The sequence below is a fragment of the Podarcis pityusensis genome, assembly GCF_964106645.2.
Source record: "Podarcis pityusensis genome assembly, chromosome: 9".
In the NCBI taxonomy this organism is placed as follows: Eukaryota; Metazoa; Chordata; class Lepidosauria; order Squamata; family Lacertidae; genus Podarcis; species Podarcis pityusensis.
Genome location: NC_138034.1, coordinates 15,965,651 through 16,108,061, shown reverse-complemented (window position 1 = coordinate 16,108,061; position 142,411 = coordinate 15,965,651). Strand labels below are relative to the sequence as shown.

Genomic DNA, 142,411 nt, shown 5'->3' with positions numbered 1-142,411 from the left:
ATTCAGGATCATGTACATAAGGCTTCACAACAGTTTCGAACTTTCCACAGGCCAGTACATGTATCAGAAGCTGGATACAGTTTTTCATACTCAGTTTTCCAGTTTTCATTGCAACTCTGAATTTAGCAACATGGACCTTGAACGCTAATCTTCTACATTATCCATCTATATTTAAGCCTATGAATTCATTTTATTTCAGCTAAAATATTGACATTACCACGATAATTTTACAGATGGCCAATTGCTTGACATACAATGCTTTGTAAAAGTACATCAGTTTATTCAGTAGTGGCTAACTCCAATTACATATGTGGTTGTCACAGCGGGAGGGGGAAGCTCCCTGAATTCTTCAGCAACCTGTTTCAACTCTGCCTCTTGGCCAACCTACGCTCCAGCCACCGCTTCAGCCTTGGAGTCTGAACTGCTCTCTGCCACAGCATCTTCCTACCCACTAAACACTGTAACCGAAACCTCCTCCTTTCGGTCTGCGCCTTCTTCTCCTTCTGACCACTCATTGCCGTCCCACCACCACTCCCCTGGCTCTTAGCTTATTTCCCCTGAGAGTTCCCCAACTGGTGCCTCCTACAACTCCTTCTGCATCCAGCCAGTCCATGACAAAAGGATTGCCACCTGATGGTACAACCACAGCTGTTGTGTGGAGCTATTGAAGTAGCGTCTCCACCCCCATCATTCAGCCCGGACACTGAGGTCCAGCGCCGAGGGCCTTCTGGTGGTTCTCTCACTGTGAGAAGTAGAGCTACAGGGTTCCAGGCAGAGGGCCTTCTTGGTAGTGGCACCTGCCCTGCGGAACACCCTCCCACCAGATGTCAAGGAAATAAACAACTATCTGACTTTTAGAAGACATCTGAAGGCAGCCCTGTTTCGGGAAGTTTTTAATGTTTGATGTTTTATCGTGTTTTTAATATTCTGTTGGGAGCCGCCAAAAGCAATTGTCTCTAAACAAGCCCCAGGTTTTTCAGACACAACAGAACTGGATTAACCGAGTGTAGATTTGTCGCCTTCTATTTCTCCATAAAGATTATTTTAAATCAGAGAAACCGTGCATCCCTTGATGCTGGAGAGTTGTAAAATATGTAAACCATATCGACGTATTAGAGCATAACGTAAAATTGATATTTTTATGCTCCCTTTAAGAGTCACTATGTCCTTGTAATCACAAAGGGTGTCATGTGTCACAGGTATCATGACTAATACAGTATTGTGCTCCACATGCTTGCTGACTTACCCACAATAACTTGCTTCTTCCTCTCTCAGCCAACATCTCATCAGCGATCCATGGCTCAGACATTCCGACTTGCATGAGAGCAACTCCTCCTACTCATTAGGAGTGCAACTCACTGACCAGAGTAACTGGCATAATTACCAGCTGTCTGATGAACCCCAGTATTTATTTAGTATCTTAATTTTTAAAACATTTAGGACATGATTCACCTGCTTTTAAGATGAGAGCCGCAACCCCATAGTCGCCTTTGACTGGACTTAACCAGCCAGGGGTCCTTTACCTTTTTTTACCTTAAAAAAGCACTGGCATAGGAAGGCACTCTTATATACACCTTGGGCCTAATGGACTGGCTTTTGCTATTGAACTACCACACCCTCCAATATTTCTTCAAAGAAAATAAAGACATCCCCGCCAACACTTCTCTGATGAAAATAGGCATGTCCCATCCCGTATCCCCCAACATTTCTCCAATGAAAATAGGGACGTCCTAAGTGATGTATGGAAGTGAGAGCTGGACCATAAAGAAGGCTGATTGCCAAAGAATTGATGCTTTTGAATTATGGTGCTGGAGGAGACTCTTGAGAGTCCCATGGACTGCAAGAAGATCAAACCTATCCATTCTGAAGGAATTCAGCCCTGAGTGGTCACTGGAAGGACAGATCGTGAAGCTGAGGCTCCAATACTTTGGCCACCTCATGAGAAGAGAAGACTCCCTGGAAAAGACCCTGATGTTGGGAAAGATGGAGGGCACAAGAAGAAGGGGACGACAGAGGATGAGATGGTTGGACAGTGTTCTCGAAGCTACCAGCATGAGTTTGGCCAAACTGCGGGAGGCAGTGGAAGACAAGGGTGCCTGGTGTGCTCTGGTCCATGGGTGTGCTCTGGTCCACGAAGAGTCAGATGCGACTAAACGACTAAACAACAACAACAAGGAAAAGTGGGACATTCTGGGATCAAATCAGAAACCGAGACAGCTTCTGTAAATCCAGGACTGTCCCTAGAAAACAGAGACTCTTGGAGGGTCTGAAGTATAGCAGAGACTGATTTCGAAGTGGAATGCCTCAGATTACTCTGGGCCTTTTTTTTGAAGGGGTAAGCAAAAATCTTCCTTGTTGCTCTGCCACTGTAGCCATGGTTTTTGATACAGGTGTAAACCGCAAAGGCAGTGCTCTGGGGGTGGGTGGGTGGGGTGGGGGTCGGGTCACGAGAAATAAATTTAAAGGTTTGACAAAGAAAGCGTGCCAAAGCAAGAGCTTCCCAGGCCTGTTTTGTTCTTTTGCGTCGTCTGCTGACTTTTACGAGCAGCTTATTAAAACGTGCCAGTTGAAACTGACATCGGGTTGCTGTCGCAGCCTGTTCCAAAGTGTGGTGCATGCCTTTTTATTCTCTTTCTTTTAAGGTGGGACCCTGGGTGGAGTTGGACACACCATTTCTTTTGACCTGATGAACCAGGTGGGTTGGATCTGTTTCAACAGGGCGTAGGATCTCTGGCTGCCGAAGAATCCCAAGGTAAGCACTCCAAGTCATACGCTTCACCCTGCAGTTCCTGACCTGAGGTCAGCTCACCTCGCATTCTGCTAACTAACCTATTTCAAACACACCCTTGCGAACTGGTTTCAGCACCAAACCCCACATCTATTAAGGGATAAAGGATCCTGCTCAAACAGCATTTGATTGATACTCTTCTCCATAAAATAACTAGCTTCATAGAATCGTGGAATTGGAAAGAACCTTGAGGATCATCTGCCAGACCTTCCAACATTTTTCTGATGAAAATGGGGACATGCTATTCTATTATTATTATTATTATTATTACCCTGCCCATCTAACTGGGTTGTCCCAGCCACTCTGGGTAACTTCTAGCATACAGTGGTACCTCGGGTTAAAAACTTAATTTGTTCTGTAGGTCCGTTCTTAACCTGAAATTGTTCTTAACCTGAAGCACCACTTTAGCTAACGGGGTCTCCTGCTGCTGCCGTGCCGCCACAGCACGATTTCTGTTCTCATCCTGAAGCAAAGTACTAAACCCAAAGTAATATTTCTGGGTTAGCAGAGTCTGTAACCTGAAGCGTATGTAACCTGAAGCGTATGTAACCCGAGGTACCACTGTATATTAAAACATAAGAAAACATTAAACATTAAAAAACTTCACTATACAACTTCAGATGTCTAAAGGTTGTATAGTTACTTTTCTCCTTAGCTTGAGGGCTGTATAACTCCATACTTGCCAACATTTTTCTGATGAAAATAGGGACATTCTATTATTATTATTATTATTATTATTATTTCTACACTTGCCAACATTTCTCTGATGGGGACTTCCTAAGGAAAATAGGAAAACAAGACATTCTGGGATCAAATCAGAAACTAGAATGGCTTCTGTAAATCCAGGACTGTCCCTGGAAAATAGGGACACTAGGAGGGTCTGATATGCAGATGTCCCATATGGGGATCAAACTTGCAACCTTAGTATTATCAGCATCACACTCTAACGAACTGAGCTATCCAGGCTGTTATATGTTCCTAGAGAGGCCAGCATGACTTATGACCCACCAAACACTGCCTACCATTGCAGCCAAGTACCACTGTCTACCAGGTGCTTGGCAGGGTTCCTGTTTCTGCATTTCCTCAGCAGGCAGCAAAAGCAGTAAGTTGCCTCATAGGCTTTCAGACCTTATTTGGGGGCGGTTTTCCAGAAAGATATCTACTTCTGCTTCATTGACTATGCAAAAGCCTTTGACTGTGTCGACCACAGCAAACTATGGCACGTTCTCAAAGAAATGGGAGTTCCTTATCACCTCATTTGTCTCCTGAGAAATCTCTATGCGGGACAAGAAGCTACAGTTAGAACTGGACAAGGAACAACTGATTGGTTCAAAATTGGGAAAGGAGTACGACAAGGCTGTCTCCCTGCTTATTTGTCTCCCTGCTTATTTAACTTATATGCAGAATTCATCATGCAAAAGGCTGGGCTGGATGAATCCGAAGCCGGAATTAAGATTGCCGGAAGAAATATCAACAACCTCAGATATGCAGATGACACAACCTTGATGGCAGAAAGTGAGGAGGAACTGAAGAACCTTTTAATGAGGGTGAAAGAGGAGAGCACAAAATATGGTCTGAAGCTGAACATGAAAAAAAACGAAGATCATGGCCACTGGGCCCATCACCTCCTGGCAAATAGAAGGAGAAGAAATGGAGGCAGTGAGAGATTTTACTTTCTTGGGCTCCATGATCACTGCAGATGGTGACAGCAGTCACGAAATTAAAAGGCACTTGCTCCTTGGGAGAAAGGCGATGGCAAACCTAGACAGCATCTTAAAAAGCAGAGACATCACCTTGCCAACAAAGGTCCGTATAGTTAAAGCCATGGTTTTCCCAGTAGTGATGTATGGAAGTGAGAGCTGGACCATAAAGAAGGCTGATCGCCGAAGAATTGATGCTTTTGAATTATGGTGCTGGAGGAGAATCTTGAAAGTCCCATGGACTGCAAGAAGATCAAACCTCTCCATTCTCAAGGAAATCAGCCCTGAGTGCTCACCGGAAGGACAGATCCTGAAGCTGAGGCTCCAATACTTTGGCCACCTCATGAGAAGAGAAAACTCCCTGGGAAAGACCCTGATGTTGGGAAAGATGGAGGGCACAAGAAGAAGGGGACGACAGAGGACGAGATGGTTGGACAGTGTTCTCGAAGCTACAAACATGTGTCTGACCAAACTGCGGGAGGCAGTGGAAGACAGGAGTGCCTGGCGTGCTCTGGTCCATGGGGTCACGAAGAGTCGGACACGACTAAACGACTAAACAACAACAACGTTCAGCTAGTAAGTCACACACACCACTCAGACCTAAGCCATCATGGTATTCATTACCTATTTAAATAGCTGTTAAGTTTTATTTTTGCAAAAGGCAGGACAATCTCATTCTTCCTTTTTTTAGCAGGTAGTTTAGCAAAACAAACACTCTAACATGAAACTACAAAAATGCACACAGTTGTCTTTGCAACAATGGACTAACATCGTTCTCTTTTGCGTTTTGATCACATTCCAGGCACATTGCCATTACAAATTCATAATATGCTTTGTTTCATCTTTGTCAGTATGTGTGTATATATTCATGATAAAAGGTTATTCATATTTTTTGAAACAGATTGTGAACTGCTGTGATATGAAACCTGACCCAAATATAATGATGATCTGCATTTTAGGGCTGTTTGGTACCAAATCCTGGCTTGCCAGTTAAAATATACCCACAGCTATTCTTGACCCTACATGTTTGCAGGGGTTTTTTTCAGCTGGAGCTCAGTTCTGGCACCTCACAGGTAGGCACCATTGCAATTTTAAGAGAACAAGGAATAAGTTCATGGTAAGCTCTGGCACCTCTTTTTGTAGAAAAATAGCACTGCATGTTTGCACACCCCAGTAGGGATGCAAGGAGCCTGCAATTTCCATCTTGTGTTCATTGCAATCAGTGCTGTTTGCATTCCACTACAGTTCGGCGACACGGGTGGCGCTGTGGTCTAAACCACAGAGCCTAGGGCTTGCTGATCAGAAGGTCGGCGGTTCAAATCCCCGCGATGGGGTGAGCTCCCGTTGCTCGGTCCCTGCTCCTGCCAACCTAGCAGTTCGAAAGCACGTCAAAGTGCAAGTAGATAAATAGGTACCGCTCCGGCGGGAAGGTAAATGGTGTTTCCGTGCGCTGTTCTGGTTCGCCAAAAGCGGCTTAGTCATGCTGGCCACATGACCTGGAAGCTGTCTGCAGACAAACACCGGCTCCCTCGGCCTATAGAGCGAGATGAGCACCTCAACCCCAGAGTTGTCCGCGACTGCACCTAACGATCAGGGGTACCTTTACCTTTACCTTTACAGTTCGGCTTCCACTCCAACTTATGTTGTTTGTCTTGTTGTTTGTTGCGGCTGAAACTAACATTATGTAATAATAATAATAATAATAATAATAATAATAATAATAATATCTTGCCCTCCCCTCCTTTGAGAACTGTAGTCCAGCAACAGTTGAAGGGCAGCGCATTAGTTATCCCTTGTGTAGGAAATTATGAGTTAGGTGAACTAATGATTTATAGAATCATAGAATCATAGAGTTGGAAGAGACCACAAGGGCCATCGAGTCCAACCCCCTGCCAAGCAGGAAACACCATCAGAGCACTCCTGACATATAAAAGGCAGCCTCACGTGGCCTCACCACAAGGAACTGTAGCTCTGTGAATTTGCAATAGACAGACAGCCTCTCCACCAATCCCCCAATTTCCAGGATCCCCCCTGCCAATTATAGAGTATTATTCTAACCTTTCTATATTGGATATTTTTCTGGATTGAACTGTTTGATTTATGTCTCTAACTGCACAAATGTGTAATCAAATATTAACTAGATATCTAACGTAACAGGTGACTAAACTTAGTAAATATTACTCTCACTTCATAGTCTTCAAAGCAGAGCAACCAAATCCACAAGCACGCTTAGGTTGTGTATCTGAAGTGATTTGAAAGCTAAATTCCACTTATAGCAGCAGTAATCATTCAATTAGTTCCTCCATATGAATTCAGAGACAATTGCTTGGTGCATGTTTCTGACGGAGAGGCTGTCAATGGCGCATCATTTAAAAATGACAATGATACAAATACAGTCATACCTTGGAAGTCGAACAGAATCCATTCCAGAAGTCTGTTCGACTTTCAAAATGTTTGGAAACAAAATTGCGGCTTCTGGTTGGCTGCAGGAAGCTCCTGCAGCCAATCGGAAGCCGCAGAAGCCCCATCGGATGTTGGGCTTCCAAAAATAGTTCGCAAACCAGAACAGTCACTTCCAGGTTTGCGGCATTCAGAAGCCAAAACATTCGAGAACTAAACTGTTTGAAAACCAAGGTACGACTGTACAAACCTGGCTTATGGAATACTCTTTGCAAAAGGTGTCCAACAGGTTATTAAGTTGTAACACTCTATTTCTGGCTTGACACCATGTTTTAAGACTTGGGTTGTTTCCATAAAATGGGACAACCCCGTAACTCAGTGTTAAGAGGACTTGTTTTGCATATAGAAGGTTCCAGATCCAATTCCTGGGATCTCGAAGTGCAGCAGGGAAGAAGTACTCCTGTCTGAGCCACTGCCACTCAGCATAGACCAGAAAAGTGCAGAACTTTGAACGTTCCAGTTGTCAGTGAACACCAGCTCCCATGAGCCTCAGCTCCCATGAGACCTGTAGTCCAACAACATCTAGAGCCGCCTTTCTCAACCTGTGGGTTCCCAGATGTTGTTGAACTACAACTCCCATCACCCCTAGCTAGCAAGGCCAGAGCTCAGGGATGATGGGAGTTATAGTCCAACAACACCTGGGGACCCACAAGTTGAAAACCGCTGATCTAGAGGGAGACACATTGGTTGACTGGTATACACCAGAGTTTCCTAAGCTTGGGTTTCCAGCGGCTTTTGGACTACAACCTTCATCATCCTTAGATAGCAGGACCAGTGATGAGGGATGATGAGAATTATAGTCCCCAAAAAAGCTGGAGACCCTGGTGTAGACAATACAGTACTGAATCAATTGACTAATGATCTGCAGAAGTTTCATGTGCTAATATATCATTTCTTCTCCTCTGGGAACAATAGTGAAGGGAGCCAAAAATTTCCAACATAATTGTCCACATTTTCACCGGGATGGCGGGGACGGGCAGGAGAGAAGCAATGCCTGTTACATTGACATAAAACTAATGTCGACTGGCAGAAGAGACAAAGGCCATTTTTCTCATGTAATGTCAGAGAAAGCCTCTCCTCCTTCCGGAGGGGAGGGGTTGTGAGCGGGACCAGATCCTCGTGTCATGCAGGGGGCGTTCTGCCCCCTGCCCTGCCATCATCGCTGGCGCGCCACGCCTCCCAGCTGGGCACCCAATCGAGAGACACTGCGGGGGCGTGGTTTAGCCGCTCAAATGCAGACACAACCAGCTCTCCCCGCCGTTGAGCTGCCAATTTTCGCGAGTCACCCACCCACCACTCCCTTTAGTGCGTAGGTTCTCGCTTGACCTTGCTATGGACCCATGGTTGGTCACCCTGGTTGCCCAGGGGGCCTGGTAGGAGTTTCCAATTGGCAAATTGGCACTGGCCTCTTGGTTTTTTCCGCCTACCTCGTAGCAATCGTCACAACTTTCCTGGTATTTGACAGTTAGGCATTGGAATGTGTTGTTGGTGTATGGAGGGGCAAGGTGTGGCCATCGCCTACCCCTTCACTTATGGGTATTCCGTTAAAGGAATCCAGCGGTCGTGGATCCTGTCCGATGCCCTGTGTGGCGGGGGGGCATGGCACGACCCCCGGTGGCATCAGGGGGGAGCTTATAGTTGTATTGGCATCAACAGGCTCCCCCTACTGGTGGTTAACCCCTCATCAAACTCACCCCTCTCCGAGTGGGTGGAGTCAAATTTGCTCTTGTCCAATGCCTAAGCCAATACCTTCTCACATGCTGTAATCAATAAAGTTGTGGCCTTTTCTAGCCCATTAACCTAATATACTGTGTCCACGTGTCTTTATTAACCCAAAGCGGGGGACGGCTACTCGAATCACAAGGCTTGGTTAGTCCTATTCGTTCCTTCCTCCTCTGCTCTTAAAAGATAGTCTCTCCTTTGCTAGGGCAGGTCATTCTCACTCCCCCATGAACTTCCGTTTCCAATGTGCTGCAGAGGCTGCCAAGCTTATTTTCTTCTTCTTCGGCAGCTGACCTGGATCCACACCAACAGCTCCTCCCTTCCTTGCTGCTTCCCTTCCCACTTGATTTGGTCCCACACCCCAAGCCACCGACACCCTCCCTTCTTTTGCACAACTCTGGAGTGACAGCAGCGGCAGCTGTCTTTCCAGTCCTTCTAGCCCTGGGATGGAGGGCCCGCCCTGCAGGGCACATCCAGCCACGCCTGGAACCCTGTCCTGCAGTGTTCAGCACTTCCAGAGCGGGAGCTTACAGGCAAAGCTCTCCAGAGTGGCCAGCCAAGGGATCAGGCTTCCCCACACCTACAAAGTTAGCTGCACCCTTGGCCTTGAAGTGGATTGTGGCAAGCGTGACATTGAATGACTGGAGCAAGAATTCATCTAGCTTGCGGAGGGCAGAATTCTGGACGCACTGCTCCATTGTAGGTGGCCAGGATTGGGTTTCCCACACTCCTTCCTGCAATGTTCTTCTGGTCCCTCAAAAGGGCCTGTCTACTGGTGGTCATATGCTTAGTCCCTCAGATACTCTACTGGGACCAGACTTCTCTTCAAATACCTGGTGCCACCACCTGCTGATGTGGAGAGCACTAGGATTATCTTTTTCTTTTAAAAAAACATTTTTTATTAATTTTCAATTATAGTGGTACCTCGGGTTAAGTACTTAATTCGTTCTGGAGGTCCGTTCTTAACCTGAAACTGCACTTAACCTGAAGCACCACTTTAGCTAATGGGGCCTCCTGCTGCCGCCGCGCCGCCAGAGCACGATTTCTGTTCTCATCCTGAAGCAAAGTTCTTAACCTGAAGCACTATTTCTGGGTTAGCGGAGTCTGTAACCTGAAGCGTATGTAACCTGAAGCATATGTAACCCGAGGTACCACTGTACAATAATCCAATAAAAGCCTCATTATAACAATGCCAAATTAGAATACCATTAAAAGGTAAAAGTACCCCTGCCCGTCTTGACAGACTCTAGGGTTGTGCGCCCATCTCACTCAAGAGGACGGGGGCCAGCACTGTCCGGAGACACTTCCGGGTCACGTGGCCAGTGTGACAAGCTGCATCTGGCGAGCCAGCGCAGCACACGGAAACGCCGTTTACCTTCCTGCTAGTAAGCGGTCCCTATTTATCTACTTGCACCCGGGGGTGCTTTCGAACTGCTAGGTTGGCAGGTGCTGGGACCGAGCAACGGGAGCGCACCCTGCCGCGGGGATTCGAACCGCCAACCTTTCGATCGGCAAGCCCTAGGCGCTGAGGCTTTTACCCACAGCGCCACCCGCGTCCCATAATACCATTATACTACCATTAATAATGCCAATCATTCAAAGGTTCCCTCCCCCCCGGCATGCTAGAATTGATGGTTTGATGATTTACTATATTTCTGCGTTCCAGTCTTACAAATTTCCATTATGCTCCAGTCAGAATAACAAACCCTTATACCGCAACTGCAATTTTAAGGACTTCCATTCACATTAACACATTAAATGGTTTACAGTCCTACAGGTGAAGCATTCAAACTCTCTCTTTGTTATTCTTGTGTATGGCAATTATTCTGTCCAGAGAATTATTCTGTCCAGTTGCGAAACACCAATAGATTTTCCATTTGTTGACTGGTTTGTAAGTCATTTTGGGTTGTGATTAGCAAAATCAATCAATCAATCAATCAATCAATCAATCAATCAATCACCTGTTCCAATCAGTAGTGGTCAGTGGGCCCTGCTGCTTACCTGGCTTCCCAAAGTCAAGTTTGCTGCCAGTTACCAAAAGGAATGTGAAATAGGTATACTCACACTTTGTGTGTGTGTGTATAAATTTTGGTTTAAAATTTATTTAAACTTAAGATGAATGTAAAACAAATGGGTGTGCCTTTTGTTTATTTCCCATTGTTTTCAAAAACAAGTTCACCCTCCTAACTTCTCCCCCAACCTGTATACAGAATTAAGTCTCACATCGAATGTAACTGATCTGTGAAAAGGACTTGGTGATCTGAAAATAGAGGTGATACATGTACTTTTGTAACCCAAGCAAATCTTTAATAAAAACATTTTTTTTAAAAAAGAAAGAAATGTGACCGTTTTGAATTATCACCCTTACAACAAATCTTTCTCTTCGTACCCTCCAGGCTAGATCCCAGAACTTGACATCATATTGATGGCATCGCTGTACTATCAGGAAAGGAACACACCACCAGTTGAGGGAGCCATTTTGCATTGTATGTAGCATTTATGGTAATCACACATCTGTCACTGAGTTTTCCTTCAAGGACTGTGGAAACTGCTTCATCTAACCATATTGAAGCAGCTGCCGATATTTCGCAATGGCTGGTATAGTCTGTCAGGCAGGTTGTTATACATGGAATCTGAATACTTTGGTTCCCTAGCAATTAAAAAAGCCACACACTTTGTTGTCTCAACTGTGTTAAATACTGTCATCTCTTACCTTAGTCCTAGGTTGGTGACTGGTTATCCCATACATAAACATTATGATATAACCAGTTCCGTTCATTTTAATAGGAAAGCTTTATAATGCAAGAGTTAATGATAGTAAAATCATTTCACACGGCAATTTTCCAGCTTCAGCTTGCTACAGAATCCAGTAGCATCTTCACAGGAGCCACGCAAGGGTTTGGTTATCTATAGTGATTTACTCACAAGCATGGGCTGGATTCACGACTGAGTGAGATTTTTTCTATATCCAAACCACACTCTGTCCTCCTGGTCAGCAATTCATTTTACTGGAGGAGCTCATTAAGGAAGCAGGGGAAGTAATGGCTTCCCCCCTCACCCCAAAGTGGACTGGTCTGCCACAAAGTTCCATATCCAGGGCAGCTTGCCAGGGGCAGATGGTTCTCTACAGGAAGATGGATTTGGACCCAAGCTCACCACCTTCCTACTCTAGTCACTGTGTTTTGCAGTCATCTTTCTATATACAGTGGTACCTCGGGTTACATATGCTTCAGGTTACATACGCTTCAGGTTACAGACTCTGCTAACCCAGAAATAGTGCTTCAGGTTAAGAACTTTGCTTCAGGATGAGAACAGAAATCGTGCTCCGGCGGCGCAGCAGCAGCAGGAGGCCCCATTAGCTAAAGTGGTGCTTCAGGTTAAGAACAGTTTCAGGTTAAGAACGGACCTCCGGAACAAATTAAGTACTTAACCTGAGGTACCACTGTATCTTTATGACCCAATGAACGATTGTTTTGCTCATCTTGGAATAGGTCAAGGAGATGCACAGAATATCCAATCCGCAACCCCCACTGCCAAAGACCATATTCAGGCACCTCTCTGGATTCTGAGTTTCAGTAGATATCACTCACATATTGGAAGGACATAAAGACTATAAACGCGTTGTTTTGGAAAGGAAAAACTGAAATTCTCAGGAAGCTGGGGTTCTGTGCCTGAGTTCACATTCTGTGCTCCTGTGGCATCAGAAAAAAATGGTTGCTGTGTTAACCAAACACTAATAATAATAATAATAATAATAATAATAATAATAATAATATATTTATTTATACCCTGCCGATCTGGCTGGGTTTCCCCAGCCACTCTGGGCGGCTCCCAACAGAATATTAAAAACACGCTAAAATATCAAACGTTAAAAACGTCCCTTCTAATGTTTTCTAAAAGCCAGGTAGTTGTTTATTTCCTTGACATCTGATGGGAGGGCGTTCCACAGGGCGGGTGCCACTACAGAGAAGACCCTCTGCCTGGTTCCCTGTAGCCTCACATCTCGCAGTGAGGGAACCGCCAAAAGGACCTCGGCGCTGGACCTCAATATCACCACTTTCCAGAGGAACATGGTTCTCTCTGGCAGTTGTTGGACTCCACTTCCCATCAGCCCCAGCCAACATGGCCAACAGCCAGGGATGATGGGAACTGGAGTCCAGCAACATCTGCAGGGACACAGGTTAACCAAGCACATCCTTGCCACCTTCTCTTCCTCCCTGTCTCCAACAGACGCTATCCCTACTTCTCCTCTTTCTGCCACACCTAACCTGATTCCAGATACTGCACAATCCACCCATCTTCTTCCTGTTTCAAAGAAACACACCCATACCTGTTTAACCTTACATAGCCTTCCTGTGGCAGCACAACCTACTGTTACAGCCTATCTCCCCACTGCCATGTCTAGGTACAAATACTTCTGGCTGGAGATGAAATATGCTGAATTTCCTCACTTTGGGACCACAGCTTAGGCTCTGCATGCAGATGGTCCAAATTCAGTGCTTGGCACCTGCAGTTAAACTGATCAGGTAGATGCGAAAGACGCTCTGCCTGGGACCCCAGGGAGACGCTGCCAGTTCAGAGTACTAGGCTAGGTAAAGGTAAAGGACGCGGGTGGTGCTGTGGTCTAAACCACTGAGCCTCTTGGGCTTGCCGATCAGAAGGTTGGCGGTTCAAATCCTCATGAAGGACTGAGCTCCCGTTGCTCTGTCCCAGCTTTTGCTAACCTAGCAGTTCGAAAGCACACCAGTGAGAGTAGATAAATAGGTACTGCTGTGGCGGGAGATAAACGGTGTTTCCGTGCGCTCTGGCTTCTGTCGCGGTGTTCTGTTGTGCCAGTAGCTGTTTAGTCACACTGGCCACATGACCTGGAAAGCTGTCTGTGGAGAAACACCGACTCCTGTAGCCTAAAAGTGAGATGAGCGCTGCAACCCCATGCTCGCCTTTAACTGGACTTAACCATTCAGGGGTCCTTTACCTTTACCTTTTTACTAGGCTAGATAATACTGCACAAATACTCATGGTATAAGGCAGGTTGCCTGTCTTCCAACTAGAAGCCACAATAAAACAAATGCTATCACCAAAAATCCGCTTTCTAGCCCAGAAGCCTCGTTCACACGTGCAGCCGCTCATGGTTAGTGAGGAGACAACGTAACTGCAAGCCTCAGTTTAAACAACATGCCATGCTAAACTTTGGCTTGCCCAATGCATAACAGCTTCAAAAAGGGCTGAGGAGGAGGATAGCGGCTGTGTGAGCTCCTCTCCAGGAGCCTGAGATGTCACATGGTCTCGCTAAGCCAAGGGTTGCTTTTGTGTGTCAAGCGAGCCAGGCCACAGCACATTACAGATTGTAGTTCAGTATATAAGGGACGCGGGTGGCGCTGTGGGTTAAACCACAGAGCCTAAGGCTTGCTGATCAGAAGGTTGCCGGTTTGAATCCCTGCGACGGGGTGAGCTCCTGTTGCTCGGTCCCAGCTCCTGCCAACCTAGCAGTTTGAAAGCACATCAAAGTGCAAGTGGGTACCGCTCCGGCAGGAAGGTAAACGGCATTTCCGTGCGCTGCTCTGGTTTGCCAGAAGTGGCTTAGTCATGATGGCCACATGACCCGGAAGCTGCACGCCAGCTCCCTCAGCCAATAAAGTGAGATGAGCGCTGCAACCCCAGAGTCGGCCACGACTGGACCTTATGGTCAGGGGTCCCTTTATCTTTACTTTAGTTCAGTATATGAATTTGACCGGCTCATAATGGTCACGTTACAAATTGAGTGTTATCTTCCTCCAGCTCATTGTGTTAAACTTAGCTCTTGTCCATACAAGGTCGCCATGGGCCAAACATCCAAAGCCAGCTTGCCTATAGGTGCATTTACAGAAGATCTTTAATATTCACCCCTTACTTTTTGATGAAACTCTTGTTGATTGTTTTGAATCTGTGGCTGCGTACACATTATATACATTTAAAGCATATTTAAAACACACAAACCAAGAATCCTGGGAACTGTAGTTTGCCCCTCACAGAGCTACAGCTCCCAGCACCCTTAATAAACTCCATTTCCCATGATTCTTTGGGGGGTGCTTTAAAGGTATGGTGTCTATGCAGTCTGTGTGCATCCTTTCTTTTTCCTAATGACCTTTCAATTCACAATACTCTTGACATGCCACATGAGGAACAAAGAAACTACAGTGGTAACCTCGGGTTACATAGGGCGCACAACCCTAGAATCATAGAATCATAGAGTTGGAAGAGACCACAAGGGCCATCGAGTCCAACCCCCTGCCAAGCAGGAAACACCATCAGAGCACTCCTGACATATGGTTGTCAAGCCTCTGCTTAAAGACCTCCAAAGAAGGAGACTCCACCACACTCCTTGGCAGCAAATTCCACTGTCGAAAAGCTCTTACTGTCAGGAAGTTCTTCCTAATGTTTAGGTGGAATCTTCTTTCTTGTAGTTTGGATCCATTGCTCCGTGTCCGCTTCTCTGGAGCAGCAGAAAACAACCTTTCTCCCTCCTCTATGTGACATCCTTTTATATATTTGAACATGGCTATCATATCACCCCTTAACCTCCTCTTCTCCAGGCTAAACATGCCCAGCTCCCTTAGCCGTTCCTCATAAGGCATCGTTTCCAGGCCTTTGACCATTTTGGTTGCCCTCCTCTGGACACGTTCCAGTTTGTCAGTGTCCTTCTTGAACTGTGGTGCCCAGAACTGGACACAGTACTCCAGGTGAGGTCTGACCAGAGCAGAATACAGTGGCACTATTACTTCCTTTGATCTAGATGCTATACTCCTATTGATGCAGCCCAGAATTGCATTGGCTTTTTTAGCTGCCGCGTCACACTGTTGGCTCATGTCAAGTTTGTGGTCAACCAAGACTCCTAGATCCTTTTCACATGTACTGCTCTCAAGCCAGGTGTTCCCCATCTTGTATTTGTGCCTCTCATTTTTTTTGCCCAAGTGCAATACTTTACATTTCTCCCTGTTAAAATTCATCTTGTTTGTTTTGGCCCAGTTCTCTAATCTGTCAAGGTCGTTTTGAAGTGTGATCCTGTCCTCTGGGGTGTTAGCCACCCCTCCCAGTTTGGTGTCATCTGCAAATTTGATCAGGATGCCCTTGAGTCCATCATCCAAGTCGTTGATAAAGATGTTGAATAAGACCGGGCCCAAGACAGAACCCTGTGGCACCCCACTAGTCACTCTTCTCCAGGATGAAGAGGAACCATTGATAAGCACCCTTTGGGTTCGGTCAGTCAGCCAGTTACAAATCCACTGAGTGGTAGCATAGTCAAGACTGCATTTTACCAGCTTCTTTACAAGAATATCATGGGGCACCTTGTCAAATGCCTTGCTGAAATCAAGGTAGGCTACATCCACTGCGTTCCCTTCATCTACCAGGCTTGTAATTCTGTCAAAAAACGAGATCAGGTTGGTCTGACATGACTTATTTTTCAGAAATCCATGCTGACTATTGGTGATCACAGCATTCCTTTCTAGGTGCTCACAGACTGTTTGCTTAATGATCTGCTCCAGAATCTTCCCTGGTATTGATGTCAGACTGACTGGGCGGTAATTATTTGGGTCCTCTCTTTTCCCCTTTTTGAAAATAGGGACAACATTTGCCCTCCTCCAGTCTGCCGGGACTTCGCCTGTTCTCCAGGAATTCTCAAAGATGACTGCCAGTGGTTCTGAGATCACATCTGCCAGTTCTTTTCATACTCTTGGATGCAGTTCATCTGGCCCTGGAGACTTGAATACATCTAAACTAGCCAAGTATTCTTGTACTATCTCCTTAGTTATTCTGGGCTGTGTTTCCTTTGCTGAATCATTTGCTCCAAATTCTTCAGATCGGGCATTGTTTTCTTTATCGGAGAAGACTGAGGCAAAGAAGGCATTGAGGAGTTCAGCCCTTTCTGTGTCCCCTGTTTGCATTTCACCATCTTCTCCTCTGAGTGACCCCACTGTTTCTTTGTTCTTCCTTTTGCTACGAACATACCCATAAAAGCCTTTTTTGTTGCTTTTAACCTCTCTAGCAAGCCTGAGTTCATTTTGTGCTTTAGCTTTTCTGACTTTGTGTCTACACATGCTGGCTATTTGTTTGAATTCCTCTTTGGTGGTTTCCCCCCTTTTCCATTTTTTGTACACATCCTTTTTTAATCTTAACTCAGTTAAAAGTTCTTTAGATAGCCACCCTGGCTTCTTTAGGCACCTTCCATGTTTCCGTCTCATTGGTATTGCCTGACGTTGTGCTTTTAGTATCTCCCTCTTAACAAACTCCCAGCCATCATGAACTCCCTTTCCTTTTAGTATTACTGTCCATGGGATCTCACCCAGCACTTTCCTAAGTTTTATGAAGTCGGCTTTCTTAAAGTCAAGAAATTGAGTCCTAGTATGCTTGGCTGCTCCTTTCCGCTGTATAGTAAACTTCAGAAGAGCATGATCACTCGCGCCTAATGATCCTTCCACTTCTACCCCACTAACCAGGTCATCAACATTGGTTAAGACCAGATCTAAAATGGCTGTTCCTCTTGTTGCTTCTCCCACTTTCTGGACAATGAAGTTGTCTGCAAGGCCAGTGAGGAATCTGTTTGACCTTATGCTCTTGGCTGAGTTTGACATCCAACAAATATCCGGGTAATTGAAGTCCCCCATTACTACTATCTCCCTTCCTTTTTCATGCTTGGCCATCTGTTCCAGGAAGGCATCATCTATGTCCTCCGTTTGGCTTGGGGATCTATAGTAAACTCCCACAGTGAGGTCACTGTTATTCTTCTCTCCCTTAATTTTGACCCAAATGCTCTCACTTTGGCTTTGAGGTTCTAAATCTTGGATCTCTTCACAGGTATACACATCCCTGACATATAACGCCACTCCTCCTCCTTTCTTGTCTGGTCTGTTTCTCTGAAATAGATTGTATCCCCCCATTATTACATTCCAATCGTGGGACTTATCCCACCAGGTTTCAGTGATGCCTATTATGTCATATTTAGTTTGCTGTACCAAGAGCTCAAGCTCATCTTGTTTATTTCCCATGCTTTGTGCATTAGTGTACAGACATTGAAGTCCATTAATCATTCCCCCGTGTCTCTTATTTAAGGATTTTTTCCTCCCACCACTAGGTCTGCGTGCTGTTTGCTCCATTTGGTCTATGACATTTGGATGATCATCTTCATCAATTGATAGACTTCTACCTTCAGGAGCACTGTCTCCCTCCCCCACATTAGTCAGTTTAAAGCCCTCCTGATGAGGTTTCTGAGATTTTTGGCAAAAACATTTCTCCCAACCGTTGTGAGGTGCAGCCCATCGCTTGCCAGAAGTCCATCTTCAAGAAACTGCAGTCCGTGATCTAAGAATCCAAACCGTTCCTGTTTACACCATTTGCGAAGCCAGCTGTTCTAGCCACCCTAGAGTCTGTCAAGACGGGCAGGGGTACCTTTACCTTTTAATGGTATTATAATTTGGCATTGTTATAATGAGGCTTTTATTGGATTATTGTACAGTGGTACCTCGGGTTACATACGCTTCAGGTTACATACGCTTCAGGTTACAGACTCCGCTAACCCAGAAATATTACCTCGGGTTAAGAACTTTGCTTCAGGATGAGAATAGAAATCGTGCTCCGGCGCCACGGCAGCAGCGGGAGGCCCCATTACTAAAGTGGTGCTTCAGGTTAAGAACAGTTTCAGGTTAAGAACGGACCTCCGGAACGAATTAAGTACTTAACCCGAGGTACCACTGTAATCCTATTTATACACACCGTGATGGAAGACAGCCATCTGACACGCAAACCATCCCCAAAGATAGAGTGGTACCATTAAGAATTTGGCCGTCTGTGAAATGTGCATCCTAACTTTTTGAATAAATACAATTTACTGGTGGGAATTAATTCCTACAGCTGTAAAAAAGGTAAAGGTACCCCTGACCATTAGGTCCAGTCGTGACCGACTCTGGGGTTGCGGCGCTCATTTCGCTCTATGGGCCGAAGGATCCGGCGTTTGTCCGCAGACAGCTTCCGGGTCATGTGGCCAGCATGACTAAGCCGCTTCTGGTGAACCAGAGCAGCGCACGGAAACGCACAGCACCACCCGCGTCCCTTTCCTACAGCTGTAGCAGAGTTATTTATAATATCGTCCTTGGTTCTCAGAAAAGCTGGGTTTTTGTTTTATATATGTACAGCCAACAAGAGGGGGAGGCAGGGAGAGGCCTTACACCACCCTAGAAAATAACTATGCCTTCTTCCCTGTGTGTTTGGTCATTTGCAGAAAGGCCCGCAGACACAGCTGTCAACTGTCCCTTATTTGGCGGGAAACTCCCTTATCCCAGCTCCGTGACCCACTGCTGTCCCTTATTGATGATGTCCCTTAAATTTTCCGGGTTTCAAAGGAAGCAGCTCCTCTCCCTCCCTTCCTGCCGGCCAGGGAAGAGGGAGGCTCCAACTGTGTTGCTTGGCTGCGTTGCTCACCCAATAAGGAGTCTAAGACGACTGGGGGTGAAGCTTGCAGGCCTTGTGCTGATCAAATCGGCCGCGTTGCCTGGGGACTCGCCTTTGCTCAGCGCTTCCCAGCAGAGAGGTGACGGTGGTTTTCCTTGCTGCATCCCCTTTGCCGGGTTGCTGCGCTGTGGGAACCACCGCTTGAGGCTTTGTTTGGCTGCTGGCTGGGCTTTCTGCCTTTGGCTCGGAGGGGCTCAGAAGTTGAACATACCTGTGTTCGGAAAATCCCTTATTTTGGCTGCTGATCCCTTATTTTTGAGGCTGCTGGTCCCTTATTTTCAAATCTGTAAGTTGACAGCTATGCGCAGACGGAATGCTCAGCGCTATTTACTCATCAGGCATGAGAGTCCCGGGAGAAGTTGCACAATCTTTCCCAGAAGCCTGCAAAGGAGCAACCCTTTCCCCACGCTGATGCAGGCCAAAGGCTAAAATGCCACTCCAGAGACTCGCCGTCATCGTCATCATCCTCTCAGATAACAGGGAGTACACAGAGACGCAGCATGTCCTTATATACTCTTGGACATGTTTTGATTTCTGATACAATGCCCCAGCAGGCCAGCAGGATTTCAAATTAGAGCTGGGCATTCAATTCTCCACTCAGTTTCTGGGCAGAATGATGGGGATAGGGTGGGCTTTTCACCATATTTCTCTAGGGGGAGGAGAATTTCTTTTGTGGTTTCTTGACATGGTGGGGGGATGACACACTCAGATTTTTGCTGTTTTCTTCTTGTAGCTATTGTGCTGCTAGCCTGGGCTCCATTTTCTTTCCTCCCCAGTGCTCCCAGTGTCATTTCAGGACATGCACAGCACGGGAACTGGGAGCAAATGGGGGATAAAATTCACAGAAACTTCAGCAAAGTAACCTTTTTTTCTAGAGAAGGGTGGGGAAAGTTGATTATCCAAGTGGGACTTGGGTGGGGTATAATATTATTATTATTATTATTATTATTATTATTATTATTATTACTACTACTCTCCAAGGAGGTCTCTGCCGGCTGTTCTCTCGCCTCCCCTTCCTCCTCCGCTATCTCGTAGCTCGGTAATTCTTCCTCGAATGGTATAGCATCTCTTTTTCTCTCGCTGCTCCTGAACCATGCTTCCCCCTCCTCCTCCGCCTCTTCGGAGAGAAGCTGCTCAGACTGAGTGCACACTTCCTAGACTTCCTGTTCCAACCATTCCCTGACGCCACCCATGCTGGAAAGGAGGTTGGCAGGAGCAGGTTAGCTGAGGGCAGACGGAGCTCGTTGGGTCAGTGCCCCGCTTGTCCTAATGGATCGGCCTCTGCTGACAGCAAGATTCTCCTCACCACTTGGCAGGACATTGCAGACCACCCGCTGGCCAGGAGGTCACGCAGACACATGCCATGTGACAGCTTTGGCGGTCGTGTTAGTCTTTGTGTGGGCTGACAGCAATACCAAGTATTGAAACTTCCAGTGTCTCAACTGACTTCTGAGTGTATGTTGACATAAGCAAGTGGAGCAAGATCACAACACACACACACACACACACACACACACACACACACACACATTGAGGTTCTTGTTTCACCCTGTTCCCACAGCATCTTGATCCTTATCTTCAAAACCAGCAGAGAAAATGGTCAGTGAAGAAAGGCATCGTCTTAAAACACCTACGGAGCAATGCGCTGTTCTTTGCTTCACAATCTATGTGGGTTTTTGTTTGTTTGTTTGTTTGTCCAAGGGAGTGTACAGTTGAGCATGGGTGACACACCGGCTTGTTCGGTGTGGATTGTTTCCCCTGAAACGTTGGATACAGGTAGCATTTGGCTCACGAGAGTTAGTCCGGGTGAAGAGAAGAAGACAAACAGATGTTTGACAGCTCCGTCATCATGGAGTGCTGATAGAAGAAACGGGTGGTGCTTTTCAGTGGCGGCGCAGCTTCATTTGTTGTTACGTGTCCCTTGCGCACTTACCTGGGAGCATGTCCTTTTGAACACAGTGAGACTCATTTCTAGGTAAACACAAATATGGGACCCGATCCAGAGAAATTTAGTCGCACTTCAGTCCCATTGAAATGAAGGAGATGCACGAGTGAGTTGCAGCCAATTCGCTGCATTCATTTCACTGGAACTTACTCTCCAGATTTCAGCCGAAGAGGCTGAAACCGCCTTTGAGTGACTCCGGAGCATTATTGATGTGAATGTCTGGTCTGTAAAAGCGGGTGGGCATTCAGGCCCCTTCCAAAGGAGAGTTTGCATGCTCACTTCTTTACAAACTTGTTGAGACAGGAACGACTTTGTACCTTGTGGCATGCCTGGAAAGGTGACGGGGCCCGCAGCTCAACAACCAAGATGTAAAATAGAGGAGCACTTCTGAACCTTTTTATAAAAAAGAGGGCCAGGGTAAATTGGTTGGAGCGTGGTGCTGATAACGGCAATGTTGCAGGCTTGATCCAGATGCATATTCCTGTATTGAAGGGCGGGACGAGACGATCGTCAGGGCCCCTTCCAACTCTACAATTCTATGATTCTAAGATACAGTGGTACCTTGGGTTACATACGCTTCAAGTTACATACACTTCAGGTTACAGACTCCGCTAACCCAGAAATATTACCTCAGGTTAAGAACTTTGCTTCAGGATGAGAACAGAAATCGTGCTCTGGCGCCACGGCAGCAGCAGGAGGCCCCATTAGCTAAAGTGGTGCTTCAGGTTAAGAACAGTTTCAGGTTAAGCACAGACCTCTGGAATGAATTAAGTACTTAACCCGAGGTACCACTGTATCTAAATATATGGCCTGGAAGCTTCAGCTAGTGCCAAATGCTGCGGCTGGACTAGTGACAGGAGTAGACTGCCGCCAGTCTATTTATTGCATTTAAATATAATAATAATAATAATAATAATAATAATAATAATAATTTATTTATACCCCACCCTCCCCAGCCAAGGCCAGGCTCAGGGCATCTAACAACTGATAATAAAAACAAGTTGATTAAAATACAACTTAAAAACAAGATTAAAATACCACATTAAAATATTAAAACATTAAAATGCAGCCTCATCACAGGAGGAGAAAGGAAAAAAGAAAGAGGTGGGGGGGAATCAAACTGATTCCAAACCAAAGGCCAGGCGGAACAACTCCGTCGTACAGGCCCTGCGGAAAGAAATCAGATCCTGCAGGGCCCTGGTCTCACGAGGCAGAGTGTTCCACCAGGCCGGAGCCAGTGTTGAAAAGGCCCTGGCTCTGGTCGAAGCTAATCTAACTTCCTTAGGGCCCGGGACCTCTAGGGTGTTGCTATTTATGGACCTTAAGGTCCTCCCTGCTTCTCTCCAAGAAGTTCAGTATACATGGTTCTTCACCTCCTTTTAGGCCCCCTGTGAGGTAGGCTATGCCAAGAGGCAGTGACTGGCCCAAGGTCGCTCAGTGAGCTTGGTAGCTTAGTGGGGATTCAAGCCCTGATCTCTCAGGTCCTAGTCCAATACTTTTACCACTACACCACACTGACACTGCTGTTAAACAATGCACTGGATTCCTGTCTGCTACCAGGCCAGGTTGAGGGTTCATGTACAAAACCCTGAATAACTAGGCTTAGGATACCTTAAGGATTGCCTCATCCTGTACGCCCCCAAAAGAATAATTAAAAAAAGGAGATCCAAAATAATTCTTGAATAATTTTTCTGACGCTGCCCTAGCTGCCGCCTTTCAAAGTTCGCATCCTGCAAAGGAACAATAGTTCCCCATTAATTGTTTGGAACAACAGTGCCACCTGGTGGGAAGGTGGGTTTGCTCTTACAATTCGGATCAAATTGCTCTAGTCCTTTTTCTAAATTGTTGCTGCTGTTGTTCTTACTTAACCCATCAGAACCAAACCTGTGTGTCCTCTGCCGTTTCACACAAAGCACAGCAAAATTTTATTATCAGATCAATGTCCTGTCTTCGTTTTCTGCTTAAAAGAGCAAGTTTCTAGTCTTTAGGACTATAAACAGACTTGCTTGTTTGCATGCTTTCAAAACTGAACAAAGGCTACTGGTCACAGGGTGGGGCTTCATTACACCTTGTTCCTTCCCAATGATAAGCAAAAGCACATTTATGCAAATTAAATGAACTGGAAGACAGATATTTGCTCGTTTTTGAGGTTTAATCCTCTCTCTCATCTGATATAATATTGGATCTGTTTTTTTTAACATTTTAAAATTCTTAGTTTTCCTTTCTAGAAACACACACACACTCTCTTAGTAGCAAGAATGCTTATAATATTCTGAGTTACTAATTGATATGGTTGGTATTGGTTGCCCTGCTGAATAAATTCCATCCTATTCCTTTTGAAAAATCTGCATTGATTCTACTTTCTTTTAAAACATTTTGTGGCTGGTGGTTTTCATCAGTGGCCTGCTGAAAAAGTTTGCTGACCCCTGCCTTAAACGATCTTTTCCCGGTATTCTTTAACCAGGTTGCATTCCCACCAGAGAAAGGGACATATACCCCTTCCTTGCTTATATTTTCCAAAACTGCATATGCGTTACAGATTACAGGATTCTTGGTCTAGCGTTTGGGTGCATAGGGAAAAAACCCCACACTTTTGCAATTTTAATGCAAATGGTTATTAGATTTGGGTTCTCTGGTTCTTCCACTTTTCGCCTGCTGATTTTTATATTCTAGAGCCAGGATCATAATGCGTACTATTTGTGTTTGCATTAGTGTGATTTAGAGATTCCAGTAAGTACAATTTCAGGCACTATTGCATGACACAGCCTCAGGTGTCTACACATTCAGCCTTACAAACATGGAACACAGTGAAACAGCAGCATATTTCACACCCCTTTCACACAAAAAAAGTCTTTGCCTCATCAGCCTGAAAAACTACATGCTTTTATCTAAGCACTGATAAATGAAAACTTGTTTTCTCTTCTCTGAGATAGAAAAGTTACATTTTAGATCCTGTTTTGCATTGAAATTAATGTCAACCCTCTCAATGGGAACAAGTTGTTTAAATTGTACATATAAGCAAGGAATGGAAAATTATCGGTCTTGGGGAGAGATTATTCAGAAATTTGCCAGATCATTGTAACAGTTTTGGACATGGCAAAAAGGTAAAGGTAAAGGACCCCTGACAGTTAAGTCCAGTCGCAGATGACTCTGGGGTTGCGGCGCTCATCTCGCTTTACAGGCTGAGGGAGCCGGTGTTTGTCCGCAGACAGTTTTTCCAGGTCATGTGGCCAGCATGACTAAGCTGCTTCTGGTGCAACAGAACACCGAAACCAGAGCAGCGCACAGAAATGCTGTTTACCTTCCCACCGGAGCGGTACCTATTTATCTACTTGCACTTTTGGGTGTGCTTTTGAACTACTAGGTTGGCAGGAGCTGGGACCAAGCAACAGGAGCTTACGCCATAATGGGGATTCAAATCACCAACCTTCTGATCAGTGGTTTAGACCACAGCGCCACCCGCTTGGACATGGTACAATGAAGGAAAAAATATATTCTGCAGTTTGGAGTGGGCTTTTCAGTAGTTGCTCCTGTGAGACTTTTCTGATTGGTCTTAGAAGTTAAAGCTATCCATCTCACTGGAAAGACAACACATGTTATCTAGCCACAGGGGCTAATTTAGCGAAGGACTCACATATGGTTGTTCCCTCCAATGTTAAACATAAGTGGTGAAGTGCTGATCATTTTGTAAGTGAAATGAGTCCATCCAAAATTAGTTGTTTCTACAGGCATGGGGAAACCCCTTGGTATGCATATGTCTATTCACTTAGAAAATGAAAATAATGAAAATTAAATTTCAAAACAAACCAACAAGCAGGTCTAATATGAGCCTTTGAGCTTCCAGGACCTACATAACATTGAGGGCCTCATCTCGGTGGTGAAAGAAAAATAGAAGGGGAGAGAATGGGAATTTGCCGGTTTCAGTAGCTTATAGCTTATATTAAAATATCCTGAAGTGGGGCTAAAGGCTGTGTGTATATGGGTGTGTGTGCGAGCACATGTGTGCAAGGACCTTTTGTGTGCAAAGCAAGTCCTGTACTACTATACTAGAGTTGTTCCCTTGTTATACAGGTTTCAGTAAGGAGGGGCACTACCTCACCTGTGACAAAACAATGTAATGTCTCTTCTAAACTGACATTTATCCCCGGCTGTTTTTGTGATAAACTTGTTCAGAAATAGTTCACATTAAAAAAAACAAACCCACCCAAAATCGTGTATGATTAACTGAAGGCACCTTCTTAATCAACCACAAAGTTTCCAATCTATTATTTGCTAAACATTGCATCTCTGAGGGTAAAAAAGCTCTTCTGAGCTCTTTGTGGAGGTAGGGCAGGTGAGGTTACAAACAGAAGAGACAAATCTATAGAGGTTGCTGTGGAATTGTTGGGCTAGCTATCAACCTATGGGATCATCTTTCTTGTAAACCAGCTTTCACAAGTCTTCTAATTATAATCTAAATATCTTGCTAAATGTCAGTTGACACTGGATCGTAACATGCAACATTTCAAAATTCACTCCAAATTTGGCTCCACTGGGCAGGCTGCCCAAGGGAGTTGTCGCCATCTGAAACAATGAGCCTTTTAAAATCAGGCAGCTTGAGGTGCTAGGTCCTACAAAACAGGTACACAAATCCTCTCAAACATGTTTTGAGGAGGCTTCGGTCAGGGTTTATTGAGATGCTCTCCATTTCAATTAAGGACAATCTACACCTTCATCTTTAATACAGCAAGACACAGTGAAACACACGCTTACATCAGCTGAACGGCTTTCATGGTCTATAATTGTTAAGAGATGTAATTAATGAAGAAAAAAAGATTGTAGGTCTTGGCCTTACGCAAGTCTTGTATCCATTGGTTGAAAAGCCAATTACCTTGGACCATGGGGGGGGGGGGTCAGTTCCTACAGTCATTCCGTGCATTCATTACAATATTGGCACCCTGTCGGATGAATTATAGGGTTTCATTCACCAGGGTTTCATATGCAGTCACAGCCAGGGATTATTAAGCTCACCAGTTTGATACTGCTACAGAATATGCACCCATTGGAAAATGAGCTGTCTTTCAATATCCATCAAGTGGCAATCTTTGCTTACACTCAAAGCTGGTCATTTCTTGGAATTTATCGGGCGGCTCATCAGGTTCTCATGAGGCTTTGACCAAGTTTTCCGGGTAATTCTGAATATGCACTCGTGCATTTGGCTGGCAGAAAATCGGGGCAAGCTGGCAGAGAGCAGGACAGCACCCCCTGTCCTGTGCACCAGACTTTTCCTTGGGAGAAACTGCATTTCTGGCCAACTCACCCGGTCTACCCACTCTGCTGATTCACATGCAACACCAAGCCAACCTATGACTTCATTCATAAACATGAGACATCACAGCTGCCTGCCCCCTCCTCCAGCACTGCTGTTGCTGAACTGCCATAAGCCAAGATATGGTTTAATGTTGTGCGTCACCCAACCTGAACCTCATGGTTTGTCTCACTCCAAACAAACCATGAGCTGTGGCTAAGATTTGTTCTTGGGTGTTTGTAGCACATGGTTTATCTGACAGAGACTAACCAAGAGCTTGGGTTCGGAGGACATGCCAAGCCAAACATAGTTCGGCTTACGGCAATACAGCAGTAGCGGGGGCAGGGGGAGTTCAGCTGCTGTGAGATCTTCTTTGGGAATAGTCATGCTAAGAAGTGGTTGTTTGGCTTAGTGTTATGCCCAAAGCAGCTCATTGAGTGTTTATTGTCTTTTGCAAGTTCCCAAACCAGGTACTTACGAAAACCTAATCCTTTCCCAGTCGAACCTCAGGATGATTTATGGATCCCAAGTAAATACTTTGTAAATAAAAATTCTTGCAGCAGATACTTTTACACCACCTTTGCTGTTTTAATGTGTTGTTATACAATATTTTACTGGTTTTAAATATTTATTTTCAGTTGCTCTGCAAGTAGAAACATTGCAGAGCTGCTAACGGTTATTTAAATAAGCAAATATAATTACGAGGGAGAGTAATAAAAAAACCTGCAACAAATACTCTTAAAATACACTGCTTAAAAAATAATAATTAAAAACATATTTCAATATGTCCCAGAGCAGGGCTTCAAATCTTGCTGAGAATCTTGTTCCTGGCATTCCTCTTCTAATTTCTATGGCACTTTCCCAAAAGATTGTGCCCAAAGTGGCTCACCACAGATTAAATGAACAGCAGTAAACATTAACGATTATAAAACCACATACACTCCATAATAATTACAAATCGTATTGTCAATAAGTAAGTACATCATTAAAAAAAAATCTAACATTGTAACAGAACAACAAAGTAACCTAATTTAACAGCTTAAAACTGAACGGGAGAGAGAATAACACAGAAATAACAGAAGGCCAAATAGATCTGCATTCCATTGGAAAGTTCACCACAATTACCTGACACACATTAAAAAGCAGCTTTGCCTCTAAGTTTCCAAGGAGGACTCAATTAATGAGAGCTAAAATGGCACCTCTGGTGAACTTGGCATGCATGGGCCGTGCTTTTTCTCTCTTGCACATTCCTTTTTGGACATTGCAAAGACGACCCACCAGCTAAATGTGCAAGTAGCTCTAGTTGCATTTGTAGTAAGCTGTTTCTTAAACTCTCATTTCCTCCTTCGCCGCCGTATGCAATTTGCAAACTTCCTACTTCTTTTTAAAGCAAAGGCTGACAGTGAATTTCTTTTCACTTTGGTTAAGCTCTGAACTTTGGGGCAGGGGTAGAGGGGGTGAAGGGGGGAATTTGTTTTCTTAGCTTCAGTGCGAAGTGAACGCCTCTCTGCTCGTGCCTTTGACCCACAAAACTCTTTCAGATCTGCTGTTTTCAGTTCTGGTACACTCCACTTCAGCAAAAGCTTGTTTGCATGACAAACTGGTTGCATGAATCAGTCGCAACCAGTTCACCACAAGTGCCCATTGTCAAAACACCTGTATGACAAAACTGGACCTGCGCGAGCTTGCTCTCACAGCAGATCTAAACACCGAAAATCTGGGCTGCTTTGCACGCTCCTCTGTGACACCCAATTTTGTTCATTTCTTGTCCATAAATCATTATGCTCTGGCCTGGCCTCAGCATCTGTTACCCTTGGGCAGCTGCTGTGGCCCCTGCACCCTGGCAGGGCCCAGCAGTGCTAATGCCAGTCTTGGTACCTTGTGCCTGGTAGTTGCAAGCAGAGGGCACCCATTTTTATTTCCCAGAATGCCCAAAGGAGAACTTGCCAGACGACACTTTGTCAAGCATCTCTTCAAACTATGAACTGGCTCTGCTACCTTTCTCCTCCCCTTCCCACCACATAATTGGTTGCTGCTAGTAGATGTGAAGGTAAGAGAATCAGGAGGTCCACAATAGTGACAGAGGACATGCTCGAAGAAGAGTTTGGATTTGATATCCCGCTTTATCACTACCCTAAGGAGTCTCAAAGTGGCTAACAATCTCCTTTCCCTTCCTTCCCCACAACACTCTGTGAGGTGAGTGGGGCTGAGAGACTTCAGAGAAGTGTGACTAGCCCAAGGTCACCCAGCAGCTGCATGTGGAGGAGCAGGGACAAGAACCCGGTTCACCAGATTAAGAGTCCACTGCTCTTAACCAGTACACCACACTGGCTCTCTCACAGGTTCAGTCTTGCCCAATCTTGGGTCGTCAGGTGTTGTTGGACAACAACCACTGTTCTCTCCAGCAAGCATGGCCAAAAGGCATAATAGGATCTGTAATCCAGCAACTTTTGGAAGGCCATAGGTTGCCATAGGACAAAGGTGAAAACCGGTGACTGGAATTGTTACTTTGAAATGAGAGAGACGTGTGTCTGGCAACCAGCCCCCATCAGTAATTCAACTGCTGAGTTCTGAACCAATTGTCATTTCAGAGCAGAAATTTATCGTGCTCTTGGTGGACTGCCAACTTGGGCCGATTTAAAAGATGATTGGGTAGTTTCTGACCAAAGCCCTGCAGTCAGAGCAGGTTACACTTGCCTTGATAAACCAACAGTTTGACAATGTATAAGGCTCTTTCATCAATGGGTGAGACTCCGGTAAAGATATTAAAAGCCCTTCAGTGAGACGCAACAAGCTATGTTGACTGTTATAAATATACATACTGCCTGCACAATCACACAAGAAAATTCCCGGAATATAAAAATACACACCCACTCATACGGCATATATAAATGCACATACATGCTACTCAGCAAAAATAGTTAACCTATGGAAACGAGTGCAATTAGCCTGAAGATACTAGCAGTTGGCATGTTCTGGCATCTAGAATAGAATAAACGAGATTGCCAAAGTCGGTGGAAATTGTTGGAATCCCGTTTTTAGCCAGAGAGAGTAGTTATCCCTTCAGAGGAATAGAAAACAATGCACCTGTGAAGAGGCCGAGGCAACCATCGCAACTAGAAAGCTTCCTGTGTTTCAGAGATAAAATCCCTCCAGGGATAATATGCTAAAACAGAAGGTTCTGTGCTGGAAATGCATGAGAAATAGTCTCCAGGTGGGAGTAACAGGAGACATTCATTCATCTTACAATAGCTTATGTAAATAAATCTGGGGAAACAGGACAAGTCATGCTGTGTCTGGAAACTACGGGAGGATTTTCTGGCTGCAAGTTTACCTAACGGGATTTCAAAAACTTTGAAGTGGTGGGAAGGTGGGGGAGGGGTGAGGGATGTGAGTCAGTGTTGCGGTAAAGAGGCCTTATCGAAATGACCCGGCTAGAAGCACTCTGTGACTACTTGGCCTAAGAAACAGCAAGCAATAGTAATGAAAAGCAAGAGAGACAGCTTGCTGCAGTTCAAATCATTAACGGCACCGGTATTTGTATCTGGTTTGGAATTTGCATCTTGCCACCTACACCTGAAAATAACTTCCACACAAGAAGTCACCTTATACTGAGTCAGACCATCGAGCTCAGTTATTTGTTTACGCTGTTGGCCAGTGGCTCTTCATGGCATCAGCCGCGGTTCTCTCTCAGCCTTATCTGGAGATTGAACCTTCTGCATGCAAACCAGTTGCTCTCACACTGAGCCACAACACTCCCCCTTGCATTTTAACATGGGCTGAATTGGTTTGATAGTGTTGCTGCCAAACCTTCAAAAGCATTCGCATTTTGTCTGTCATAGATGATGAAGGTTTGCGATTGCAACCTTGTATGGGTTGGGTGGGGATAAAAAAGTAGAGAGCCAGGGAAACCCACCACTTTCCACTTATTTATCCCCCCCCCCCATCTACATGCCCAGTCAGTTTTCCTTGCTTACCAGGCTTGGGGAAGGGGGAGGGAAGGCTCTGATAGTGCTGTGGGGGCGGCGTTCCCGACTTTGCACGATTTTGCCTTTGCACGCAGACCCCTAGAACTGAACCCATGTGTAAGTGGTGTGCACACTGTATATTGTTTTAATAGACTCTCTCTCTCTCTCTCCTCACCCACACTGCACAATTACACAAGCAGAACAGCTCTGAGCACAAGCCGATTTACATGCTCACGATAATGTGGCATAGCCCCCATCAATTTTGAATACTGACAGATAATTACATGATTAAATGCTTCACCCTGTCTCCGGAAATGTAGCCTAACTCTTTTCCTAATGTGCTGATTTTCTATGCAGAGCTTGTTTTAGGTTAAGAACATTCAGCCATGCGATTCCCCACCCTGAATAGTCCTAGAAAGTGTATTCCATTTATAAATTGGCTCTAATGGATCATTTGTGATTTCCAGATACATGAGGCCTGTCACCATTCATGTGAACTTTTTCCTTTAGAAACACAAGGAAATTCAAATTCCAGCTTTTCAAAAACTTAAGCTTTCTTTTTTTGCTAAAATCCCAGCACAGTGTAATTACAGTCCAAATTCATTCTTGTCTTCAGCATAATAACCAGTTGTCCCAGTTTATCAGCACAATAAACCATTTAAAATCCCAGTGGCATAAGCAGGAACTTGTACAGTCATCATAGTTATGAAATATTTCTTGGCTAACTTTGGGGTTAGATTGAAAAAGCCTGCTTTGAGGGACTGGATTCCTGGTACTTCAGATTGTTTAGTTAAAAGGCAGGTTTCCTGGCAGCCCTGTGCATTGGCTGTTTCTCCCTACGTTAAGCAATATGAAGCAATGTCCCATTGCCATACTGTTGCTCAGCTAAGCCCCCACCTGAAGCCCATTCTTCACACCGGCACTCAAAACTTTTCACTACTTCTCCTGGGAAGTTCTACCCCAAACACTCCCCCCATAATCTCTCCTACCTATTCTCACTCTCGCAACTTTCTTTAAAGGGAGCCATCTTCTGCCAACTCAGCAGTCCTCGTCAGGAGCTGTAGTTGATGTTCCTGACCCTGTCCATCCATTCCTGTGCCTCCAATGTTTTGTCACCTACTGATATATAAAGCAAGCATATGCTTCATTAAATTCCACCCCATGGTGCACTTATATGCATTCCCCCCCACCCCCAGTCCTATTGTCTTCATAAAACCACACGGGTTGGCTGGTTTCCAGCTCTCTGGGGTTGCTTGTTCCTCATGTGGAGAGAAGGCGGCCATCAATTTCCTGTCATGCTGATAAGATGCCCAGCACGTGCTGAATCACCAAGTTAGAAGCCTTTCATTCACACAGCATTATTCCTATTCATTCTTTGGTTGAAATCCCTGAATTTGGCCAGACTGTTTTAAACAACAAAAACTCGTATGATTTGCATCCTTAAATTTCAGGGTGTCAAAGGAAGGGATTTTACATATACAGAAGAATTTATTAACATAGTCTATACAATTTTGATCAAACTGCGGGAGGCAGTGGAAGACAGAAGTGCCTGGCGTGCTCTGGTCCATGGGGTCACGAAGAGTCGGACACGACTAAATGACTAAACAACAAGAAGTCTATACAATTCTGTACAAGCAAGGGGAAATCATAATATAGCTGCTGTATTATGAGATCAGATGGGAATTTAGCAGATTTGGAGATATTTCTGAAGGGAGAATACTGACCTGTGTGCTGAAAGTGAAAGCTACTGCTTTCCAAAGTGGTCACCGACACACTTTATAGAGCAACCATGTTTGCTGCAGGTACATTTAAATCTCCCTAAGCACTGAAGTATGAATGAGGCACATATTGTTAAATTTCCACATACACACATCTGGTGGCCCATGGCTCTCCAATGCAGTCATGCCCATTTAAAAAAAAAAAAAGTGTGTTTGTCATTCAAACTTTGGACTTTTGCTGTGGAAAACACCAGTCCTAGTACGGTAAAAAAGGCAAAGGACCCCTGGACAGTCAAAGTCCAGTCAAAGGCGACTATGGGGTGCAGCACTCATCTTGCTTCAGGATGAGGGAGCCAGTGTTTGTCCACAGAAAGCTTTCCGGGTCATGTGGCCAGCATGACTAAACCACTTCTGGCGCAACGGGACACCGTGACGGAAGTCAGAGCGCACAGAAACGTCGTTTAGTCCTGACAGTCTCTGTGGCAAAAATAATTGCAAAATGGCCATTTCTGTTTGGGAAAAAATGGTTTCAGAAGACCTGAGTTCAGATTCTCTCTCTCGGATGTATTGAAAGAATGCTAGGCAAATTAACCTACAGCCATCCTCATGCAAAACTTTGGCAGTTCCCACCTTGAATTTGAAGTACAATTTAGCAGCTTAATTAGCAATATTTCTCTTGCTTATGATGTCCCCAATTGCTTCAGTGCAAACCAGTGAACTCCCATCAGATCTGGAAAGTAAAAATGGCTGGACTGAAAATCCTTATAAGGGCTGGACACTCGCAAATGGACACACACAGAGGAATAGGCTGTTGAGTGCTAACAGCAGTGATTGTCCCACACTAAGCTGAGGAGGCGATACTGACTGGTTGAGAAGAAGTCATCGTGTTGGTGGCAGTCTCTGTGGAGGAAGGCTCACCACTGTGCTTTCTGGACAGTCTCAGCAAGAGGTGCCATGGGCTTGTAGCCTTCTCCGCCGACTGGTTCTTCATATTTGTATTTAATAATCCCATAGGACTACTGCAGGAGACCCGATACTCTATATTTTTGAACATCACAATATGAAGTTGGCTGGGTTAGTTAGTCTTTTTATTGCTCTTTTGTTTTAGTGTTAAAAAGCTTATATATCAGTTATTGCCTTTGTCCAAATACATCATTGCTGGGCACTGCTAAGAGTAAAAATAATAAAATTTCTGAAGAACCCACAATGAAACCATCATTTTAAAAGTAAAAATGTGAATGAAAAAAGCGCTGACTCACAACATAATCAATAAGAGTTTGTTTTTGTTTAAGGATGCAAAACTATGCAGTGAATTGGAGAGGTGTGAGAAATGAAGGAATGTGTTAACCTTTTCATACAACATAAACAATACTTCGGGCTTATCTAAAGAACAACATAGAATAATTATATGCCAGTTAAACCATCATGGTTTCTTAAACAATCCTGTAAATTTAGCTTGGTAAGGGTGTTGAAAAGTCTCTCTAGCACCCCTCACAGAATGCTGTCTAAGGGTTTCTTGCCAGAGGGAATGACTATTAAATAGGTTTAAGTTTGATGTGAGGTCCACATCCGATTGAAGTCAATTGATCTTAATGTTTCTGGATTTCACCTTATATCTAGACAGGAAATTCACTGTGCAATATAATAATTATTGTCAACCACTGCTGGCAGGAAGAAAAAAACTTCTTAATGCATAATTTGTTTATCAATTGTAACATTACTAGTTAAAGTAAATGCCCATACATGAATTTGTGTTATCTATTGAACTTTCTGTAATATATATTGAACTGCTTACTGATGAATAGTGATACACTACCTGAAGTTGAAAGTTGAAGTGCTTTTAAAGGTCTTAAAAATGCTTTTGTTTATATGAAGAACAAAAGGATATATTTTTAATGAGAGACTGTACTCCTACTTCAAATAAGCCAGCTGCTCTGTATAACACTGCTGTCCTGGGAGTAAATCCCATTGAACCCAGTGGGGTTTATTTCTGAGTGGACATGTGTAGGATTGCACTGTTAAGTGTGTCTTTCATAGAACCAACCCTTGGAAGTCTCACAATTTCAGAAGGTAATGTTTTGAAGAGCAAAATTTCATCAGAGTGGGTTGAGGGTCCAATTAACTTCTAAAATTAAAACTGACAGTCATTAAGATTTCCATTTGGCAACCAAAGGCTTGCAACATACAATAATTCAAAAATAAATAAAACAACACTTTAAGGCATGATCCATCAAAATGACATGAAAGCTTCAGACCTGTCAAAACACACCTTAGAGAAGAAAAAAGTAGTATCCTGAACTTCATCTACTTCATCAGAGCATTAAACCATGCTATAATGTTGGATGTTTAAAAATAAAACACACACACACACCCCCGTAATTAAAAGACATCAGATTTGTAACAACAGATAACAATCTCAAAATGCATATGGTGAAATTTGACTTACTGGGTTCACTAAACTGATGTCTTAAGGCAACAAAAGGGATTTAAAAACACAATGTGAATAAATGGAATCCACTCCAACTTCAGGCAGAGGGGTAAGTGCCACAAACTTACTAAGTCCAATTGCAGATGAATAATGTAGCCCCTCAAACAGGGAGAAGGAATCGCTGCAGGAACTCCTAGCGCTGTAATTCTCCAGCACCTTTGCAGCACACAGTGTTTAAAAGTAGAGTTTTAAAAATGCTTAGTTTGTAAGCAACATGAAGCCCTTGGGTAGAGAAGCACTTGCTGCAGAGTTTGGGACAGCAAACCTTTACAGTGGAGTGGAAATGTCAGTCAAAAGCAAAAGAACAAGGCAGCATAAAGGTCCTTCTGCTTGTTGCATTGCATATATGCTTAATTCAAAAGAATTGTAGATATGAACAAGCAAGACTTTCCTCCGTTAGTAAAACATGCATCTCTTTTGTGCAAAGTCTTTGTTTCGCTCAAAGTTAAGGCGTGAACAATACAAAGGACACCTCTGAAAGATAGCGACTTCAGAAAACGTTTCTTCCCTTCTTATCTGTGTTGAACTTGCCTCCTCCATTATGTCTGCAGCTGTCAGTTAGCAGAATCCATATGTTCTTGCCTGGTAAGCAGAGGCTTTCCACTGGGGCTTGCTGAATGTATGTGCATCTCCTTTACCGTTTCCAGCAGTGCTTTCCTCTCCAGTTCTAGAGTGAGAATTGTCTGCCTCAGCTTGCTTTCATTGTTGAGCAAAGCATCAACCATGGCTTCTAGGTTTTGGATCTTTCCATTTGCCATCTTAAGGGACAAACAAGAAACATATACAGATTGCTTGTGAGGAAAACAAGTAAGAACACGCAGACTGCTCCCTCAGCACACCTTTCTATTCCTCTTATGTGAAGCCAGCTGAAATTCACATGTGCAGAACAATAAATACAGTAAAAGGTAAAGGTAAAGGGACCCCTGACCATTAGGTCCAGTCGTGACCGACTCTGGGGTTGCGGCACTCCTCTCGCTTTATTGGCCGAGGGAGCCGGTGTACAGCTTCCGGGTCATATGGCCAGCATGACTAAGCCGCTTCTGGCAAACCAAAGCAGCGCACAGAAACACCTTTTACCTTCCCGCCAGAGTGGTACCTATTTATCTACTTGCACTTTGACATGCTTTCGAACTGCTAGGTTGGCAGGAGCAGGGACCGAGTAACAGGAACTCACCCCGTCGCGGGGATTCGAGCCGCTGACCTTCTGACTGGCAAGTCCTAGGCTCTGTGGTTTAACCAACAGCGCCACCCGCATCCCATAAATACAGTACAGCAATCCAAATTACTGGCATACTTAACTTACAGCCAGTTTTGGAGTTTCATCTTTCTACACAAAATGAAATTGAGCCTATACTGGGGCAATGAAGAAAGCTTGTTTCCCTCATGGCTTTTTTTAGTGCTTAAGGATAGAGTAGAATTGGACTGCATCTAGATAAAAAAAGAACGTGGGACAAATGTGGACATCAATGTTTGGTGCAGGGAAGATTCCTGCCAACAGTGTAACGACTAAACTTCTCCACAGCCACCACTGGGGGAAAAAGACCACTCTGCTACTTAATAATGAATTAAATTTTGTGTATGATATATTCTCCACATTCCTTCCAAATCTTGTTTACTTAAGCTCCAGAATGACTTAAGCCTACAACATAATACTGAGTAGAAAAACTGAAAGCCAATAAATCTATGTCATGAATTGACTAATTCATGTGTAAATTTATTAACCAAGGCATTTTAATTAAGAATAGCATTGTTAATCCAGAGCTACATCTATCTAGCATGAGCCTCACTGATGCTGAGGTAAGGAAACATGAATCATGATTCAGACCAAACATATAACAAACAAAAAAAACCCCCGTAACAACCTGCCAAAGACTGTGAAATTGGCTTTTCGCCTCTTTAGCAAGCTTTGACCTGGGAAGCATGAACCTGGATGATTTCTATTCTTTCCATCTTTTTAGTTCCCAATTTTGATCCCAATGGGGGGAAAACCACATGCACAAAACAAAACCAAAACCAAATGGGAAACAGTGTGTGTTTGTGTAGACCTTGGAGAGCAACAGTTGCGCTATTTAAGCAATTTCTGTTGATGTCATATAGTGCATAACAGTTGCTGTGCTGGCTAAGCAGCTCATAAATTTATTTACTTCCTTCATCTCATCTTTTTTTCTGCTTAGCAATTGCCTGTATCCCCATGATACAGATACCTAGTATTTAAAAGCACGATGTAGTTATGCTCCTGTACAAGATATCCCAGTGAGAGAGAGATGACAAATCCACTAGGTATTTCAGGACTTTTATTTTTTAAATGATAATCAAATCCCATAGCCATCTGATTTTCCACCAAGAGGGGTTCCAGAAACTAGATGTGCAAATGTTTTTCAAATACAAAAACTCACTGATTACTGATGCATCCAGCTGTAAATAAACGAGCCACTGAGCTATATTTAATGTATATTGTATAATGTGCAATCAGTACCTGCAGCTCCTCAAGGAGGTCAAAGTTTTGTTTACGTAAATTGGTGTTGGCTTTTTCCAATTTATCCATCCTTTGATTGTCATTGAGAGAAGAATCTATCAATTCATCTTGAAGCACATGATATTCAACTTCATAAGCTTGCAGCTGTTTGGCAATATCCATCTCAAATACCTAGTACATACGTAAAATGGAAGAGTGCCTTGAATTTTTTAAAAAAGAAAACAACAACCAGAAAACCTACTGCATGCATATTCTGTATAAGATGCTGTTTGGCTCACTGTCTATAAGAAATTGGGGTGTCAGATAATCCAAACATTATTCCCAAGCAAAATTTATTGTCTATCAGAGTTTCATTTTTGCTGTCTCTGAACCTTTTTCTTTTTTCTCTCTCTCCAGTAACATGGTGGCCAGCTAAAAGTATTATCAACTACTTTAGTATCATATAGAAGCATTTTTGTCATGAGAGAATGCCCTCATGATATTTCAGGTTATTTCACAGCTAGTTTCACAGCTAAGAGGATCGCATTATAGATCATGCTATTCATTCATTCATTCATTCATTCATTACACTTGTTCAAAAATGTTCTGAGCCTACTGAGATAAAGTCTTGTAAAAATTAAGGGAACATTGAAAACACAAAACACCCAACTGCCTAACAAATAAGTTAGCTCCAAAAGCTATCAGATGCATTTCAAGATTACAAAGGAAGTCAAGGCATCCAGTGGCTAATATCCTATTGGTTTTTGAAAGCCAAGAAGGGTTCGTCTGAATAAGAAGAGTTTGGGTTTGATATCCCGCCTTTCACTCCCCTTCAGGAGTCTCAAAGCGGCTAACATTCTCCTTTCCCTTCCTCCCCCACAACAAACACTCTGTGAGGTGAGTGAGGATGAGAGACTTCAGAGAAGTGTGACTGGCCCAAGGTCACCCAGCAGCTGCATGTGGAGGAGCGGAGACGCGAACCCGGTTCCCCAGATTACGAGACTACCACTCTTAACCACTACACCACACTGGCTCTCTGTAATATTCTCTTTAGAATATTAATTCACACCAGAGAGATAACCAACGGTATGCGAAACATAGTAAAACCACAGACAACAGTGCTCTTCCAAGGGGCTACATTTTAGAGCGCATCTATCTTGCTATGAGTTGTATAGATTAGACGGCTGAACTATACACCTACAACATCAAGTTCACCAAATGCAACGTACTTAGATTGTAGAATGGTGCAATACACTGAAAGGAGGAGTCATAGAAATGAACTGGGGAAAGCCTTACTACAGATTTCTAGAAAGAACGGTAAGAGGGGCAAAAACTGGAATGCCAGACATGCAGGGATACCAAGGCCTTGGAATCTGAGTGGTGAGGAAGTGAAGCATCAAAGGATTTGATGGAATTAGGCTGGCTGCAAAGTAGGACCTGGTGGGAGGTGAAGGGAGGGATGGACAGTCAGGGAGATGATGAGAATTGGTAGAATGGCTAGGAGTCTCAAGTAAATATTATTTGCCATTAATTACTTTCTCTCCCTCGCTTCCATTTTGCAGAGCATTAGCTTAATTTCTTGCTTTCAGGAAATACTGCATTATATTATGTGGAGAGGAAACTCAACCTTGATTCTTGTGCACAGGACATATTTTACTATTGCCAAACATCCAAAGCATTTCCATTGTTCAAGTAAACTGTCCATGCTCACTATGAAAACACAGGAGGAAATCTAGCTATATAATCCAGCTATAATATTACCCCCAAACAATTCTGGCTAGTCTCCACAAATATTTTTTAGCTCTCTGCAAAGAACATCTACATTCTCCAAGTGTATAAGCCAATTCAGTTGTGGGTGGGTGGGTTGAGTACAAATACATTTCTTGAATGGGGCATCAATAAATTACTAGTAATTTTGCAATTTACATCTTCCTGATAATACCTAGCTTCATACCTGGTTTATGGTTTTTTCCATCTGTACCAAACCCAGATTTGGGAGAATACATTTAACGAAATCAACTATAGTTTCCAAGTTTTCATGTTGCAGAATTAAGGGCTTATGGCTTCCCAGCAAACTTAAAGCCACTTTAAATATAACTTCTGATCCTTGGAGAAACAGCATGTCTGGGGGGGAAAGAGTGGGTGGGGGGAGAAGGCAAAGAAGAAATTATAATGAAAATTTTAAGCAGCTTGAAATCCACCAAATGCTCAAGTACCACTGTGTATCAATAATTGTTCTGGTAATGGCAGCTATATTCCAGTTCTCCTATTTGAAGATTTCTAACAATATGTGACATACCGATAAAATAATGCATGTAGCAGTTCAATGTATCCTGCAGCAAAAGTCATATTTGAATGAAACAACAGAAGAAATGGACAGTTTTCTGTCTGACATATATCTTACATTGCTTTCCACTTACACCATATGTGCATTCTACTGACAGCTGTTAGTTTCAGTCTAACTTTACAATCATTTGCCATCTATAAAAAAGGTTTGATGCTTATATGTCTTTCACTTAAATAAAGTCGGACAAAATTAATTTCCAGCAAGGCATCCAAATTTAAGAGAGCACACGGAAGGAAAAAACGAAAACTAAAATTAAAATACATGCTAGAGTTAGGGCAGATAATGCTGAAAGCATAGCCAAGCAAAACTAATTTTCGATTTAAGCCAAGAGCAATGATTATGCAAGAAGCTGGGGGTAGGGGAGATAAGAGATCAGTTCAAGGTGACCTATACTATGTTAGTGTGGCAGACATACCAACTGTCTTGCTCCTGTATAAAACAGAGGCATTTTATAATCTTCCTCAAAGATCTTACCACAGAGAGGGGTCAGTCAGGCTCAGGCAAGGGAGACAGGCCCAAGACCTCTTCACAACGCTAGAGGTGAAGAAGGGAAGAGCTGATTCTCCACCACTCTCCAATGCAAATATGGAACCCGTTACTTGTTTTAGCCAAAACATAATTCCGCTTCCAAGCTGAAGAGGGTCAGTGCAAGCACAATGCCTGGTCTCTGTGCCTGGCAGTGGGGTGGTGCTCTGACCCCCTGAGAGAAGCAAAGAAACCCTGCATGCTTCCATCAACTTTCCCTGGCTCTGAGCAGAGGAAGGACAGTAGAGGCAGGTGCAGAAAGCACACACACCTCCTCTGCCCTTTACCCACTAAGAAGGATGGTGCAGGCATGGAGGGTTGCCTGCCATGGGGCTGGAGCTCTAGATGCCTGGTAGAGAAACCCCACTGACTTCTGCCGCCCCTTACAGTTTCACACTGAAGAAGAAAATCAGAGAAGCTTCTGCTTGTCCCTGACCTTGTGCTACATCTCAAATATACATCAAGACCCTACTCCCCTGGAGGATATCCACGTGACAACAAATTTCTTGGTTGGTCACCAGGGCCGCACATAATTTGTCGATCCCTGTACAACACATCAAACATTTAAACAAAAGGCCAATTGTTTGAAGAACATATCCAGGGCAAAGGTTTGCTGGATCTGAGTGGTGAGCCAGTAACGACGTAATGTAGACATCCAAACAAATGTCAGCATGATTCAAAAATACACTCTGGAAACAAGAGTTAACATTGTTTTTCTATTGCTGAGCAAATAAGAGAATACATCTTTTTTGTATAGGACCCTCATATCTACACGGGGGTGTTGAAAGTTCACAGAGGCAGAGAGAAAAAACAGAGGGGGGTTGAACACACAATGCAGCCCTCTAGTCCACACAGCCAATTTTTTAACTTAGAACTTCCTTATCTGATATCTGGGTTCCCCAAAGACCTACTCTAGCATAACAACCACAAGAGTGAGCTGCTAAACCAATAGGGCCCTGATTCAAATATTTATGTAAAAGAAAAGGGAGTAATGTGTGCAATTCTCCTTTTCTTCTTCTTCATCTAAAGTTTCATAAAAATAATTCTTTGTTGTCTTTGGTGCAACAGAGTAGGTAACACGGCTATCCACTGCTGTAATTCATTATTTTAAAGAGAGAGAATGCTCTCCTTATACAAAGTTTTGTGAGCAACTTTCAAAGTATTGTTGCAAATCATTGCTTCCAGTGTAGCAAGCAAAGTTTTGCTTTTTTGTTATATCTCCTCCCTAACTAGTCTCATTCTTTGTTCCACAAAGCCCTTTTACTTGTCTATATTTCATTACATATGTACAGTGCCTTTCAAGTGTATTTGCTTTTTTAACAAGTTGCCTGTGTTTCTCTGCAAGAAGGGAAATGAAACAGAAAAAATGCACAATAATTAAAAACAACCACTCTACATTTGGAAACATATAGGGTGGGATATATACAGATAGCATATGTTTTAGTTTATGTGCATTCAAGCAAGACATTGATAAGTAATGCCAAAGATCATATTTTTTTATTATGCATGACTGTGAAGAGGAATGTTGGATTATAATTTCAACATGTTATATTTGGAATGTCAACTTGATTCCATACTAAGGTATGATGCAATCAATAGGTTTAGGCAGAGATTAGGGCCTCCATCAAATTTTTGTCAACCATGGAACTTAGGTTAGTAAGATGCAGTTCAGTCAAATCCGAATACTGTCCCAAATTACTAACAGCCTAAGCAAAATTCACAATGCTTTGGTGGGACTGTCCATAGAATATGACACATTTAAAAATGATTTTGTCCCATTTTAACCAATTGCCTATTTGTCAGAAAGTGTGGTTACTGTCATGAAAGACCTAGTCCTCTGTTTACAAACAAAGATAAAGCATTTGACATGGTGGAACGCAAGCATCTGCATTTGCTATGGTCTCTCTGTCTCCACATTCTTGTCCATACAATCTTAAGAAAATCATTCATATCCTATTAGCTGATTGGCTCATACTGTTAGGAAAAAAAACTTCCTGAATTTCAAACAAATAATATATTTAATGGATCCTAGGTATCCTTAACATTTATCGTGACTTACCAAACACTCTAGCCACAAACCCCAGGGGAAATTGAGAGGCAAACATGGTAAGAAACCAGGGGGCAGCATACAGACTAGGTCCAATTTCATGTGCTTCAAAATGATTGTAGAGATCTCTATGGTAATCATGAAGAAGTCGAGAAAGTTGATACATCTGGATCTGCACAGGCAAATAAAAATAAAGGTGGTTAAACTAGACAAAATGTTTAAAGGATTTTTCCCTGGGACCTTTATGTGATGGTCCAAATGCACATTTATATGAATGTAAGTCCTGGTGCATTCAGTTGAAATTGTGATCCTAAGTATACTTTCCAGGAAGCAAACTAAAATTTTCATATCCACAAATTAGCATTCACACAACTGAGAAAAAGAAAAAGAAAACTGAAGCTATTTTGTATTGGCCTTCTACATTGTATTCGGAAATGAAAACTATCCTTCTTCCCCTTTTTATGCCAGCTAAAAATACTGTGATTTGGAGATCTTCACAATCTTATTAAAGGATACTTTTGTTTTCTCTGAGGAAAACCTCTTAAATCTATTTGCACACAGCCACTGGCAGCCTATTGACCTGCTAACACACTCCAAAATTGTGCCCCAGCTTCAGCAGATACACAGCTGACAATGTTCCCATTTGGCACCCTTCTCATTCAATCTTTCTGAATACACAGGTAATAAAAATTCACAAGTGTTTCACGTATTGTGCTTCATTTTTATGAACATAGGGTGGAAACGCAATATATAATTCTTACATCGTTGCATTTTTTAAAATATAAAAATAAAATAAATGCAAGCTGGAGCTCCAACCTGTAAAATTGTCATGTCAGGCCGATACTGCTTCCTCAGGCCCATGTCAAACATAAGGAACTTGAGCATCTTGAAGGCCTCTTCTTCACTCATATGAAGCAACAGCACACCGGCTACAAAGCTGAGGCCTTGGCAATAGCCGACTTCTGGATCCAAGAGGGAATAGGCCTTCAAGATATTGTAAAGTGACAGCTGCCCAGCTCCAAGCTGGGCTGAGAAATATGGATGCGTCGGAAAGGTGCGGCCTGTGAAAATTAAAAATTGGGGTTAGCAACACAAATATTAATAAAGCAAACATGCCGTGTTTTCCTGTGAAGCAAACAATTTTGTTAGGCCACTTATCTAATAAACTATAAAGTCTAATTGCTTTGATACTATAGATCAGGCTTCCACAACCTCGGCCCTCCAGATGTTTTGATACTACAATTCCCAGCATCCCTGACCACTGGGTCCTGCTAGCAAGGGATCATGGGAGTTGTAGGCCAAAAACATCTGGAGGGCTGAGGCTGAGGAAGCCTGCTATAGTTTGAACGATTTAAATCCAATATAGACTTTGCACTCTATATGACAGGGTCTCTTCTGTGACTCCTATGAATGTGTTGTGTGTTTCTCATTGCTGGCAATCTGCCCCTTAAAAGACTCCTGTACCTGTATTATCCCCCTCCCTGCAAGCCTGCCAGTGCCTAATGTTGCCTGCTCATGCCCATTACCTCACACCTAATTAAATAAAATACCTTGAATGTTTTTGAAATATTGATGGCAGGAACAGGATAAACACAAGGAGCATGAGAATTGGAATCATGGCACACTCAGTCTTTTAATTTAAAGGTGGCTAACATGAAAACCACTGAAGTTAGTCAAATTTTGAAGGGTTAATCCTCTGTAAGGGCTACCATGTTTTCAAATTTCATGTGAAAAAACAAAAATGTTATGTCCATTTTAATCTGAAAATATGTTAAACTTTAAAGTTGGCTATCATGAAAACCACTTGAGCTACCCATCTGAAACTTTTCAGGACTGATCCCCTCTGTAGGGACCACCATGACTGAAAATGTCATGCCCCTGTGTGAAAAAACAAGAAAGTTAGAGCTGATTTGGGTTCACAATGCAAATGGTATTTCTGAAGATTTGCAATTTCCAGATTGTGATCTGGCTCCTGGTCAGAATGGGCCTGAAATGGATCTGATCCAGATTTACAAATTGGGATCAAAAATCAGATTGGGGATCCATGTAGATGTTCCATGAGGATTGGGAAGAAAATGTTTGCTACTCTGAAAGAGAGGAAGAAAAACAACCAGTTTTTCTTTTCTTCCAAATTAAAATACACTCAAGGTAGGTTTATTCCTGCATCCCCCACATCCTTTCAAGTGCAGCTAAAGCAGTCTTTCGTAGCTTCACACTTGTTAAATCTCACCCCACCCTTTAATTTCCGGAACATTGCATCTATGGGAGGTGTGTTGCCTTGCCAGATGCTATCAGGGCTCTCTTATTTCAAAAACAAAGACAAAGCCCGAAGCTAAGTCTTCCTGCAAACAGATTAGTGCTCTGCACGCTGTATACTAGGAAGAGACTGTTTGATTTCTGGGTCTGGCTGCTCACTGCCCAGGCTGGCAGGAAACCGAGTGTTTCTGCAGATGTAGCGTGCTTTGCTTCCCAACTGGAAGAGCAGCTTGTATTGCAGCAGCTACCTCCCTGCCCAAAGTAGGAGTTGTTCCAACACACGCTGAACAGTTCTATTCAATGTCTCCTGTTTGGCAGAAAGTCCTGCTCAACAGAGTCACTTTGAAAGCATGAGCTAACTAGGAAAGGGAATAGATATCCAAAATGGAAAAAGACATAATAATAAGAATGAACAAGAAGAGTACTTAATATTTCCCCCTTTCTTTCTTATTACATGATAACTGATGACAGGAAAGGAATACACCTTTCCTTGGAAGGATATGGATTAAGGCAGCAATCTGCTGTGTCTGATCTTAAAACTCACATGGAAGCTGGCTGAATTAACTGTGGTGAAAGGCAATTTGCACAGGCTCCTAAGCCACTCTTCCAGTACTATGCAATGCAAGGAGAAAATGTTCCCAAAACATTTCAAGCATAGGCTTTGTTTTCACAGAAAGAGGCTTAAGAAACAAGCAAAAGTATGTGTGACTCAGCTAAAAGATACAGCTACAGCAGAAAGCAGGCACAATCCAATACAACATTCAAATGAAGTGATCTAAACATTTAGCTTCAAATATTAGCAAATACTAATTATGTTTTTTATTCTAAAAAGCTGCTAAACTACCTCTGAATACAAACCAGCCAATATGTATATAATCTAATTTAAATGTATAGCTATAATATCAATACATGCTTCTTCTTTTTTTAAAAAAGAAACCTTTTAACCACTGCTTACTGACAGTTCAACATGTCTTAACTTGAAATACTCTAACATTCTGATACAATCTGATGTGATGTTGGATAACGAAAGATCCATACATTTTTAGTATTGTGTATATTTTGTTTAAAAACCCATTTTTTTCCTAAATAAGAGATTTTCATTTTTGTAGTGAGACACTGGAAACTCACAGCAATGTGTTTATGTACCTTGCTAATCTTGGGCTGTTGCCATTTATATTCTGTGGGGAATGGAGAAAAAGTCCCCACTAACGTGAAGTGTAGGAGGCACATAAAGTGCAGAAGATACAGTGCATTTTATCATTATATTCAGAAGCTGTTTCATTACACTGACATTTTATCTGTATTAGTTTATACAGAGTAAAATATGCGACGGGGTGAGCTCCCACTGCTCGGTCCCAGCTCCTGCCAACCTAGCAGTTAGAAAGCACGTCATAAGTGCAAGTAGATAAATAGGTACTGCTCCAGCAGGAAGGTAAACATTCCGTGCACTGCTCTGGTTTGCCAGAAGCGGCTTAGTCAGGCTGGCCATATGACCCAGAAGCTGTACGCTGGCTCCCTGGCCAATAAAGCGAGATGAGTGCCGCAACCCCAGAGTCGGCCACGACTGGACCTAATGGTCAGGGGTCCCTTTACCTTTAGACTTTATACACTGTGTCTTACTGCTTGAGTGGTCAGGAACTATTCTTCCGAGTTTTATAATCATTCACACAGCATTGGAACAAACAGGTGCATATTTAGACAGCATTTTTAAACAGATGCATATTTAGACAGTTATTTAGAATTTTAGAACTTACTTAAGAGATTTTAAGTTATGTTATACAGGAAACAACCGATTTATGTGAGTTCAATTGATGCACACTGTGATGACATGGAAGTGGTCAGAAAAGGGGAAGGGCTTATGTGCACTCCACTGTCACATGTGATGACCTGGAACACAACCCCCGGGGCAAATCATGGGTTGCCTTACATGCTTTTATAAGCGCTTCTTTGGGGACCAGTAGATTCGCTGGAGGGAAACTATATGCAGCAGACCTACTCCCAATGCCACTCAAACCCTTTGAATTTCTGAATCTTTAGAATCATAGAATTGTAGTGTTGGAACGGACACCAAGGGTATTCTAGTCCAACCCCATGTGATGCAGGTATCATATATCTGTTTATGTTTTCAAATTTCTCCTCTGCAGTCATGAGACCTAGACCCACATTCTGCTTTTTAATCTGCCCTTTAAAAAGAAACATGAGGTTGAACACCCCACGTTGTGCAAGTAGAATACTTTTGAGCACCAGGCATTGTCTCCAACCTAGGGAGTTCATCAATGCATATAGACTTGAACAGAACAGTAGCTTTTAAATAAAATCATGACTTTAAAAGTATACCTTCTCAGCAGAACACAAAATGCTAAGTATTATGTCAGGGTTATTATTCTTTTTTGTAGACTTACCTAGGTCAATAAGTATTGCATGCTGCTGAGAGGTTAGCTGCTTTAGGAGTTCTTTGTAAGGTGTATCCTTTGGTTGCTGTTTATTTGCAAACTGAGGCTTAAGCTGGTATTGTTCTGCTAAAAACTTCCAGATCTCACCCCGGTGATGGCGAGGAACTCCTTTCCAAAAAAAGGAAAAGGAAAAGAAAATAATTAATTTGAATGGGGGAACCCCCACATACTATTTATCACTGTACCAGCCATCTGTCTCAACTACAGTATCCAATAATTTGCACCTTAACTCACACAAATTATCTACTAAAGCCTACGTGTGGGCCAAATCGTCAAGAGCAGTACTAAACGCCAAGTGGTGGTGGTAGAGCTAAAGTTCAAGGCAGGGTGGGGATCTTGAGGTAGACAATCCCTCTTTTCTCAAATCACCAAGGACTAAGTAGGGTGAATATACTATCTCCCACTGCCTGTTATGATTAGGAAGGAAAGAAGTTAATGGAAGAGATACTGCTTTCTTCCAATGATGCTTAGAACACCTGTTAATGGATGTAGAAGGGGTGCTGAGATGTTCTCTCTCTTCCCTCTTCTAAAGTCATCATTGAGTCAGTCCTCGCTCCACAAATTTCTGCATACAGTAGTGTGAAAAATTCACTGAAAGGTAGGCACAATTTGAGGGGTGAGGAATGCGAATGAAGCACACCCTTTATGTTTTTGCTCAACAGTATGTCACCCCACTGAGGCATAGTTCCCAAATGAAGGTGTCTGCTGCTCCATCCCATTTATCCTCACTGAGAAAAAGAGATGGGGAGAAGTGAACAGAAAAACACAGCTTACCGGTGCCAGCACCACTGACATTAAAGCAACCTAATTGGAGATTTCTCCTGGGAGCGATATCATTACTGGCAGTGGAGGATCACAGTCACTAGGTTCTTTGTCAATGGGAATTGTACAGTTCTTATATTTACTTTTAAAATGCACACACATTTACTGCTGGCTGGGGAGAGGATACTGACTAGTTTTGTTGGCACGGTTGTAGCAATCATAGCAGGAACAAAAAAATCCAGCTTCTCAGACTATGTGTGGGATACAAAAGGCAAGGTACTTCAAAGAATTTCCCCTAGAAAACTAAACCAACAGCACAATCTTATACATGCCTAGCAAGATGGAAGTACCAATGCGTTCAATAGATAAGTGGGTATAAGACTGTGACCTAAAACTGTACACAGAAAATAACTTTACCAAAAAAAAAAAAAGGAATACCTTTTACCTTTCCCTCACTGCTAACACTGTCATTATAGTCTTCAGATAATTTTATTCAAAAAGACGGCTTATAAATATTTAAAATAAATAAGAATTGTCCATCTGGATGTTTAAAATAAAAAAGTATGTTATGGGGCTATGTCAGAAATGGGAATATAATCTATAAAACCAGCAGTAATGGGGACTTTTGGTTGTCTCACTCCAGTTCCAATCAACCTTAGCTGGTGTTCAGCAACATCTGGAGAACCAGAGATTCCACATCCCTACTTTAGATCAAATCACTGATCCCATTTTAACTTCCTGAAGAAGATCCTGAATAATTAATCCTGATTTCTATATGCAAATGCACAGCATTTCCATTCGTTTCCATCTGTTTGCAGTTATTCCCCATATTGCAGACGGTGCTGACTAGGACTGAGAGTGTGTGTCTTGCTCGTGACAGAGGCATGATTCAAAATTGGGACTTCCCGATTTACTCGCAATTCCTTTGTGGCTCTGTCCATGACAACCTCCAAGTTTTCGAAGTCTATTCCGTGAGCACTGAGAGTGAATGAACCCCAAGCACTTGCAGACTCATGAAATGCAGCCATATTCATATAATACATTACACGCATTATTTAAATAGGTGTTCTGATAGTTTACTTTCCAAGAATGTGTGCGCATGTCTGCAATAATTCAGTACACTTACCTTTTCCAACAGCAGAATGTATTTTTTCCATATCAAACTTCACCTTTGACCTTCCTGGCGTACTCAACATTTTTTCCCAGACCAACGTTACCTCTTTGAGGCATGGGGTGATTTCTTCATAATCAAGCTTCAGACGTTTGTTGAGCAGATTGTTTTCAGAAGCTAGACAAAAAAGATTAAAGAGGTACATGCTAATGACATTCAGCATATGATAAATGGAGCTTTGACAGTTCACTGAAAATGTCAGCCTAATGAACCATGACACTCAAAAAAGGCAAGCGTGTTTCAGCAGATGCAAAGGGGAAATAAGGTAATATAAGAATACAACAACGCTACTGATTCATATTCAATGTGCTGCTGCCCCATTATGGGCATTTTGAAAGGTGTCATCCTAGGGCTTGTCCTTACTAGCAGTTTACTGCATGAAGTTACTGAAAACATTCATCTTACCTGCACTGTTTACTGTTTACACATAGAAAATAGTACAGACTTTAGTCCAAGCTGAAAACTCTTGTTAGTCTGAAAATGTAGCCGACATGAGCCATACAGTCAGCATCATGTGGGTAGGTGCTAAGTGGGGTCAGGATTAGATAAAAAAATAAGAAGGGGAAACTGAACTCCCTGCTTACTGACATCAGGTAGGTGCCTTCACTGTACTTTTTTCAGCACCTGCTAAAAACATTTTTGTTCAAGAAAGTCTTTCCAGATGCACAGAAGTTGACGCGTGTTTTAATCTGCTTTCAGCTTAACTGTTGGTTGTAATTACATTTTCAATTTTTAAAAATACCTGTTTTCAACTTTTACTACCATGTTAATGTTTGTTTTATTTTCTGTAAACCACTTACAGTCAAGCGGTATATAAATAAATGAAATGCTGTGAGCACTACCTTGGGCCAAAGGAGGAGGAATCCCAACCGTCTATTCTGGGTCTTGCCATGCTAAGAGGGAAATAATTGCCTATCCTGAGGCTCTTTGCTGCCCAGCAAAGGGAAGGGAAGGCTTTGCTGTTACAAGATCTCCTGGATTAATTGCATTTTGAGGACAGAAAGTACACTCAACTCGCAACTTTACACAGCTGAAGGCTAGCCAGTTGAAATCACACAAATTAAATGCATGGAGGGAAGACAGCTTACAAGCTCATTCTGTACTGGGTTTTCCCAGTGTGGAAAAGAGCTTTTAAGCTCCCAGACTTGCTTACCAAGTTCTGGGAGGTTCACATGAAGGCTCTGGGAAGCTCTCATGAGATCTTGGATGGCCCCAAAAGATCCTGCAAGAGCTTCCCAGAGTTCACTAAGCATGCCTGAGAGCTTAAAAGCACTGGTAAGTGCTGTACTATGTTTTTTACGTATCACTTTTTGGTTTTTAAAGGGTTGTTTTGACTATGCATGATTTCGGCTTTAAACACTATCCCCAGAAGGTAACCCATGCATAAGATGCAAATTGACTGTACTGCTCTTTTTCTGTAGATGAAAGGGTTAGGGTTAGGGACTACCATATGCCAGAAGAAACCCTATAGAGAGAGAACTGGAACAGAGGGACCAAAGCAAAAGGAGATGGAAAAAAGACAAGTTAATGCACTGTGTTTCCTTCTACTTAAAGGGCAGCATTAAAAGCACTGCCTGGACACTAAGCATAACTTGGAAACATATTTAAAAAGTAATCTGTCATATCGTAGCTATCACTTTAATGATGTCTGCTTTGATATATGCACAACAAGCCCTTGCCGCGATGATACATTACCAGCACACTGTCATTCTTGGGACATATTATTCCAATACATCATAAGAATGCTGTCACTTTTATGATTTAATAGCATTATGCATCATAAAAAACAGCACTTTCATTTATTATAGGAGTGAGACAATCTATAGGAGAGTGCAGCCTTAGTCCTCCACTGCAACTTCAGTTTACATTTTGAAGAATACTTCTTTTCCAGTTTGGTTTTGCCAGTTCCTTTCAAGATTGCACAGTATAGTGGCATGCTAAAAACCATATGCGAACAAAGAATAAAGGGTTTTTCCTCGCCTCCGATTTCCGGATCATGACAAAATAAATTTACTTAATAGCACCTTACCTGGGCCATGCAGTAAAGGAGAAAGGGGGGGGGGAGAGAATGCAACTAAAAGCAGCAGACAGATCATAGCTGTGAGTAGCCACAGAAGTTGTGAAAGGGCTTGTATGGAGGAGAGGGTCAAGGGGAAATTCTGTCTTCTATTGTTGCCTCTTTCATGGATTACTGAGGTTACAAGGCAGAAATAATGTCTCAGGGTTGCTTTTGTTGTTTTTCAAGGGTCCCTATTGCACTTAAAATATTTGTAGGATTACATTCAATTTCCACCAGTACTAGTTTAAAGCCAGTACCTCTCACACAGATTAAAGTGCGAGCTCAAGTCTTGGGAAATTTTGACTCAGAATGACTTAGCAGGACACTAACAGAGGTTGAGTACTTTAAGCATCTAGAAGGTGGATCCAAATATACCAAAGCCACAGGTCAAAAGAGTCAGAAAATGAGCACCTTATCAGCACTTCCAGGAACTAGGCTAAGAGTAGCCACTGATAAAACAAGCAAAGAGACTATTAAGATAAAGTAAACAAACTATGGGTAAAGTACAGCAAAAGAAGGAAAGCAAACAGGACAGGATATTGGGAAGAAAGGAATATGAATAAACACAAGGCAAATGTTATCAACAATACTTCCAGAACACTTATTTATTGTCATGGTAAAAAGTTCAATGATGTAAGGTTCCCCTGCTCCTGCCATTCCTCAAGTTTTTGATCCAGTAATTTACTTACCTTGCAACTTTTGATTTTCCTTTTCCATCCTAAGTAGTAGTATCTGCTGCAGAATTGCTTTTTGCCACAGTTCCCGAAGCTCTCTGGGTGTCCTCTTCCTCTCTTCTTTTACCGCCCTAAAGGGGCCATCTTCACAAACTGCTTGCAATGGTGATCTGGGTGGAAGTTCGCCCAACTCAGGGTATTCTTAATATGGTGACAAAGCAAGAAAGAAGCATTCAGAAGCCTTTTATTGGTATCTAAATATTTTTAGTTTGGATTTCTAGATCAACACCTCAGGTAAGCATCAGTTACAATATATTGATAATAAAGGTTTGTGATGCTGTGGAGAAAATTTCCCAGTCTGTGCAAGAAGGTAGGGGTGGAAATGAATAGCTAATCTCAAAAGAGCTGGAGATCCTGGAAGCAGATTAAAGTGGCTTGCATGCCATCGCTATGCAATGCATGTCACTTTACTCTTAGCAATTGTAACATCTGGTGAAATTTACCAAAAACACAAAACCAAAGAAGCTCCCAGAAGTAGTTTGTGATATGGCAGGAAGTCAACTGTTCTAATTTTTAAAAGTCAAAAATTCTACTGGAGATCCTGAATACCTTGGGCGCAACTCTCAATGGAAAGATCCACCTTATTTTGGGGAAGGCTGCTCTATACACACCTACATGCAGATTTTACTTCTCCTTGCCATATATATATATATATATATATATATATATATATGAAATGAATTCGTCTCCGCCAGTAAATAAACATTTAAAATTGGATACATATTGTGCTAATACCACAGTACTTTTAGGATGCCAATAATCAAAACAGAATAATTCAAGAATTGATTTTTATACTGGAAGACTCATTCCAGTGAAGTCAATGGGACTGTACATGAATGTCCATATGAGCAGAATGCTTAAAGTGAAAGACTGGAATCAGGGGGAGATCTCGGCTGAGGATTTAAATCCGCCACAAACACATTGTGCTGGCATTGGAAAAGTGATTATTTCTCAGCTTCAGTTTCCAAATGGTAAAAGGGCAATAATAACATTGTGAGAGCAAAAAAATGAAGCAAAGGACAACAAAGTAAGCAAATTGAATCAGTGTGCTGTTGTGCTAATACATCTTAGCGTTTGTAAATAACTTTAGAAAAACCTGCATATTTAATCAGGTCTGTGAGCTGACAGAAATTCTGCATATCTGCAATATGTGTAAACTATGAACATTTTCAGATAATTTATTTTGCTTCCAATGGAAGAACAATGGAGGTAATTAGAGCCCCACCCCTCCTCAGAAATTGCAAATCGTACCACTCTGTCTTTTGCTTAAGATATTTAACCACACATAGGTGCCCATTTTTTTTTTTTAAACAATTTATTGGGTTTTACAATAGAAATAAACATAATAAACAATATAACATTTGTCTTAACATAGTTTCACATTTTCTTTGGACTTCCTCGCATCTCCCGCTCCCACTTTCATCGTTATAACATTTTGTCAGCAATTTATCATCTTATTTAGATTCTTATATCCCTTCTATGTTTCATAATCTTATAGTTCTCGAAAGGAGTTAAATTTTCACAGTCTTACTTATTTTCTTAAAAACCTCTAAATTTAGTGGTGCTCAGTTATTTTAGTCTAGCATCTTATTTAGCATTCACTCAAATTACAATGTTTTTGTAAATAATTCTTAAATTTCTTCCAGTCCTCCTCAATCCTCTCTTCTCCCAGGTCACGAATTCTGCCCATAGGTGCCCATTTTTGCAGCTGTTATAGAAATAGCAACTCATTTTTCAAAAATAAGAACAGTTTCTAAGGATGTTGAATTTTATTATCTAGCAACCACTTCTGAGCTCTTCTTACACATAGTCCTGCATTTGGCTAAACAGTGCCTACAAAATCTGGATCGTATACAGGGCTTATCAAACTCAACTGGACTTTATTCTCAGTACAGTCGTTCCTTTAAGAAAGCACGTAACATGAACACAGTGGTCTCAATCAAAGTGCTGCACATGGTGTGCGGCCCACCCCCACCCCTTCAAAAGCCACTTCAAAGGACAGGAGGTATATCCTGTAAGACACAAGCAGCTTCTGCTGGACGGAAAAAACAGTCACCACCCATTCTGTTTGCATGTGTGGGCCTCGATGGATCATAGCCAGCATTACTAGCATATTCCAGAGCTTTGATCATTTGTGCTCCTTACTTTCAATGCAAGAATCTAAATCCTCCCAAAGCATAGACTGAAATGCAAAGCACTGCTAGAAACAACAGTCATTCCATTCTTAAAAGTAAAAGAAGATCTTAATTCATTGCAGGGGTGCCATCTCACCCTTGGGATTGTGGGTGCCCGCTGCTGCAATGCAGACGTGTGACGTCGCATGCACACACGCACATGCAGGCATGTGCGCGTGATGTTGCACATCAAGGTTGTGGGGGCTGGTGGCAGCAGCAGCTCCTCTTCCTCCTCTCCAGAGTCAGCGAGGCACCCTTTTCCATGGGGAGGGGCTCGGACTTGGCAGCAGAGAGACTCTGTCTCCGCGTCTGAAACAAACACCCCCCCTCTTGGAAAAGGGTGTCTCACTTGCTGGCTGCAGAAGGTGGAGCTGAACTGCTTCTCTCCCGCTTGCTGGCTTTCCTCATTGACTTTCTGGGTGCCTGGCCACCACAATTGTTGCGGGTGACCAAGCACCCACGGCCCCCTACAGTTGGCTGCTATGATTCCTTAAGAACCAAACTCATGAGGCGTTTGACCTTTAAAAGCACAAGGGACTCAAACTGAGCAGCTCTAATCTTCTCGAATCACAAGCAGAAGAAACAGTGCCACCCAGTGTACATGTTGAAAACAGCAAGCACAATTTAGCAGGGCGACCACCACCATTTCCCCTCCTCAAGTTGTGTAGTTTTAGTGCCTGCTGCCAACATAATTACAAATCAGATTAATAGCAGGAAGTGGTGCTAGAGGATGTAGCTCAGGCATAGGCAAACTTGGCCCTCCAGATGCTTTGAGACTACAATTCCCATCATCCCTGACCACTGGTCCTGTTAGCTAGGGATGATGGGAGTTGTAGTCCCAAAAACATTTGGAGGGCCAAGTTTGCCTATGCCTGATGTAGCTGATAATGCCAGGATATTAATGGGACATCTGCTGCTGACATAAAAATGTTTGTATCAAATACAACAAATTAAATGGAGAACACTGCCTTCTCAGACTGCCTTTTAAATCCTTCTGAGTTTAAAGAACATTAAGAAGAATCCTGCTGGATCAGTAGATTCACTAATTATGAATATGTTCTTTGGAAATTCATGACAAAAATCCACACAAAAAGATTAAATCTTTTATCTGTAGCATAACTTAGGCAGGTTCTTTTTATCTAAGGAAGACCATTACCATCGTGCCAACTAGGAGAATCGCATCCTTTCTGTGGGGTTGCCACTCTTAAGAATATCTGTTGTCTCCATGAATGCCGGCGGGTCCTCACAGGGCTTTCGTGGATAGAAGCCACTTCACTTGACTTGGGCTTGTAGTCACTAAAATTAGAAGGATTGTCAGAACCAGATTTGTCTATCGTTCCGGTAAAAACTGTAAAATGAAGCTAACTGCAATATGTTTTGCAGTCAAGCAGAATGAACAAATCCTCCTAAGTATTTGCAGCAACAAAGAAAAAACACCAGTTCTTCATGTAACATGCAGGCCACTTTAGAGAAATGCTGGGCCCACGTGAAACTAATATTTAATTTTAGTTGCTAGTGCTACCCCTTTCACCCAAAATACCTCTGACAAAAACAGCCTATGGAGAGTCTTGTGCTCTGAACCTTGAACATCCTTTTATAAAAATGAAGCAGTGGGAGTGAGAGGTAATATAAACCTCCAAGAAAGGCCTATGGGGTTTTTTTTACCTTCCCCACACACATTTTTATCGTACCCTTATTTTTTTGGAGAAAAAGCTACAGCATAACATTCCCCCACACTTTTTGATTATGCGGCAGCATCCCCATAAGGTGACATCCTAAGTCATCAAACTCTAAATCACTTTCCCAGGTTCTGCAAATTCGGCCACAAGTAGAAGATTCTTCCACATAGTCAGTATTACTGCAACTTTCTTGCAATGGCCTCACTTATGCTGGTGACCCTTAGCCACTGGCAGCCTGCCGCTTACAATTTTCTTCTCAGGTAAACTGTTGTCGTCTTTCCACCTGCAATTCTTTATTTTCTGTTCGTCATTTTGAGTCAAATTACTATGAGATGCATTAATCACGCTTTTAGAAAGCTGTGCTTAACGCTACTGGTTTTCCTTTGAAGAAAAAGCTGCTTTTTCTCTCCAAAAGAAATGTGAAGAGCTTTGTCATGGATTCACAGTAAGCAAGGTGGGGCAGATAGGAAACTCCCCTCCAGATTGGGGAAATGGCTCCAAATCAGGGCCTGTGGCTGCATTTCCTCCAAAATAAAAGCGGCAGCATTAATGAAATGTATACTTTGGCCCTTTGAGTTTCTGAACGAAGAGTAGGTAGGGAGGGTTCATGTGGAATGTGAAAAACTACAACTTTGACCCATTCTGCTCACAAACAGCAGTCACTGAAAAGCTACTGAATAAGGATGGCAGCTTACCGTATTTTTTGCTCTATAAGACTCACGTTTTCCCTCCTAAAAAGTAAGGGGAAATGTGTGTGCGTCTTATGGAGCAAATGCAGGCTGTGCAGCTATCCCAGAAGCCAGAACAGCAAGAGAGATAGCTGCTTTCGCTGCGCAGCAATCCCTCTTGCTGTTCTGGCTTCTGGGATTCAGAATATTTTTTTCCTCATTTTCCTCCTAAAACTAGGTGCATCTTATGGTCTGGTGCGTCTTATAGAGCGAAAAATACGGCACTTTATAAGAATCACTGCCATCACATAACTTTAGAAAAGCCATGGTCTTCACATTATCTATATTATTTATAAATATGAATAAGACACACTGAAGTGAAATGGCTTTTTAATTAAATTACCACACCAACCATTTATGAACAATTATAACTTTTAACAATTCCCACTGCAGTCTGAGACAATGTTTCTTAAACAATCACAGATTTTTCAGCTGCAGGAAGAGAACCCTACCTTTTTGTGTTCCTAAAGTCAGAGGTGTTATTTTCATCTACAGGAGCCAGAAATTTTAAGAAGTTTGGCACAGAAGAGGAAGAGTGAAGCTTTTTCCGTAGAGCAGAACGGTAGGAGGTGCTGAGAGCAGTTGAAAGGGGGAAGTTCAAAAGGAGGAAGTGTAAGTATACCAGGTGAAATTGAGAACAAAAACACAAAACAGAAAAAAAACCCTGATCAGTATTAAACCAGAAAAATAATAATATTTGTAGGTGTTAAAACAAATAACAAACCAGAAAAATAATACTTGTAGGTGTTAAAACAAATAACAAGAAATCAAAGGCTAACATTGAAAGACATTTTAAGTCTCTTTAGGGCTTTAATCCAAATCAGCAATGAATAGGAAACCTCACTTCTCGGACTTTTGAATCAGTGGAAGGAGAAATCACCTTGGCTTTCACCTCCCCCTCAGAAATGAGTGGGGCAGCAGTGGTTTCTTCTGGGTTGGTCTCATGAAATGGAAGGGAAATGCGGCAGGAAAATCACCAAATATGATGGTTTGTGTAGGGCTGCCATGTGACCCTTACATGAAATTTATTTGAATTAAGAAGATTTCGGCTGGATTCATGTAATTTTTTCCTAGCACCAAATGTGCAGCAAACAAATGCATTTTAACTTTCTTCCTCTCCTGGCTTCTTGATGAAATAGTCATGAGAGAGTCGTCAGGTGGACATTTAAGGTCAATCTATTCTCACTGCTTTTCTCAAGCTTTGCAATAGCATACGGTAAAAGTAAAGGGACCCCTGTCAGTTAAGTCCATTCACGAACGACTCTGGGGTTGCGGCGTTCATCTCGCTTTACAGGCCGAGGGAGCCGGCGTTTGTCTGCTTCCGCAGACAGTTTTTCCAGGTCACATGGCCAGCATGACTAAGCCGCTTCTGGCGAAGCCAGAGCAGCGCACAGAAACACTGTTTACCTTCCCGCTGGAGCGGTACCTATTTATCTACTTGCACTGTATGCTTTTGAACTGCTAGGTTGGCAGGAGCTGGGACTGAGCAACGGGAGCTCACCCCGTCACGGGGCCTTGAACCTCCAAACTTCCAATCGGCAAGTTTAAAGTTTAAACCACAGTGCCTAGTAAACAATAATCTGAGTGTGGGATAATGACACTAACAGGGAAGCTTCAGAAGATGCTCCTCAGAGTAGGGGAAAAGTCCACTCCTGTTCCTCAGAATACATAGCCCACCAAAGGTTGTGAGAACTTATTTTTGCTTCCACATAATTAAGGAAAAACCTCAAATGAAGCACAAAAAGTACATCCAGTGGTTTTTATGTTTTAAAATGTTCTTTAAAATGCGGATCATAAACAAACTCTCCACATCTCTTCTCTCACCTCTTTGGCACAGCATGCCCACTTTGTTCTCCGCTTGAATTATGCCTAAAATGTTTAAAGAAATTGGGCGAAGAGGCCGAGGGATTAAGACGAGCTGGCGGAGGAGGAGGAGGAGGAGGAGGAGGAGGAGCCGGTGATGACTGATCGGAAGAACTTTTAGAGCTGCAGCCAGGTGTGTTCATATTTTACAAGGAGGGTTCCAGCAGGGAAGATTAAACAAAAGGCGAGACAGAAAGAAACGTGACAAATCAAAGAAAACATTGAATATTTACAGATAAATTGTAAACAGATAAGAACATTGGCAGGATTACTGTAATAACCTGCAGTTTTATAAGAGTATATATTTAAAGTAGACGAATAAATTAGCAAATTAAGTTAATTTGGATTTGCAGAATATATTAAAAATAAATTTAAGGAACTGCAGAAAGAGGGGAAGGAAGTCTAGTTTTGAAATGTTAAAGTGATTGTAAATTAGTGAAATGTATAAATCTGAAAAGCATAAATAAAATTTTAAAAAAGACAAAAAGAAAAGGGCAAAGAGCTGAATAAAAAAAGATGCACTACATCACTGCCTTTGTATTAACCATGTTAAATAACAGCACAGGCACCAGGGACAATGGGAGTGCTCTTCCGTTGATTCTGCCTCCTCCGTGGTGCCTAGCCTAACCAAAAAGATATTCTGATGTCCCCAGTAGGAAGAAGGTGGACATATGACAATCAAATAGGCAGCAAACACCAAACAGTGCTTTTCTTCTTGGAATGGTCCTCTTCTAGCCCTAACCAAGCCAAGATTACCTGGCTCATTTTCTCAACGCTTATGTGAGCAACAGGACCACAGCTTCCAAGATGGTGGGAAGACTTTGCAGTCCAGAAAGGATGATTGCTGGTTTCTGCTACATATATTTCCCAACCTGCATCAGGCCTTGTCAACAAGGTTTTATTGCCAAGGCTTTGACGTATGGATTCTGAACAATTTCCATGCCCGTTAGCAACCACACCCAGCAGACCAAGGGATAATGCAGGGTCAGGACTGTTAATGCAATATGTATAGTGGAGGGATGCCTAAACATTTTGAAACATGTTAATGCTCTTTTGGGGATGCATTTCTGGTGTCATTCTAAGGAGCTACTGTGGGAAGAAGTTCCCTTGAAGCATTGCGTAATTGCAACACAAACACAGAATCAAGTTCCTAGCAAGCTCAGTTATCTAGATAACCTTGTATGAAATAATAATAACAAATCTGAATTTAAGATAATCACTATTCTGGATAGCAGGGAACATTAAAACATGGGTAGGCAAACTAAGGCCCAGGGGCCGGATCCGGCCCAATTGCCTTCTAAATCCGGCCCGTGGACAGTCTGGGAATCAGCGTGTTTTTACATGAGTAGAATGTGAGCTTTTATTTAAAATGCATATCTGGGTTATTTGTGGGACATAGGAATTTGTTCATTCCCCCCCCCCCAAAAAAAATATAGTCCGACCCCCCACAAGGTCTAAAAGACAGTGGACTGGCCCCCTGCTGAAAAAGTTTGCTGACCCCTGAATTAAAGTGATGCACACCTTCTTTGGTTTTTGCATAACCAAAGTTCAGAGCAAAGAACATTTGACTATATGTGCTTGAAGCAATGGAAGTATATATAGCCTATATTTAAAGCTAAACTTAGCAAGGCTTTTTTAAAAAAACAACAACAAACTAACCCCTATTTTCACCCTTACTCCCCAAAACTTTACCAGCTCTGTAACACGCAAGCAGAAGCAATACAGCAGTGCCCTATGTCACAAAAGTTGAGATCAAAGATGAACTCTGAAATAAAACATTCTAAGCAAGTTCAGCTTTTACTGAGCAAGCAGCAGCAGGTTGAAAATAGTGTTGTGACAAAATGATACTGATGAACAATCTGCGAGTCCATAGCTGTAATGCTAAAGCCCTCTAGATATAACAAGCAACAAGGTTCAAAGAAAGGACAAGGAAACCAACCAAAGCCACAGAACCTCTTTCTTTCACTCTTCCTCCTCTTTCTGCCACTTCTGGTATGTGTAAGGAAGAAAAAGTGATTTGGCACAAATCCCAATTTGTAATAGTCTAGATATGCCTGGCAAACCAGCGTAAACCAGCATTTTTAGCAAAGCAACACAGCTAACATGTGCAAATATTTAGAAAACATATGTATACTGACACAAGAATATGAGGAGTGTTGATCAGCAAATATAAAAGCATTTCATGCAATCAACTGCGCAAAATAGGACATGGCCCCAATCTCTATCAGCAAATAGAGGAATGTATCCCTCCTCCTGCCCAATTTACAAGTATTTGTAGTCACTAGATATTTAGCCTTCATTACTGTAGGTGCTATCCAAACTTCCCATACTGTTCTTGGAGAGGAAATGACACGCATTTTCTTTGGTTGCATGCACTCCGCTAACAGACGATAACAGGAAAACATCTGCAAGTAAGACAGTCCATGCATGGATTCTAGTGTCTGAATCATGGACCTTGATACAAACATTCCGCAAAGTCTAAGAACTAATTCATATTTCCCAATGAGTAGGAGCACTAATGCGACAGAGAGGATGTCAAAGGTTTCAAATGATGAGTTACCCAAAGACTTTTTGATGTTTCGTTTATAAAGCATCCTGCTATGGAAAAACACTTTGTCACATTATCTGAGAATTTTAACATTTATGTTCAGAAACATGCTATGGTTGGATATATGAGATCTTGTTTTCTCTAAAAATGGACATACCTTAAAACATTTAGCCCAAATTTCTCCCCCAACAGCATCCTGTTTTAAACTTAGCCTTACTTTTGTTGGTTTGGAGTCTCTGTGCTCACCGAATGATACCTCATAAGTTTCCTTTGGGGAACAGTCGGAGACGCTTCAGTGGGTTCTGAGGCTTCCTGGCTTTCAGTTGGCACGTGGGTCAGAGTATTAGCTCGTCTTCTAAATCCCTGGTAAGCTGATTTTGCAGACTGTTCAGTAGACAGGCTTTCTAGCTCACTTGAGATATCACCTACAGATCCATTTGCCTTGAGGGGGCTCTCTGGGGGAAGGTCTTCTTTCTCAAACAGAGATGTTTCCTGGCAACATAAAATATATGCACATATAATTAAGCATGGCATAACTGTTAATTTTTTCAGGCTGCTCTGCACGTATCATATATGCTTTATTGCAGCACTTCTGCAATTTCATTTCTCCATTATCTGCATGTATAGTTCCAACGAGATTTCATTCCTGTTTGGGAAGCCCAGAAGGGTTTACCAAGAATATGTTGTTATTCATATGCTACAGATTATAAGCTTATCTGAAACATGAATTGAACCATGAACAAAATACTCATGCTGCAGAAGGTAAGTCTGGCCTGGAATGGGAGATGTACAGGAAGTTAAAAAGAAGGGGCTTCCGATTTTGCTCTGCCTCAATGGAGGCAGCCCCCACAACAGCAGAAGATTGTTGGCAAAGGAAAAACAAGGATGATTGAAGGTAATTATTCTTGCAAATTCCCCCCAGGGATGGGGGGAAACGGGCTTCACTCACAGTTCGTCTCGGTATCTGGCTCTCGCTCCAGCACGAAATGCAGGGGGGGGGGGGAGGCGCTGAGTGCAAAAGCACTTCGCCTGTCGAAAACCCTCCAACGCCGCCATTAAGAAGCAGAGGTTCTCCTGTTAATTGGGGCTTAATTGAACTAAAGTACAGGCACATGCCAAAAGAGATGATATCACAAACTGCGGAACAAACCAACTGTAAAGACTTTAAGCTTTGAACTTAAGATAAGACTCCATTTGGTGCAAAAGACGGTGGGGGGAGGGGAGTCTACAGTTTCTTTATTTAAAGTTTTCTTCTCTACATTTATGATTCAGCAACCCTCCTCTGAATGTTAGTTCAAAATATATTTGTACAAGCAGGATAGAAGAAATTGGATTATAAATATGGAAAATAATATCAAATGGAACTGTGTGTGTAAAAAAAGGGGGGGGAAAGGGAGGGAAGCTCTATTTTGCAAAAGGTTTACTCTTCCCCATTCTTTATTATTTATGAAGTGAACTGAATAATGCTAAGAGGACTTAGAATTTAATTTAATTGGAAGTATAATTGCTCATATATCTTCAGTTGGAAGGAAGGATGAAAGGCGTCTGTGAACTGCCAAGGAACTGATAAGGGTTCTTTACTGAGTCATCTGCAGTTCGACAGACCATTCTTCTTCCCAGGATGAGAGGGGAAATGGTGACAACAGGTAATTTACTGGGACAGAGTGACTTTTGTAGCTGTTGTTAAAGTTGCAAAAAAACGAAGCACAGGATGGAGTGATGGAGAAATTTCTTGAACAATAATGGGATATCAGCGCCACCCAAGGCATGATGGATAACAGCAACAACCGGGGGAAAGAAGGACATAACATCTTACAAGGACAGGAAGAAACACCACGGACAGAATTGGCACACACAGGAAGAACAAGGATATAGTTTGAGTTCCTCACTTCTAGTTTTAGAACTCATTTAATGTGTCAACACGAATAGAAGTTATTAATATTGCAGTTGTTATATAAGGCTTATTATGACCGGAATGTAATTGAAATGAATAAGATTTTGGAATGCAGAAATAAAGAAAATCATCAAATCTAGCACGCGAGGGGGGCCACTTTATCTAAATTATATAATTCGGTATTTGAACAATTGGTATTACTAATTGTATTATAAATTGGTATTGTTAAAATGAGGCTATTATTGGACTGTAATTGAAAACTAATAAAAATTATTATTAAAAAAGGAAGTCAAAATGAAGGGAACTGCAGGCTCTAGGTTTTTATATAACTGTCAATTCAGTGTCTGAGATGACTAAGAATCCTATCCAGATGATCAAGTAGGTATGTTTTTGTAAACTTTTAGGTCACTGGTGTACTAGAAATTATACAGGTGTGACTTACAGAAATATGAGCAGCCAAGAGAGCTATAGAGCAGCAAACTATTTTTTCCCCACTAGCCTGTTTATGATAACAAATATAATGGTTCATTGTTTTCAAAATAAAATTCAACACTGTTTAATAATATAACTGTGCGCCCCCAACGGGCCACCTGCCTTTTAGGAAATAATTTTAAAATTGTAACATATATTGTTACTTTTTATGTTTTGACATTCACTTACTTTACTTGTTGTGCTTTGTGTGCTAGATAAGGAGCTGTCCAAATCAATACTTCCAGAACTTTCCAGTTGACTTTTGGCTTTATTCCCCTACCAAGAAAATCCTCATATTATATAGGCACACATATATAAAGAAATCTGAAAATTCATACGATTCCTTGCAATAACCCCCCAAAGTTCTCACTGTGCTGAGATCATTATTAAATTTAATTTCCTGAGTGGACTAAGAATAGCCTTGCTCTGCATAAGAAACAACAGCCTCCTTCAAAAAGGTCACTCACACTGATATTTGCAAGCAACTTGGAAACTAGCAAAAGCATGACCGCCAAGTACTAATTTAATAAGTGAACCTTTTGCGTAGTCATCAATGTTTTCCTTCCTTTCTATTTTAAGAAATCACCAATCAAATTACTGGATATCTGCACTATGTTAAAAAATTCTTTCAGTTAACATATACGATGCCATCAGACACAAGATAACAAAATTAAAGAGCCTTACCCGAGATAAAATACTGTCTAATGACTCCGTCAGTGACCTTTTAGCCTTGCTCTTCAACATATCCAGTCTGAACCGGGGTGTGCTGCTTGGCATCTCATTTCCCATGGCCTCTACTGATGACTGTGACGTCTAGAAAGTTAAAATAACAAACATTTGTTTAAAAAGAGAAAATAGGGACAAATAGAACAAGTTTCCATAGAAGACATCCTTCCATGTTTTCTAGAAGTGTCACACAATTTGTATGACGCCCGTTCTGAACTTAGAACTAACTTGGAACAAAAAAGTTCTAAAAGGCTAAATATTTGTTACACGGATCAGATTTTTCCCCTTACACAAGGAAAGGAAAGCTTTCCCCTCCATTCAAATCAGCTCCCACCCTCACCCCAAAATATGTCCTAGACACAGCAATTTGGATTGCATTTATTTCTTGTGTACAAGTTTCTGGGCAGTCAGAACTGAGAGCCAGGTGGTTGAGGCATCCTTCATGGGGAAAGAAAGTAGTATTTCCAAGGAAATGTAAAGACTGTCTCCAATTACTGGAGAAGATGGTTGCCAGAGAAAGTACTCAGGGTCACATATGGATGGATGCTTGCATAAAATAACGGCAAAGGTTCAAGTGGGCTTGCACTTATGTTGTAGTCTACTGTTCAATTCAGTGCACAGCTACTGCCACAGGAGAGCATTCTGCTTAAACTAATGTTGCTTTCTTTCCTCCTTTGCAATGGCACATATTCACCACTCAGTGCAATGTCAAAATAGACACTTTACTACTTCTCGCTGGTTGAGTTAGCCTGCACATGCTAGTTATCTAAATGCAAGGATTTAAATTTTTTAAATTTCATTTTTAATTCATGATTCATTTATATACCACTTTGCGCTATACACACACACACACACACACACACACACACCTCAAAGCCGTTGACATACACAATAAGTTCAAAAAAACACATCAAATAATTCACACAACAAAATACATGTGAGTTATACAGGGCAGCATTTAAATATGTAATCCTCCCAGAAGGGCTGTGCCACATGTTTTCAGAAAATATAGATCATGTGCAGACCTTTACAGAAAAGGCATTTTCATTTTATGCACCATAGATCTTTTCCAGCAATAGGAAAGGGGGGGGGGGATTTACAATTGCCTACCTGCTTGGCTTCACTAAGGTGGATATGATCCTTTTGCTTTTCCTCATACATAACTCTCAGGACAGAGATTATTAACTCATTCTCCTTCTGTTCATTTCTTGGCCTTATTTTCTGCAATAGGAAAAAGGGAACATCTATATTAGCCATCCAGATTTTGCCCTATTACTTAAATTTTGTCAGCACATTGTATGGTTAAATTTCTGCTTGTACCCTAAAATACCGGTAGATGGCAACAGCATCACAAACTAAACAAATTTAGCTAGCAAAAAAAACAAACTTCAAAAACAAAACCCAAGCCGAGAAAAAAGGATTACACTGCCCCATATAAATAAGTAAATAGGCGATTCACAGCGGAGTGAAGATACAAGCAGGATCAAGGAAAAAATAAATAAATTGCCCCCTTGACAGATTTAGATAGAAGATTTCTAGGTAGAAGAATAATTTTTTTTTGAAATTTACTTACAGCCTTTTAATTTATATAACTGCTAAACTGAGATTTCAAGATATGACTACAACAAGAGAGGACAGCTTGCCATGTAACATGGAGTGGGGGTAGCCCTGCTGTTTTGAGAAAAGCAAGCCCTGTTGGGCTTCTACATGGTTTCACACTTCTTTGGACAAGAGCAGATATGCGGACCACAGAAGTGTGTGAAGTCAATTACTGTGATCAGTTGCTTCTGTCATTAATTGCCAAGGAATGCCGGAAGCAGCAATCCCAGCTCCCAATATTAATCTAGTTGTCTTCATAAGAAATCTCTCTCTCTCTTTTACAATTTCCAACATTTTAAAAAGAATTTCCAGTATTTTTCACTAGTGAGCCAAGGGCCTGTTGTTTCTTTTGATCCACCATAATAAATATCTGAGTACTTTAAAGGACATATTTCCTGTTCCACCCCACCCCCTCCACAAGAAACAGGCAAGAGGGTTACCTGAACTTCTTCAAAGACTGAGGCCTGCTCCTGGTTGTTCAGCGTTGTTAGATGTTTTTGGATTTCTAGTTTAGTTTTAGAAGGATGTAACCCTAACAAGCAACAGGAGAACAAATATAGGGTAAACAAAATGATTTTAGACAGGTTGTATCTGACTACAGTCAATTCAGAGTAGACCCACTGAAATCAATAGTTTTAAGTCCGTCACATCTACTTATTTCAATTGTTCTATTCTGAGTATTATCAATACCTAGTCAGGCAATATTCACAAAGTCATGTCCATCTAAAACAAGCTTTACAGACAGGGACTACACACACCACACTAAGGCGAAAAGCAGAGAAGCAAAAAACAAAAAACAACAACCCCCAAACAACAACAAAAAACAAAAACCTGAAGTGACTGTGACCACAATCTATGCTTTTACAAGCAAGGGAAAAGAATAAGCTCGCAACAGGAAGAAGACCCAGACAGCAGCCAATCACTGGGGGCTTGGTTATGGACGCCACTTTAACAAACCCTGCTGAAACTTGGAGGAAGAGAACCAAGTGGAGACATTTTGTTTGATGCTAAGCAAACTGCACTGGTTTAGCTACAGCCAAAACCATCTTTCAACCAGTCCTTTAAGATATGAGGGACAATCCCTTCTGAAGTTTAAAAGAATCCTAGGTACAGTCGTACCTTGGAAGTCGAACGGAATCCGTTCCAGAAGTCTGTTCGACTTCCAAAATGTTTGGAAACCAAAGCGCAGCTTCTGATTGGCTGCAGGAAGCTCCTGCAGCCAATCAGAAGCTGCGGAAGCCCTGTCGGATATATGGCTTCCAAAAACAGTTCGCAAACTAGAACACTCACTTCTGGGTTTGCGACGTTTGGGAGCCAAAACGTTCAAGCACTAAGCTGTTTGAAAACCAAGGTATGACTGTATACCTAACACTTTTAAAAAAACAAAGACCCTTTCTTGGGCTTGCAAAAACAAAAAAACAAAAAAAAACAAAAAAACCCAACCTCAACAACACTCTCTTGGCCTATTTTGCCCCCCAGTTTTTCTATCCAGCACATGAAAGTGTTGAAAAATATCTTTTTAGTATTTTGGACCTTGTAATATGCAAATATTTGCCAGAAAAGGACTTTTCTCCAGACTTCTCGAGTACTGCTCAAGTAGCAAAGTTGTTTTTAAATACACATAAGTTTGGCAAAGCACTTCATGCTTGAATGTTTGCTTTTTTAAAAAAAAATGTGTATGGATTATTGCTAAGTAAACATGTACCATGCTGCATAATTCCTACCTTCTATCCTTTCACATAGTTTATGCAGGCACTGCATAGGACATCCTTCACAGAGTTGGACTTGTGCTTTGGCAGTTTGTTGTATAGCAGCTACTGTAAAAGCCTGTTTCAAAGTCATCATGATCTCATCAACCTGGAGCAAAGAAAACTAGGGGTGAAGACCTGGTATTTAAGAAGGCTAATGAACAATGTATTAACTGCTATTCTATAGTAGCCCAATAGTGACAAATATCAAGCTTCAGAGTAAATAAGAACCTTATATAGAAGCCATTCTATGTCCAACACCTCTTTGTTTTGTTTTCTAAAGATTCTTACCAGAGCTTCATCTGTACATTGAAACACGTAACAAACGAAATGGAAGCCTCCATTTTCCGAAGGCTCTCTGCAGATAAATCCAAAGTGATCCACATGTCTAATTCCCTACAATAGAAACAATAATATCAAAGATTCATAAAGGCTAGGTAAAGACTTGTAATTAGTCCGCTAAGCAGCATCTTGGCATACAAACTTTTGTGAAAGGCGTGCAAAATAAATATTAACTGCAGGAAAATAAAAGTAATCCATCGGGAAATAAAAAAATATATACACACGCATATTATACAATGAAAGCCCAAGACTGGCAAATCTAAACTGCCTCAGCCCAGTGAATCTTGTGTTTGGATTACAGTGGTACCTTGGGTTACAGACGCTTCAGGTTACAGACGCTTCAGGTTACAGACGCTTCAGGTTACAGACTCCGCTAACCCGGAAGTAGTACCTCGGGTTAAGAACTTTACCTCAGGATGAGAACAGAAATCGCATGGCGGCGGTGCAGCAGCAGCAGCAGGAGGCCCCATTAGCTAAAGTGGTACCTCAGGTTAAGAACAGTTTTAGGTTAAGAACGGACCTCCGGAACAAATTAAGTTCTTAACCCGAGGTACCACTGTACACTGTTTCCTTAGTTGCATTTGATTTGTACTGAGACCAATGGGACGGAAGTCCTAAGTCCACTGGTTTTAATGGAAGTTAAGTGAAGCTAATGTAGTCTGGATCCAATCCAATCCATTTCTAATTTCTAATGAAGAGATTAACATGTTTCTTAAAAGGAGAGAGGAAGAGAAGAGAAGCAGAATATCAATAACCATTGCTTGGTATGGATCTCAGTGCCCAGAGCTTGACATAAAAGTAATCAGTAGGTTGAGTGGTGGAGTGGCATTAAGCCCAGAGAGCCATGTACTGGATGACATTTCAAAGAGCGGCCTTCAAGTTTCCATTTTGTTCATGGAAAAAAGCCACAACCCCTTCCTTCTGTCAGCAGTCAAGTTCCCAAGATATTAAAAGGAGAACAGCCAGCCAATTGCTTTCAAAAACATGAAAGCACATAAACTAATTTCTTCGCCAACAAACAAAGTAAGGCCCACATGTTGCTGATCACGTGGTGAAGTTGACAAAATATTTGGAGAACTTTAAAAAAAACACACCAACCCTCAAACATCACTTGCTCAACTGAGAAGACACTCTGGTGGAGCTCCCTGCTTCAGTAAGTGCTGGTGCATGTGAACCCCATGTCCAATTCTTAGCTGAGCTAAGATGCTTCCAACCCCCTGGAGTTCTTAAGGGATGCAGTTGACAAAAAGCCCCAGTTTAGATTTGAAGATGGGGTAAAATCAATAAATGAGAAAACTGTTACGATATAGAAGCAATGCGGCCGCGAGCTGGTAGCTTGAAAGCAAAACATAATGGGAATGTTGGGACTGTTCCGTGGGAAACAGAGGGACAGTCAATTCACAGTGCAGAGGGCACCGGAATTAGCTCAGAGTGTAATATGAGCTGTACAGGAAGTACAGGAGGAGTTTGTCTCTCGACTGCTGAAGCTTGAAGAGAGCAGACATGATTTTTGTAACGCTGCAAAGACAGAAATAAAGGAATGTAAATACGTTTCTGTCTATCTCTCTCCCCTGCCCAGGGGGGGCAGGAAAGAGGGGTGTGTTCTTCTCACGCTGAGAAGGATCGCCTATCGCGACCTCTGCCTGGATCCTGCTGGGGAATGCAGACAGGGAGGTCAACAGGAGATCAAGCCGGGTGCCTGGAGAGTGGCCAGTTTCTCCTGATAAAGGCTTGAATCCTAAAATATGGTAGCAGAGGATGGTTTTGATCCATGCAAGCAGCAAGAGAGGTTGATGGATCGTACTTCATCCTCTGCAAGGAGATAAGGAAGATATGGTAGAGTGCAGATGGAAGCTACAAGGACGGCTGAGCACCGGAGGAGGTGTTTTTGCTGAGCAACGGATTCCCTCAAGGTATGGTGAGACTGCATGTCTCTAATTGCAAGTTGTGTTGCATTATGAGAGCTTTAAAGCTTTAAGTCTAAGATGCCCAGGAGCCCAACAAAACATAACATGATTAAGAAATGAAGACTCTCTGACTTGGCACACATAACAAGAAGTAATCAGTGTGAGCAAAAGATGAATGAGTTAGGCAACAAGGAAATGCAGGAGACAATGCTTATGTAGCATAGAATACCCTTAGTTCTAGGATTCAATGTAATTCAAGGCAAAACAGTATGGCAGTAAATACAGAACCCAAAATAATAGTTTTTATAGGTACAGTTTGGTGCCTATAGGCAGATACTGTTCCCATGTGACCTTGGAACATTAAAACATACAGCATAAATGTTGATGAATGAATGATATCCATGAGGAATTGGGTAAATACTTTTATAAACCCAAACTTCTCAGATTTTTACATTTTAATATCCATTAAGGTTGTGCATCTCAAGTTATAGAATCTTGTTTCATAAGAACAGAAGCAAAACAGAATGATTTTCCCATCTTCAAGCCTTAAAGCATCACTGCCAACAGATACCATGGAAACAGCCTGTGGCTGGCGTCCAAGGGAGGATGTACAGTTGTGGCATATGCCCTCCTTTCTCTAGAGACAGCAAACAGGAGCATGTGTACAGTTTTTCCCATTGGTTGGGCCACTAGTTAAGCAATCAAAAGGACTGGGAGAGGGAGTTGGGTCATTAAATTTGGAATTTATTTCCTGTTGGTCTGAGAAAGCTAAATTTTGACCTTGAGGGCAACCTGCTAAGTGCTGACTCACAGCTTTCTCTCTCTCTCTCTCTCTCTCTCTCTCTCTCTCTCTCTCTCTCTCTCTTTGACAAAAGTTCCTTTACTGTCTGACAAACTTCCTTTAAAAAGTAAATTTCTGGGATTTGTGTATCTTTTCAAATGTACTGGGGTTAACACAGAACTTGGTTATTCAAAGGAATGTCACACTCAGTGAGCTTTGATGCCTTCATGGTTTGGACAAACTGGGAAGGGGATCCCTAATCATAGCTGTCAACTTTTCCCTTTTCTTGCGAGGAATCCTATTCGGAATAAGGGAATTTCCCTTAAAAAACGGGAAATGTTGACAGCTATGTCCCTAGTTGCTGGGAAAATGTTTGCTGAAGAAGTTAATTGCAAATGAGACAGAAATATTAATGTTACAGTGTTCCCACCACATACTGACTGCAAAGGTCATCACTACAATGGTTATAGAAATCTACCCTGACACATTTCTTAAGTGATAAGAAAATCACTCTGTCCTTCCATCAGAGATCAGATTTTAATGGGAGCAGTTTTTACAAGTTAACTGTAAAAAAACTGTTACTTTCTGCTCACTCAAATTTTAGTTTATTTTCTTCCCTAGCAGTTTATTTCCTGCACCTAAATGATCACCCAAAACTTTATAAACCATTGCCACATATTCCTCTGCATGTCCCCTCCCTTCTTTGAGTCATACGCTGGTTTTAGGGCAAAGATCCTGGCTTGTTAAATGGTGTAATGGAATTTAGTGGGAGAAAACCACTGCCCTGTTGTGGAAAACAACACCCAAGTTTTTAAGAACCAAGAAGGAATCAAATGCTTGGTACCTGAGAGCAAAATGAAATTTCCTTAAAGCTTTTCTCAATAACTACTTTTTTGGTATCAGGACTGATGATGTAAACTTCAGACTGGCCAATCTGAAAAAAATAAACAAAATATTAGTCAGTTGCGCCCTTCAAAATAATTTGTAGACAAAAATATGATTTTCTGAGACTGTAGCGGGTGTGCTGAATTTTGCATGACAAATCAGCCACAATGCAAACTAGGACTTTCATATTGTATTTTAGATTGCAGTAACTCGTCCTGGAACCTTCGGGTGAAGGGTGGGTAACAACCACCACCACACTTGTTTAGGAATTTAGCCCAACCCTGCACACGGCACAAAAGGAGCTGCCTTATACCCAATGAAACTATTTGCTCATCTAGCATCATACTTTTTGCGCTGTTATTCGCCAGGTACATTACCTGCTACCTCATTGTTCTAACTGGAGATGTCATGTGCTCTACCAATGAGCTATGTTCCCTCTCCCTAAAGATCCAAAGTACGCATGAGAGCTTCCACACAATCATTCCTTAGTAACTTCAAAAGAGGAGACTTTATGTTTTTCCATTTATGTGCACCTGCCTCTGACAGGAGTTCCATATGCACCTCAGAGAACTTTCTGAGTTATAGACTGAAGTCAGAGTTATAATCATGAATGAAAATGCAATGTCAGTATTTCCCACAAATTTAGCTCATTTTCTTTCTCTCTGGTGAGCTGGCATATTGGGAGAAACAGTGTGTCATCTTATGTGTCTATGAAACTTAAAACAGGTTAAACATTAACTGATCAATATAATCTAGTGTTACTGGAAGGTAAATCACAGAGGGCTTCTTCAATCAAACATTATACCTTTCAGGTTGTTTCAAAGGTTTACCTAAAAAAATTGATGTGTGAATGACAGGTTCTTGTTTGTGAGCACTTGCATCGTGTGGTCGTATTGTCTCCAGAGCATTAAAGTGTTCGGGTATTGTTGTAACATAATTTACTCCAGGATATCCCAAACCAAGCCACACTACTGTGGAGGGAAGTTGCTTGAAGATGGCTGTTTTAAGCCTTAGACATTACCTCATAGTCTGTTAAAGCAGAGCTTCGTAGGGGAAGCCTAGCCAGTCTTCTGTTCTGCCCAATTTTAATTGGAAGGTCTTTAAAAGTATTACACACATTTAGGCTTCCATCTTACACATGGCGTACACACACACACAAAACAAGGGCTACTTAAAATGCAGTTATGTTGAAGCTGCTCCACATGCCATAGTTTGTATGTGATAGATACAGTATGGAATATTACAGGGTGTGATCAGGTGCAGAATGCCAGCTTAAGGCTTGAGATTTTACAGGACTACTATCATAGTCTGTAAGCTTTAAGATGTGGTGGGGTTTTTTTGGGGGGGGGGAGGAGAAAAGTGAGCTGTGCTTACTTTCTACATTGATAGAGGCCCGGGCCTAAATGGAAGACATGCAATTTGCACAGGTTCTTAATTCTAACTATGTGAGGACACAGTGCAGTTGCTTGGTGGTGAGGAAGTGCAAGAACCGAAGTACTTTCCTTTATTACTTCATATCTATTTCCTTAAAAAAAGAAGGAAGATGCCAAATATGGGAAGCAGTGGTGCTAAATGGGTGCATTTGATGGAGCTACAAGATCAAGAGCCACAGCACAGAAAATAAATTTTAGCTGTGATCCTGTAGGGTTGAGTTTGGCTTTGAGGACAAGTGGTGCAGATTTATGCTACAGTAAACAGAAAGCACTCCATTGTTCTCTGTATAAAAACACACACACACACACCTGAACTCAATTAACTTCAAATCAGCTAGTAGCAATGCACAAAAGCTCTGGATATCCATTTCTGTAACCATGTTATCCAGTGTTCAGAGATGGTATCAGAGAACCAATGCAGTGTGGTGGTCACTGAGTGTTGGACCATGACTTGAGAAATCACGGTTCAAATCCCCACTCTGCCATGGGTCAGTCACTGCCTCTTAGCCTAACCTACCTCACAGGGTTGTTGTGGGGCTTAAATGAAGAGGAGGAGAACCATGTATGCCACCTTGAGCTCCTTGGAGGAAAAGGTGGGAAAGAAATGCAATTAATTAATTAAACACAACAGCTCTGTTTTACCGTGAACAACATTATCCGGTTCCCAGCAATATCCGTTGGCTGAACGTTTTGCCCGTGAATAAATCGACTTTTTAAGTTCAGAGAAACAGCATCTTCATCAAAGGATCTGACAAAGCTGTTACTTGTCTTCAGGCAACCTGCTTGTGAATCTCTCTTGAAAGCACAAGAACGCAGTCCAGGCTGAGAGTAGGATTTCCGCATCGGCCTTTTCTCCTGTTCTTCATTAACTAAGGGTTGGAAGACGGATCGGAATTTATCACTTATGGAAAATCCTCCAGAATGGTTGACAGTTTCATGTTGTTGAGCGAATGGACCAGAATCCAAGTTTTTGGTATAACTAACATCATTAAATTTTTCAATACATTCATCTATGAGGGCTGGAGGTGCATTTTTGTGCGCTACTGTCACTCGGCCACAGAATAGCACCTCAAATTTTTTGCTAAAAGGATCTTCCACATCTGAGAGGTTGTTCTGAAACTCTTCCTGCCGTGCAATTTTTCCTGCTTGTCTGATAGTGCTTATGATCTCAGGCACCTGCAAGAAAATGACAGTATCAGAGCTACTCAAATAAGAGGAAGAAAGTGGGGTTTTTAAAGTGACAGAAAGTGATGTGGGATCAGAAAAACCACTGTACAAATTAACTTTGGAAGCTAGAGGCATCTTCATTATTTGGCCATCCCAACATTAAAGGAAAACCAATATATGTGTAGTTTGCCTTCACAGATCTAACCCAACAGAGACGATTATCATATCACAAAGATTTTCAATGAAATCAGATCACACAGTAAGCTGCCAGTTATCATCACTGAGTGAAGAGAAATCAAGTGACATACATGCTTGTGTGTGAACTTGTCCTGGAATACAGAGGCTAAGATCCAAAGTGTTATGCACAGTATTCCTCATGTGCATGGGGGCTTTTTATGTACTCTAATCCCAAAGCTGTTTGTGCTCTCTTTTTAAAATCCATTGTTTTCAGTGTTTTCGAACAATGGTAGCTGCGTGTACTCTTGAGAACTACTTAATGTGATGTTTAGGGCTTGATGTCATATGGGGAAATCAGTAAATCTTTGTGCATACCTAATACCCTCCTGTTCCTGAACAAGAGAAAGTGTATTTGGATTAGGACCAGATTATGTGTGTGCATGGGTATGTTCTGGTATGAAAGGAGTTTCAGGCAGTCATAAACAAAGACAATTGTCTTTAGGGAAAAGTAAATATAGCTCAGCAAAATGCAGATTTCAAACATGAAGCCAATTCCATGAGTCTAGCATGACTGTTGTTCACAAACAGGACCATATGAGATGGCCAGATGATATTACTGCCCACACCAGGCTGCTGTACCCTAAGAAGCGGTGACAGCAGTATGGGAAGCAACTTTGTCAATTACCCACACACACAATTCTAGTATTAACAAGTTACTGGCATGACAAGGAACCAAGCATGTGGAAGTAGCTCGCAAACCACAAAAGTAACACTGAAATCACACCAAATTTTCTGGCTTTAAAAATATTTTTCTTGATTTGAAGCTTGATGGTATTAGCCTGTAAAATACATACTTTTTTTCAGATTATACTCCCCTTTCCATAGAAGGCAGCTTTTCAGAACAGAGATGTAGCTGCTCAGAATGAATGGTGAAACAAGCAGTGCAGGAGTAAAAAGTAAGACTTCTGCTCTTAGAACCATCTCTCTACATAACTAGAGAAATAATGTCCCAGAAAGCATCAAACAAAATCCCTTCTGGAAAACTCTTTTCTCTTTGTACGTGCATTCATTTGTGTGTGTGTTTTTAATGCAGGTGCAAATTTCATCCTTAACTGTAATAGAAAATATTTGCCTCTGGATTTGACAAAGACTTCAGAAGGTCTTTTTATAGATAACAGACATATTTTGATAGCATTAGTCAGAGGATTACAATAAGGAAACAAGAATGGTCTGAAAATGAGACAGGAAGAATTACTTCATTCTCTGAGCACGGTGCATGACTCAGTCAACATACAGTTTGGTTGCACTCTGAACTAATATTAAGTAGTTGTTTTAAAAAAGGAGTTGAGTAAGAGCAGAACTTGCCCTCTTGCACTTTGTAAAATGACATGCAATTTTGATGGCTCTATTTAAATAATAAGGGCACTGAAAAAATGTCATTGTTCTAAGGCTGGTATGAATAAGGACTTTACCCATATTTAGTATTAGCAGTACAATGATGTAAGTACCTAGCATTTATTTGGTCCAGGCAAAACCTTTGAGTACTACTGAGTATTAATATTTTGCCTGTGACCAATATGTGAAGTTAGAATGCTCATGTTTTATGTTATAATGCTTTTTTCCTTTGAGAAAGACCCTGTCGTCCTCCAATAAAAATTAGGAGATGAAATACTACTGCTATTTTTATAAACTTTCTTTTGCAAATAACTGTGGGTTCAGGTAATTCTAAATACACAACTTCCCATTTCATACATGTTATAGTTAGGACCCACAATCACTAATTTAGGACTGTAAATAATGATTTCAACATCAAAAGCTGCCTTATAGTGAATCAAACTACAGGCTTATCTAGGTCCCTAGACCATAGCACCTTTTTACATAACCAAGAGGTTTGTCCTTTGTTATACACAGAAAATATACCATAGCTCTAACAAAATTACTTGCTGTAGGTAACAAGCAGGCAATTTATAGGCAGGCAGTTGTAGATTACAGGTTACAGGTGACCCACAGCGGCAAACAATAGCTTCTGAATTAGAAATCCAAGCCTCTTTCTGTCTTCTAGGCACAGAGACAGTAGTACGGTCCAGCAACAGCCTTGGCTCTGTTCCCTACTGCTTATTATCTGGCAGTCCAATGGTACTCTATGAACATTGTATTAGGAGTTATGCATCCAAGTTTGATACAAAGAACTATCTGATCAAGGCACTGATATTTTGTCAGGATTCTAGCCATAACCTGTGGGATGTTACGCAGCAATCAAACAGATGCATCCCCACACAACATTAGCCAAAAATGAGGGCTGCAGGGGACCAAGTCACACTAACAGGGGAGAAAAAGCCTTCCTACACTTAGAGGCTAGAATGGGTAAAGTAATATTTGATTCTGTTCAGTACTGGCTGCACCTTCATCTTCCTCGTTTGTCTGACCTGCAACTGCACTAACATATCCGTAGAAAGCCAGGTAAACACAAAATTAATGTTTGGGTGCTCCTTCAATGTTAAAACAACATCACTGTGCAGCTCCCAGCGCATAGGAAACTTTGGGCTTGTCCACACAGGGCTTTATATTGAGTTTCAAAAAACAAAGCACAAGCAACAGAAAACCCACTGTGGGTGGGCTGCTGGTGTTTGCATTCTCTTCAGTTAATATAGCACCGGGAAAAAATTATGCAATCTGAGGGAAGGTGAGGGAAAATCCAGAGTTTGTTTGCAGTGTTAAGAAAAGGATCCTGCCCTTCAATGTCAGGAGGAAGGCTATATTATGGAAGCAGAAATATTTCTTTAAATAGAATATAATGTATTAAGTTAGTCTGTAGACCACATCAAAAGAGAAGAAATAAAATATGCTTAAAACTATACATAAAAGTGTATGTGTATGTATATATATGTGTGTGTATATATATATATATATGTATATGTGTGTGTGTGTGTGTGTGTGTGTATATATATATATATATATATATATATATAACAGAGAGAGAGAGAGTATATGTTTGTACAGCGAAATGAGAAACTTTTTATTAGATCTTTGCTAAACAAAACTAAAAATGTAAAAATGGGTGAGACGTGTCAGAATGTTCGTCTCTCAAAAAAATCAGAAACTCTACCACAGAATCATAGAATTGTAGAGTTGGAAGCATAATCTGAAATGAATTACAGATATCTTTTCCTGAGATTGGAAGCTTTTACCACAAAAGAGGCCACCTTCCAAGTCAAATACTGATTAGTTCTTCACACTGCTTTGAGAAGCAACGTTTTAAACAATCCATTCAGGATGGGAATTGGCTGATAACTATGGGAGGGCACTGAACCAGATGAGCTTCAGATCTGGTATTGGCAGAACCTGTGCCAAGAATGGATTAAGTACAGAATGATGGGTATACCTAATATCAAGATCCTTTACATTAACACAGTACTGGACAAACAGCACTGATTGTGGACAAGCATTTTATTATGCAGTTGATTGCTGAAAGAGGGAAAAATATGACTTTTCAAGCAAACTCTTTCAAGCATCTCCTAGTATTTGTACACAAATTTTCTGCTACCTCTTTTCCTTTTCACTAGCTCTCAAAAACACATTATCAGCAACAGCTAAGACATTAGGTTCCTAACCTTATTTTCCATTTTCAGGAATCAACCATTTAATATTCAGTGTGCATTTAGGAGCGCATTAGGAATATACTGCATTAAGTTGTCATGCATCAAATATAATACTTTTAGATCTGTGCCTACATTAGTGAGAGTTGTTTCAATTTCTAGAAGACCAGGTTGCTCACCGTTCAAAGTCCAGATCCAGCAGTACACTAGCTGCTGGGTATTGTCAGTTCCAGATACAGGATGTGCATTCTCTGGACAGGACAAGCAGGAACCTGCCCTGCCTTCTGTTCTATACTGCAATGGGAATGATCTGAGTCTCCCTTGACCTATTATCTTACCTTCCTACCTTTTTTACCCTGGGGCTAATTTTTCAGTTAACTTTTCTTGTAAGAACAGAGGGAGCTTTCATTTCTAACTCAGGAACTATTGATTGTCGCTGTGGATCACCTTTAACCTGTATTCTACAACTGCCTGCTATGTTAGAGCTATGCTATATTATCTGTGTATAATGAAGGACAAACCTCTTGGTTATGTAAAAAGGTGTTATGGTCTGGGAGATTGTTACGCATTATGGGGGTGAGATAAGCCTATGTCATTTTGGTGAAGTCACTAAGAAAGGGACGTATGCATTCTCTAACTGCACAACTATTGGGGAAGCTACATGCACACTGAACCTTTCCTTTGCGAAAGAGCCATTGTTTAGTGGTAGACATAATTTACATGTAGTAGGCCTTGGGTTCGTTCCCTGAAATTTTGAACTGGAAAGAGCCAACCTGAAGAACTGCTGCCAGTGAGCCAGATAAGCCTGCAGCCTGATTCGGTATAAGGCTGTTTGTTATGTTCCTATTAAATAGCAAAGTTGCTTTTGGTAAATGGCAAAGTAAAGTTAGGAAATCAGTGTGACGCTGGAGTCCTTTAGGGTTTATCGTCATTTGAGGAAGTAGGATGGTTAAAGATTGGGGAAACTGGTGTAGTTCTAACTCAACACTAACCCAAATCATTCTCGGAACTGAGACAAGTATTCTTCATAGGCCTTAAAACTCTCTGTTGCTCAATCAACAGATGGTACCAGCTACCAGTTTGTAGTACGTTTTGGATTAGGCAAGTAAGAAGAAGCGTTAAAGCTCTTTAAGTGAAATAGGGATACACTGTAGCCTTCCTTTGCTATTTACTGGAACCCTTTTAAGAAATATATCCTGCAAGCCTTACCATGCAACTTTTTCTATAGTTTCTAGCAGTGTTGTTTTTCTAGAAAAAGAGGTGCTGGAACTCACCATGTACACCTCCCTTGTTCTCTTGCAATGGTAATGGCACCCACCTGAGAGGTGCTGAAACAGAGTTCCAGGGAGTTCTGGCTGGAAAAAAAATCCCTGGTTTCTAGTCCTATAATTAGAACAGGAAATAGCCCTAGTGCTGGAGAGGATGCAGCTGCCCCATTCTAAAGATATGAGAGCACGTGTCCTTTTAAATAATGGTTTCACAAGGAATCAATAAAGTTGGCTTCTCTCACTGTGTGATATATAAATTCAATTAATAATAATAATAATAATAATAATAATGGAAGAAAATAAAAGTGTCCCTCTTTCATTGTTAAGCCATAGCTTAACAAGTATACAAGAGGCTGTCTTGTTGTGAGTCAGGCCTGCATTGACTATTGGCTTTGACTAGTAGCAACACTTTAGGATGTCAGGCAGAGGTTTCTAAAATCCCTTTAAACACAAAACTAAGTGCAGATGCCAAGATTAAACACCTGACCTCACACACAGGAAGCGTGTACTGTTTTACATAGGCTACAGTCATGTTTTGGAAATGTACAGATCACCATCTTTCTCTAACAGCAGGAAGTCTAGCAGACTGAACTACTATATTGTACAAATAACAATCCAGTAAATGTAGTTTCCAAGCTGATGGGGGGGGGGGCAGAACAGGTGTTGACAGCATTTATTTCTACATGGAAAATAGCACTGGAACATGGCAGAAATGAAGATGCTATTGCAGATGTAGTGTGGTTCTATATTGGGTGCTACATCTCCCTGACTAAATGACTAGTAGCCAGCAGTATATAAGCTGCTTCTTAAATGTAAAAGGCACATGGTGCTTATCATAGGGCATTTGAAAATAAGAGTTTCTGGGTGCCCATTTTAACCTGGGGCAGCCAAAAGATAAAGCCATCCCTATTTTAACTCCATCCATATCAGCCTCTGGCAGTTGATGTGTACAGGATTCAGATTATGACATCCAGCACAGATTTTGATATGTTCTTCTTTCTACCCAAAAAATCCCCTTGGTCTGCAGAGGGTTTAGAGGAGTATCCACAATAGCTGGGCCTAGCTCAGGTTACATTAAAATGGAAATGGACTAATTTGAGCAAAACAAATGCTAAAAGCCTTCTGGCTGCAGTCCAATACATGACGATTAAGAGGCAAACACCACTGAGTTCACTGAGACTTATCCAATCCAAAACGTGCATAGGATTGAGCCTGAGTAGTCATTTGTTAAATTTTAAATTATTGTGTTTGAGGGTGACCTGATGCTATGGCTCTTTCCTACAACCCCTCTTTTATCATCCTGATGGCTCCTTTCCTTTAAAATTCTAATTAGGGAGCTTTTACGAGTGACCATTTCAATAATTCATGTTCCTATTTTCAATGTCTCGTTTAAATCATTTAAACGAAGTAAGAGTGAATTCCTCAAAGGAGCTACTGTTGCGTCGATATTGATTCCCAAATGAGCAAGCTGATCTCGAGCCAGAATCAGCTGCACAGACCATTGTGTTTTTATAACTGGTAAAGCACTAGCAAGTCTTTACAAATTCAAAAACCAGTGTTCATATAAATAAGATAAACCAAAGATGAGGAACCTTTTTCCATTCAGATGGTGTTGGACTCCAACTCCCATCAATCCCAGACAGCAATGTTGGACTCCAATGGTCAGAGATAATGGAAGTTGTAGTCTTATCAGTTCCCCAAAGGCCACAGTTTTCCCTGTAGGTTTATTCATATGTAAAACAGATTAGTCAAAATCTGTTTAGATGGGGTTGCCATATTTCAAAAAGTAAAGACAATGACACCCCAAAAGTTGTTGAGCGTTGGTGTTGTTGCTGTTGTTGAAAACCCCAAAGCAACTTTTCGATTGACTTGCCTAAAATCCAGGACAGAGCAGGGCCCCTGGTCCACTACTGCATTGACAAAGGTTCAATATAGGGCAGCCATGATACCAGTGACAGTATGAAAAGCTGGCTAAGGAAAAGAGAAGGATCCCTGCAGGCTGTGGCTGCTAGGAGTGAAAAGGAGCAAGATGAAGTATCTATTCTCTCCTCCCTATGACTGAGGTCATAGTCTCTGAGCTTTCATGCTGCAGGTTACACAGGAAATGGCTCAGTAACTCTCACATTAGTGCTGTAAAATGATAATTAAAGCACTGTTTATCCAGTGTCTCTCAAAGGTCAGTTTGGCTCCATAAACAGTAACTGCCTAGGGATCTTTTGCTCTTCCATGATACTTTACTATATTCAGATCCTGCAAATACTATGGAGATTGTTATACATTTCTTTTCTCTATGTTAATTAGCCACTTCAGCAGTTACTATGGGAATTAAAACAGTCCCAACAGTATGGATGGTGACACAGAGCAATGGAAACATGAAAGTGATATTTTGCTATCCAGAGGCAAGATCTTGCCATTTTCTTGGCTCCTGTATGCAAGTTATAAATGGTGGAGGAGTCTCTCTTTAACAAACATCAAATTCCTTTGGAAGATAAAGAACATGTTTGCCAAACAAGCATTTCAAGGGAGGATAATGATGGTCAGCTGCACACAGAGAAGATACAGACCAATTACAGTTTTTCCCCCCTTCTCAGGTTGAACTACTAACACAACTTATACATATTTTGCAAAGCAAGTTTATGAAAAATGTGTGTGTCTTTTTTTAAAGTAAGTAGGACAGCTAAGTATAACCTGCTGCAGCCATAACCATTGCATGGCTTCTCTACCTGTTTGTTTTCAATTTTAGCTTGATCATGTGTGAAAGAAGTCTTGTACCTCTCTGCTTAGCACTGTTGCTGACTAGTAAAGAACAGGCTGCAGTAGCTGATAACAGATTGGGAGATGAACAGAGGCAAACAGGTTTACTGTCAAAAGCAGAAGAGCCCCGTCGCAGAGGGGATAAAGTACAATCTGAGTATGGTATAAAAGATAATGTGGGGTTTGAGGAGGCAGAGGTATGCATTTGCCTTCACACACTTAATGTTTGTGGCAGGCAACACTGCTGTAAAACCAGTGCACTTAAGGCAAATATGACTGCTACATAAAGTGTGCAGCCCCTCTGGCTTATCAATACAGAGGACTGAAATTCATTCTCTCCTCTCTCTTTCTCTTACACACACATGCAGAGCCTTTCATGGGCTCTATTTTTTTAAAAAAACTGCATAGATGTATTAATGCATTCCAGAAAGTCAACTGCTACTATGGATATATGCAGTGAAACACCTGTACATGCAGCTGCCACACATGACAATCTACATGTTTGTTGCACATAAGTTAGGAGAGAAAAACTCCCTATAAGACTTTTGTACTCTGGTCCTAAAAATGGGATACAGAGCAGCACACTTTGTGAAAATGTTCCAGATTATGAATCTTTAATGCCATTAAACTATAAATGGGTACCATATTTTTATTTCTCTGCTATTATGTATGAGTTCTTCTACTGACAATGTTCCACAACCTTTCTATCCGTGAGCTCCTTAATGTCCTTAGCTACCTCCAACCTTGCTGTACCAAAGAGAATTCTAATGTGATCTATTAATTGCCCAGGTCCGATACAGTCCTAAAAATCCTCTTCCAGTGCCTTGCCATGTCTTGGCATTACCACCATCAGCAAGCCAGATTGTGTCCCTGCACCCTCTCCCAGTTTGGTGTTAAGGAGTTGTTAATCCAAGGTAACTTCTTTAATCTGGACCAGTTTTGCCTGGAAATGTTTGGCAGTCCATGAGTTCCATTGCCTCTTTTGGAACTGTAATACCACAGTCTGCTTCCAACACTCACACCTGTGATATTTTCAAGAACAATGCTGCAAATTGTGGGGCCCTCTTTTGCTGAGTGCATAATTATTATTATTTTTTTGGAGACCTAAGCCTTTCCCCCTTATTTACTGAACACCTGGAAAAATGCCAGGCCTTTGGCTTTTTGCAGACAGTTTGCCAGAGTGTCTTGATGGAAAAGGTCTTTTGAGTCTCAATAAGCCACATGCTTTCCATTCTTTAAATTTGAAATATTTGTCAACAAAGGGAAAAGGATGACCCAAAATAGAGCAGGTGTAGAAGGGGCTAATATTTTCACCCACGAATTCAAAATGTTCAAAGAATTTTTTTAATGAATTGATTTAGAATGGTTAATGCTATAGTCAAAAAGAGACGGAAAAGGTTAGTGAAAAGCACAGCATAGTAACTATTAAAAGTTATCAACTTAGAACAGAATTAAGGGAAAGGCTTTGACATGTATTTTTGAACACTTAAGTTTTCTGTAAAGGCTACTGTGCTGTAAAAGGTTAGAACTAGGTCACTCCTGGGTGTACAAGGACTCTCTTCTGATCGGGTAATGACTCATGGCATTAGCAAATTCTCTGTTCCTCATCTGTAAAACAGAACAACAGCCTAGAGTACAGTAGTTTTGGTCCTTCCAATGGGCTCCATCAGCTGCAGCCAGCACGGCCAATGGACAGAGATGATGAGAGTTCTCATCCAAGACATCTGAAGAGCATCAGGTTGGGGAAACCTGGTATAGAGAAATCATGGGCAGTGCCAGCAGGAAGGGGATATAATGAAAGCTGTAAAGCAGGGATGGCAACATGTGGACCTCTAGAAATTTATGGGGTCCAAATACCATCAGCCACAGTCAGCATGGCAAGGGATTTGTAGTCCAACAACAATCAGTTAACTGTACAACGTATTGTGGCCAAGACAGTATTGTATGTCTTTACTTTCTCCCATTCTGTCAATACTCCTACTCTAAACTCCAATATGCTCAATTTGTTCATGTGACTAAGATAAGGCACACTCCCCAATTGACTCCAGAGACAAGCGGATGCCAAGAATAGATCAAGAAAAAAAGACTTATCCTACTTTGTTACTCCAAAATGTCACTTAAGTGTATATATATGGCAAGAGGAACAATCCTGAGATTATGTTTAGAAACTTGCTGGTTCCCTTCAGGACAGCCGAAGGTAGCCTAGTGACAACAGTAAGAATCCAAGACAACAGTAAGTGGATAGGTATTTCATTCACAAATCCATGTGACAGAAAGTAAGAAAGCACATAAGTGGTTAGATACTTCACTCTCCAGTTAGAAACATGGAAATTCCTGTGGGCACTAGCAAGGCTCAGAATTTTCAATTCCAGTCAGGACAGGAAATTTGAACACAGAATAAAGAACAGGAAGAAGAATAAGCTACTGCTTACTTGAGTATACAGAACACACCCTTTATACAAGACCCAGCGGTGAGGTACAAAGGTGATAAAAAATAAGCAGCTGTTTTAGTCATTTAATAAAGAGGATTATGCCTTTTTGGACAATAGAAGAAGAGGAATGCATCAATTTTCACTAACTTCATTTTCTTGAGGTGTTCAAAGATATTAGCACACAAACTCTTGAGGAAGAAATTGAAGGTATTATATTCCATAGTAAAATGTGTACTCATAAGAAAATGAGATAAATGTCAAATAACTTATGTCCAAGATTTATGTCCTCATTTTTCAATTCATTTCTAGGATGTGTTTTTTGGGTTGTCTCATATCCCCATTTTGAATCACAAACTAGAACCGGCCATCAGTTTATTAACTCTTCAGACGCACAAAAAACCCCACTTATCACATTTAACCCTTTGAGCTGCTCAGCGTCCACACTTGAAAGAAAGCTGAGTTACAGTGGAAGCTGCTATCAACACTCCAGAACAAATAACTAAAACATAAACAACCTCTGCCACTATTGCTTATGGGCTGTCCATCTCCAAACGTAGTCCGAAGCTATCCCAAAGGACTCTTTCAATTTCTGGAGTAAACTAGGTGAACTATGTTTATTCAGAACAACAAGAATGCCCAGATTTAAACTGATGCAAATTGTCTTCTTTTACATATAAATATTAAAATGTTCATACACCAACTCCTACAAATTCGCTGTAACACAAGAATTCTAGCTTCTACTGCAATCCTAAACACAAATATTGGAGAAGAATTCACACTGAACACTGTGGCACTTTCTTCCAAGTAAACATACATAATGGTTGTAACTGTTAGGCGTTTTCACTCAGATTTTGCACATTTTAAAAAGCCACTTAACTTTCCTCTAACTAAACGTTTGCTCTCCAGCAGCATTTTTCTCTTGCAGCACCCCACCATCAAAACATAGCCATTGATCTGCATATCTAAATAGAAAGAAATGAGATGAATGAAGTTTAAAACTCCTCCTACCTTCGCCACCCAGTTGAACAATGGTGACATCCTAACAAGGGGAGATGCAGCAGTGCGCGGAAAGTTGCAATTCCAGCCACTTTCTCCTCTCCTCTTTCAGCGTTTGCGCTCTCATAAAACCGCCCTCTCCCACATCTGCCTCGAGCAGTAAGCTCGTTTACTGAGAAACAAGAAAGCACTTCTTTCAGACTATTCGCTCCATGCTGCAGAAAACCACGCTCCTTCCAAGCTCTGCAAGCAACTATGAGGTCACTGGTCTCTCGCACACAATTCCACAGTCTATCGCAGAGATTCATTGCAAGGAAGGAAAAGGCTGGGTGGGTTACGCGCAGGAGTGAGATTTTCTATAGGCTGCTTTCAAAAGACGACTCCACCTACTCCCAGGGAGAGGCAGTTAAAGAAAGTACCAACAAAGTCCTGCTCTGTAGATCACTCAGGAAGTTGTGAAACGGGGCAGGTTTTTTTTATATTTAAGAGAGAACTGCAATAACATGCCAAAGAGGGTAGTTATGAACATATGCTGGCAACTTTTAAGGAGTTCTGAATAAAAGAGAGCATTCATAGAACTTACTTAAAACAACACGCACACGCACAGTCTCCCAACAACACAGCCATTAATAGGACTTTCTAGAAACATTCCAACTTACAAATAAATAATGTCACTGCTAATTGAAAATAAACGCAAAACCCCCAAATTCAGTGAATTCGTTTCTTGTCTTTCTGCAGCAGTCCTAGCCCCACTTACTTCTGAGTAGACATGATGGGACTGCAGCCTCCACTAGTACATCAATATTGGAGCAACAGTGGAATAGTGATTTTTGCAATATTAACATGAAATATATATTGGACACTTGTCCTGTACTTTATTTTTAAACATATTTTGCAAAATATAATGAATTTTGGTAATAGTGAAGTAATGTACCGTAAGTGCCATTTTCTTCCCCCTCTGAAAAAAGCAATGTTGAATTGCTTTTTGAATGTTAAATTGCTTTTGGGGGCGGTGCGGGTGGGAGGGACCGTGTGCAACTAGAAGCAAGCTTTCCTCACATTTTAAAATGTTTTGTGTGTTTAGCTTTTTGGCAACAGACATGTAGATGAATAGATTTCATGCAGTATGGCTTCATTTCTAAATAAGAGGTATGAGTCAATCTTGTCTGAAAATTATACTTGGACCCTCCTCTTACATAGAAGTTCTTTCCCTGTCCATAGATGTGCAGAGAATAATTGATGGTGCTGGGTTTGCACTCTGCACATGTGTAATGGCACTCTGCAAACATTCCTAAATAAGTGCTGTGATGAAAAACAGCAAGGCCTATAAATTTAAAATGTTACCAGCTGCCAATGAATGTTGGGATGAGTCTACATCATACATTGAATAAATTTCTTGGTTGCAGGCTTCTGGTTCTAGAAGAAATGTGAGAAACGCTGATATACATCAGATTAGTTTACTTTCATATTTATTCACTGTCATGCCAGTATTTTCACATGGCTACTTTAGGAGGAATAGCATGGCAAAGCCCAGTCTATCGGCTTGGACAAGAGATGAGCTGTCTTAAACGTCTCTTCTCAAGAGTCGCCTCTCCCCATACAAACCAACCTGAACCTGTGCTCATGATCTGAGGCCCTTCTTTGTGTGCCTCCTTCATGAAAGATCCAGAGGGTAGCAACACAAGAACAGACTGTAATGGCTTCCCATTTGTGGAATGCCCTGTCCAGGGAGGCTTGCCTGGTACCATCATTATATATCTTTAAACACCAGGCAAAACCTGGCCTTTGGCCTTTAACTATTTGTGACCTTTTAGAATTGGGTGGGATGTTTTTAACATATTTCTCTTTTCTCTTGGTTTTAATGTATCTATGTGAGGTTTATCATCTGTCTATTTGGTTGTAAATCACTTTGCATTACCCTGTGTAGGATAAAGCGACTAACAGATTTAATTAATAGTTTTAAGAATAATAATAATAACACAGCCATTTCACGTCAGAGGGAAAGATGGGTCAGCAGGAGCCACTCCATAGCCTTGGGTGAGAGACCAGCTGCTTCCTTCCAAGCTGCTCATTATAAGAACTATATAACTTTCCTTTCCATTCTTTTTTCATTCTGTTTCCTGTCTTTTAAATGTAAGCATATGGGCAGTGACTGTAATCTGTGTACAGCACTTAGCAAATCTCAGGTGCTTTATGAATCATGTTATTTAAACAGCATTGGAAAGGCAAGGCCTTTCTGCTCTTACCTTTTATTGTGTTGTTTGACCCAACGTTTTAAAGAGTGAATGTGGAGCTGACTGTCTGCACCATTGGTCACAAGCTGCTGTTATTAGAGAGTGAGTGCAGGGTTTTTCTTTCTGCACTAACGGTGGGTTGTGTCCAAGTTGAGAAAAGTTCTGTGGCTCTAGTCACACTCCTTACATACCCTCATGATCCTCCAGCAGTAAACATCATCGTTATGAGCATGAATAAAGCTACAGCTGTTTCATGGAATTTTAATTATTATTTTTTAAATGCCTAGCATTTTGGAATTCTAATCTTGTGATAGTATAGGAGATTCGAAGGTGCGTCAGCCTGAGCTATGGCGAAGTTGTGATGAAATTTTGTCTGCAGCTAATGAATGTTGTCATGGGCAGAGCTTTGACTCAACATCATCTCCATCTGTTGATGTCACAAACTGACAGCTTGCAAAGGTCAGAGAGAAGTAGCACAAAACAGATGTCTCCCAAGCCATGCCCACCAACCCCAAACCACAAATAAACCAGGACACTGTGCTTGTACACAGTGCTATTTTTCTAGAACTTTTCCCTTGTTCTCTTAGAATGGCAATGGTGCACACTTGAGAGGTGCTGGAGCTGAGCTTCTGTGAGCTCTGCTGAAAAAAAGTCCTGCTTGTACATATTCCAGACAGATGAAAAATATTGAGGATCCATTCAGGATCTTTCTTTCACAAAAGTTGTTGTTGTTGTTTTGCAATAAAAGAAAAGGCTTTAAAAAACACCCCCACATTATTCTGGAATATTAGCTGAATAACGGGGGGGGGGGGGGAATGACCCACCCCAACAACCATATCCCTATAAATGGTAAGTGTAAACTGGACAATGAACAATTAGCAGCAAAGATTGGCTTCTGGCCATAAGACTGGGGACTCCTGACCATGTTATAACATTTCTGTCTCCCAGTTGCATAGTAAAAATTAAATCTGCAAGTTCAAAAAGGTTTATTTGTGTGGAGCTACCAGGAAAGTATTCAGGTATTCAATAATTTATTTTTATTTACCTCCCCTTAATGTTTGTCCATTTGTTCCACCTCCTCTCCTCCCAAAAAAGTTTAGCAGTACAGACGTACTTAAAACAGAACTTAGTGTTTTAATGTTTATTGCAGCTTGTGAATAGATTAAGCAATGCTATTTCCAAAGGTACTGTATAGTCATTTTAAATGAATGGAAAACTCAATAATATAGTATCCAAAAAATAGCAAAAAGGAAAATTGTGCCATATGCACTGTATAATGTTTTTAAAGCTCTTGAAAACAGCATTTTATAATCTGTTATAGAGATAGACTGAACAGGGCAGCTGGATGAATTCTTGGGGTAGAAAACTTTGCCTTGTACACATTTACCTTCCAAGTCTCTACCAGAACTTCCTTTTAAAGCAGCTGCCATGGAGACAGTTCCCAGGGGAACTCAGTGGTCAGTCACTACAACAGCCACCACAACGTTGCTCATGACAGATCATTCCAGGCTTGAACAGAGTTGTTCCAGAGGGAGGCCAAACTGTAAATTGCCTCTTTGGGGCCCAGAGCTTTAGTAGACTTGCTGTCCCTATGAGGGCTGATTTCTCTGAGAAGAAGGCAGCCAACCAAGCAGAAAAAGTTGCATTAAAAAAACAAAAAAAAAACTTTGGAGCTGGTTGCCAAAAAAGTAGAGCACAAGGCCACACCTCAACAACTTTAACGTAAGTTATTGAGTCTGAATGCATGGCTTTTATGTGGGGCCTTGCTCTTGGACCTACCGGAAAATGTGGACTGCTTCAGGCCTATCAGAAACTGCGGGCTCTTCCCCACAGCCTCACATCAAACCCAATCTGGGCCATGTTGAGATAGCATATATTAACTGGCAATCCTATTCTAACCACAGAAAAGTTATATAATACATCCAATGTTACAGAACTGAAGGATATTTTTGTATTTCATGAAGCTTTTAGGGCTTGGATTATCTGACATTGAAACAATGACACGCCCCCTCAAAAAAAAAAATCAAAGAAAAATAAACCCTTTGAATCTCCCCAAAAGTTCTGTCTTATGACACTGCAGAAACTGCAAAACTGCTGGACATGAGGCACTAGAAAATGGCAACAAAAGCCACAGCTGACCATGCTAGAATGAATGGTCCCCAGGTACCTATCGTGCATTGGTCATAAGGGCCAGGTCAGCCATACTCTTTGCTTTCCTTCCAACTGACATCTCCTCAGATCTGTGTATAGTTACTGGTGCAACTCCTTTAGTTTATGGCAGCATGACAAAGGGCTCCACAACACTCGCCTTCCATGGCTTGGACTGTTCTTTTACCTTAAAGGTCCTGGCGGAAGTGAGCAAACAATGGTAGTCTTTAGTTCCAGGCATTCAGAGCAAACACCGGGAGCACACAAGTAGTGCCATGCAATTGCCTCATATCTAGAAGTCAGGGTTCATTTTCCTCTTGAATCAGGAAAGGGGGGGATCACTTGACCCACTTCACTAAACACTACACTCATGTATTGGCAACCCAGTGCTTGGCACCAATGGGCAATGCAGGTCAAAGAAAGCACAGAGCCTAGGGGGTCAAGCTACTTCTCCCTTTTATTCACTTGCCACACTTATTAGGAGTATTTATTAAATTTGTAGGCCACCCTTCATCCGAAGATCCTATGGCAGTTCACAACAGAAAAATACAAAACGAGACTACATAATAAAATAAAAACAAACCACTAACCACCCACCTCCCACAAACACATTTAAAAAGCCACAGAGTGCTAATCAGTACAACGCCTGGTTGGAGAGATATGTTTTCGCCCGGCGCCTACCAGTACCTTCACAATCTGGGACTTTGTGTACAGCCTGTGTGATTTTGGCAGTTCCTCTTCCTCCTGAGTCAGCTCCAAGGAGATTGTCTGGGACGAAAAGGTTTATTTTAGCCACAAGGCTGTAGCTCCAAGGAGGAGATGGGTAAACAGTGGGCCACTTGGTGGTTATCCATGGGCCAGATTTAGCTCATGAACCAGCAGGTCTCTACCACTACATCCTGGCTGTACTTTAAGAAGTCAGGTTAGGGAAGATGCATGTCTGTGGAGGAAGATGGCAAACCATCTGCATCTGGTAGGAACTGAAGCTGGAATTGTGTGTTTGCTTAAGGGGCTTTAAGGTGTTCCGGATGTTATTTTTTGTGGGAAGATGCCAATGTCACCACTGAATGGTTAGATGTCTGCTAGTTTTATTTTGAAGCAAAGTGTCTAAACTTAGAACTTGGTAACAAATAGGAAAAAGAAATAAAATAAAAAAAGGCCAAAGAATCATGCAATTCATAGCACCTGTGTATATAGCCCATACATAGAAGCACAGATTCATACCAAATATGTCACAACATGAACTGCTCCAACCATGACCTCAGTGTTAGCCCCTGAAATGAATGCATGGAAGCCACCAACTAGTGTGAACTTGCTTGCAGAATGAGCAAGGGTGACCTTTCTTCCACCCAGCCTCAGCTGTGAGCTTCAAGCAGGAAAGCAACCCTAAGGGAAAAACAACAACAACAAAACCCTAAAGGGTGTGTGGGAAATGCCACATATAGTTAGCCTTTCTTTGAATTCATGTGCAGAAAATGAAGCCATCCTATCAAAAAAACATCTCCTCATCCACATGAAACACCAGAATAATATTGACATCAGAGAAAAAGCTCTTTCCTGATTGGATTGATGCTTCATCTGACCCAGTTCCAAAATAATCAAACTTGTAGCTTTCATTACTTTTGGAATTGTCACAGATACACCATTTACTGCATGACAATACACTAATAGCGTCACTGATAATCCTGTCTGCATCACACTGAAAACAGATTTTAAAATAATGTTGGCCAATATGATATCAAATTGAGTGTTCAGGTTTTAATCAAGAAGTTTTACAGTATTAGAATTCCTTGGATTTTGTGTTTGTTCTCAGTAACCACTAAATCCTATCCTAGTGTTTCCTCCAAGATGGGATATGGTTTGGGCATCATTAAAACTATAGAAATGATATCTACTGGGAAATGCAGTTTTGTACAACTTATTTCATAATAAGCAATTTCTGTAGAAATTAACCATCACTGTCTATGAGAGATGTTATTGGTGGAAACAGTTAAAAATAAAACGTAGGGAAGGTATTTAGAAGAAAGTTCACTCTCCTCCCCGATCCCAATCTCTCAGCTAAAAATTCAAGTGAGAAACTGCAGTGGGAGCATCTCCAGAGTTATAAACTATTTTGAAATATAAGCTGCAGATAAAGTACTCCCCAGACTTGCAGCTATTTCTGTGAAGGCAAACTAAAGAGGTTCCAATTTCCTGACACGACTTTCAGAAATGTCTCAGGCTTGGATTGCAATTGGAGACCCACACAGACACCAACACTGTTTGTACTGGCAGATGCATTCAAGAGCAGTTTTTAGCAATCAACAGGCAAATAAAACATGATGAATGGAACTGAGATCTTTTTATCTTGTGTTGCACAGTTTGGAATACCATGATACACCTGTACTTTTCAAGCACAACCCTGAGACTACAATCCTGTGCACACTTTCCAAGTAAATATTGTTGTGAGTAAATGACTCAGAATCAATTTTCAACAGCACCACCAATGTGTAACAAAAAGACTAGAAAGAAATATAAACTTCTCTCTCTTTGTTTCTTTGTTTGATACATAATAGAACTTAAGGTGCAACACTTTACAAACTTTTATGGGAATAAAATGATTGAACTCAAGGGTACTTCTGAGTTGATGTACAGCATTGCACTACAAATCTATGTTCCAGTCAACATAAATTTCACATTTGCATCAGATTTAAGTAAAGTCAATTAAATGTGCTTAAGACAAGGATATCAGTACAGTATGTTTATCCTTTGCTTTAAAAGTATTCAAAGCCAATATCCTTGGCTTTTTGAGAACATGATCAGAACTTTGACATAAATGCATGTTACAAAACTGAAATAGGCTTTACATAAAATAGGCATAATGCAACTGATTAAGTAACTTCAGTCCCTCTGATTTTCACTGGAATGATGTAACTGCTTACTTTTCCAATCGAATAAGTTACTATGCCCATGAGTCCTTTGAATGGAACACAACAGAGTCTAAGGGTATTGCCCCATGCCTTAAATCAGCAGCCTCTGCCCTAATAGCTCTAATCAATCTGAATTTTTATTGATGTTATTGTTTACAAGGAAGACCATTGCAACATGGAGACCAATACAAGACTGAGACTCGTCTGCCTTGTAGCATAGGGTACATAATTTAACACACAAGTATTCTTTTTGGACCAATAGAAATGAAAACAAAAGAAACTTTTATTAAAATAATGGTTATCCTAGTAGCTTAAAACTTTTGCCTCCTGGCTGAGCCCTTACAAATATACACATATAGGCTGGCACTGTTCTAGCTTTGTTCACAGGATTGCTGTCCACATTAGAGAATATAATTGAGAATCAGACTGTGATATCATTTTACTTCCTTGTCCACTTGTGACTAACTGTTGACAGCTTTTCTATTATCAATAAATGCTAACTCTTTATTATCTAGGCTTATGTTGCATGGAGATAGGTCAGATTTCCTTAACCACGCAATTATTTGTTCTGAAGCTGGTAAGGGTAACAGTTTTTGATGCAGCTGGAAACCCTTATGCCTCTAAATATCAGCACGTACACAGAGAAGACATTTCATGTCCTATAGAAAAGACTGTAAAATCTATTATTTAGCAAGAAGTGCCGAGTTTTAAAGTCAGCACATAAGCTGGGTCTATGCTCAGTGGTGCCCACCACCACTCTGATTTTTGCCATGGCCTTTTCCTAAGGAAGTAATGTGATAAAATATTGCTATATATCTGCATCCTACATATTCGGTGTCTGAACGTTGAACATTTGCAAATGCCATAGCTCCACAGTGTGGCTGTTTTAGGGAACTGCAGCACAACAAGGCATCCTAGGGATGCAGAGAAAAAGGAGACATGAAAGAGGGCAGGATACTGGCAGGGGAAAACCAGTGGGTGGAAAGGCGAGTTGCTTAATCTCACCAATTAACTGTATGTGTGGTGGGAAATTGGGATTGTGGCCCATATTCCCCATAATATAACTTGTCTGCCTTGTCCTCATATGTCTTAATGTGCACACAGGGGCCTATATGTGTTTCCTTGTCCATACGAACTGTATGCTCCCCAGCTGTAAAACCAGGTGCATAGCTCCTGTTGATCAAGTTGCAAGCATGGGACTCTACCTATACATCATGTGTAACAATAAAAGGTAGATTGGATGGTGGTGGTTTTCAATGTTCACTGCAATCTCTACATTTGTCAGATCTTCCTTGCTTCTTGTCAGGACTAAGTTCCTCGGCTGGATTTTCTTGGTGCTATTTATTCAACGGCTCAGGGCCACCTGTTGCTTATTGACCACATGTGGCCTTATTGGCTGTTTCGACTTTATGGCAGCCTCCTGGAAAATCCAAGCAGGCCTTTGTTGTGGGCTGTTGATTTAGAACATCAAACTGGACTCACATTTTTCTCTGACCTAAAACATTGTTCTGCAAGGCATGTGCTTGCGAACTAGAATTTATTATTTGCTTTTGGTCTTGTTCCTGAGTTTAGAGCTGACCTATAGCTTAATGGTTGAGTTATGTGAGTTTGGCACTCTGCTGTTTCACAGAGTTCTCTCCTTATAAAGCTAAACGATTGTATTGAGGTTTTTTTTTAAAAAAAAAAATGGGGCAACAAAAGCTACTTCTCTCTTAGTGCTACAATGGTGTCTCCAATGTTACAACAGCAATACTGTATAACTGCACAAACATAGTGGAGAAAGAAAAAAACAGCTTGCTATTGTGGAGATGGGGAAAGCCTGTTTACCTATTCCCCCCCCCCTAAAAAAACACACACATTGGAAATGGTACAGGAAAGGATAGCTATGCACAGTTTTTTTTCTTTTTAAACAGGATGTTTTGCCCCAAAATTTCAGGAATAGGGACATTTGATTTGTGATGTCACAGGCACTGCCCAATGGGTGCCCAACACTGACGTTGCATTATGTTGAGTTGGATCATTTGTCCATCTGGTTCAGTGCAATCTTATCTCTGCAGTGAGTGGTAGTGGCTCTCCAAGGTTTCAAACCAGGGTCTTTTGCAGCCTACCTTGGGGTAATTCCTGGGCGTGAACCTGGAACTTTCTTTTTTTTTTTTAATGATATTTATTAAAATTTCAGAGGATAAAAGAATTACACAAAAACAAAAAGTAAAAATACAAGAAAAATACAAAATACAAAATACAGAAAAAAGAATAAAAGACACTTAAAAAGAAAAAAAAGGAAAATGGATCAATCTTTCCATACCTTACATTCACATCCTTGTTTCCCTGACCTCCTCATACCTCCCTTTTTTGTATTCCAGTTCAATTAGTTAAGTCAGCAATTTCTTTCCCTCTTTGTTTTCTCATGATCCTTTAACTTAATATACTATAACTTTAAATTTTCATCTGTTATCAATCCTTTTTTACATACACCTTTATAGCATTACTGCTTAAACCACCTAGCTTCATTCCAACATCTTTCTAACATTCATTAATTTTGCAATATTTCTGTAAATAGTCTTTAAATTTCTTCCAATCTTCTTCCACCGACTCTTCTCCCTGGTCTCGGATTCTGCCAGTCATTTCCGCCAATTCCATGTAGTCCATCACCTTCATCTGCCATTCTTCCAGAGTGGGTAGGTCTTGTGTCTTCCAATACTTTGCAATAAGTATTCTTGCTGCTGTTGTGGCATACATAAAGAAAGTTCTGTCCTTCTTTGGCACCATTTGGCCGACCATGCCCAGGAGAAAGGCCATCTTTAAAGATAAATTTGGTCATCTTTGGTCATCTTTAAAGATAAATTTCGGTAATAATTTCTCCTTTGCATAAATCACTACCCCTCTTTTTTTAACCTTGTCCGATGAAATGAACTCCTGACCCAGTCTTTTATTAATCAGTAGTTTCCTGTGTAGCCTTGTTACATGTGTTTCTTGTAAACAAATCAAGTCCAATTGTTCCTTTTTTAATAAATGAAACACAGATCTCCTTTTCTGAGGGGAGTTCAAACCATTACAATTCCAACTTAGTAGTTGCAGAGCCATGATGTAGTTACTTTGCTTCTACTCCAACTGCACCCAGTGCCTGTTCCTGTTCTGTCGGTGGTATCACCTTCTTCAGGCGGTCTTTTAGTTCAGGAGGTAAACCTGGTATATCTAAAGTTTCACTTACAAGTGCTCTTAACTCTCCTGCAACTTCCTTCTGCAGGTCTTCTCCGTGGTCTCTCCAAAATTTATCTTTGTCGTCCTCTGATCTTATTTTTATCTTCTTGCCTTTGTAGCTAAAGGATAGGCCTTGGGGGAATTCCCACCTAAAAATAATTCCGTTACTTCTCAACAGGGCAACCAAATCTCTATAGTTGGACCTAAGGTCCAAAAGATACTTCGGAATATCCTTAAATATCTCCACTTTTGACTGATGTATTTCCAAGGTCTTCTGGAAATGCAGACTCAAGATTTTGTCTCTCTCCTCTTTTGTTCGGAGGGTGATCAAACAGTCTCTCACCCTGTTCCTCCTCCCTCCTCTTCCAAGCCTAAAGGCACTCACTATCTTGAAACTATCCTTCTCCAAATCCGGGTTCCAAAAGTCTGCAAATTCCTGCGTAAGAAAGTCAGTCAAGTTGTCTTTCTCAAGTTCGGGTACGGCCCTGATCCTTAAATTCGTTTGTTTCTCCTTCAACTCAATCATAGACAATATTGACCTGTGGTCTTCAAGTTGTTTGTGTAACGGTGGTACCTTCTCTTCAACAACAGTGGCTGTATCGGTAATGGCGGATCGGTAATGGCGGTAATTTCCTGTAGTAATTTCTGAATAGTTTCTGTATTGGTATTTACCTTCTGTCCCAAATTATTAATACTTGTAGTGTTTTGGTCAATTTTGCCCGATGCCTCGGCTACTTGTTTACTTATTCTTTCCAAAGATTCGTTGATTTTACCTAGTGCCTGAGCCAAAGCATCATCAGCTGCCATACCTTTGGATTTAGGTTGTGCCGATGAGGTTGCTGTTGGTAAACCAGAAGGGCCAGATGTCGATGCTCTTCGTTGCAGCCCACCGTCTGTGCGAAATAGTCTGCCAGATCTCATTGCTTGTAACAAATCTATCTTCTCCTTCCCATCTGCCATAACCCTCAAGATAAAACCCAAGGTCAATCTCACGATCAGAGTTTGTTTTGAAGTGGAAAATTCCCTTGGCCCAGCTGCTATTGTAACAATTTCAAACTTCCTCTAGGGGGACACAGTAGCAGTCAAAAATGTCTTAAAGTAATTAACTTTTTCCTTTCGCCCCCCAATTCACAAAAAGGACAACAGTTTCAATCTCAGTTGTTTCCTGTTACTTTAAAACCAGGAGAAGCCAGTCAGCAATATTGTATCTTAGTTGTATCTCAGATGCAGAGTTAACTGTCAAAGAGTACTTTCAGCAACAGCGCAATTCTCAATACGGCTTCTTACTGTCACTGGGAACCCGTTCCAGGGTTTTAAGCGGTGGATTTTAGCTCCTCTTCCTCTCTTTTTTGCAGGGAAATAACGTTCAAACCTTCTCCCCCCTCCTCCCCTGCAATCAAGGGGGGGAAATCGCTTGTTTGATGTTCGAATTATAATCCTTTTCCAACGTCTTTTAAGGTTTCCGCTTACAAGTTCATTGCTTTACTCCATTTACAAGAACGGAAGGCAGACTTCCTGTTTATGCCTCTCCGCTTCGGTGCCAAATAATTTGTAAAGTTCCTTTAGTTCCGAAATTAACCTACTCACGGATCGTTGTTTTGCAGCCAAATTGTCCCAGGAAAAAGGTAGCGCTCTCCGGTAACAGCTACGCGGCTTCGCTCCACGGAAGAAGCAGATGACTCACAGCACCGCGCCACTTCCCCGCTCAGCTCCGGAGCCCGTAATCGGGCTCCTTTGCCAATTGGGGGGGCGCAAAAGGTGCCCGCCGAGTCCCACGGTCACAGGCTTCACCCGCCTGTGATTTCTGAAGGGTCCCCGCCGTAGCGGTGCAGACCTGATTTCCGCAGAGCCGGTTCCCTCCAAGTCAGAGGGAATCCTCCATTACCGATGGCGCCACCCCGGAAGTCCTGTGAACCTGGAACTTTCTACAGTCAAATCATATACTCTTCCTCTGAAGTATGGACCTTCCCCTAAGAACATAACTTTCTCTCAGAGGAGTACTGATTGTGCTTCTGGATCAATGTTACAGATTTTAGCAGATATTTCTTGAGCTATAAGATGGATCATTTAAATTACTGGTCGCCAAACGTTTCAGGCACAACTGCAAAAAAGACAAACTGTTGTGAGCACCACACAGACAACAAAGAACACCATACCCTATTCTATGGGCTACAAGATGCTTCTTTCAAGCCTCATTTCAGCAGGTGACCCCATGGGCACCAGGGAAGGCCTCTGAGGGAACATGAGTGCCATATTAGTGGCCCTTGATTTAAATCAAATGTAATTTTTTGCTCCATGTTTAAAATGTCTACTTTTCTGACAAGTCTGTTAAAAAGTTTATTTCTCTCAGGAGAGCTAAATGCACTCAAGTTTCAATTATTTCTGCTCCTTCAAATGAAAATCAGCTGCATCTTTAAAGTTATGAGCGACCTTACAAAGAAAATAAATGAGGTCTGCAGCATTTGACAGAAGAGAGAAAAGGGCACCAGTACAATTTTTGCTGGCATTGACATTTATATAAATCTGAGTGGAGAGGGGAGTGTTTCTCTAAGTATTTCTTCATAACTTTGCAGATTGTCTTAACATTTGCTAGTCAAATGCTATGAACAATACTAACTCTAATCCCACAGTTGAATGTCTTGTCTGGGTAATTTTAATAGAGAGATGCTTACAAAAGCCTTGGTGTCAGATATAAACAATAAATTACATAATAATCCTCCGTCATGAAGCTGAAGCTAGCAACCAATGTTTGGGGAATTTGCTGTGTCTTTTCTATGCCTTTCATAGTGGGAATAATGTACACAATCCTCATCAGTTCTCAGTCCTGACTGGCTGTGTAGTCTGGTAGCCTACTGTACTATTGATCAGAATGCCAGACACTTCCACTAGCCTTTCAGCAGTGTGCATGTATTGTATTGTTCCAGTTATATCCCACTTTTCACTAAAGGAATTCAAGGTGGCATACATGGTTCCTGATTTACTGCTTCCCATTTTACCCTAACAAACTCTGTTAGATAGGTTAGGTTGAGAGGTGGTGACTGACTAGTGCAAGGTCACTCACTGAGTTTCATGGCTAAGTGAGGATTTGAACCTTGGTCTCTCAGGTCATATTCCATTCTAAAGAATAGAAATACACATCCATGTGAAATAATATGGTTTTGTAACAAAAAGTGAACACAGTGAAGTTAATGTACAATTTGATGCTCGGTGTTATTTATTTATAGCGGTTATTAGCAGTCTTTCCAATACAAAATACACATGATAGCCTCAAAATAAAAGACTATACAATAAGAAAAACACCGCATAAAATACTAAAATAAAAGAAAATGTGGATAACTTTCATCTTTCTTCTGCTCATTAAGTATAATCACTAAGAAATAGTGGCTTTAAAATAACCTAAGAACTACCAAACCTGTCAGGCACAAAGTCATTTAGATAAACATCCTATTTCTAGCCAGTACTGAGGACATTTACAGCAAACATGGGACAAATCCAGTACTCCAACTGATCGCAACTGGGTACTGCTATACTTAACTGTCCAATTGTAATACGATACTATCTGTACTGTTGCATACTCTTCGCCTCTAGGCAAAACAAAGCTTATGTTTATGCAACTGCACTTTTACTCTCCCCTCTCTCATCCCTCCCTGCCTATCATGTCCCTAAGTCAGTTCAGAGGATATGCTGGAAGCCAACTTTGGGGTGGGGGGAATTCTTCACATTAGACTCTTGCTGTTGGTCCTAATAGTTACTTCAAATCATTATTGAGGAACTGGAATCAAACAAAGGCTGGTTACAGTATAAGCCAGCTATACAAGCCTCAAAAATATGGATTTTTCTCAAAACACTTTCCCAAAAAATATTATTCTAAGTTGCAGATTGGAATCAGGTTGACAAAGGTGCAGTACCAATTGGGTGCTATTATTATTCAGTTTTTGCATCCTAAGCAACAAATATATTTGACTGTTCAGAAAAAAAACAACCCTGGGTGGTTTACACGGACCCCCTGCAGTCCATGGACCACCAGCTGGTAACCACTGCTGTATCTTCTTGTTTTTCAGTCTTTTGGTTAAGATAAAAAATAATAAAATGCACCTGTATGGTGGCCCTCTTTTCCTCTCTTCCAACTCCAGCTACAAAGTTGCATTCTTTTACTTGAGCTTCTAAATTGACTTGGTGTAAAAAATTGGAAAGCCAAATATTTTCCCAAACTCTGAACTTTAGATACTGAGTGAAGCAACTGCTCAAAATTGTGTTAGCAGGGCAGAGCCATTTGAAAATATTGGTGGATTTTGAACAGCTTTTTGACAATTCACAATTTCTCTATTTCCAGAAATAAAAGACTTTGTGGGGTTTTTCAGTCATAGACATTTTGTTAGCTTGCATGGGAAAAGGGGCTTCTAACAGCTGAAACATTACAGTGGAACCGCGGGTTGCGAATGTGATCCATGAGGGAGGCACATTTGCAACCCACAGCGTTGTGTCTGCGTGCGCAGGCGCACAACATGATTTGGCACTTCTGCGCATGTGCAAAGCACGATTTAGCACTTCTGCACATGCGCCAAAACCCAGAAATAACCTGTTCCGGTACTTCCGGGTTCGGCGTGTCCGTAACCCGAAAACGTGCAACCCGCAGCGTTCACAACCCAAGGTATAACTGTATATGAATACCTGTTAGATTGTGAAACCTGTATACAAATCAAGATAGGGCAGCTTTTTCATCCTGAGGGCCACATTACCTCAGAGAGAAGCTTGTGGGGGCCATGTGCCCATAGTAGGTGGACCAGAGGCAAAAGTGGGCATAACGTTGGGTATGACTCTTTCCTTTATACATTCCAGCCATGCAAATGCAGATGTTTCTACATACACCCCTCCATATGCCATCTAGGATATGAGAAGCATTATTAGATGTCAACGATACATTTCAGTCAAACAAAAGCACTAAGGAAGCATACAATGAGGGGAGGGCATAGCCATAGGAAAGTGTTCTGCCTCTGGGCTTGAGGTTTCCCAGCCCAATATAAATATAAGCCCACCTTGCAGAAAGGCCTGTTGACCAGCAATTAATAGGCCAGCATGTGTTTATTGTTTGGCCAGGCCAGAATAAGTTTCTCAATATACTTCCTATGCATGTTTGTGGAATTAAGTATCAAAGACGAACACTTCAATAGCATTCTGAGATCAAAGGTTTTAAGAAGGCTTGTTTTCTCATTGAAGCAAAACCACCTGATGCTGAAATTGTTTGACTGGCCTCTGTAGAGGAGATCAAAGACTAAAGAATAAGATTTGGCGATATAAAACTAACTGGTATTTTTGTATTTCCAGAGATAGAGAATCTGTACCTGCATAGAACCTAAGGGACCTCATATGAATGTCTACTATTTCCCCTATCAGTCCATTGTAAAACTCTTTCAGCATGTAGGAAATGATGGGTTAATCACCAGCAATTGGGTTTCTCTCTCTCTCTCTCTCCTCCCCACTTTTACCGTATATTATTTTCTTGCTTTGTATACTACCTAGCCTTATTAAGAGTTCAGGAGAACTCAAAAGATTGTGCATTGCTTTATGATATTTTGGTTGGCCTAATAAAGATATTGTCCTAATATGGACATTGAAATTTTTCATTTCAACCAACCATTACTTTTTGTATTGTATAGTTATACTTTCATCTCATTATTTAACTCTAAAACTTGTATAGTACACTATACTTTCTCTCCTCCATGCACATGCTGTTGATTCCTTCCTAATTCAGGCATACCATCCTTTGCATGGTTTACATAAACGATTTGGAAATTGGGCAAGCCATGCTTTATGCAAGCCTGAGAGAAAGAACCTCTGGCCTTCCAGATGTTATAGAGTACAGTTCCCACTATCCCTGACCATTGACCATGCTTACCCCAGTAAGCTCATGGGAGTTGCAGTCTAATAGCATCTGGCTCACAGGTTCCCCGCACCTGGTGTAAGTCAAAGTACGCGTCCAAACCAGAACCTACTTTCCAGTCATGATTTCTGGTTCATGGTTGGTGCAAACCACCATTTGCCAGTTTGTTAACTTTGGTTTCCCCAAAGAAGGGAGGAAGAAAATTGGAGTGTGCGAGAAAGTGCATAACTGCACTTTTCTCTCACTTCCTTCTTAAATAAAAACTTACTGTTAATGAGTTTGCTAACCTAAGGTATAAAATGCATGTTCAATGCTATACATTTTATGTTTCACTGGTATGGCCAGGACCTAAAATGGAAAGTCCTCTCTCTTCCAGGACTTGCACTTCTGCAGAGGGACTTTTGTTTTTTGAGTAACAGATACACCCAAATCACAAACTTCCATTTTTGTTCAAAAGGCAAAGAAAGGGTTCAAAGAAAGCACAAGTCTGGAGTCATCTTGGAACACTGAACTAGCACAGTTCTTCAGATCCTGGCCAATGTCTGCTACCATATTACAGCACTCCAATTTTGCAATGCTCCTAAAGAAGAAGCCACACCATTATAACAGTGTGTGAGAGCTCATGGATCTCAAGCAAAGTCTCATGAAAAATACCCATTCTCAACTTCAAAAGCTTCCACATGGCCGAGAAGCCACCTAATGACTAAAGTAAAAACCATTCCCCAAGTTTAAAATGCTACCCCAAAAACAATCTTACGGATAGATTTTTTAAAGATACATTTGTCCTTCAGATTACAAATACCAGAACTAGTTTAGAGGCTCACTACATATTTGGCAGCAAAGTATTAAAAAAAAAAGTTTTTCTAAAGAAATATTTGTTTTACTTGGTATAAACAAGGTTCACAATTATTTGAGCTTCTTCCAAATCAGGATCCTTTTTACGTGATAGGACTTTTAGAAAAGGACAAGATGTTTATGTTATGTTATGCTTTAGAACTATAAATTTTGCATCCATTTGATGTTCGTAGCTGTGTGAAAATGTTCGGCTCTTTCCTAGAACATGATGTTAATAATAAACCGATAGCCCCAAAAGAAACTAAAACATGCACAGTCCTCTACTTAACTGTTTTGTTCTTCAAACTTTATGTCAAACTGCTCCCAGAACTAGCCAAGCAAGTAAATGTTACCATCATTTTTTCACAGTGTAAAACAAAATGGGGCATTGTGGTAGACAGCAAACAGTGATCAATAATATATATTTACAAAAGTAACTAATAATAACATCATCTACTAGTGTTTGAGGTGATTATTATTGCCATCCGTATTTTGGGAGGGAGCGGGGCAGGGGACATCCCATGCTTTTAAGTGTCCTGGTTACAACATAACATTCACTGATTGAGACCAACAGTTCTCAAAGCAAGGGACACTCAAGCCATTCTGTTTTCACAATGTGACATCATATAGCTACTAAAGATCAGAACTCCAGGCAAATTGGGAACAGAGGTAGGAAAACAGGTAGAGAAGGAACTATCAGCCTCCGGCCATCTGGAACAAATCTGTAATGCTGTTGTCACAACATATTTATTACGTAGCAGTTTGGGGCATATCAGTCCCAGCACTGTTACCCTACACTTTAGTTAATACCCACAGTGGCAGACTTTAGGCTCTCAAATTTCAGTGGTGCCCTGGGCTACGCTAAAATTCACCATCACTCCTGTCTCTCATGCTCCATTCTACAGCACTGTTGTGGCACCCCTTGCTGCACAGCGCCCAGTGCAGCCAAGCCAGTCGTGCTAAAACAGCCTTTGACACCCATATCCTGTGGTTCAAGGAATTACACATAGACTAATATTTACTAGCATGTGGTCTGGAATGGAAAGAGGTATGTATACTGCAAACTTAAAACTGGTTTATCAGTTATTCCCTTTCCTAGAGGAACTGCAATTCCATTCTTTGGGGAGCCTATGATAAGCCATATTTACTGTGGAGACGCGGGTGGTGCTGTGGTCTAAATCACAGCCTATTGGGCTTGCCAATCAGAAGGCTGTACAAAACAAAAGCAAAACTTTTATCACAAGTTATCTATGGAGTATCTATACTATTGATTCATATTACAGTAGTTTTATACTAGTTCAAGTAGCCCCTCAAAAAGCTACTGAGGGTGCTGAGAATTTTCTTTGACACCCCTGGCCCACCACCAATCTACAATTTTCATTATTTTATGCAGAAAGGAAGTCCCAATGGAAAGAAAATGGCTAAAAATATTAATAGTCCCCAAATACACTGCCATATTCAGAGATAACTGTACTAATTGAATGTTCTCTGGATAACAGAAGCTGAGAGTTAAAGACATATGGCACAAAGAGGATAATTATCACTCCCTAACTGCCCTATTTAGGGACGTGGGTGGCGCTGTGGGTTAAACCATAGAGCCTAGAAATTCGGAGGTTTGAATCCCCGCGACGGGGTGAGCTCCCGTTGCTCAGTCCCTGCTCCTGCCAACCTAGCAGTTCAAAAGCACGTCAAAGTGCAAGTAGATAAATAGGTACCGCTCCAGCAGGAAGGTAAATGGTGTTTCCGTGCACTGCTCTGGTTCGCCAGAAGCAGCTTAGTCATGCTGGCCACATGACCCAGAAGCTGTACACCAGCTCCCTCGGCCAATATAGCAAGAAGAGTGCTGCAGCCCCAGAGTCGGTGACGACTGGCCTAATGGTCAAGGGTCCCTTTACCATTTACCTTTTTAACTGCCCTATTTGCACCACTTTTACTGAACAATTTCTTCGTGCACATTGACACAGACTGAATACCAAGCATCATAGAGTACTAATATAATTTGTTTGAGAGGTCCTATATTCATGAAATAGGGGAAGGTCTGGATAAATGAATGGATACTTTATATATTGAGAACATAATCATATACAGCTTGTATGGAATAGAACTATTCACATCCACATCATGCATTTAAAGCACATTTATAGCATTTTAACAGTCATGGCTTCCTGTAAAGGATCCTGGGAAGTGTAGTTTACCTCTCACAGAGCCACAATCCCAGTAGCTTTATAAAACTACAGTTCCCTGGATTCTTTGTGTGAAGTAACATATCTTAAATGTATGGCATGGATGTCAAACCATCACAGAAGCTGCATCTCTCTACAATACAATTTATTTAAATGCCATCTTAATTTGCAACACATTTGAATGTAAACAAAAATATATCACTTACTTTTGTTTGATCATCAGCTTTGAATACGTAACAGATACTTTGGGGGTTTGTTGCACCATCTTTTATTAAGCAGGCAAAGTAGCTTGGATCATGACTGTTGTGAATCAGTTTGTGGACATGCTGCGGCTTACACTCAAACAGGCTGGAACAAATCAGAGGATCCCACTGCTGGGTTTTCCCTGTGTCTGCTTCACATCGCAGCCTGGTCGGTGAGACATAAAGCCGTATTTGGCTGGAGTTAGGCTCTTCCTTCAAGGAGTGTGTGCTGAGCTGCCGAATCTCTGCCACAATCCAAGGGAGCACTGGCATAGTGGTTAGAGAGTGTACTGGCAGAGAACCTACTAGATGAAGGCTGAAGTCTATTGAGCCATCACTGGTTGCTTCAGGATTTTTAACTTTGAACGATATGGGATCCATGTTTGAGTCATCAAACAAATTTTTGATGAAGACTTATAATTCTGAAAGGAAAGATATTTACACTGTTAACACAATTTCCCTCTTTTATCATTTAAAAGTCATGTCAGTGACTGTATAAAATTAAGCAATAAAATGAAAAGCTTATTGTGTAATATCAGACATTAACAACAGTGATTCACACTTAGGGCAAAAGCATTAAGGAATCAAGTCATATTTAAACATAGGGATGTTAAAGCCTCAGATGATTCTCAGCCAGCTATAAAGTATATTTCATTATTTAAAAGCCACAGCACTATAGTAGATTCATTCTGGTTCTTTGATATGGGTCCAATTATGAGCTACAACATTTGCATGCAAGGTTTTGTCTTCAGGCTCATTGAAAACACAAGAAAAAGCAAGACTGTTGAAGTCCAAATTAAAATATCCAAAGGTTTTAAGAAATACCGTACTTTTCCGTGTATAAAACTAGGGTTTTTTTTACTAAAAAATAAAGTTTAAAAGGGGGGTAGTCTTATACACAGGGGCAATCTCCCCCCATTTTATTAATTTTGAGTCCTCCAAAACAGGGGGCGTCTTAATACATGGGGGCGTGTTATACACGGAAAAATATGGTAGCTTGTGTAACAAGAACCACAGACTCCCACTATCCCCAGCCAGCATGGCAAATGGTCAGAGCAGACGAGAGCTGTAGTCCAACAACAGATGGAGGGTCACAGGCTCCTCACCCCGCTTGAAGATACTGAGGAGAAGGAGGAAGCATAACGACTTAGCAACACCATGGGCTAAGTAGGAAAGGGAAGACAGGGAGGCAACCACAGTTTTGTCTGTAATAAGAAAACAAGTGTGGAAGGAGGAAGTAGGAGACAAAGATTGTGTGGATGTTGGGTCTTGATTTGGGGACTAAATGATGTGAACAACCCTTCCCCCTTTTTCTTGAGTTCATATTGACTGCACATTAGCTTGCCCTTATCCTCTAGGAACTGGCCCTTTGACCTTCCTGGAGAGCATTCTTCTAAAGCAGTATCAAACCTATAGCAACCCATATATCTAGGGAGGTACAAAGGTGATGATACATCACACCACAAGAATCATATTACATTTTCTGGTCTACTATTTTTATCCTGACTTAATGCTTGTTTGCAACATAATGAAAGTTTGTGTACTTTGACAAATGTTCTCCTTACTTAAAATATGCAGTGGCTCAGCTTATAAGCACATTAAGACGATTGAGAGCAACTGTCAACAGTTCATAGCCTTTTGAACTCTGAGGGAGATAGCAAGAGTGCCTCTTTTTTCCATTTTATATAGTAATGTTCTTTTCAATCTCTGAGCTTAGCTACAGTCACAAATCCCACCATCTGTACTGCAGCGAGGCTCCTAAATAATAGCTCAGGAGTATTAGCCTCTTTCCTAAATAACATGCAGTACATAAGCAATCTCTTAAAACTAGCCTAAAATAGGACACATGAGTTCAAATTCCCATGCAGCCGTTCATAGATAGGAAAGTATCTTGTTTTAAAAGGAATGCTAGCTAAGAAATAAAATGGTGGTGCTTAAGAACTAAGAAAGGAACTGCTATTCTTTATTATCAGAACAGATTATTATTCCTGGATACACATTTGTATCCTTCTCATTTATTTACTCAGAGATGTAGCATAAAATTTCTTTTCACCACAACTGATAAGAAAGCTGAAATTTGATATATCAATCAACCAATCATTTTATTTGTAAGCTGCCTTTCCAAAATTAAAACCATGCTCAAGGCGGCTTACAACATATAAAAAATCACATAACAACAGTGGTCAATAAACAATAAACAAAACATCAAAAAGTGCACAAAAGTATATGGATCGTCCAACTCCAGAGAAGGTTGAACATGTTACCTCTCTCCCTCAAAATGTGGAGCATGGAGTCTAGTTCCTAACAGCAGTCAGTAAAGTGAAATTCAAGACACAAATTAGACAACACGTTGAGAGTATGGGGAGGTCTTAGTAACTCTCAGTTGGATGAGTGTATGTTTGGTTTAAAGTGGCAGCCAGAAAAGAGACTTGAAAAATGGGAGAAGCCACATATATTTGGTATTTTCTCCTCAACATACTTTTAACAGTAAAGGTGAGAGACTTCTAGAGTGATGCCAACTACTATAAGTAATTTTACCGTCATGTGTGTGTGCACATGTGTAACATCAGTGTAAATATTTTGAGATTAAGTGACCTGAATACTTTAGCACAGAGCTTTCCAAACTGTGTGTCGCGACATATCAGCGTGTCGGCTGCAATGTGTAGGTGTGTCGCACGAATGCTCCCCATGCTGCTCCTGGGGCTGGAAAGGGATTGGTTTAACCTCTGGTTTGCTAGTAAATCTGAATTAAGGTAAAGGTAAAGGGACCCCTGACCATTTGGTCCAGTCGTGACCGACTCTGGGGTTGTGGCGCTCATCTCGCTTTATTGGCCGAGGGAGCCGGCGTACAGTCATGTGGCCAGCATGACTAAGCCGCTTCTGGTGAATCAGAGCAGCGCGCGGAAACGCCGTTTACCTTCCCACTGGAGAGGTACCTATTTATCTACTGTGTTGCAAAATGATGCGTGTCTAAAAAGTGTGTCATCAACATGAAAAGTTTGGAATGCTCTTCTTTAGCATCTAAGAAAGAATTACAGTAAACTCACAACATATGCAGGAATTACGTTCTGGGGATCACGCCTAAACCCAAAACCACATATAGGTAAAGCCAGTGCTATTTTTCTAGAAAAAGAGGTGCCGGAACTCACCATGAACACCTCCCCTGTTCTCTTAGAATGGCAATGGTGCCCACCTGAGAGGTGCTGGAACTGAGTTCCGGTGAGCTGAAAAAAAGCCCTGGTCAAAGCACACTGAGTTCAATGGCAGGTGGGATTGCTAAATCATTTTCCACAGAATCGTGCCTGCTTTCTGTCCCCTTTTTTTTGTGTGCTATGCACATAAAGCTGAATGTGCACAAGTTAAATGCAAGTGAATTGTATTTACTGTACTTAAATTAGGACATTATCACTTTGTGCAGGTGCTTATAACAGTTCTAAGAATCCAGACTTTCCATTTGGGGGAGGGGAAACCCCACCTCTCTCAGTGATGAAGCTGGGAACCACTCAGCTTCATTGCTGGGTTCCCAGGGAGCAGGGCTTCTGGGGCAGACCAAAGAGAAGACTCTAGGGGTCTGGTCCACTCCAGGAACATAAAAAGAGGACACAACCAACTTCCACCACAGTCCCCCGCTGATCTTTCCACCCACCCTCTAATGCTATTCTTTGTAATTTTGCTTTTATCTAATATTTAATTGTCACAACTTTCCTATGGTGGAAAAGGCACTGGGCTGAATCCTTAGAAGGGAGGGGCAGGCAAAGGTCACCATTTTTCAGCTAAGGAGATTCCCCTTAAGCGATCTTGGAGGGCAGAGTTTTCTGTCCTGAAGCCCAGTTTGGGGGTTGATGAGCCATGGCACCCTCGCCTCAGTGGCCTGGGGAGGTTCTCTGTAAGTGGTTCATACTGTGCGGAAATCTCAAAATTGGTCAATCTTTGCTGTCAAGACACAGCTCATCACCCAACAGGCTGCCTTGGTGATCACATGGATATAGGCCTTCGCTTTGCCAAAGCTCTTGCGCTGTAATCAATAAAGCTATGGCCTCCCCCCCCCCAACTTGTCATTTTTACTGATTGCTTCCCACACCCCAGAGCTACACTGCACATGGGCCTACAATGCACATACAAGGTGGACTTGAGTTTAGATAAATGGCCTCCACAGATTTAGTAACCTTGGCATCTTGGGATCAGTAACCTTGACCTATATGTGAATTGAGTCACTCTGCTTATAGACGTTTTGCAGATGCCTGATTCACCATCTACCCAAAGCACTGGCCATGGTGCAGGCTATAGTCTATTACTCCTCAAGAGGACATAATTGAGGGCTGGGAACATCACCCATTTAAAATCCTGGAGAGCCACTGCTGGTCAGTGTGGCCAATACTGAGTTAGATGGACCAGTGGTCTGACTGAGTAAAGGATAGCTCCCTACCTTCCTAACTACTCTAAGCAGTTTTCCCCTCTATGACTACAGCTACCCTTAAATATTCAGCTATGACGCATTTTGTAACCTTTCCCCTCTTTTATGCCCTGTCTCTGTAATTTTAATACTGCTAAAAATCCTTTCCAAGCCCTTTACAAACATCAAGCTTGAAACCAGAGTGTACTGTGCTATGTATAACATTACTTTGCATGCTTCACTCTGAGCAGCACAATTGGAGTTTATTGCTGTGACATTCCTGAGACATTATTTTTACCCATAATACTCCAAGTGCACACCCTAAATACAGCACAAGCAAACTCCAAAGAGAAAAGTTGCTAACCAACCCGTACATTTTGGATTATTCTCCACTAGGAAATATTATATCCCTCATTGTACTTGTACAGATGACGCTGGTTACAATATTTGGTTATTTTTGGAGTGAAGAAGGGGTTATCATCTTGCAATTTAAAAAGGAAACTGCCTCCCAAATTACATGCTTATTGCTAGGTTGTTTATGCTTCCATCATCACTAACGCAGGTGAACTTGTATCTCACTGGGATTTCAACATTACAGCAAAATCCCAGACTGAAATTGTATCCTAAGCTCCGCAGTGCTAAATGGCAGAGTGACCCTCTATCACTTGATCTCTGAACAGAAGAGAAAACCACACAAGTGCAGTGCTGAGTTATGAGCAAAGTTGGCACCTTTAGTTCTACAATTTGTTACTGGCACAAGTTAGAGCCTACAAAGTACATTCAAAGCTGCCTTTGAATCTCAACAGGATGATGCACTGAGAGATAAATCTATGCCTGTCTCTTAGAAAATGGAAATGAATGCACACAAAACACTTCTTTTTAATCTTGATATATGCATGATATCCACATGATAAAAAATAAAAAGCAAAACTCAACTTTACTTCCAAATATGCCACTTTCACCTGGCATATTACATTAATTTTAGTGCTGGTACTGTCGTAAGCTTTGGGAGCTAGATGAAAAGCAGGGTAAGTGGCAAAAGGTGCGTTCATCAGGAAACGTATTAAACATGCTTTTAACCAAATATTTGTGGGATTCCAACCAGACATCATTGCTCATACCAACAGATTAATTACGATCGAGTTGAGAGAGGACAAAAACAAGCAAACATGCAAACAAAAAACCAACATTTAATGCATTTTTGTAGACCTAAAACTGTTTATATACAGAGAGAGAGAGAGAGAGAGAGAGAGCTGTCCTAGTTTTCACAATCCTTCTACTGTGATTTATTGATGCAACAATTATTGAAGGGAAGTTGTCAGTGTCAGCAATGCCAGTCATTAAAACGTTCCCATTTGGCATCCGCAGCTTCCTTCTAACTGTGCAAAGCTGGCTGCGGTTGTGAGACCACAAAGCCAAAGCGTAGCTGAGTAAGATCTATATTCCTCAGTCCCAATTGAAGTGAGGCCCAAGGCATGCTTACTGGAGGGCATGGGACCCAACTCCTAGTGGGCAAGGTTCCTTTGCCCCCAAAAAGATTTGAGGCCCCCCCCAAAAAAAACACCTTAATGGGCATTGCCATTCAAATGGTGTTTGTGTGTGTGCTGCATCATGTGATCAATTAAGTGGGGCAGGATTTACCTGTCTCCTCTCCTCCAATATTTATTCAAATTGGCACACATGGGCGTAGCCAAGGGGGCACCGTGGGGGGCAGCTGCCCCCTCCTTATCAATACAAATCAATACAAATCTGAGGTTCTTCTGGCCCCTCCCAACAAAAATCCTGTCTACGCCTATGTTGACACTCCTGCTGGAGGGTGAGGCGAACCCCACCAAACGCAGCGGGGGGGGGGGGTATTTCCATTGCATAACAGCGTCCATTGATTTCCATGCCACCTTTCACAGTTCCCTGTGAAAATCCAGACTGTAAGCTCCTCGGGGCAGAGAGACCACGTCCCTCGGCGAAGCCTCTTGCCCACATACGGTCATAGTGGAAGCAGCAGCAACAACACCACGTGGTTGTTCCGTATCGCCACGGGGTGTGTGGGGTGTCTGGGTGGGTTAGGTGGGTGCTGCGCCCTCCTCCCCACCCCCCGCCCCCGCCCCAGAAGCAGCGTCAATCAACCTGCAAAGGGAGAAAAAGTATGAAGGGAGTTGGGGGTGGGGGCCGGTGAGAGAAGATCACTCACCGATCAGCAGCAGCAGCAGCAGCCTGGCAGGATGAGTGTGTGCCTTGAAAGGAAGTGCGCCGTCTGCGGCTCGCGAAGAGATGTCAGCGAAGAGGCGAGGAAGATGAAGACCGAGAGAGGAAGGCGGAACTCTCCCGCCTCGTCCCTGAGGGGACGGCAATGTCCCGCGGTCGACGAGGAAGTTGGCCGGGGCGCAAGCGGCTCCTGTTGCTTCGTTCGCTACGTGACCGGCGTCGCTCGCTCCCCCGCCCCCGGGGCTGTCAAAGGCGGGCGGGCGGGTTGTGAGGCGGCGGCGTCCCCTTGAGGGAGAAACGACGAACGGAGGAGCGGCTCCCTCACAGCGCCCTCTCTGGGCTGCCCCGCCGCGCCCGCCTCTCCCCCGAGGGCGCAGCTGAGGCGGGGGAGGGAAGAGCCGCAACAAGCCGGCACATGCACCGGCGGCAATGGCTCCTTATCCAGCCGCGTCTCTCGAGGGAGAGAGGAGGAGGAAGGACCGGGCCGAGCCGAGCCGGGGTGGGGGGGTAGGCGGCCTCGGAGGGGCCATGAAGGAGTTGCGCGCTGTAAAAATAGAAGTTTCCACAGGCCGCGAGCGAAGCCTGGGGATGTGGGGGTGATGAGGCGAAGCGGGTTGGCGCGCTTTTCCTCTCAGAATAATCGCCTCAGAGAAAAGCACACGCAGTGAGGGACTTGGATGTGGCGCAGCAGCAGCAGCAGCAGCACCCGGTCTTGCCGCGGTCATGTGCGAGAAACAGCTGCACTGCAGGCCGGCGCGCGAGCGCGCGTGAAGGGCGGCCTCTCCCGCTCTGCCTGCCTCTCTCTTTCCCGCCTTTTCTTGCTTCTCCCCCCCCCCCCTCGGAACCCACCACAAAAAGGCGGGCGGGTTAGGCGCTCGAGGCAGAAGGGCACCACGCCGAGCCCTGACCACACCGCCGCCCCTCCTCAGCCCGAAGGCTCCTGAGGGTGATGAAGGCACAGTCCTCACGTTCAGAGCAGAGAAGCCCTCGAGTCAGGGGTGCCAGCTTGAATAAATAAAATATGGGGAGGGGTTTTGAGAGTGAGCCCCATAGTTGATCACGAGATCCGTTTGAATGGCAACACCTATCAACTTTTGGGGTTCCTCGCCCCCTCTTACACCTCGAGTGATGACTTAGGTGGAATCTACACATATATTTTTAAACCCCCCAAAAACGTTTTGAAAAATACATTGATTTTGGTATAGCTCGCCGTGGCCATCTAGTGTCACATTTGTATATTGCACTTTGCAACACATTTAAATCATAGTTGTCAACCTTCCCTTTTTTGCGGGAAATTCCCTTATTCCAGTGCCGTTTCCCACTGCTTCCTGCTGCTATCCCGGATTATTAGATATCCCGTAGACTGTCCCCAGGACAGGTGAGGCTGCTGATCCCTTATTTTCCAGGCTGCTGATCCCTTATTTTCAAATCTCAAAGTTAGTCACATCTGCCTCTCCTAACTTGACTGCAGCCCAGTCCTGTTGTGTAGGAAGGATTTGCCACAGGGTTTGGTGGTATTTGCTTCTAGACACGCCTGGGATTTCATTGTAAGCTGTTGCCACAAGTACAGGAAAAATCAACGCTCACTTCGTTTGTATGTGCTACAAAAGGCCCAAGTAAAAAAAATAAAATTACAACCTCTTCATCTCAGGGTCGTGGGTTGGAGCCCCGCACTGGGCAGAAGATTCATGCATTGCAAGGGGTTGGACTAGATGATCCTTGTGGCCCCTTCCAACTCTACGTTTCTTTGACTCTAAGCATTTGTGAAAGTTGCATGGGTCACCATCTTCTAACAGTAGCTCAGTGCTACTAGTTTTCAATATTTGTGTCCTGTTTGTGTGCCTATGTAGATTGGACCTCCCAAATGTTGCCGCTCTGGTAGAACTAGCAACCCCTAAACCTTTATTGGTGCTTTTACGCACATTTTCAAAGGGACTCGGGCTGTTTTTAATGTTACATTTCCTCATGACTGAGGCTGCAACAGCAACTCCAGGATCCCAAGTGTGAACTCGTGGACTTTGCCCCATTGCACATGTGACAACTGCTTTTAGTGTGTCTGAGCCAGAATCTCAGACTCTCTGCCCTTTTCTCTCCTGGCTGAAAGTAAGGGGTAATATGCAACCCAGTTTAATCCCGAAAAGCTTTAATTACAGGATCCAAATGAGATTCAGCAGAGAACACTTTTTTGAAAATGTCAGCTGTCTTCTCTTTGAGGGCTAGAAACATACTTTAAAAAGGGATCTAGTCCCCAGATCAAGAATTATCCTGTGAAAATGAACCATTTCTTGAAGACCAATAGACTTGAACTCTGCTGCTTAAGGCAACAATTTAAAATGGCCAGTTTCTGACAGAATAAACTATAGCACGGAAATTTCTATTTAAGTTTCTAATCCAGAGAGGCGAAACCTGCGGCCTTCCAGCCTTGCTCAAGTTTTGCAATTACTTTCTTCTGATTCTTGTTGTAAATTCCCACAAGATCACTATTCAAACAAACCACAAGCACTGAGCCGAGAACAAACCTTGGTTACGGGCTATAGTTTGTTTGACACAAAACAAACCACAAGGCTAGGTTCAGACATAATGCAAAGCCAAACCGTGGCTTAGCTTCTGGTACTACAGCAACCACAGAACTGAGTAAAGAGTGAAATACCCGTGTTTTCTTTCCTGTTCATGCCAAGCCATAGTTTCGCTTAGTATTTGTGAACCAAGCCATAGCCTGGTACAGCAGGCTTTTCTTGTACAAAACCAGACACCTCTGAATGGTACTACAATGCATGCTAGCTAAGAGTTTGATTTGGGGAAACTTGGCCCTTTTCAAACTAGCAAAAATCCATTTCACCAAGTCAGAAGTGATCAGGGAGCTTTTTTTAAAAAAAAATGAAAAATAAAATTGTGATTTGCAAAGAAGCACATTTCTGATCAGTTTATTAGAATCCATCTGATCATATGGATTTCTCCCTTCTGTTCCACAATCACCCTGCAAGCCATAGAACCTAAGACTACAATCCAATATTGTGGGGAGAAAAAAATTGAGATCTATCTAACCAGAAGGATGACAACACACTCCCTCACACTGAATTCAAAGGACATACCGTACTTAAAATGGAAGCTTCTCCCACTTTCAGCTTTAACACTAAATCAGAACTTTGTAAAGTTTTTTGGGGGGAGGATGGTGCTGCAGGACAGCACCAGTTGCTGCAGTACAATACACAGGAAAGTATTACTGGTGTCGCATTCTGGATTGTGAAGGTACCACACCCAGTATTTCCACAATTGTTCCCATCTATCATACAGAGAGGCAGGAAAATCAGATAGGATAAAATGAAACAGGAGCATCTGATCCCCACAAAAGCCTCCTGAAAAGTGCTTGCATTTATGTCCACCTGCTATCTGCATTGACATGGTGTCTCATCTATTGTCCAAAGTAGAATTTGTTAAAATTGCTCCATTTGGTTGAATGAACCCTCTTCTAACTGAATATTTTTATTTCAGTTAACATTTTTCATATCTAGCAAAGAACTCGGGACTATATGCATTTTAGGACCGACCTATAGAGGAATGCCATCCTCATCCTGGACCCTGCAAGTTTAATTATCTTTCAGGGATTCTAGAAAAAAAGAATGTTTAAAATTGGCACAAAATAAGTAATCCCCCCAAAAGTAATCTGAATATGGCCTTTCATACCCTTAACCATGTTAGCAGCTTTTGAGACAACCATACACAGCATGGAACACAATGGTTTCTAAACATTACAAAAGGCAACTAGGGAAATATGACATTATAAGGGAGAACTGAAGGGAGAAACCTGTTTCTTTAAAACAGTATAGGGTGACTTGTGGGATTCTGGTTCATGGTTTTACCTGCATCCACCACTATTAAAAAAATCAACAAATAGATATTAATAATTTGGATTTTTTTTATATTTCTACCAAGTAGATATCAGAACAATTCCTGCACGAATCTACAATAATTAGTATTTTATCCTGGATATAATTATGAAAAAGGAAACTCTTGACCAGTGACAAGATTGTAAAGGAACAGGTAACAGTTAAAGGAAACCATTTTAACCACAAAAGCATCTACTGTATTTTTTGCCCTATAAGATGCACCAGACCACAAGACACACCTAGTTTTTGGAGGAGGAAAACAAGAAAAAAAATATTCTGAATCTCAGAAGCCAGAACAGCAAGAGGGATCACTGCGCAGTGAAAGCAGCAATCCCTCTTGCTGTTCTGGCTTCTGGGATAGCTGCGCAGCCTGCATTTACCCCATACAACGCACACACATATACAACGCCCTTACTTTTTAGGAGGGAAAAAGTGAGTCTTATAGAGCAAAAAATACGGTATTTCTGATTGGTTGCTGCTGCAGAAAACATACTCCTTAATGAGCGCCTGATTGAAACCCAACTTAGTGATTGGAATCTTTTCCCTTGGCTTCAGCAGGCCTTGAAAATTCTTTTCTAATGACATGCTTATTTTCCCAGGTCTATTTTTGTGTTGTAAAAGCTATGACTATATGCAGAACCTGAATGTTGTGTGCTTTGCGAGGATATAAGGGCAGTATTACTTTATAGTCTAAAGCAAGGAAGAGATCAGATAACAAAGCTGACATAAGGGTTGAACTGACCTTGCCAGGACTAGAGCATGTTGTTGCTTTTTGGTAACATGCCGTTTCAAATCAGGCTGGTCTGTCCCTTTCTACATATGACTTTAACATTACTGGCACTGTAAATTGAGGTATTTACACCAGCAGATAGGTCTACAAGACTAACACAGCTAATTTCCCCAGCAACTCCAAAGTGATGCAGCACCGTTGCAACACAGCAGCCACAGCAGAACAACGTCCTGTAGCATCTTAAAGACTAGCAAGTTTGTCGTGGAATAAGTTATCCTAGGCAAAAACCTACTTCCAACAAATGCAACGAGCAGGCAGATACGACGCTGGATATTTTACACACAATATAACCGCTTTGATGTTTTTTCTACAATCGAGGTATATATATTTTTTTATGAAATAAATAAATAACCCTTTCCCCTTTAAGTTGATGCTGCATGTTCTAAGATCTGTAAATGTGAAGAAATGAGTTATATTCAGCAACTTTAATACACTCGTAATGTTGTTTTAAAATACAGTTGAGTGGGACCTTTTTACTTATCTTGACTGGAAGACTGAATTGTAACAAGCCGAACCTAAATGAATATAGCAAAGCTAGTAACATTTTCTTCAACATCATATTCTATATAAAGAAGTTGTTTTGTGCTCATCCACAAAATGGGTTGCTAGCCAAAAAAATCTGCTTGATCCCAATTTTTCAATCAGTTAAGTCTTTGCATATTAATCCATTTCAGAGGCTGACAACAAATTGAGAAATAGGAACAACTGTGTGATGTTTTGATCAATGTTGCTATATTGCTTTGAACATATTCTTCCAGTCTTACTTTCAGATCTGTATTTTCAAACTTTCACTTCCGCCTAGCTACACCCTTCCTGAGAAGTTATTATAAAGTTGAGACACATTGTTGCACAAAGGCACTTGCTGACAGTAAAATTGTCTGAGTATCTGTGCAAACCACATATGCATGTCTTTTATGCCTAAGAGGAAAATAAACAGCAGGACATCCACAAACAGCAAAAAGAACAGGAAGGCGTTTTATAAACTTTGCAACACTCATTTAATAAAGAGTCAAACAGTATTTTACATTGCCATACATAAGCAGCATCCACTCTGGGCGACATCAAATGAGACTCTACAGTTCTTCCGGAATGTAGTCAAATAAATTAAGTGCATAACTGTTATGCAAATGTATGCTGAGCTTTTAAAAAACCAATCATGGATGACAGATTGGCTAGGATTCCAAGAGCTTCACATCAGTCAACAATTTCAAGAAAAATTGCACATCCTATCTCTGATTTGTCATTCAAGTCATTCATGAAGAAAGAAATTGTCTTTTTGGTAATCAAAACTTCAGGTCAGTGATTTTGAAAGAGTGCAGCAGGGGTAGGTGGCAAGTGTGGCAGGAAGATTCAAGGACAATCAGACATTTAAACATTTCAGTGTAGTAAAGCATAGCTTTTTAATTTGCAGAATACTGATAGATATATTTTCCATATAAGAGCAATAGCATCAAGTGATATCAAGGACAATCCTGGTTGTGATTCAGAATTGCCATTCAAACATGAGTGTTGGAAAAGACTCTGGGCAGCATGAGCAAAGTGTGACTCAGGAAAAAAAAGTTTGATAACCACTGCTCTAGGCAAGACATCATTGAGACAGGTAATTTTTTATTCAGCTTCCATTTGGAGGGATCAGTCATGGAAAACAGGACTCTTGCCTTTAGATAGCTAGCGGCTATAAAGCTAATGTTGTTCCCTCGATAATAACAAAGCAAAACCCAAACAAGCCAAAAGCAATTTGTAAAGGGGAGGAGCAAGTAATCAGAAATAAGCAATACAGACAGAGATCATATTCTGTAGAACCAATGATTTTTGAAAGAACTCTGTCTCAGAATATATCGGGCAACTGACTGAATAATTGTCTGATTTTCTTATAATTTTTACACTGGTTAACTACATAATTATAGAAATATGCAGTGCTTTTTTTCTAAAAAAAATGTTTAGGGGTACTCTCATTTTCCTACTTACATTGAAATACTGCCCCCCAATGAGGCCAAACTTAATTCACAAAATGTTTAGGGATATGTGTACCCCTGCATCCCCCCCAGAAAAAAGCACAGGAAATATGCATCTTGCAGAACTGAATCCATTGTCTCTGCTATTGGCAGAACTATACCTAGTGCTGTTTTGTTACAAGTTCACGATTCAGATATATGATAAACAGCCCGTGCTGTTTCAGGTTAGGCTACTGGCTTGTCTGCACTGGGGACTATACCACATCTTTGATGTGCTGATTTTATTGCAGCTGATTTTGACAAGGCAGACCCTACATTTTATAATTATAATTATAATTATTTCTGGAGTACTTCCAGTAACTAGGCATTGTGAGTCAAAAAAGAGAAACAGATTTTGCTCTCATGCTTGCAACCAAAGAGATTAGGCATGCAAGGGATGGGGAGCAAAGCTGGAAAACTAGGAGACACTGACCAGTTTGAGAATATAAGAGAGCGAAGAGGCAACTTTTCAACATGCACACACCAACAGGAGTGAGATGACTGAAAAGTTTAAAAAGTTCTAACGGAAACAAGCATGATAGATCAGGAAACTCAGGAGATCTGTATGAGTGGTAATCTTACAATCTTACAGTTGAATGCAAAGCCTTGTAACATAAAATCGGCATCCATTACTGAGCGCATTTGTAGGGGACATTCCTTGTGTCAACAGGCACTACCAACTATTTTATTAAAACCAAATGCAATTTCATCAGGAAATTGGCTGAAGGAGAATTTGCCAAGGGAAGATTTATTTCCCCTCAAAATACGAGCATGCATGGCAGATGAAACATGCAAACATACTTTTCAAAATAGTGCAATTACAGTCACGTTTGTGCACCCTTAATTCATGGAAACAAGTGCTTTATACATATTGTCCAATTAACTGTAGAAAGTATTGTTTGTGTAGAGATGAAAACAGGGACAGCTGTATCACTCTGGCTTGGGCTGCAGCTTATTCTTCTCTGGCTCAAAGAAATATTTTTCAATTGCACTGACCAGTTCATCCAGTTCTTTCTTCAGCTTTTCAAAGTCACTAAAAATGAGCCAAAAACAAAACCTGGGTTTCAATCTATTCAAATTCTCATTCACATTAAAAACAGTAGATTTATTCCCATGATATGCTAATAGGTAAAGTCCATTCTGAACTGTGGTGGTGGCTGTGATAAAGCAAAGGGGAGATGGTTTAAAATACACATTTGAAATACAATGGACTGAGGTTTTGTGGATATGACAATGAAATTTAGCTTACCTGACCCAAAACCGTGTTAAACAAAGATTTGTGAAAACTGCTCAAACAGCTATTCTGTGAAAAAGTCTACAGTAGGAGAAATCCAAATTTAACAATGGTTTGCAACAGAAAAATAAATAAACCTAAACAATACCTGTTTCCAGGAGGTGCACAAAGCTCTGAATAGTATTTGATTTTGGGTTCGGTCCCACTGGTTCGCATGGTAGCCACACATCCATTAGTAAACGTAAATGTTATCATTTGACTGCTTTTACTGGTAGGAAGCACCTAACACCACAAAAGGTAAATTTGTCACAATTTTGGCTATAACTGCATGAGACTCATATGCGCTAATGCGTAATGACTAATCATCAGCTTTCTAAGGGTGGAATTCATGGGATAAAGAAAAAACCTTTCCTGGACTCTTCCTTGTGAAAAATTGACAGTGGGGATTTCAAGAGATGTCTTTTTCTTGGGGGAGCGAAAATAAAGGATTGGGCACTAGGATGCCAAATATGACATACACTATTCTAATTTGCAGGTATCTGCAAATTATGCAGATCAAACCAGCAAGTCACCTGGGCAGCTTACAGTACCTCTATTAGGTTCGTACGATTCTTCCATCAGTCAAATGCACTGACAAAGGAACAGCATAGATTGACTAATTCTGCTAGGAATCTACATGCAGGATGAGGGGATTCAATACTATGTGCATGTTTGCATTTAGCCCCAGCATTGCTTACAAGGCAGTACACAAAACAGAGTATTTCAAAACTGTTTTTAATTTTTTTATCCTTATTAAGGGATGGGATTTGCCCTGCTTCCTGAGCTCTGTTTTCAGCTGCCAGTTCACTTTCTGAAGCCTTGTGTTCCACTAATTTCTGCCTTGGTCCTCAAACAAATATAGATGAGGGGAAGAGAAGGGGGATAGTTCCCTATGACAAGCAGAAGCACTTATCAGAACAGTGTGTCATTGAATTCCTCCCTTAGACTTTAGGATGTCATAGGACTCCCTCTGGCTACCCTCTGGAATGAAATCAATGACTTATTTCCAAATAAAGAAATTTAGACAGCATTCAGGGAGCAACAGTCGCATAGAAATAAAAGAACAAAAAGTTCCAGCTACTTACAGCCTTTTTATCAGTCTCATTACTGTCATAGCCAGTAGTTAGATCCCGTACTCCAGACACTGAAAATCTCCCACAGGTCTTTGGATAGGTGTTCTTCCCATCATAATTTCTAAGCTTCTCAAATAGCTCCTTAATAATCTTCTGATCGTGACAGATAAAATAGGAAGCTTTAGTAACATGGTAGCCGTACCTTTGAAGACAAAATAGTTACCTGTGAGCTCCATGTACCTTGCATGTAGAAAATATATTAAGTATACTATGAAATGCTCATTGTAAACTCACTCATTGTAAATGTTTTTCAACTGCTGAGACAAAGTCAATTTCTTGGTTTCCAGAAAAGCAGCCATCTCCGCAGTTATGACCGCAGCACTGACACCGTCTTTATCCAAGACCACAGGGCTGCACATATATCCTGAAGACAAAGTTACAGACAGAACATCTTTAACAGAAGCTATTTTGTCTAAATGTTCTGGACAGATGATGAAATGCAAAAGTCTGAGTTTCCATTCATTACAAATGTGATTCTATGAAATAAAGTAATCCTATCACACAACACAAGATAACAGGCTCATATGCAAGGCAGTGTTGCTTTCATATCTGTACATCATCTGGTTTGTATTAGGTGCTCAGTTGTGACTAATATTATTAAACCTAAGTCCTAAACCAAAGACCTAAACCTGGATCACAGACTGAAGGATCATTTCAAATGAATGGCCATGTTAGGAAATGCATTTCACTCCAATTTCAGAACGGTTAGGTGCATTTTAGTACCAAGATAAGGATAGCCCCAATTTTCATCTCAACCACAGGACTGATTTGCAAGTAATAATAATAATAATAATAAATTTTATTTATATCCCGCCCTCCCCAGCCGAAGCCGGGCTCAGGGCGGCTAACAACACTAAAATAGTGCAACATTATAAAAACATCAAAGAATTAATTAAAATCAAAATTGATGGCAACCATAAACTAAAGTATTGTAAAGATTGCCAAAGGAGGGAGTCAGGCTGCGCCCTGACCAAAGGCCTGGTGGAACAGCTCTGTCTTGCAGGCCCTGCGGAAAGATGTCAAGTCCTGGAGGGCCCTTGTCTCTTGTGACAGAGCGTTCCACCAGGTTGGAGCCGCAGCCGAAAAAGCCCTGGCTCTAGTTGAGGCCAGCCTAACCTCTCTGAGGCCTGGGACCTTCAAGATGTTTTTATTTGAAGACCGTAAGTTCCTCTGTGGGGCATACCAGGAGAGGCGGTCCCGTAGATACGAGGGTCCTAGGCCGTATAGGTAATGCTATATTCGGTGCCTCATCATAACGGTCCTTTCTTCCCATGTGGCTGGGATAAGTTCTGTAGAATTTACTTTGCATATAATGCTAAGCCTTGTTCATATGTAACACAAACAAGAATACTGATTTACACCTAGCAGTGGCTAAACAAGTAAATTTCATACCTTATTGTTTGTGGTTGGCTTGTTTAGAAGCAGCCATTGGTAGTTTTAAACCAGGATTCCTGGTTCTCAGGTAAAATTTAGATAATAGCCATTGAAACAGAAAGCATATTCAGCAGAAGTTCTCCTGTTCATGAAGGATGGAAGTAGCAATGTGGGAGGGTGCAAAACAAATGCTTTGCTGGGGCTCACTGAGACTTGTCTATGTTAGCATTAAATGAGCAAACTAACCCATTTATTGACATGGACATGGAAACATTTTAAGACACACGTTGGTAATATGCATGTCATCAGAAAGTATTGCCAGAAGCAAATCTGTTTTCAGTTAATTGCAGCATGGTATCCCAACCCTCAAGTACTATCATATATTTATTGATTATTGGGCATTATTATACTTAGGGAGGGAAATTGCTTAGTGGTGGTATTTTAAGTAAAGGGACCCCTGACCATTAGGTCCAGTCGTGACCGACTCTGGGGTTGCAGCGCTCATCTCGCTTTATTGGCCAAGGGTTCCGGCGTACAGCCAGCACGACTAAGTCACTTCTGGCGAACCAGAGCAGCGCACGGAAATGCCGTTTACCTTCCTGCCAGAGTGGTCCCTATTTATCTACTTGCGCTTTGACGTGCTTTCGAACTGCTAGGTTGGCAGGAACAGGGACCGAGCAACTGGAGCTCACCCCGCCGCGGGGATTTGAACCGCCAACCTTCTGATCGGCAAGCCCTAGGCTCTGTGGTTTAACCCACAGTGTTATGCTGAAATAAGCATCCCCATTTTAAAGCCAAAGCTTAGAAACAGTTAGCATCTGAACATTATCTTCCTGAGCTATCAGTAGGCAAGCATTTTCTCCTATTCTCATCAGCATAAATGCAGACAGTATGCACCTCACTGTACAGTGGTACCTTGGTTCTCAAACGCAGAAAACCTGGAAATGTTCCGGTTTTCAAACGCTTTTTGGAAGCATTTGTCCAATGCAGCTGTTGGCTATTGTTTCCGGGGTGCCTGCACCAATCAGAAGCTGCGCCATGGTTTTCAAACATTTTGGAAGTCAAACGGACTTCCAGAATGGATTAAGTTTGGCGCTTTTGTTTTTGCTATGTATTTTGTGTGTTTTTGAGGCTTTTCCGGTTAATTTGTTTTTTGTGACTGGGTGGAACCCAGTTCAGCTACTGATTGATTGACTGATTGTGTGACTGTGGAAATGGATAAAAGCCCCGCATCCAAACAATGACTATCATCAGTGCAAGTAAGAATTTTATTTTATTTTAATTTTTATCGTCTACAATACTGTCTTATTTATTTTATAGTATAGTACATTGTTTATTGCTTTCGTTTTATGGATCAGTGGTCTCGTTAGATAGTAAAGTTCATGTTAAATTGCTGTTTTAGGGGTTGTTCTTAAAAGTCTGGAACGGACTAATCCGTTTTGCATTACTTTCTATGGGAAAGCTCACCTTGGTTTTGGAACACTTTGGTTTTGGAACAGACTTCCGGAAAGGATTAAGTTTGAGAACCAAGATACCACTGTACTACAGGTAATCAGTTCTCAAGACCAGTAAGAAAACCAACAACAATCCACAAGAGTAGATGGTACATTAAACAGATGCCTATCTCTGTAAAATATTTCAGTCTAAACCACTCTGCGTTATGGAATACTTATTACCAATCGCTTCTTCAAAGGCAAATAAGACCGTTTTTCCTTGATCCATGAGCTGCTTGGCTCGGTTTCCCATCCACTTGAATCCTGTTAAGGTTTCCTGTGCAGAACAAGATTTCAGTCAGAACACTGTCTACAGGAAAATGAAATATGCTTCTCTCCTGCCCCCAAACGGCTTACTTCAAAGTGAAATCCTTCCTTGAGTGCGATTGCTCTTAAGATTTTGGAGGACACTGTGCTCGAAAGCATGTATACATCTTTGATGGCAGCGGGTTCCTGATTCTGCTTTTTCCAGCAAGTGAAGATCCACCAGCCCAAAAGAGCTCCTGATTCATTGCCAGAAAACACCTTCCATTCTCCACTGAGGGACAGAACAAGTTTAGATGGTTAGAGAGACAGTAACTCGACAGCTTAACATAAAGAAATGATAGGAACTACAGTAAAGAAATTGTGCTGAGGTTGCAGTTCCAAAACCAAAGGGATATACCATATTTTTCCGTGTATAAGACTAGGTTTCCCCCCTAAGAAATAATGTCCAAAATTAGGTGGCGTCTTATACACGGATAGTGGCTCCCCCTATTTTCTTAAATCTGAGTTCCCCAAAATAGGGGGCGTCTTATACATGGGGGTGCCTTATAGACGGAAAAATACGGTAGATACAGAGTGTACACTTTTATTTGTCATGTAATTCTACTCAATATTGATCCAGAGTAGATTCCAATGTATAGTTAGCAGAGTAACAACTTAAAGCACGTTGCAGGATTCCCAAAAAATAGACCAGAGGCAATTATATTTCATCCAGCAGAGCTTCACTGCTGCTGAAGCCAGATGAGCATAATGGTCACAAATTCAATACATTCGGGAATGGCACTGTCTATAAGAAATCCAATGGCAGGAGACTTAACTGAAACTTACAATAACTTACAATAAGTCTAAACCTTAATACTAAGCATACTATGTGCAGAACACCACACCAGAAGGAAAAGAGACAGAAAGAGAAAGTGAAACTCAGCCTCCTTCTGGCCCTACTTTTATAGTCAGCATGACCTTGACAGAAGAGATAAGAGAAGCGGTTAAAGCCAGCTGTACTCAGCTTCTCTAAAGGAATAACCCAAATATCAGGAATCTTCTGATTGCTTCTTTCACACAGAGAAGCTTCTTGAATTAATTAGAATGGGGAAGATCTCTACACATCAGATCGATACTTTCTGAACTAAGAAATGCAAACTGACATGTTTTTCCACAAATATTGGGTATGTAAGTATTTTTTAAAAGAAATTGATTTAAGATACATTTTTTTATTATTATTCTCAAGAGCATGTCCTGCCAACACTTTTGACAGTAGTCAAAAGAAAAGTAAGGCAACAGATGATATAAAGGTAAAGGGACTCCTGACCATTAGGTCGAGTCGTGACCGACTCTGGGGTTGCGGCGCTCATCTCGCTTTATTGGCTGAGGGAGCCGGCGTACAGCTTCCGGTTCATGTGGCCAGCATGACTAAGCCGCTTCTGGAGAACCAGAGCAGCACACGGAAACGCCGTTTACCTTCCCGCCAGAGTGGTACCTATTTATCTACTTGCAGTTTGATGTGCTTTCGAACTGCTAGGTTGGCAGGAGCAGGGACCGAGAAACGGGAGCTCACCCCGTCACGGGGATTCGAACTTCCAACCTTCTGATCGGCAAGTCCTAGGCTCTGTGGTTTAACCCACAGCGCCACCCGCGTCCCAACAGATAATATACATTTACATAAATAGCTCTTGGGCATTTTCAACAATTGAATTGTTGTTAAACACTGAAATCACCAAAGCAAGCAACCATACCTTTCTTGTTTCTCTGCAACAGCAAGTCGATCAGCATCTGGGTCATTGGCTAAAATAATCCGAGCTCCTTCTTTTTTGGCCAAGGCAAAAGACAGTGTCTAAAAAAGAACAGGAAAGTGAAGAGCCCCAAAGCAATAACATTTTAAAAAGAAAAGAAATATATTCAATGCATTTTATGCCAATAATAATACAAGAGGCCTATTTGCTGACAGAGATGGGAAAGTTTGGCTCAAACCCTGAAACTACCGTATTTTTCGCTCTATTGGACGCACCGGACCGTAGGACGCACTGGACCATAGGAGGGGGAGAACAGGATTTTTTTTTTCTTGTTCTCCCCCTCTAAGTCAAGGTGCGTTCTGTGCGTTCAAGGTGCGTTCACCCGAAGCCTCCGGAGCCCAGCGGGAGTTCCCGCTGGGCTCTGGAGGCTTTGGGTTCCTTTCGATCTGCTCTTTGGGGCTGGGGGGGGGGGGAGCGCCGCCAAGCTCCCAAGGCTTACGGATATCTGCCCAAATCCCGGGGAGCGCTGCACAGTGCGCCCCAGGCTTCGGGATGCAGGCTGCTATCCGCAAGCCTTGGGAGCCCGGCGGGCACTCCAGGCTTCAGCGAAAGCCTGCATTTGCTCCATAGGATGCACACACATTTCCCCTTCATTTTTGGAGGGGGAAAGGTGTGTCCTATAGAGCGAAAAATACGGTACATGCCAAAGAAAGAGACAATTTGGTGCTGATTCACACATTATTTTAATTGCACCTCTTGCAGAAAAAAGGAACACATCAAATTTTTGATTCCATGAAAGTAACATGTAGTTGTCCTCAGGATACAGCAAGGAGAGAGAAGAGGAAGAAGAAAAGATGTTTGATGGCTTTTTCAAAAGATGTAAGTACATGTCTTTAAAAAAAGAATATACATTTAGAAGATTTATAGGTTATCAGGAAAGGTTTGAAGTGGCGCAAAAGAAAGGTAGAAGGAAGAATTTTGACTAAATTGTGTTTTACCAGTACGCCTTTCCCCTCCTCAGGGTTTGGATATTTTACTGTTGGAAATTCTGGATCAGGCTCCTTCTGTTCAGGAACAGCAAATGGAGGGCTAAAGTCAAACGCCTTAAAGGCAGACTGCACAAACTCATGGCCTACACCGTGCACAGAAGTGTGGACAAATTTCAGCTTTGTCTCCTTGTTTACATTCCTGAAATTAAGTACATCAATGACATTACATTGGCATGAGCTTGTTTACTGCTAATAACAAAGAAATGCACTGTACTGTATCCTCTTTCACTAAAACTTGTTTTTTTAAAAAAGCCGCTTACGAGTTGCCCGATTCTCAACTCCAGGCCACACAACTGATGTAAGCAGACTGTGTATTCAAGCAATGTTGCGAAGACGTTCCTGCATGCACACATAGTTGCAAAGCGGTTACAACGTGTGTGCAACTCCTTCTGTGTATCTCCTCTCTGCTGGGACTGCTATAGTACCTGCTTAGATGTCTTATGGGATAAGGCAGGGAATAAAGAACATTAACGGATGAACAAAGGGAAACACACAGATCTGAAGTTTGGGACATTGCTGCCCTGAATGCCTCTCCTTAGCGGCTGAGAAAGGAAAAATGGACTCGCCACAAGTTGCCTTCCTTTCAAGGGTCAAGCAGGAATTGTCTATCTACGTTAGGCCATCAGCCGAGATTTTAATAACATGAACTCCTTTTACCAGCTGTCACCTCACCATTTGACACTCCTACTCATTTTTAAGGGATTGTCGCTTGCTAGAGATAATTAAGACAACCTTTTGTCTTTTCTTCCCTACATCCCTCATCAGTCCCTGTGGAGATGGCAGTACCGAATCAGTGACGCATGTCCTTCTGGCTTGCACTCTTTATAAAGACTTGAGGAATGAGGTTATCACCCCTCTTTTATCATCCATTCTGGGTCACCTAGCCACTGTCATACTGTCCTTTCTCTTGGCAAATCAAGATGAGCAGGTGACAGCAAAGGCTGCAAGGTTTTTAGCTGGGGCAATCAGAATAAGATCCACTATTTGACTATTGATTCAAAACCCTAAAATGTATTTTATATAACTGACTTTTTATTTCTATTCTTTGTATATCGTATTGTTGTTTTATTGCTATGGCCGATGGCTGATGCAAATAAAGATTCTTTCTTTCTTTCTTTCTTTCTTTCTTTCTTTCTTTCATCCTACATCCCTCATCAGAAGTTTGTCCCACCTTTCTCCCAATGGACAAAAGAAATTCCCATTTCTGCGTGTGGAAACCTACTTGCAACTTTCTTTCAATTTTAATCCTGTTGCACTAAAATTAAATAATATAGATTTATCCCCAAGAAGGAAGAAAAGTCATCCCTGACAGTTTACCTGTGAAAGCAGTGCTTCTGTATGTCCTTAAAGTAGTCCTTGTTAATAGATGCGTAAGGATCGTGGAGTAGGGGACTTTTATCAATCAGGCTGTCATCCCAAGCTTGAGGCCACGGCTCTAGGTTTTCTTCAATAGCTTGAGCAATTCCTTTATCATGAGGTGAAATTATCTGAGCGCCGTTTTCCCAATAAACCTAAGTAACACAGAGAATATATGCAGATTATCTGTTAATGGGAGCTTCATTATAATGTATCTACCGTATTTTTCGCTCTGTAAGACGCACTTTTCCCCTCCTAAAAAGGGGAAATGTGTGTGCATCTTATGGAGGGAATGCCTTCATCCCTCTGCCCTGCGGAGGCTACCCCAGAAGCCAGAACAGCTAGAGGGAGCGCTGCGCAGTGTTCCCTCTCGCTGTTCTAGCTTCTGCCTCCCCTGCAGAGGCTTCGCACGGATATCCCTGGCTTTTGTGGGAGGTGGGGGAAGGGACAGAGCGCACAGCTCCCTTTAGAGAGTGCACGGCTCTTGCGGGAGGTGGAGGGGAATGCTTTCGCTGAAGCCAGGAGGGCAAGAGGGATCAGTGCGCACCGATCCTGCTTGCTCTCCTGGCTTCAGGGATAGCCCCGCAAAGCCTCCTGAGCAAAGAGGGAGGAGCGCTCCCTCTTCGCTCAGGAGGCTTTGTGTTGCTTTCTTATTTCTTTTTTTCCTCCCCTAAAAACTGGGTGCGTCTTATGGTCCGGTGCGTGTAATGGAGCGAAAAATACGGTACTTAGTAGCTGAAAGTACCAGGTGTTGCCCTGGAATTCTAAGAAACCAAAAAGCATAGAGTTGTATAAACAGATAGTTTTAGAGCTGTGAGGCAGCCATGCACCATAGAGCTGGTTTGTGGGGTGGCAGGTCTGAATGTGGCAGAAGCGGTGACAGAAATTGAGCAAGCAATGACCATGAAGTAGGAGCAGATGACATGGTTGGTGGGAGCAACTGAGACAGCTGGGGCCTGAACTCTGGGAAACTGGGACATATTGGGGACAAAAATGTGGGATGGAGAATGAGGAGGCCAGGCAAGTCAAGTGCAGCAGCTCAGCACATGCAGTAGAACTGCAGGAATCACACACCAAGGGAAGAGGAGGAGAATACCTTGTATCCATTGTCTTCTTTTGGATTATGAGATGCGGTAACCATAATTCCAGCAGAAAGTTTCAGGTGAGTCACTGCATAAGGCTGTGGAAAATAAGCAAATAAAGTAATCTTAAAATGGAAGAAGACTGCCTGGAGCAACTGCCCTGTTTCCTTCACAGTTTTAAGATAATATTTATTCCTCTCTCCCACATTCTAAGAATCTCAGTACAGTATACATGAAGCTATAAAGTTCAGTCCAGAAAAAGCTATCTCTTCCAATTTCCCCCAGGCGTCCTGGTCACTAGTTATCAAACAGCCTCCTACTACAAACTCCCTGAATTTGGAGCACTTTTTAGAATTTCAGTGAAATAGTGAAAGCCTTGTTCTATTTAAACTGATCTTTGTTTATGTGATACATAGGAATTACATTTTAACTTCAACACTGTGAAAGAGGGACGGGTGAAAGTTATGTTAGGATATAGTTCCGTTCCACCTTAAAAGGAACAGGCATGTCTGTTGTGTGTCACATGCCTGTTTACTTCCAGCACAGTCTGCTGGGAACTTCCGTTTGTATGTTGCTTTTGCTATATTGCTGTTTGCTGGACATGAAGGGAAGAAGACATGTTTTTCCTTTGTTCCTTAACTATGCTGAATAAATGCCTGCAAATACTGCTTACAAATGTCTCTGTCCGCCACTTCCATTGTAAGAAGATTTATTCACTCTGCTATAGAGCGTGTCAAGTCTCTAAAGGTATCTGAGGCTTGTGTCGCTGTTTGATGCTGTTCCAAGGGAGACCGGTGATCGCCCGGCTGCTGGCTGGAGCCAGCTGGGGGCCTGCCTGATGCCCCCGTCTCCCCAGCAGTATCCCAACAAGGTAACTATTTGTCCAGAGACATGCAGTGCACTTTTTGGCTGAGTGGGGACTTGAATCAATGTCTTTCTGGACCAAGCACAGCATGCCTGCTGCTACATCACACTGAAGTATCCAGATGGATTAGCAACATGCATACCTTTGGTATCAAGAACGCATGATTTTTAAATTTCTCCTGCGTAACACCAATTCAGTCAAGATGCTATGGAATGACCATCAGGGATGGCACTCCAATAAAAGGTGCTTCCTATTTGGCCTGTTCTATTAACAACAGCAAGTATAGGCAGAGACCTTCATCTCAGCCCACATAACAGGTAAGTTCTGTGTCACAATCTGCAAAAAAAATGGAAGGTCTCCAAAGCACAGAGAAAGCAATGAGCAGAAGAACCAATTGCAGACGGTAGATGGCTCTCTTAAAATTAATCAGAGTTCTATTTTTTTTAAAAGAACTAACGATCTCATAACTAGTTTTAGTTTGACCTCATCTCATGGCAAAAACAGTCATACCTTAGTTCTTGAACAGTTTAGTTTTGGCTCCCGAATGCCGCAAACCTAGAAGTGACTGTTCCGGTTTGCGAACTATTTTTGGAAGCCGAACATCCAGCAGGGCTTCCGATTGGCTGCAGGAACTTCCTGCAGCCAATCAGAAGCTGTGCTTTGGTTTCCGAACGTTCTGGAAGTCGAACAGACTTCCAGAACAGATTCCATTTGACTTCCAAGGTACAACTCTCTCTCTCTCTCTCTCTCTCTGTGTGTGTGTGTGTGTGTGTGTGTAACATCACAATAAATTATATTTATCTACTGACCCTTCTATCAATGTATAAGTAGCATAACTGGGGTGCAAGGAGGCTAATGACCTACCACAAAAGGAGTCGGTGTGATGTTGGAGAAAAGGTACACAGGAATGCCTTGACTGATAAATGCTGTCGCAGCAAGCCTTGCAAATCTATTGGCGAGAAACATAATAATTTGAAAACAAGGAAGGAATCCTCTTGCAAAACTCGAAGAAGTACTGCACTGAGCCTAGGTGCCAGGACGAAGCCCTGGCTATTAAAGCCAACCAATCTGGTTGTGTAACCAGGGCTTTTAAAAGTTAAGTACCACTATAAGTTGTTCCTCAGTTCCGAAAGGAAACCAGGCTCACCCCCTAGTTGCCAGGCAAGCACTGCTTCTTCTCCACAACATAATGAAATAAAGGAGGGATCTCTGGCAGCCAGGGGGCAGCAGAGTACAGCAGAGCAGTTTGTGGAACAAACACCTTCTGGGTTTTCAGTACAGTACAGTGCACTTCTTACCAATAATGATATTATGTATGTATTTCATAAAATTTATATGCTGCTTGATTGAGGATTTTTCTACAATGCAGTTTACAAAAAGATATAAAACAATAAAATCATCACTAAAAAATACAACTGCAAATTAAAACATAAAGGAAGTTAAAAAACAACCGCAATAGAATAGACTAAAACAACTTCCCATAAATCTTACATACTCTTAAGTGTCCTTACTTGGGAGATATATCCCAATAAAATAGACCTCACTCCTTAGCAAGCGTGCCTCAAATTACAGCTTTAATTCCTTTCATTTTATTATTCTTTGCCCCAGTTACCTAAAGAAGAAAGATACTTGACTGGAGTGGCCAGACCCATCAAATTTTAATATTTTTATTGTTTTAATAGTGATATTTTTTAGAAAAGATGGGATTTTAAAAAATCAACCAATCAATCTTATCAGCTCATCATGGCACAGACTTTCCCTTAAGTTTAAGTCAAGAAATAAGTTCATTCTGAGGGGGCCCCTTCTCCATCTATGGCAAATCAGGCATGTCATGAACAAATCATTGTAGCAGTTGCTAAGAATACCTTTTGCTGCTACCGCCACTTGGAGGGTGAGCGCGAGCGTCATAGCCAATCACAACGCCTCTTTTCTTCAGGTCACTGAAGCTCTTTTCGAGGTACCTACAGAATCCCTAGAAACGGAAGCATACAAAGCGCCAGCAGTTTTGAAAGTCCGTCATATAACTTTGCACATCTTCTACAGAACAAAGGAAGAGGAAGCTATTGCTTGCAAAGTGAAGAAGTTGCAGCATCCTGAAATGAATATATTACAGGGCTCGTGGTGAAGAACCTTGAGGGCAGAAGAGTGGAGGCAGAAACAAGTTGGTGAGCTTCCACCTTCCACCCATGTTCCAAAAAATATGTCTCCTCTCCCCCGCAAGTGGCTTTTAAAGCATCATCTTGGGGACAAAAATCTAAGAATGAAAAGTGGTACCTGAAAGACGAAGCAACATGCAAATCCCCTTTTCTACAAAGCATACCTTTTCCCAAAAAGAAATGCTGTTAACAAGGAAGAGCCTTTTGATCAGGTAAGATAAAGAGATTGAAAACCTCAGGTCATACTTAAGGAAATACCTACTACAGTAACTTTGAGGATTGCATTTTACCAACCTAATCCCAGTATCTACTGCCTCTGCAAGTAAGGTGCTTACAGTATGGTGTGCTGGAGCAGGGGGGCCAATGCAATGTTATAAGCAGGGTGGGAAAAAATCAATGATTTTTAAAAAAACACACACACACAAAAATACTGGATTTTTAAAATTTAAATTGGATTTTTTAATTTAAATTGGATTTTTAAAATTTAAATTGGATTTTTAAAATAAAACGCTTTGGGAGGAAAAATCTTTCTAAAGATAGTTTTCTATTTAAGTTACATTATAGTCCAAAGGCTGTTTATCAGGAAATAAGAATTTGTTTTAAGTTTTTCATGTGTGCTAAAACTCAGTCTAAGTTTTTTTAAAAAAAAATCATTTAACCACATCAGATAACAAACATGAATACATATGCTATAATGTTATTTTTTCAGTTAAATAAATTGTTTAAAATGTTATTAAGGAAATGATTATTTTTCTCCTTCCAATAAAGTACAGCAGAAAAGTTGTCCAAGTATAAACAGTTAACTTATTAAACCTCACAATAATTTCAGAACTATCTGTCTATGTATTTCTAATAGTATAACCACATCAGTAATTTTTGATATAACTGTAAAACTACTCTGAGAATTTATTATTCCAAAAATGAAACCTTCATCTGGTTGTAAATATTAAGATTATACCAGCATGAATGAGTCTTTCTGTAAAAAAAAAAAAAGATTTAAATCAAGTCTTACTGACTACTGATTTAAATCAAGTCTTACTGACTAGTGATTTAAATCGAGATTTAAATCGATTTGATTTAAATCAAATCCACCCTGGCTATAAGCCATGATTTTCTGCAAGCATTGCAGAGTTATTCTTTTTATACTGCACATATGTGCCAATGTAAATGACCGTGGTGCAAGTTATGTGCTCTCTTATATACACAACACGAAAGGGGAATTGTGTTCTTATTACAGAATCCTGAATGAGAAGCTGAGCAATACTTGTCTGTGCTAATCAGGTGATTTTTTTTGGGGGGGGGGCAAGATTTATGCCTGAAAATCTGGGAAGAGCGGGATGTTGATCTTAGTCTGCTGTGAGGCTGCACTTAAGTTGGGAAGGATTGCCCCATGCTGGCTCCCAGTTGCTGCAAAAATGACTCTAAGACAGCAGTGCCATCTTTTCGTATGCATGATAAACATGAAACACTTGCACCATCAGTGCCCATGTGAAGACCACCTGGTGGAAACCCTTACACATATGGTTCTTAATTGTAAACTATATGCTGATCTCCATCAGCAATTTCTAGATCTACTCTGTATCCCCAAATGGAAACCAGAGTTGGAGGTCATACATTTTCTATTACTGGGGAATGATCAGGAGCTCACCAAGTTAGTGGCGGAATATCTCTATTTGGTTTTTTGTCGTCAAAATACACTGCAGATGTCTGATCTCCCTGGAGACCTAGAGATGTGACGATAGACCACTCTGCCTCCTTTCTTTTAGCAAATGTTTTGTGCCACTGGGGAAGTGGTAATTCTGTATTGTTTTTTATTGTGTTTTTTTTTTGGATGTTTGTTTGTGATGCCAATAAAGGGTTTGATGATGATGATGACTGCATGTAAATTGCTGCCATGTTTGTTGAATGGTTTTCTGGTCATCTGAGAAGAGCAACATAGCTGGGCTGTGGGACTTTGCCTGTCTGTGGCACAAATAATGCAAACAGCTTGTGCAATCTCCCAATTAGTGCTCCACCTAGATATTTATTCAGGTCGATTTAGTGATCTGCTATCTTATAATCCTTGCAGCAATGTGGCAATTGCATATGCCTTGCAACACTCTGATGGTATTTTTCTGTGCCTACGCTTCAACACATATCTCACTAACATTCAATCCAGACTTTATGTTATTTCAAAAATTTATAAGCCACCTTCAGGAAAAACCCTCCCAAATCGGAAGATTTAGCCTCCAAATAGTGGAGAAACTATTTCTAAAAGCTCATTTTAATCTTGCAAACTGAACAGGTGTTCCAGTGGAAAATGATGGCCATTTTGAGATGCAGTTTAATTTCTCTAAAGCTTTGGTGTGATTTTTTTTTTTTTTAAACAGCCAATCATTACAAATAGTTGCAGAGACATTAATGGTATGCTTACCCATTGAAGAAAAGCATGATTAAGCCACTGAAATGGTTTCAATTATTTGAGTCTCAACATATTGTAATTATTACAAACTTTGGGTACAAACCAGAGAAAGTTCGATGGGCTTGACTTATTGATAATGAGAGAGGCACTCAACTTTCTGTCAATTACAACCATTCTTTGAAAAACAGGCAAACAGTACTTTTAAAGAAAAATAAAGACCTGTTTGTTTAAATCTGGTACCTGAGTAGTTTGAATAATAGTCAAATCATTCATCCGAGATGTTCCTGTTCCCATAGGTGCTCGGAGGCCGGCAGTCCCAAATTCCATCCGTGAACCAAAACATTTTCTGAGTTCTTCTGTACTCTGATTTGCAAGCAGATACTTTACATTGTCTCTGGTTTTGGAATTCTGTAAAGGAAAAAGATTTCACCAGGGTTTAATTTTGAGCCCAGAATTTAGGGCACCTTTTATGGAAAACCATACCTACTTTGCCAATTTTTTTGAGGGAAGCAAGTCTTACAATGGAAAGAGTGTAACTGCAAGACTTCCATTATTCTAGGGAATCCAATTCAGAGAAATTCAGGGGTTCCTTGAAAGCTTATCAGAAGTTTGTCCATGAAGGGTCTGTAAGGGAGCAGCTTTCATAAAAGTCAGCTTTCTGGCCAGCACCAATACTGACGTTTCCTTACAAAATGCAACTGAAGGAGACACTCTCAGTTCAACACCCAACAACCCAGGCCAGGACCAGGGGCCATTTATCGTTGGCATCTGTCTGTCTCGAGAGACAATAAAGTGCGCCTCACGGGGTGAAGTCAAACTGCCCAGTATAACTTAAGGAGCGTCTCCACCCCCATCATTCTGCCCGGACACTGAGGTCCAGCGCCGAGGGCCTTCTGGCAGTTCCCTCCCTGCGAGAAGCGAAGTTACAGGGAAGCAGGCAGAGGGCCTTCTCGGTAGTGGTGCCCTCCCATCAGATGTCAAAGAAATAAACAACTATATGACATTTAGAAGACATCTGAAGGCAGCCCTGTTTAGGGAAGCTTTTAATATTTGATGAATTATTGTATTTTAATATTTTGTTGGAAGCCGCCCAGAGTGGCTGGGGAAACCCAGCCAGATGGGTGGGGTATAAATAATATATTATTATTATTATTATTATTATTATTATTATTCTGCATTAGCACCACCAAAGTGACCTACCATGGTTCACAAGCCTGGGCAGTGTGTATGGGGCCCCTGGGCTGCCCAGACAACAAGAACCCCCTCTTGGCCTTGCTGATGTGGTCCAAAGGAAAACAGAATCATTTTTTCTAAAAACAGGAGTAGTGGTGATGTAGGATAGGAGCCACACTATGCCTTCTGGTATACTTTTCACAGCGCTGGAAGGGCCCAAACTTCATAAGCAACTCGAGCAAATGCCCATAGCCACAATTACAGTCCTCAAATAGTGACTGAATGCAAAACTACCATTATATCCTTCAACCCTAATGGATGCCTGACAGCTTAATGACGTTGCCTATTTTTAGATGGCCGTGAGATTCTTTTTCATATCACAATACAGACATGTTGCTCCACATGTTATTACGGCATTTACAAAGTGCCTTGTTATGTCCAGCACTTGCCTAACAACTAAAGGCAGCTCTAGAGAAGCAATACAGGAAAGGAGTCATGTGCTCAAACCTGTTGCCGAGTTAGGCAACTCACTTCACAGAAGTATTTACAGTACCGAGCTGAAACATTCAGACAATACAGAGACTGTTTGCCCAAATCCAGCTGGTTTTTGTTTTAAAGAGGGGGATACAAACCACAAGAAGATTCGTTGTCACTAATTGTTCCTCAGGACCAGAATCACACAACAATTATCTTATAGGAAGCCACATGGAACATATTAGAGCTCTTGAAATACTGAGAATCTTTACATTTGGCCTTCTGTGCCGAATGTAAAGATTACAGCTGACGACTGCAGCTTCAAAGAAAGTTGGCCCCAAGACTTTGTGCTGGAAATGTTCTACAGTAAAAATCTGAACCATTCTGCTCTTCAGCCCCCCAAAAGGCTCCTAGACCAGCTCACAAGCATCGACCATAAGACAGTCTTTGCCCTCTGGCTTCCAATCCAAAAGGCACAATGGAAAGGGGAGTGTTTTGTTTGCTTTTTTTGCTTTGTAAAGCGACCTTGGAAGGATTTGCATCCTGGTAGGAGGAATAAATATAACTGAAATGCATGCATGCAGAAATCAATACAGTAGCTAAAACTCAGATTATGCCACACTTGCTGGGCAAAGAGGTGCTTAATAACAATGATACTTGCCGCCTGATCTAACACTCACTCACTCACTCTCCTACTTAGCAGTCAGTTGAAATGCTTTGGGCATCCAAAGCACTTCACTCGGGGAGAATCTCCTACCACATGATTTGCCACGGATTGTCAGGGGCTCCATCTGCACTATACATTTAAAGCAGCATCACATCACTTTATAAGCAGCTCTGGCTTTCCTCAAAGAATCCCGGGAACTATAGGGTGCTGTTAGGAGACCCCTATTGGCTTCATGCAGCTACAGTTCCCAGAGTGCCCTGGGAAGAAGTGTTAAACCACTCTGAAAATTGAAGCTCTCCTAGCAACTCTCAGCATCTTTAACTAACTACACTTCCCAGAATGCTTTGGGGGAAGCCATGACGGTTTTACAGTGGTAGGATACTGCTCTAAGTGTGAACTGAAGCCCTGCTAACAGCACCAAGCTTGGCATTCACTAGAATCAGGGTCTTTCCAGCAGCGGACCCACTGTCCTTCCACAAGAAGCTCATTAAACCTTAAATCTTGCTTTCATCTACATTCAGACCATGGCTCTCTGTTCCACAAAACATTTCGCATTAAAATTTTGTAAAATAAACAGATCACCTGCTGTCATATCCAGGTTCAGCTTTGAGGTTAAATTTGAACTAAAGGCTTCCAAAGTCTCGCCCTTTTATCACTAAACTACAAATTGCACAGAGGCATATTAAAAACATGGAAATGCAGTAAACCCATTGAAGGCAATAGGACTGCAATCAGTCACTCCTTGTCTTGGGATTAATAGGGACGGAAGTTGGCAGTACTGTAGCTTTTTTTGTTGGTCAATGAGAAAGCAGACGTTGCTACCATTATTATTGCTGTTTATAAAATTCATAGGTTGCTTTTTTTTACCAAAGTAACTCCAAGGGATTTGCAGTAAAAACAAGCAAGCAAACAGATACATTAAAACTGGGGATAAAGAAAATAAAAGTCTAAACGGTAGTTCTATTTTTTAAAAGCTACATTAAAACATTCCACCCACTCCCAGAAAACATGGGTAACTAAAAGCCTGGCCAAAAATAAAGAAATTGTGCTGATGACTGATTCCTAAAGATATGTAATGATGGTGCCAAGCATGCCATAAGATGGAGCCACCAGTGAAAAGGTCCGTTCTTGTGTTGCCACCTTTCAGGCATCCTGTGGATTCTGGTTTAAATCAGGATTAACATTACCATACTTGTAATGCATAACAAAGTCCAGAATTTACGAAACCTATGAACCTGAACTTGCCCAAATGGCTCTAGCACACTGTTCATCCAAGGATTGAGGTATCTGTATGCGTAATAGCTTGCCAGGTGGATCCTCGTTTTGTAACAGTAAATATAGTACTCTTCTGCTTATCAGGAGGGTGATCTTAGTTGAACTTTACTTTAGGTTTTGTAACCATCTTCTGATATTTAACCAAGGTTACATTCCTCAAGCCACTTTCTCAACAAAGTACTATTTCAGAAGCAACAGGGTCTGGTGATTGGTGCATAACTGCCTCTGAATGTGGGTTTTTTATGCTTAAAACTGCTTTCAGTACATATAAATATTATACAAATTTAGAACGGGGTTGCTCATCAAATATTATGATCCAAAACTCATAACACAACCAGTTTCTTTCACAGTGTACTGTACCCACCAACTTTAACCACCTAGAGGATCAAAAATAAATCACTGAATAATGTCTGGAATTTTAAGATAACATAAACTGTTACAAAGCAGAATTGTAAGAAATGTACTGCAAGGTATTTCAACTATCTGGGGAAACAAAAGCTATTTATGTAAGACAGGAAGGGTATACAAAGTTTAAATAAATACACATATAGCTAAAAATCTCTCCGAAGTAAAGCAAAAACAAAAAAACTGGAATATGAAATTAAACAGCCACTGAAATTGTGCCCCCTATTGAAATACAAGGAATGCTGAATGATTCTGCTACTAACACACAAAAAGCCTCTATTCTAGATAGTTCTAAAATTTAATTTTGATACTCAAGTCACATGTTTTTGTGGAGTACAGTATGTACGGTATGTAACCCATTCAAAAATAGAACACAGACATAATAAGATGATTTGGGCAGTGGATGTTGGGTCACTATCACCTTTGTCTTCATTGCTGATACACTGGGCATTGGTAGAAAGGAAACACGGTGTTGATAAGGGTAAATGCTTGAAGGCACTATGGTTAGCAATGTTTAAATCATGTTCTATTTAGTAGGTGAGTAGCCAAAGGCCATCCAACCTCTGCTTAAAACCGTTCAAGGAAGGAGAGCGCACACCCTCCTGAGGGAGTCCATTCCACTGTCGAACAGCCCTTACCATCAGAAAGTTCTTCCTGATGTTTAGGAGGAATCTCATTTCTTGTCATTTGAAACCATTATTGGTTCAGTTCTTACACTCCAAAGCAGGGGGGAAACAAGTTTGCTCCATTCCCCCATGTGGCAGCCCTCTAGTTATTTGAAGATGGCTATTATATCATAGTTCTTGCAGTGCAAGGAGCCTTCCTTGGAGATTTTGAAGCAGAGGTTTCATGGATGTTTTAGTGGAGAATCCTGCACTGCAAGGGATTGGACTAGATGACTCCCAGGGTCCCTTCAAACTCTACAATTATATGATTCTAACAAATCAGATTTATCCCTGCAGTGCAGGGGGCTGGACTAGACACAGCGTTTGAAACTCCCATTGTTCTAGGCGCATTTTGCGACCGGGAATTTCATTTGCATGAGCAGTTCCTGAGCTCGGAAATACGCCTAAGATTTCAGATTAAAACTGCAGAATGGAAGGAAAGGACAGCCTTTTTCTGCCTCCCCATTTCCAGCCACTCTCTGAGGACTGGAGAAGGGACCCTCATAAGAATATTAGGGGGACGGGCAGGGGAAGTATGGCTTTGTTTTTTGCAGTCTTCAGATGACGTCTAGACCATGTGAAAAATGAACATAATATTTAAGCTGCAGTTCATTCATTTTCAGCTTTGTATTCTTGTTACAAAAAAGTGCGCCTAGACATTCCGTTGTTGTGCCCATAACCTAGGCTTAAGGTGCCATTATCTCCTAGCTTTCATATCTGTTTCTAACACTGACTAAATGACCCTTGGGGTTTCTTCCAGTTCTACCATTCTATGCTCTCTTACTGGAAATCCTGCTCCTATGGCTTCCGGTTGCCTTAATGGCACAGCTCCCACGACAGCGGAGACCACTGGCGAAGCAATAAACAAAGATGAAAGAGGGTAATTATCTTTGTAAACTCCCCCCAGGGCCCAGGAGGAGTAAGCTACACTCGTGGATAGTCTTGGTACCTGGCTTTCGCTCATACATGGATGTGAGAGGCAGGGAGACAATTGGGTGCAAAGCAATTCACCTCTCGGTAACCCCTCCAATGCTGCCATTAAGAGCAGCGGTACTTCTGTTCATTAAAGGATTCATTAGGATTAATGCAGAGACACATGTTGGTAATGATGGGACAAGACTAAGGACTGCTGAACTGAAACAGTTACAAGGTCGTACAGATTTAAATTGGAAAGATGACTCCATCTGAGCCAAAAAAGACGGTATGTGTTTGTGGGGGGAGCCAATCGCTTCATTATGAATCCTTTGTTACATAAATGACTCAGCAACCCCCCGCCCTCCCCCCCAAGAATGCCTGGGAATGCTAAAAGTTTTGTTCTTTAAAGCAAATGAAGGAGATGGGAGCACAGATATATATCATAATGACAAACGGGACTGTGTGAGAAAAAAACAATGTTTGGAATAATTATAAAAAGGGGTTGGAGCCTCTGCGGAGTTAATTATTTTACTTGCCCCCTCATTGAGGGGAGGAAGGACTGGACTTTGAAGACTTGCCGGGGCACCCGATCAATCCTCTACAAATAATTATAATTAATTGTTTCAACTGGACGTGGAGGCGAGAACTTGGAGGCCTGCCAGGGCTTTGGCAGGACTTTGGGTGACTCCTTGTTTGAAATTGAAAGTGTAATTTTACAGCTGCATCAGAAGAGTTGGGAACAAAGAGAGAGACCTCTTCAGAGTAACTCCGAGGCAACAAAGGAGATCAGGAATAATTAATATGGACATAATATTTGATAAAGAAATAACTGATGGAAATTAAAACCTCACACAGGAAGAAGAAAGGAGAACTATATCACAAATTACTGTATGTGTTAATGCGAATTGAAGTTAATCATTGTAGCTGTGGTATAAGGGATTTTATCAAGAATGGATTGTATTTGGTTTGAGCAATAGTCTGGAGGCAGAATGAAAGGGAATCAGACCCTGAAGTATAGCACGTGGGAAGCCATACAGAATTTATAATTGGCTATGTAATTGATTTTTAAGATTTTTAAGCATCTTAAAAAGCAGAGACATCACCTTGGCAACAAAGGTCCGTATAGTTAAAGCTATGGTTTCCCCCGTAGTGATGTATGGAAGTGAGAGCTGGACCATAAAGAAGGCTGATCGCCGAAGAATTGATGCTTTTGAATTATGGTGCTGGAGGAGACTCTTGAGAGTCCCATGGACTGCAAGAAGATCAAACCGATCCATTCTTAAGGAAATCAGCCCTGAGTGCTCACTGGAAGGACAGATCCTGAAGCTGAGACTCCAATACTTTGGCCACCTCATGAGAAGAGAAGACTCCCTGGAAAAGACCCTGATGTTGGGAAAGATGGAGGGCACAAGGAGAAGGGGACGACAGAGGACGAGATGTTGGACAGTGTTCTCAAAGCTACCAACATGAGTTTGACCAAACTGCGGGAGGCAGGGGAAGACAGGAGTGCCTGGCGTGCTCTGGTCCATGGGGTCACGAAGAGTCGGACACAACTAAACAACAACAACAACAAAATGTAACTGATTTGTATATGAATTGGTATTGTTATTTGGTATTAATATAATTTGGTGCATATTGGATTTTTGAAATTTAAAATTAATAAAAATCATTATTATTACAGTATTTTTAAAAAGAATAATAAGAAGAAGAGTTTGGATTTGATATCCCGCTTTATCACTACCCGAAGGAGTCTCAAAGTGGCTAACATTCTCCTTTCCCTTCCTCCCCCACAACACACACTCTGTGAGGTGAGTGGGGCTGAGAGACTTCAGAGAAGTGTGACTGGCCCAAGGTCACCCAGCAGCTGCATGTGGAGGAGCGGAGACGTGAACCCGGTTCCCCAGATTACGAGACTATTGCTCTTAACCACTACACCACACTGGCTCAAGGAAATCCTGTTCCTGCTGTCACGGACTCCCTAGCCAGCCCCCAGAGGCCGAAATGCACAATAATAATGCTAATAGGCACCCTTCTTGGGTAAGGAATGGCCAGGCAGCTTACGCAACATGCTTCTGAAAAGCTCCCCGAGGTCCCCCAGAGACGTTGCCTATGGCTACTTGCACATTCATTCCCGTAGCGCAAGGGGGTTGGGCTGGATGACCCCGCGGTGTCCCTTCCCCACTCCCCAGTTCTCTCATCTCCCACAGGCGCCCACTATACGAGCTCCTGGTCGGCCTCCCTCTTCCCCCCACGCCCGGCTCCTTCCTCCCCTCCTTCTCCCGCACCTTGTCCCACAGCAGCCAGTCGGAAGCCGCTAACTGGATCCGCTGGTCTTCCAAGCCCTCCGCCATGGTCGCCATTCTCTCCCCTCAGCGCCGCCACTCCGTCCCCTCAGAACGCCTCAGCAGCCTCTTCCCCGGTTCCGGAGGCGCAGCAACGCGCCCAAGGCCGGGAAGCTCCGCCTCCCGAAGGCGGGCGCGGCCTGATTGGATGGGTCGGCCGCTCGAGTTAACCCTTCCCCGACTTCCCTAGCGAGCGCCGGAGGTGGGAGAGACGGCGCTTCTCTCGTGAGAACGCCGAGCGTTCAGGAACTCCTTGACTATTGGTGACAACGGCGGCCGGCGCCTTCGCTGAGATGGCTCAGTCGGTAGAGCGTGGAGACGCTTAATAGCAGGATCGTGGGTTCGAGCCCCACGTTGGGGGAAATGATTCCTGAATTCGATGGCTCTATTAGTCCCTTCCGAAAGCGTCTGTTTAAATTCGTTAGGATAATCGCCCTGGATAGTCAGTGGATTGGAGTGTGGGGCTGATATCTCCAAGGTTGCAGGTTCGATCCCTGTATGGGGCAGCTGCATAGGGGTTGAGCCAGTAGATGATCCTTGGATCCTTTCTAATTACCGGTATATTTTTGTGGTTTTGATCTTTTTAATGTTTTTAGTTATGGCTAGAAAGATTTGCATGATGGTTTATCGGTAAAACTTTGTAACCCGCTTTTGAGTTTTGTTCTGTTTAATTATTTTATTACACACATGAAATTTATTTTACACACATATATTTATACATATATGAAATAAATACGTTTTTTTTTATTTTGTTTCTTAGATTTATATACCACCCTTCCTCATAAAATCCCAGGGCAGTTCACAGATTAAATTATTTAATCTGGTCTATTATGGTTTTAGCTTTCTGTATGTTTTAAATCACAGCTGTAAATTTTTAAAGGGATGC

The 142,411-nt window shown here is 41.7% G+C and overlaps 2 protein-coding genes and 1 long non-coding RNA gene across 7 annotated transcripts; 1 reads left to right on the top strand and 2 right to left on the bottom strand.

Annotated features, from left to right (window-relative positions):
* Positions 1-34,208: 34,208 nt before the first annotated feature.
* Positions 34,209-111,556, bottom strand: TBC1D1 (TBC1 domain family member 1). Of its 5 annotated transcripts, none has more exons than XM_081019813.1 (22): positions 110,749-111,556; positions 104,132-104,589; positions 72,788-73,321; positions 70,672-70,761; positions 67,089-67,193; positions 66,774-66,906; positions 65,490-65,581; positions 64,561-64,671; positions 63,409-63,537; positions 62,914-63,000; positions 60,577-60,851; positions 57,773-57,934; positions 56,401-56,520; positions 54,698-54,837; positions 51,323-51,508; positions 48,530-48,691; positions 46,591-46,749; positions 42,749-42,993; positions 41,945-42,104; positions 38,968-39,137; positions 37,035-37,205; positions 34,209-35,316 (listed from the first exon to the last, which is right to left on the bottom strand). In XM_081019813.1, exons 2-22 carry the CDS (start codon positions 104,546-104,548, stop codon positions 35,113-35,115), a joined length of 3,852 nt encoding a protein of 1,283 aa, XP_080875939.1. In that variant the 5' UTR covers positions 104,549-104,589; positions 110,749-111,556; the 3' UTR covers positions 34,209-35,112. The 5 variants fall into 5 exon arrangements, with proteins under 5 accessions (XP_080875939.1, XP_080875940.1, XP_080875941.1 ...); XM_081019814.1 differs by having other exon boundaries at positions 104,132-104,580; XM_081019815.1 differs by lacking the exon at positions 57,773-57,934.
* On the top strand, positions 51,470-57,872 carry LOC308484955. The gene is made up of 3 exons (XR_013990229.1): positions 51,470-51,601; positions 56,444-56,560; positions 57,786-57,872. It is a non-coding gene; the product is annotated as an uncharacterized lncRNA (long non-coding RNA).
* A 4,857-nt stretch (positions 111,557-116,413) lies between the features above and the next one.
* PGM2 (phosphoglucomutase 2) lies at positions 116,414-141,628 on the bottom strand. Its single transcript, XM_081020005.1, has 14 exons — positions 141,469-141,628; positions 133,850-134,017; positions 130,918-131,024; positions 129,917-130,001; positions 128,202-128,285; positions 127,067-127,260; positions 125,699-125,888; positions 124,704-124,801; positions 123,064-123,244; positions 122,890-122,983; positions 120,074-120,203; positions 119,792-119,981; positions 118,816-118,949; positions 116,414-118,466 (listed from the first exon to the last, which is right to left on the bottom strand). The coding sequence occupies exons 1-14, from the start codon at positions 141,541-141,543 to the stop codon at positions 118,364-118,366; spliced, it is 1,833 nt and encodes a 610-aa protein (XP_080876131.1). The 5' UTR covers positions 141,544-141,628; the 3' UTR covers positions 116,414-118,363.
* Between the last annotated feature and the right edge of the window lie 783 nt (positions 141,629-142,411).

Bases quoted from the DNA above. Each gene is read 5' to 3' on its own strand.
- TBC1D1 (XM_081019813.1), bottom strand. From the start codon at position 104,548: ATGGATCCCATATCGTTCAAAGTTAAAAATCCTGAAGCAACCAGTGAT. The intron at 66,907-67,088 runs GTAAGAATCTTT...TCTTTGCTCCAG, and splicing joins AATGTACAGATGAAGCTCTG to GTTGATGAGATCATGATGAC. The intron at 54,838-56,400 runs GTAGGGTTCTCT...TTCTAATTTTAG, and splicing joins GACTTTAGGAACACAAAAAG to TGACTACAAGCCCAAGTCAA.
- PGM2 (XM_081020005.1), bottom strand. From the start codon at position 141,543: ATGGCGACCATGGCGGAGGGCTTGGAAGACCAGCGGATCCAGTTAGCG. The intron at 134,018-141,468 runs GTGCGGGAGAAG...TTTCCTTTACAG, and splicing joins ACTGGCTGCTGTGGGACAAG to AATTCCAAAACCAGAGACAA. The intron at 131,025-133,849 runs GTACCAGATTTA...TTCCGTTTCTAG, and splicing joins CTATTATTCAAACTACTCAG to GGATTCTGTAGGTACCTCGA.